Source organism: Anolis carolinensis, chromosome 4 (assembly GCF_035594765.1).
Source record: "Anolis carolinensis isolate JA03-04 chromosome 4, rAnoCar3.1.pri, whole genome shotgun sequence".
NCBI classification, from domain to species: Eukaryota; Metazoa; Chordata; class Lepidosauria; order Squamata; family Dactyloidae; genus Anolis; species Anolis carolinensis.
This window is the reverse complement of record NC_085844.1, coordinates 52,562,148-52,706,326: the sequence shown is the minus strand read 5'-3', so window position 1 is coordinate 52,706,326 and position 144,179 is coordinate 52,562,148. Positions and strand designations below refer to the sequence as shown.

General features: G+C 39.3%; 4 protein-coding genes and 2 long non-coding RNA genes across 9 annotated transcripts; 2 read left to right on the top strand and 4 right to left on the bottom strand.

The window, feature by feature from the left end:
• Nucleotides 1–22,773: 22,773 nt before the first annotated feature.
• On the bottom strand, nt 22,774–29,321 carry LOC134298886 (uncharacterized). 3 transcript variants are annotated; one of them, XM_062980425.1, is made up of 3 exons: nt 29,009–29,321; nt 27,367–27,848; nt 22,774–24,966 (listed from the first exon to the last, which is right to left on the bottom strand). In XM_062980425.1, exons 2-3 carry the CDS (start codon nt 27,842–27,844, stop codon nt 23,825–23,827), a joined length of 1,620 nt encoding a protein of 539 aa, XP_062836495.1. In that variant the 5' UTR covers nt 27,845–27,848; nt 29,009–29,321; the 3' UTR covers nt 22,774–23,824. The 3 variants fall into 3 exon arrangements, with proteins under 3 accessions (XP_062836495.1, XP_062836494.1, XP_062836493.1); XM_062980424.1 differs by having other exon boundaries at nt 22,774–27,848; XM_062980423.1 differs by lacking the exon at nt 29,009–29,321 and having other exon boundaries at nt 27,367–28,035.
• A 2,229-nt stretch (nt 29,322–31,550) lies between these two features.
• On the bottom strand, nt 31,551–75,167 carry LOC100565442 (desmocollin-2). Of its 2 annotated transcripts, XM_008114919.3 has the most exons (17): nt 75,042–75,167; nt 62,472–62,556; nt 61,572–61,774; nt 60,942–61,052; nt 58,645–58,800; nt 52,736–52,880; nt 50,018–50,193; nt 48,062–48,196; nt 47,447–47,632; nt 45,732–45,991; nt 44,311–44,450; nt 41,238–41,450; nt 40,898–41,146; nt 40,020–40,150; nt 37,196–37,489; nt 36,176–36,221; nt 35,971–36,090 (listed from the first exon to the last, which is right to left on the bottom strand). In XM_008114919.3, the coding sequence occupies exons 1-16, from the start codon at nt 75,087–75,089 to the stop codon at nt 36,186–36,188; spliced, it is 2,568 nt and encodes an 855-aa protein (XP_008113126.1). In that variant the 5' UTR covers nt 75,090–75,167; the 3' UTR covers nt 35,971–36,090; nt 36,176–36,185. The 2 variants fall into 2 exon arrangements, with proteins under 2 accessions (XP_008113125.1, XP_008113126.1); XM_008114918.3 differs by lacking the exon at nt 36,176–36,221 and having other exon boundaries at nt 31,551–36,090.
• LOC134298887 (uncharacterized) lies at nt 53,174–58,503 on the top strand. The gene is made up of 2 exons (XM_062980426.1): nt 53,174–54,948; nt 58,177–58,503. The coding sequence occupies exons 1-2, from the start codon at nt 53,401–53,403 to the stop codon at nt 58,216–58,218; spliced, it is 1,590 nt and encodes a 529-aa protein (XP_062836496.1). The 5' UTR covers nt 53,174–53,400; the 3' UTR covers nt 58,219–58,503.
• On the top strand, nt 75,030–118,124 carry LOC134298888 (uncharacterized). The gene is made up of 4 exons (XR_010006003.1): nt 75,030–75,156; nt 94,678–96,797; nt 110,395–116,348; nt 117,263–118,124. It is a non-coding gene; the product is annotated as an uncharacterized LOC134298888 (long non-coding RNA).
• Nucleotides 85,234–110,517, bottom strand: LOC103279493 (desmocollin-1). The gene is made up of 16 exons (XM_016995144.2): nt 110,392–110,517; nt 106,381–106,465; nt 103,678–103,880; nt 102,793–102,918; nt 100,269–100,424; nt 97,802–97,946; nt 95,200–95,375; nt 94,477–94,611; nt 92,779–92,964; nt 91,334–91,593; nt 91,091–91,230; nt 90,137–90,349; nt 89,765–90,031; nt 88,822–88,949; nt 87,909–88,148; nt 85,234–85,752 (listed from the first exon to the last, which is right to left on the bottom strand). The coding sequence occupies exons 1-16, from the start codon at nt 110,470–110,472 to the stop codon at nt 85,522–85,524; spliced, it is 2,772 nt and encodes a 923-aa protein (XP_016850633.1). The 5' UTR covers nt 110,473–110,517; the 3' UTR covers nt 85,234–85,521.
• Nucleotides 118,125–130,886: 12,762 nt separating the features above from the next.
• LOC134298661 (uncharacterized) lies at nt 130,887–139,215 on the bottom strand. The gene is made up of 3 exons (XR_010005765.1): nt 138,967–139,215; nt 132,985–133,112; nt 130,887–131,733 (listed from the first exon to the last, which is right to left on the bottom strand). It is a non-coding gene; the product is annotated as an uncharacterized LOC134298661 (long non-coding RNA).
• Between the last annotated feature and the right edge of the window lie 4,964 nt (nt 139,216–144,179).

Here is a 144,179-nt window from a genome sequence, read left to right as displayed (position 1 = left end):
TTCTTGTTGTTGTGTATGTGTAGATAGACAGACAGACAGATGATAGATAGATCTCAACACTTTATAACTGTGGTAGCTTGTGGAACACCCATACTTTCCTCCCATCCATCTTGTTGTTGCTTTAGAGCACACAACAAAATGTGAAACAGGGCCAGCTAGCAGTTGGATTACTTAATATTCTTTCTCCACTTTTAGGTGACAGACATGTGTCTCTAAAAATTATTGTTACACACAAAAGGAGTGAAATTACACTCCATTAAACAACAAGCAAATTGTTATATACATATGCTTTCATTTCTGCAGGGAAAGAACTAATTACTAGGGATGCTCTTATTTAGGTTATTCATTCCCTCAAGAAGGAAAAGTCATTTTAATTTTTTCTCTGTCACAGGCATGCCTTAAATAACTGACAGAGACTCACTTTTCTCCTGCCATTCCCCAGCCATGGTGATAGCTGGAAGGTTTGAGATGGAGGTCAGTAGGGCATTGAGGTTTGCTCATCAGTGGCCATAAGAACCAGAGATGGAAGAACTTCATTTGACTTCTTTCCCACCCTCTTCCTCATGTAATGAGGAGGAGGGATAGTTCATTGGTGGCTTTCATGAATGAGCCTTATTCAACTCCCTCTCAACTCAAACTGAATGGTTTGATCACTTATTACTAGCTATCACAGCTGGTGAACAGGCAAGTCTTTCTCAACTGCCAAAACTCCAATTTCTCCCACCAGCCTGGCCATAAAGTTGCCACCACAAAGTATACAAGGCAGCCAAGTCTGGGGAATCATCCATCATAGAATCATAGAGTTGAAGAGAACCCAAGGGCCACCCAGTCCAACCCCTTGCCTTGCAGGAACACACACCACAGTATCCTCAACAGATGGCCATCTAGCCTCTGCTTTAAAACCTCTAGAGAAGAAAACTCAACCACACTCCAGCCCAGCATATCCCACTGCCAAACAAGTTCTTCTTAATGTTTAGGTGGAATCTTTCCCACCACAATTTGAATCTATTGCTAAATGTCCCAGTCTTGCCCCCTCCTCAATGTGATATGCTTTCAAATATTTAAATATTACAATCATGTCCCCTCTCAGCCTTTTCTCCAAGCTAAACATGCCCAGCTCACTTTGCTGTTTTTCATAGGGCTTGATTTTCAAACTTTAAATCATTTTGATCACCTTTCTCTGAACAAGTTGTAATTTGTCAATATCTTTAATTGTGGTCCCCAGAACTGGACACAGTATTCCATGTGAAGTCTGACCAAATAATAGAGTGGGACTATAACTTCCCTCAGTCTCAACATTACATTCATATTGATGCAGCCCAGAATTACATTGGCTTTTTTAGCTGCTGCATCTCACTGCTGACTCATGTTCAGCTTGTGCTTTATTAACACTCCCAGATCCCTTTCACATGGACTCTTTTAAAGACTAGGTGCCCCCCCCCCCCATCCTATATCTGTGCATTTCATTTTTATGCCAAAATGTAGTACCATACATTTCTCTCTGTTGAATTTCATTTAGTGGGTTTTGGTCCAAGTCTCTAATCTGGTAAGGTAATTTTGGATTCTGATCTTGTCCTCTGAGGTATTAGCTATTCCTCCCAATGTGGTGTCAAGTCATTGATAAAGATGTTGAATAGTACTGGGCCCAGGACTGTACCCCGTGGCACCCCACCGATCACTTCTCTCCAGGATGAAGATGAGTCATTGGATTATTTCACCAGGTAGATTTCAGCACAGTGGCAGGATCTGGCTATTGATCTGTTCTACACATCAATATCAAGGGGCAGGTTTATCACAGGGAGGTGGCACATGGCATGGGGCAGTGGGAACCATCACCATGGGTGACAGGCCTGCTGTTATACCAGTTTGCCACTTTTGTGTGATATAGATCATAGTAACCTTATGCTGTTACATATAATAATTATAGCATTTTTCATTGTAAGATTATTTCTCTGTGAGGAGGCCAAAGTGATTGACAGGTCATGATCTTCCCTGTGAGACAAACTCTTCTGATATCCATTAATGAGGAGGAAATTGGATATGCCAGAGGAAACAGAATAAAAACTATGGCAGAAATGGAATTAGAGAGTGAAATCTCAGTAAGGAATTTAACAGGCACAGTGAAATTAATCATCACAGCAGACATTATGTCTAGAGTGGTCTCTTATGCATTGCTAGCGATGTAAATCTTGAGTTGATATGTCTTCACACGATAAAAGGGGAAGCTTCAAAACTCTCATTGACACAAGCTTCCGTTGCTGCTTCTTTTTTCCGTTCGGATTTTAGAGAAAATGTACTCATGTTTGCAAGTTTTTTGTGCATTTTGTACATAGTAGGATCATAGAATCATAGAGCTTTTAGAGACCATAAGGGCCATTCTGTCCAACTCCCTGTCATGCAAGGAAATATAATCTACCAACTCTTCTCTGTTTGCATAAATTAATCAAAACAATAGCACTGGATGTATGTGTCTATGTCAGCATATTCTGTTCTCTGATGTGTTTCCTGAATACCTGTGCTTAACTTCACAAAGGGAAAGAGATCTATTTTGCACAGAAACAGAAATATAGTGCAACTTACATTTTATGCAGATTTAATGATTACTGAGGAAACACTGGCATCTTGCCCTTGCACTGAAGACAAGGGCTGAATTTCATGGTTAATACCAACTAGTGTAGATCCATTGAATTCAAAGGATGTACTTTTGTACTGAGTCACTATTCAATAAATGATTCAGCAAGTCTGATCTGATTGAATCTAATCAGTAATATTCAGGCCAAGACTTTTAATCTACTCTTGCTATCTTTCAATCCAACCACACCACTCCCAGGCTTATTTATTTATTTATTTATTTCCATCATTTCTATCCCGCCCTTCTCACCCGAAGGGACTCAGGGTGGCTCACAGTCTGGCAAAATGTAATGCCAATATACAATACAAGAAGATAAAACATAAGCAATTAAAACAATTAGATAATTTAACAAGGTACAATAAATAGATTTAAAACAATACAATATAAAATATTTGAGCCATTCGTCCACAAGACCTTCCTATCAGGCTTCTGATAGGAACCAAATTTCTTTCCAAGTGCACGTCTCTCTTGTTGACAGGTGGACACAGTGAATATTTAGGCCATCACCATATTACCCCATCCCACCACGATAATTTCTGAAGCATGATGATCATCTTCCACAGCATCACTCCTACAATTGAGCTTGTTGTTATAATAACTTTAATAGTGAAAATAAAGCTCTCTAAGGGTGTCAAGCTAAGCAAGGATAAGAGAAATAAGGACTAGGCTTATTTTTGTTGTTATTGTAGAAAGATAATTTAAATGACGCAAAGGTGTAATGTACACTAAGATTATCACTCTACATTTCGAAAAGGTTAGGATCAGTGGGTAAGACTTAAATAGGCTTTAGGGCACTGAAATGCCATTTAAACATATTACAACTACATTTTCAAATGGTGTACTATACTGCAGAATTATAGCTGTTTGACACCACTTTAACAGCCATGGCTCAATGGTATAGATTTCTGGGACTTGTAGTTTATTGTAGCACTAAAGCTCTCTGACAGAGAAGGCTAAATATCTGACAAAGTTACAAATCCCAGAATTATATAACATTGAGCCATGACAGATAAAGTGGTGTCAAACTGCTATAGTTATGCAAGTGTGGCTACAATCTAAGACACATTTCATATGTTCTGTTCTGAATGGGGTGGCATTTCACAGTCATCCAGTTCTGCATTGCCCCAATACAGACATCCATAAGTGAAAACAGACTTGAAGTACTCCCTAGACAAGCTTGGTGAGAAAGGCAAGCTTGGGCACTTTAAACACAAACAACTATACTCTGTGTAAAGAATCTTTGTACTCAAAACATAATAGTTTTCAATATATTATTCCAGGTTATTTGATAAGGATAATTGGGGGAAAATTGTGCTACTTTGTCTGAAATATTTAATTTACAGGTGTACGCGTTACAGTGTTCTCTCTAGAGAGAAGGCAGGTTGTATTGTGGGAGTGAGTTTCCATTGTACAATCCTGATTACATGTTGGAACTGTGAATGTGTAGGTGTTTTCAAGTGAACAACATGAATGCCCACAAGATAGGATAAATTTCCAGTGACTTGTTTTTGGTCCATTAACAAGCCTTGATGACTCTTTAAAAAATTAATGGAGAGAAAAATGGTTAGCATAATTCATTTGGAAAAATTATTTAATTGCATTTAGGGAAGCCTACTTTGTATAGAGATAATGGAAACCTGGGTGGGGAATTGCTGTTTAATACTTGTTTTTCAAGCTGCTGTTTAATGCTTTAATTTCACATTGATTTGGCAGTGCATAATGTAATATTTCTCCTGCAGGAAAAGGTTAACCACAATTAAAAATGATGATTGCCCGTAATTGATGGGATGTCTGCCCTTTTTTGCATACCGAGCCAAATTTGCTGCTATTTAAGCGTCACCCTGTGCTAAGTCTTTCAGCCAATGCCATTCAGCAATGGCTCTTGCCATTACAAATCCCTCAAAACACCGTAAATCGTTCAGAATTCTCCATGGCTTTGCCCTTATCTTTATCTCATCACTCCCATATTCTGATTCGACTCTGTTTGTAATCTTTGCTTATCCATCTCCACCACCTTCTGATTCAGAAGATCTCCTATTCCTTCCAAAAATTTCTGTTCCCTTTTCCTTGTTGTTCCTCATTATACATAGAGCTGCCATGCCTACTAACATGTCCTTATGATCCCACACCACTAGACTTCCTTCAAATCTGTCATCATGTTAATTTGTGGTATCATCCTCGCAAATTTATTTATTTATTATTTATTTGCAGTATTTATATTCCGCCCTTCTCACCCCAAAGGGGACTCAGGGCAGATCACATTACACATATAAGGCAAACATTCAATGCCTTGACATAGAACAAAGACAGAAGACAAATGCAGGCTGCGAGCTGGCCTTGAACTCATGACCTCTTGGTCAGAGTGATTGGTCTCAGCTGGCTGCAGCTGGCTGCTCACCAGCTTGCGCCACAGCCCGGTTATTTGATAGTCTTCTATATCTACAATGACTTTTGTGCTGGGTAACTCTGCATGAGCCAGGGGACTATGGCAATCAGGAGCAAAAGGATTTTGCCAAGTGACCTGAATTTATTGCACAGGAAGTCATTGTCTGAATTTAATCTACCCTAACTCAAATTAAGAGGAATCATCCAAACTGAGTATGCACACCTATCAGTGAGACCATTGTGTTCCCACCTTGAAAGTAATACTAAGGTGAAACAACGATTTCCTGACACACATTTTGATCATAGAATTTGGTGTAAATGGATGCCCTACCCAGTGGCTCCAAAGTCCATTTGAGGTTGCTCTGGTTTGCTGCTGATTCTTCATGACCCATTCCTGGCATCTTCTCCTAGCATATCTCATCTTGGCACTCTAGCATTTGAACTGGAGGCTAGCTGTTACCAACAGCGCTATAGATTATGAAGAGACACAAATAAAGGGCAAAAGGGAGAAATGTACCAAGAGGAAGGTGAGTCGAGCAAACCCTTGTTGGGCTTACCTTCCAGCTGGAAATGTATGTCCTCATTGTGACAGTGTGAATCCAGAACAGGTCTCTACAGTCACTTATGGACCAACCACCAAGACTGTATCCTTGGAAGACAATCATATTCAACCATGAGTGATCACCTATGATAATGATGATGATATTGATGAGTTTACATAAAACTGTGACCTACTCAGAAGCAAAGGACATGATTGCAAGTCTCATAAAGAGTTAAATTGTTGAAAGGCAAATAAACACTTAGAAAAAAATCCCTTTGACTTTTATCAGGTATAACAACTGGATTTAGGTAAATACTCTATTACTTCTTTCTCTTTTTTTCTAGTAAAATTATCTATTTCATATTGCCAACCCAATAATTCCACTGAAATTTGAGGTACAATGTTGCATTCTGGCAATATATAAAATTTTTATGTGCATATATTCACACATATACTTGAAGGCCTGAATGTAATTTGGCATCTCAGTACTCCTTGTTCTATGAACAATAGATAAGAACATTTAAAACAACATATAGGTTTAATAAAATATAAATAAAATACCCCTTAAAATAATTTAAAAAACAAAAAAATTAAACAGCTATACCAATTCCACGTGGAACAACACTATTTTAACTACCTGCCAGAAAATCTAGAGATGGCAGCTAGCCATCTCTTTTTTTTTAAGAGGGAGTTTCATAGCTGGATGCTGCTACAACAAAAACCCTGTCACATGTACCCACCAGTCCAGGCTTGTGAGGCATTGACACATGCAACTGAGTTTCTATTAAGGCTTTCAAATTTCAAGCAGGCTCATGTTCAAGAAAGGAACCAAGAAGGTTCAGAGTATCCTCACCACATCTTATTTGGTGAGTCACAGTTCCCACCTCTCTCTTATCCTTATCACTGCTTTCAGAAGCAGTCCATAGGAATAGTGCCAAAGAATCCATTCTAACTAGCATGTAATATAATGTATGTGATCAAAGAAAACATTCTGGCCAAGATCTTTCATCAGATTGTATAGGACACAACACCCTGCACATGCAGCCACAATATTCATGAAAAGCGGCATTCAAGCCCTAAAGGAATGGCTGTTTACTGGCTAGTGAGGAAGCAAGCAGGCATCATCCTTCCCAGCTGTAGTTCTGGGTTTGCTGGAGATCTGAGAAAATGACCTCATTTCTCTTCCCACAACTGTAGAACTGCAGGTGCTGCTTGGTTGCCTCCCCAATATCTCCTGCCAAACAGTAAAGAGATACAGCAGTAAGTTCAAGCCATACAAGCAGGGTATTCAGGTATTGTGTGATGATCTAAGAAATATTAGTCATTCCTTACCCAACGTAAGTATATATGACTAACAGGATTTGACCTCTACACTTTGATTATAATTTTTGCATTAATTTCCCCCGCTTTTGATGAAGTACATTGTGTGTTTTCTACTCTGTGTGTGTTTCTTTCTGCTTCCATTGGACCTACGTTTACATATGAAAGCCTATGCTCACTTTTAAACAGAGTCATTAATAATCAATCCCTACTATGGACAGGTCCAAGTTTATTTCACTGTTTTATAGGTGGGATGAACACTGCCATGTATAAACCGGATTATATGACAGTGTAGATCCAGCCCACTCACTTACTATTGGATTCTCATATTTCCTAAGAGTTTAACTGCAATCCCCAAAGTAGCTAGAGGGGAAGCAGATTTTCTCAGTAACAATGCTTAAAAAAAACAATGACATATTTCAAGATTAACAGGAAAGGAGAAACATTAGCATACATTTAGCATATGGCCACAGTCCAGTCCATCAGATGCATGGAGCAAAACCCCTGGGGACATATATACAAATTGGGGTGTGTATGTGAAAATTAATGGAAATGCAGAACATGGTGAAGTAGTCGTAACATTCATTTTGTTGGTGGAAATAAAACATAGGCCCCATCTACACTGCCATATAAAAGCCAAATTATCTGCTTTGAATTTGATTATATGGCAGTGTAGACTCATATAATCCAGTTCAAATCAGATAATCTGGATTATTTTATTTGATAATCTGGATTATATGGCAGAAAAGATCCAGCCATAGTTAAAAGAGCAAAAGTAGAAGATGAATTTTGCATACAGTTTCAGATTGATGGATATACCAACTCAATTTTTTTTAAATGGCAAACTGCTGCTGGTCCATGAAAGCTTAGGCTAGAAATTTCTTTTTCAGAAGTAATCTCAAAGGTGCTACTGGATTTCTTCATGTCTTTTTATGTTTAAACAGACAAATATAGCCAGCTCTTTGAATGCTTTTGTAGATTAACATGATGCTTGTATGTGTTGTCGAAGGCTTTCATGGCCGGGATTCACAGGGTTGTTGTATGTCTTTCAGGCTGTGTGGCCATGTTCCAGAAGTATTCTCTCCTGACGTTTCGCCCACATCTATGGCAGGCATCCTCAGAGGTTGTGAAGTATGGATAAACTAAGTAAGGAAAGGAAAGAATATATATCTGTGTAGAGTCCAGGGTGTGGCAAGAGTCCTTTGTCACTGGGAAGCCAGCATTAATGTTTCAGTTAATCACCCTAATTAGCATTGGAAAGGTTTTGTCTCTTGCCTGGCGGCATCCTTTGTTCAGTCATTAGCTGTCCTCTGCCCTCAGAGTGTTGCTTGTAATTTAACCAAGGCAAGAGGTGGAACATAAGAAATCAAAAATATTGAAATATGCTGTGTGTGGATTGGTGGAGTCATTTTAAGGAGAGACAGACCATTGATCATTTATGTCAGAACATTTTTGAAGGGTCAGACCATTTCACAGCACTTTCTTCTCCTATCCTTTTCAATGCTTGAGGGAAAGGCTGAAATCATTTTCACAGGAGATGTAAATGGCTGGACTTTACACTTTATAAATATGAAGCACATTCTGCGCCATAATGATGTGAGCTGTCATCTTGAAAAATTGCTGCTGCACTCAAATTGTGCAAACAGATATACAAAAAAACTGAACACACGAGTCCCATTTGTAACAGGATGGGATGCGACCTGAAGGTGGATCTCCAGGGCAGAGCTCAGCATATTTTAGAAGATAAGCAAATATCAACTCAAAAGAGTCTCTTGAAGCTAAGGCACAGAGGTTCCAAGTTGAAGAAGCTATACAAAGAAGACTGAAGCAGTTAGTGAAGCAAAAAAAGACTAGCCAGCAGTGCACGTAGAATTAGAAAAAAGCCATAGGGCTACTATGGAGGAAGGAGCGCTCAGGTACAAATAGACAAGGCTATATTTTGGCCTGTGTGGAGTTTGAATTTATTATTATCATTATGACACAGCAAACAAGATAGACATTTTGGATTTCGTATCACAAAATCACAAGTCGAACACTTCCCAAGTGTCTAGGACTGTGTGATGTATTTTCGGATGATGTGTGCAGGTCCCAGTAGAGTGGCCTTTTGCAGTTGGCAGATCGTGATTTTGTCAATGTCTATTGTTTCCAAATGCTGGCTGAGATCTTTTGGCACAGCACCCAATGTGCCGATCACCACCGGGACCTCCTGCACTGGTTTCTGCCAGAGTCTTTGAAGTTCAATCTTGAGGTCCTGATAGCGGCTGAGTTTTTCCTGTTGTTTTTCGTCAATGCGACTGTCACCTGAGATGGCAACATCAATGATCCAAACCTTTTTCTTTTCCACAACTGTGATGTCTGGTGTGTTGTGTTGCAGAACTTTGTCAGTCTGGATTCGGAAGTCCCACAGAATCTTTGCGTGCTCATTTTCCAATACTTTTGCAGGTTTGTGATCCCACCAGTTCTTTACTGATGGGAGGTGGTATTTGAGGAATAAGTTCCAATGAATCATTTGGACCACATAGTTGTGCCTCTGTTTGTAGTCTGTCTGTGCGATTTTCTTATAGCAGCCGAGGATATGATCAATGGTTTCATCAGCTTCCTTGCACAGTCTGCATTTTGGGTCATCAGCTGATTTTTCGATCTTGGCCTTAATTGCATTTCTTCTGATGGCTTGCTCCTGGGCTGCAAGGATCAGGCCCTCTGTCTCCTTCTTCAGGGTCCCATTCGTGACCATAGTCAGGTCTTCTCCTTATCAGCTTTTCATTCAATTTTGTCAAGCAACTTTCCATGCAATGTTTTGTTGTGTCAGCTATCAGCTCTAGTTTGTAGTGCAGTTTTCCTGTACTGATTCTCTGTCTGCTGTGTTTTGAGGAGTTTCTGATTATTATTATTATTATTATTATTATTACTACTACTACTACTACTACTACTACTACTACTCCCGGGGCCATGAGAGCTGTGGCCAAAGGGTTTTACCCCAAGAGAGAAAAACACCCTGATCTCTGCCCTGGAAAACTTTCTTGACAGACCATGTTAGAAGAGGTCAATGGGACTTAGAGCCCTTCTAAACATGCCCTATATCCCAGGATCTGATCCCAGGTTTTCTGTTTATCTCAGATTATCTGGCAGTGGGGACTCATATAATCCAGTTTAAAACTGTCTGGAAGGGCCCTTTTGAATAATGAAAACAATCCTGGGAATGAAAAGACAATGCAGATCTTTCTGTCTTTATTCTTCCAAGTAGCTCACTCAGAGAGACACCACCAACAAAGGACATCTAATGGGAGCCCTAGCTTTTCCTGAAAACAGAAAGCATTTCTGTGGTTCAGCGTTATCCTTGTCTCTGGGAAAGGATATATAAAAACTTTCAGGGAGAAATATTTTGTCAGTACTTTTCTGATCCACTGAAGAGCAAGGTATGCTTTGATTACTATGGCTGAGTCTCTCTTACTCAAGGAAGTGATAAATAAACAACAGGGTCAGATACAAGTGGCAAGTTTGTAATCTTGGGAGTTATTTTGTTTTAAAGATATCTACTGAAGCTGAGAGGGAACAGCAGGGGGGAGAAAAACACAGCTTAGAGAGATGATTTCCACAAAACAACTTATTGTCGATTTTATATAGCAATGCAAAAATGTGTATAAACAACATTGCAAATATAATACATATCAGCAGGTAATGAGAATTATGTCATTCTCAGCAGGAGAATATGTGACTGATATATGACTCTAACAGAAGACAGGAATGGATGGGAAATGTTTAGCCTGCATGACTTGATCATCCCATCATCTCTCACCAGTGTGTAGTTCTGGCTAGAGTTGGTGAGAATTATGGTCCAATGACATCTTTTGTTAGAATACATACAACAAGGCTCTATTTTAACAAAAGCATTGCCCAACAATGCTTTATGACTCACAAAAGAATCAGAGTGCCTCATGTTTTCGCTGCCAGCTTTGTCCTTCAGGGTTTGGGAAAGCTAGTTTCAACTACATTTTGGAAAAGTTATCCAGCAGCATGGCCATCAGACATTTCCAGGTTCTGGGGTCTAAAGAAGCATCTTGTCAAAGATCTACCCTTGGTCTCCAAAGAAAATATTAAAAGCACTATCCTATCCACATTTACTCAGAAACCATTCTTATTGAGTTCTATGGGTTTTGATCCCAATTCAGTAAGTGGATTTGCACAGTTCTAAGATTCAGAGGCAAAACTTGAGGCCACTTCTGCACTGCCATATAAAAGCCAGAATATCTGATTTGAACTGGATTATATGGCAGTGGGAAGTCGTATAATCCAATTCAAAGTAAATAATGTAGATTAACTGCTTTTATAATCTGGATTATATGGCAGTAAGGAAAGGGCCTGAGACTTCAGAATGATCCCAGGTGAAGCAGGGGCAGGTTTTAGTGATGCAAACGACTTCTCATGATGATGCCATCAGGTATCATACACTTGCATACATCATCCACACTTGGTCAGAGCATGTGAGTCAAATAAAAAGATACCTTAACAAATTTAGCCAATCAATTTGGCATTTCTCTATATATGCCTTGTGCATCATCAACTCATGCTTCAACACCTTGAAATGCTTAGCTTTTAATTCTAAAGCAGGGGATGGGCAAAATGTTGCTCTCCAGATTTTGCTTAACTTAATATCTAGATATTCCTCAGCATTGTCTATGTTGGCTGGGATGAATGGGAGCTGCAGTTCAGCAGTAAACAATCACAGCATGCCCAATCTTATTCTAAAGTACAGTGGATGCTCCACATTCATTGGTTTTAGTGGCTCAGGAGCCAGGCAAAAGTGAGAAAAACGCAAATGAAAAAATGAAGTTGACCATAGAATCACATAGAGGATCTTCAAATGCCTAGAGAAGTGTTCTTTCTAATAGTCTCTGCATCCTCCAGTATAAATCTATGGTCAACTTCCATCAGACTTAGAAATTCCTAGATAACATAATAATCAAACCATGAATAATCAAATTCACAAAATGCAAAGCCACAAATGTGGAGTGGCTGGCAACTGTATTCACATTGTTGTTTAGCGTCCAATTGAAGATTTTAAGTTTTTTTTAAAAAAAATTGAGATGATCAGTTCCACTTTTCAGTAGACACCAGGATCCTACGCACTTTGATAAAATAGCTGTCACATCTACGGTTTATCTGCCCTTAAGGTAAGGTAAAGGTTTTCCCCTGACGTTAAGTCCAGTCGTGACCAACTCTGGGGGTTGGTGCTCATCTCAATTTCTAAGCCGAAGAGCCAGTGTTGTCCGTAGACACCTCCAAGGTCATGTGGCCGACATGACTGCATTATCTGCTCTTAGCAAAAGCAAAATACTTAATATTGGATAAATTAGCTCTTATGTCCAGGTTTTGCAGTTTCAGGTAATGACCACATGATGTCAGCATGTCCCATACATTTGCTTGCTATGTTTGAAGAATAAATCATTAGATGGAGTTTAAGCAGATTAATGATACAATTCTGGTTGTGCTACCTTTAAAAATCAGTGAGTGATATTATGTTTGTAATAAAATGTTCATGCTTTTGTTTATATAAAAGTAGAGAACCATTAGTACCAGCAAGGCATAAGATGCAATGCATTTCGCTAACACACACTATTTGGGACTGTTTACAGAGGACATATCTCTTCTTTAAAATTTGACAAAAGGAGAAAGAGACAGCTTATAAAATAAAGAGCATTTGAACTACTTTTCCCAGGTCCATGACTTAGGGTTTTACATTTAGTAGCTGAATAGTGTTTCTGGTAGATATAGCACTGATGGTGTTGGCTTAAAACTGGAAAAGTGAGCGGAAAAGAAATCCCAAAAGATATGAAAGCCCAGGAATCACATATCAACAGAGGCAGAAAAACAATTAAAGGAGAATTAATGAACATGACAAAGCTGGTACCAGTAGCTGGGAGTTCAAGGAAAGGAAGAAGTTGTCAAGGGGAAATGAGAGTACAAGAGAGCTAATTATCTGAGAAAAAAGAGATGAATGAGAAAAGGTGATATGAAAATATTACCAAGAGACAATGGAGAGTGTGTCTGAATTCCAAAGAATAATTCAAACTACTCTCCCTGTACTGGGCTGTAGGCTTCTAGAAACCTGTGTTGTTTTACAGTTCTGCCCATAAGTTATGTAGACACACAATTCACAAATCTGTCTATGCTTTAATATATTTTCTCCCTTCTCTTTTTATTTATTGTGGGATATCATGATGTTCTGGATTCAGTTTTATTGCATCCTACAGGGACACAGGAGACTCTAACTTCCCATTCCATACTGTCATCTTGTGGATAGTCCTTGCTATTACAGTGCTCACAGATTAACAAACAGAGGCTTAATCGGACTGCTCAATATTATTTGTGTGGAAGCCACACATTAAATTCAATCATTTATTATTTTATTTTCCACTATGTTATGGAATCAAGATATACCTTATTGTATTTTAAAGGGTTAGCTGTCACCCTGTTGAGCAGCTATGTATAAGCTAGACTTACATACTCATATCTGTTCATTATTTGGGTTTACGGTTGTGGCATTTTTACCATACTCACAAATGACACACACACACACAAATACCTTAACAGCTAGTAGCTGCTGGTGATAGGAGAAGGCTGCAAATGTCATTCTATAGTGACCTGTTGCCAGCAGAACAGATCTCTGCTGCTTGCTGCAGCTGCTGACTATTAAGGAAGATTTGGAGAGTCAGGGCGGGAGATTATGCAATGTAGGATCTTGACCAATATCATCTTCTTAAAAGAAGAGTCAAACTTCTGCCCCAATTTAGATTCACACAAAAACCCGAAAAATTCTCAAATGATGTTTTTCTGTTGAATATGCTGTGAAAGAAACACTTAGCAGTGATAGATTCAAACAGAATCTTTTGCTTCTTGCAGGATCGAAACATAATCAAATGAAAATGAGTTGCCTAGCAAATTATTCAAAATACCTCACCAAATTACAGATACAGAAATGTCAGAAGACAGTGTTCCCAAACTTGGATCAGATTTCAAGATCTTTGTCATGTTGATGCATTTGTCTTGTCTGTGAATTTTCACAGAAAAGAGAAGTGCTTTGAATGGCATTATCCTGCTTCTTGGCAGGGGGTTGGACAGGATGGCCTATAAGGTCTCTTCCAACTCTAGGATTCTAGGATTCTACAAGTACGACACTATTGTCTCCTATAGAAGAGAAATAGAACAACCTTCAAAGGACAGGATTTCTCCTCAGAAGCTCCTTCTGATTCCCTCACCCAGCCTCCATAGAAACATTCACTACTTAAACAAACTGCCCAACAAATATTTTCCAACCTCCCAACCAATTTGGCAAGGGCAGTCCCAATTAATCCTCTGTCATCACATTTTTTCAGCTCTTTTGAAATGTCCAAATTTATCTCGCTTCATCCTACATTCCTCTTTAACATGCTTCAGTTTCTGCAAACTGAATGCAATATGCTAAAGTAGTCTGCATTCAATTAATACAGATTCCATCTACATAGGCACTAAAATCAGGCTTGAAGCTGGCTCTAGGTTAGGATGTCCACAAAACATCCCCTGTCCTCAGATGTGAGTTCCAACTCTCATCAACCCAGAATCTGTGTGATAAAAAGACTCACCAGAAATCCTAATTTCAGCTATAAAACCTACAGGATCCTTCCTGTGTATAAACCAGGCCCAGGAAAAACCCAAATGCTAAAGATGGAGCAGTTGGATTGCTGTTGCTGTTAGGTAAGGAAAATAAAATCCTGGGTTTTGATGGAACCAATCCAAATCATAATGTGGATTAAGAGATCTGGTGGCTTCTGTGTAGGCATTCTACAGGATCTCTTAAATCCACATTCTACTCTAGATTAAAAGGCTGTGTGGAAAAGTGAACTGCTGCAGCTTCTCATAGTTTATATATTTATATTCATAATGTTTGCCATCCTGACCACATTCTTTTATTGTTTTGCCACACATGTCTTGGTTTTCATCTGTGAAATATTATAGGATCAAAATTCTAAAGAAGATCAGAGAATACAAGTGAGTTGGGTGCTGTATAGACCTAAAGAATTCACTGGATGCTAAAAGATTCACAGTTCTCTTGATACTTGATCAACAATGGTAGCCTTGGATTAATTACTTCACATTGATTAAAATGAGAGTAACATCAAAAGAAAGAAAACAACTGATCAGGGAGGGTGAAAAGGAATTAAAATTCCACTCCATCTTCTTTAGACACCTCAGAAACTATGATTGCCCTGTGGCTTTCTTACTTGAAGAATCATTCAGAAAAAGTTGTCTCTACTCAGGGGAAGAAATTGTGACCATGAGAACTCACTTTCCATAATTTCAGTCAGCATTTTTTTCACAAGCATATACAAATGCAGAACAATTAAAACACAAGTACAGACAAAGCTGCTGTTACATCATTCTCTTTGAGGTTGTTCCCAATGTTGTGCTAAGAGCGGTTTCACACACAACGAATTTTATACTCAGAATTGTATACTTCTGTATAAATATTTCATGTATAAGCATGGACATTTTTCTATTTTGGTCATATTGTGCACATATTGGAAATTTTTAACAGAAGGTATTGGATGTGTTAATTGTGTGAGAACAATTAAAAGAAAACTGCATAAAACTTCTTATATGGCAAATGTTGCCTTGTGAGATACTCAGTTTGTCAAACATACAGGAATCCTGAGATTAGCTAATGAAAGACAAGAATCAAGGCAAGACCAGGCTCCCCCAGCCAAGATAGTTGGTTGTAGGATTCCAAAAAAATGAATTTTTACAAGCCCTGCTCAAAGATACATATGCACTCGGTACTCTGTTACTACAAGTAATTCCATTGTATTTAGTGTGAAAGTTCTTGGGAAAAGATGCAAAGCAAAACACTTCTGAAAACAATTCTGTTTTTTGCTGGACAAGATTTCTCATGGCACCTCCATAGGCATGATCCACCCCTGCCCTCCGGAGAACACTTTCAGGGTGTGAGAATATTTTATCTCCATGTGCATCCTGTTCTCAGCTTACTGGTGTAGGCTTCCAGCCAAAGAATTGGTATCTCAAAGAGAGAGGATAAATGAGTGTTAACAGACTTTGGGGTATGGATCATTAACTTGCAAACCTGACCCCAAAATGGACTTGACCATTCTGTTTCAACACCACTTATGTTTCGTAGGATACATTTTTCTGCAATGCAAATAACAAGTGGGGAAGCTGGATCAGGCTGCAGCATCGTCAAGGGGTTATAAGACCCACTATCTCAATGCCATTGTTTTAAAAAGCCCCTTTCCATAACTGAAATCGACTTTATATAAACCACCCAATTAACTGGTAATTGCCTGAAGTGGGTTGTGTCTAATTAAATCATCTGATTAGAGCTTGAAAGTTGAGAAATAAATAATGGCAGATAGCTAGACACTAGGATGCAACAACATGTTCTGCCCTACACATATGTGATATACCTGTGTTTCAAAAGGACCAAGGCCTAGGGTTCTGTCCAACATGACTAGGAAAAATGTTGGGCCCCTTACATTTCTTGCATATCACCTTATTAGCAAAGTTTCAAATATCAGGAAAGGAGTAACTGTGAAGACCAGGGAAGAAATATGTGACCCATTAGAACAAGACTGGTCAGTGTCTGATCCTGTGTTATTCAATAATGACTCCCATCAGCTTTCATAGCTAAGGGTAAGGTGATTAGAACTGCATTCCAAGGACATCTGAAAAGGGACAAACTTTATTTAAAGAACATGTGGCCCTGTAGATGTCTTGGTGTCCTTGGCTGGCAATTCCCAACACAGGCTATGCTGACCAGGTCTGCTGAAAGTTCAAATCTAAAAACATCTAAGGTGTAGAACAGTACCCACTCCTGCTTTAAACAAAGAAAAATGCAAAAAGAAAAAAAGAAAATACTTTGTCAAAGACATACACAGTATAGGAATAGTACTATACCATGCACTAGGCCCAGAGCATGTAATCCTGTAGACTGACCCTATTGTTGGCCTGCAACTCCCATCACCCCTAGGTTGCATAGCCCTTTGGCATACTGCAAATTGCCATTCAACAACATCTGGAGGTCTACAAGTTGTGGAGCAGGCTGTTGAGCAGCTGCAATAAATCACTCTGACCCTGAGGTCATGAGTTCGAGGCCAGCCCGTGGCGGGGTGAGCACCCGTCAATTAAAAAATAAAAAATAGCCCCTGCTCGTTGCTGACCTAGCAACCCGAAAGATAGTTGCATCTATCAAGTAGGAAATAAGGTACCACTTATAAAAAAGTGGGGAGGCAAGTTTAACTAATTTACGACTTGGAATGAGGAAGTGCCATCAGAGTGGATGATGAAGCAGCTGCTCCTCCCTGTGGCTAGAATCGAACATCCCCTCAGGAGAAGGTTAAATTGCCTCTGCGTCTGTCTGTCTGTTTGATGTGTTTATGGGCATTGAATGTTTGCCCTATGTGTGTATAATGTGATCTGCCCTGAGTCCCCTTCGGGGTGAGAAGGGCGGAATATAAATACTGTAAATAATAATAATAATAATAATAATAATAATAATAATAATAATACTATTTTCGTTTTGATTCCACATCTCATTATTGGTGCCACTTCAACTTACTCTACAGAAGACCAGACACAACAGCAGAACAGAACAAGTGAAAAACTGGTATCCAGTGTTCCTTTACTCTCTTTTGTGATTATCAAGCATCACTGTCAATAGTGAGGTTCACAAACTAGTTGAGAAAAGAGATTTTCAGAGACAATAAACTTTCTCGAGAAAGTGTGATATGTCAGTTCTCTATCTATTTGAGGTGTTGACTTTGTTGCAGAACTATGCACCTTTTCAAAAGGACATGTTTTAAGATGCAAATATCTGTACATGCTTCTTCATGTTTTGTGTGACTCAACCTTGTTGCTAAAGACATGGCTCATTAGTTTGTTCAAACATGTTTTATCAACCCAAATGATTGCACTCCCAAAATCTGAGGAACAGGAGTTGCCTAATATATTTCACTATGACTCACTTGCTAACAAGCTAAAACAGACTCAGAGACAAAAAAAAGTAGCATGAACATTAAGTAGATGGTACTAACTGTTGCCATGTGATAGATTCTCACCCAAAGGAAAAACATTTTTAAAATAAATAGCCATGTTAGCATGTTTTGGTTTGAAAAGAAGAGCTAATAGATTAATTTTAGCATGAATTTTGTAAGTATGTAGATAAAGTGATAGAGAAAACACTAAAGTCTCCATATATGCATGCAATATGACCCCAATATCCATGGGAATACATTTTGATCATTCACATGGATATGTGAAACCACAGATGATAGCAAGCCCTTTTGAAATGAAAGGCTCTAACACAGGAATAACATAGAGCAGGCCTGCACAACCTGCAGCTCTCCAGCTGTTTTGGATTTTAGCTCCAATAATTCCTAGTTTTGGAACAGCTGCCTAAGACTTCTGGGAATTGGAGAGCCACAAGTTGTGCAGGCCTGCCATAGAGTCATCCTAGGGCACCTAGAAAATGCCCAGAGATGATATATTTTGTCAAATGTCAATGAAATCATGGACTGTGGTTAGGGGAGGCATGGCATAATTATTTGCAGAGGTAAGATCAGAATGGTCATAAGCCATTAAAGGACTAGTTAAGCATAAGCTTCCTGGAATCTGTAAGCTCATACGCAAGCCTGTTGGTTTATTAATTGTTTCTGGAGCAAGAAAGCAATACATTTTATTTTCAGCAAAGTTCATTCTGTTGAATGCAGTTTTTTAAACTCCCAAATGTTGATTTGGTTGTGTGTGTCTATGGGTGTGTTTAATAACACTGTGCCAGTGTCAAAGCTTGGACAACATAAAATCAACTGGCCTTTCTGCCTTTCAACAGAATTTAGAAAGGAAAGACTGAGAGAAATCAGTTAACATTGCTAATAAGGGAGGAGCCCTCCTGGTAAAACAATATGCTTAAGTTATTGCCTGAAAATATCACAGGCATAAATGACTTCACCTGCTCAATTACAAATGAGCATCATTAACTTCTCTCCCATGTTCACTGCCAAGTTTCTTACTCTACAGTATTTTGTGAGTTACATTCGTGGCTTTGAGTGAACTTACATAAGCACCCACTACTTTATCTGGAAACAGAACAATTTAAAAAACAGCTTCACTCTGTGGGATCTGATGATATAGGAGCCTGTTTTGGATGGGGCTGCTCCCAGTCCCTCCTTGATGCAGCACTTTGTATTTTCAGGATACTCCTTCATCATCCTGGTTAACTGGCTGGGATTTCTGGGAATTGTAGGCCAAAACACCTGGGGACCCACAGGTTGAGAACCACTGATCTAGGTGAGAGAAGACAAAGGGCCAGGAGTTCTTTTTACCAGCATTGCTGTATATAAGAGCTTCAGCTATTTCTCTAGAAATTGTACCTGGCTTCAATAATTCATGTTCTAGTTCAAAATTGAGAAATAGAGTGCTGTTGGACTATAACTCCCAGCAATCCTAGCCAACATCATCATTGCACAATTGCACGATTACAGCACTTTGATACTTTTAACTGACATGTTCTTTTCCATATAAGTCATGATGCTTTTCAATTGCAATGTTGTCTTTGATGTCTCATTTTTGTTAGGGAAATTGATAAGAGGGTTCCTTACAGAAAAGTTCAGCTCAAAAGCAAACTAGTACACATAGCTCTTTCTCACTCAACAGTCATCACTTTCAAGCACCTGTAACCTGAAGCAGTTGCTCCCTCTCTGCTTAATACCAGGACAGGTATGTAGAAGACCCAGATAAATAATATAAATTTTAAAAGAGCTGTGTCTAGAAGTCCACAGTTTAAACTACCAAACTCTGGAATACCTACCTACCTATGAGTATCATCATAACTCTACCAGTCATGCATCTGCGTAAAATAATAACTTCTCCTTATCTCCAAAAGATAAGTTCCTCTCATTTCAATTCCACACTTAAAAGATCTAATCAGATCATGATTCCACCCTGAACAGAACCAGTTTTACCTGAATTGGGTTGGTGAATTGGGTTGGTGATAAGCGAGCACAGGGAATATCAGTGAGCCTCAGGAAAGACAAAGAAACAATCCCACCTGAAACCCTGGGAGCTGTGCCCACCTATTGTTGACCATATTGTGCTATCTAGATGGGCTCATTGTCTGACTTGGTGTAATGTTGCTTGTGTTGTCCCTAATTGCTGCTGTACTATGAACCACATGCCCACTATTTCACAGATGAAAACTGGGACACCTGTGACCAACACCATCAAAGAGGGATGAAAATGACAAAAATATGAATGAAGAAGAGCAACAAGCTAGGTAGGAGAGGATGAAACTGTTTGCTTTTGCTGTGTCTGCAGAAGAAAGAGGAAGATTCTGTTCCTTCCCTTCCTCTTCTATTGAGTATGAAGTATTTTTGCACTTTTAAATTTACAATGATTGAAATAAGGTGATGACAAAGGGGGGTAATGGAGAACAAAAGGAAGCATGAGAGAATTTCCAAAAAGCTCAAAAAGTGAGGGGGCAGATGATTAATTAATTAATAATAATAATAATAATAATAAAACTTTATTTATACCCCGCCACCATCTCCCCAACGGGGACTCGGGGCGGCTAACATGGGGCCACGCCCAGAGCAATACAATATAATAACATACAAAAACAACATATCATAACACAATTAAAAGCAATACAATAGATGATAATAGACATTACATCAAGAAATCAAAAAAAAAAACCAGTTAAACAAGGGCAGGCCGCATGGACACAAGGATAAAACTCGGAGTGAGAGAGACAGAGGGGGTACTCCATTGTGGGCAGGGACACAAGAAAGTAGGGCAGTCTAGAAAATAAATGCTAAGGGGGGAGTAACACAGACATATATAGCAAAATTACTCACCGAAAGCACAGCGGAAGAGCCATGTTTTCAAATCTTTCCTAAAAGCTAACAGAGTGGGAGCTTGCCTGATCTCAGTGGGCAGTGCATTCCATAGTCGGGGGGCCACAGCGGAAAAGGCCCTCTCCCTTGTACTCACAAGGCGGGCCTGGGATATAGACAGTGGTGATAAAAGGGCCTCCCCGGATGATCGTAAAGATCGGGCAGGTTTATGGTAGGAGATACGGTCATGGAGGTAGGTGGGTCCCAAACCGTTCAGGGCTTTATAGATGATGGTCTGCACCTTGAATTGGGACCGGAAAATGAACGGCAGCCAGTGGAGCTCCTTAAACAGGGGAGTGGATCTCTCCCTGTAAATTGCCCCCGTTATTAATCTGGCCGCCGAGCGTTGGACCAATTGTAGTTTCCGGGCCGTCTTCAAGGGAAGCCCCACGTAGAGCGCATTACAGTAGTCCAGTCTAGAGGTAACTAAGGCATGCACCACCGTGGTCAAGTCAGACTTCACGAGGTATGGTTGAGTTGTGCAAAGGCCCTCCCAGCCACCGCCGACACCTGTGCTTCAAGCGTCAACGCTGAATCGAGGAAGACCCCCAAACTGCGGACCTGTGATTTCAAGGGGAGTGCAACCCCGTCCATCACAGGCTGCCACCCAATACCCCGATCCGACGGGCGACTGACCAGGAGGGCCTCTGTCTTGTCAGGATTGATCCTCAGCTTGTTCCTCCTCATCCAGTCCGCCACAGCGGCCAGGCACTGGTTCAGCATCCGAGGGGCTTCCTTGGAATCAGATGGAAACGAGTAGTGGATTTGCGTGTCATCTGCATAGAGATGGCAACACCCTCCAAAACTCCGGATGACCTCTCCCAGCGGTTTCATGTAGATGTTAAATAGCATGGGGGATAAGATAGACCCTTGCGGGACCCCACAGGTTAATTAGGACTGCCCTGCTACATTGGGACACTTAGAAAGTATGGAGACATTTTCAAAATTTAAGCTCAGTGTAACCTAGATATCCATAAGCTCATTCCTCCATTGTCATCCAACAAGAAGACTTAATCAACAAGAGAAGCATATTTGCAACTGTTTAAACAGTTCCATTGTCACCTTATAACTCTATTCTATAGTTGACAAACAATCCTTTCAGCATGCTCCTGCTATTCAGTTGCTATATATACCAAGTATGGAATGTGCTCCACTTAGAGTTGCCTTTGATGACAACTTGGAAATTCAATTGACACAAAGTATAGCCTCTTGGGTGCTTGTTAGGCCCAGCTGATAAAGACAGTTGAACCGCTTCTATTCCTGTCTTGTTCAAAGAACTCATCTTAAGCTTTTAAAGCTTTAAGCCTGAATCAGTTAAGGCGACACTCTATTTGAAGAATTACCTGCACCATTATGAACCCCAATGTGTCCTAAGATTGACCATGCTGGTTGTTGCTGTTACTATGTTTGTGTTTATTTATATCCCACTTTTTCTCTACACAAAGCGGCTTGCATGAAAAGCATTTCAACACAATTTAAAATCCAAAAATATACAAACATTAAAACAGAATTAACCATTAATGGTATTAATGAAAAATTAACACTTAAAACCCCTTTTTAAAGTACTCAGTGCTATATTATTAATGCACCATTAAGTGACATGAGGAAATAACAATGCTTTCAGTCTATAATCTGGGGAGCTCCTTTCCAAGCAATGTGTGTAATTCATTGTTGTTGAATATTCCACTTTTTATGCCAAAAATGCTCCTAAACACCTTCGAAGTCATTAACTATTTTCTGTTTTTAGGTTTAGTCTAAATAAACGCAACATCCAGCAAAGACGGAGATCCTATGGCTGGGTCGACCAGGCAGCGGAGATATCCAACCCTGGATGGCGAAGCGCTATGTCCGTCCTCACTGGTAGAGTCTGGGAGTCCTCTTGGACCCTTTATTGCGTGGGCATGGTCGACTGTCCCCGCCGTATGCTGGTTAACAATAAACACACTGACAACAATAGCTTTGGGTAAAACTGGCCACAACATTTTTATTGGTTACAGAATAAAGGGTTGGCTGCCTGCATGGGTCCCGGATCAACGATCAAACAGCCCAATGCTGTCTGATCCACAAGAGTCACGGCACAACCGACACCTGACCCGGTAGTCGGTCTCCAGCGCCACCTGGTGGTGGCCAAAATATCCCTTCCCCCCCCTAATGCCAATGAAAAGGGGGGGGTGGAGTATTTTACGAGATCCGCGACCCATGTCATACGCCACCAACGGTTGTGACAAACAAAGTAACATGCAAAGCCAGCAGGGTGGGCGGGATGGCAAGCTGCAGCCTCAGAATGGCTGCTGAAGACCTTGTTGGGGGCGGAGCCTGGTGCGGCCCCGCCCACGGAGGGCCCTGACGGCGGGAAACTTTCCCGCCGCGCCGAGGGGGCTCCTGGGAAGAAGAAGCCCCCTGGTCGCCGCCATGTTGGGAAGGAGGGAGCGCCCTTCCCAGCAACCTGCAGGGCCGGTGAGTCGGGCCCTGCCCTTTGCGTGGGCATGGTCGACTGTCCCCGCCGTATGCTGGTTAACAATAAACACACTGACAACAATAGCTTTGGGTAAAACTGGCCACAACATTTTTATTGGTTACAGAATAAAGGGTTGGCTGCCTGCATGGGTCCCGGATCAACGATCAAACAGCCCAATGCTGTCTGATCCACAAGAGTCACGGCACAACCGACACCTGACCCGGTAGTCGGTCTCCAGCGCCACCTGGTGGTGGCCAAAATATCCCTTCCCCCCCCTAATGCCAATGAAAAGGGGGGGGTGGAGTATTTTACGAGATCCGCGACCCATGTCATACGCCACAAAAGGAGGGTGGGGACCCCCCACTCTCCTTGCCGCCAACCCTAACTTCCGTAGCCAACAAAATAAAACAATGACTAGAATAACAATGTGAATAACTGGATACCGCTTGCCCCAGCGGTGGCCTGAAGCGCTGCCATGCAGCTGTCCGATAACCTGAGTCCTCCACCACCTCGCCACTTTTTGCGAGAGTCCCATACTATCCGTCCAGTGCCTAGCGGGCAATTTTGTCCTTCCTGTGGCGTCCTCGGCGCCCGGTTCCTCCCGACTGACCGCTATGGTATGATGCCATCTCCGTCCCTTCGACCGATCTTCTGAGTTCACGGCAGCGCACCTGAAGAAAAGGAGGAGAGGGGCCGGCAGACCTCGTAGCCTCCTGCAGAAGGCCGGGTCTGATGTATGAAGTGTAAGCTGCTGATTTCCACCTCCCCATGGTTTTTATGATGTCCACTGGCACGCCCCCCACCGCTGCAGTGGTGGCTGCTCCTATCCTGAATGAATGCCCTCCGTATTCCGCTGCGGGGAGGCCCAGGCCGGTTAGTGCGCTGCGGAATATCGCCATGAACTGGTATCTAGATAGCGGGGTGCCGTTTTTATGAATGAAAAGTGTACCTGGGGATGACCTGCGTATGTGTAGATATTCGGAAAGTGCCCTGACTGGACATAACCGCCCTGGTTCTAACCCTTGAATGCTGAGGGATGCCCCTCTCCCCCCTTGATCGGTCTTGGATTGTCTGATCCTAATCACTAATGAGTTTTGCCCGATGGAGACATCCCTGAGCTGTAGTGCCTTCCCTGACCCATCAGCCTTGGAGTCGGCTACCACCTCCCCCAGTCTGAGTGCCCCGAAGAAAGCTGTGGTGTAAGCTGCTGTGAAAAGTTTCACCTCGTAACGTGAAGTGCAGATTTTCTTCAGTGTCGAGATGAGCCTGCTAAGGACGTTGTAGGAGAGGGGACGTCGTCTGTCTTTTTGCCTTGGCGCCCTCTTGTTCCACCCTCTCAGTAGCTTCCTTGTTCTGTAGTCGTTGCATGGGTCTCCCCATCCTGCCGCTTTGCTGTAGAAGGCGATGCCTGCTAGTTGACGCCGCATGGCGTGTGCTGAGACGTTGGCCCTCCTCTGGCGAATGATGAAATGTAGCACCTCGTCCTCGCTGGTTGGCCATCTGCTGCCATAACCCGCTTCCAGCCTGAACTTGGTGAATGCTGTCACCGCTGCACGGTAAGCCCTCCTGGTCGCAGGTGCGATGGTTAGCATTAGTTCTGACCAGGCTTCTCCTCTCCAAGGTTCCACAGCTCCTGTGGGAAAATGGTGGGCTGGAGGTCTGCGTCCGGCGCTAGCGACCGAAACCTGTCGTCCTGGAAACGGGACAATGCATCCGCTACTTCATTTTGAACACCTGGAATATATTGGGCTAAGAAGGTGATGTTAGCTTCCAAGCAAGTTAATACAAAAAACCTTACAAGTTTCATAACTCTAGGGGATTTTGATGTTTGTTTGTTGATTACCCTGACTACAGCTTGATTGTCACACCAAAATCGTACTCTCTTGTTCCTGAATATTTCGGTCCAGGTTCGCACTGCCACTAATATGGGGAAAAACTCAAGGAAGGTGAGGTCCCGCAGAATGCTACCTCCCACCCAACTATCGGGCCACCTGGCCGCGCACCAGTGCCCCTGAAGATATACCCCGAAGCCGCTGCTGCCTGCCGCATCGGAGTGTACCTGAAGTTCCTTCCCTGGCTCCCATCTATCTTGCCAAATGGCAACACCGTTGAACTTGTCCAGAAATTCTAGCCACACCCTCATGTCCTCCCGCATGCCTAGCGTGACTCTGATGCGGTGATGCGGGGCGCTAATCCCTGCGGTGGCCCGTGCCAAACGGGCACAAAAGGGCCTCCCTGGTGACACTACTTTGCAGGCGAAGTTGAGGTGCCCTAAAATGGCCTGCAATTCTCTGAGGGTGATCTTGTTCCTGGCGATGGCCTCACCCAGTAGTCCTTTCAGCTTGGTCAGTTTGTCCTCAGGCAAGCGAGATACTCCCAGAATGGAATCCAGCTGAATGCCCAAGTAGGTGATGTCGGTTGACGGGCCCTCTGTCTTATCCTTCGCCAATGGGATGCCAAAGGCCATAGCCATGGCCCTGAAAGACCGGAGGAGGTGTGCGCACTCGTCGCTGTCCCTGGTGCCCACAAAAAGAAAGTCATCAAGGTAGTGAGTGATGAACTTGGAACGAGCAAAAGTGCGCGCCACCCATTCGAGGAAGCAGCTAAAGGTTTCAAAAGCAGCACAGCTGATTGCACAGCCCATGGGCATGGCTTTATCGAAATACCAATTGTCCTTGAATTTGAATCCCAGCAAATTGAAATCCGCTGGGTTGACGGGTAGTAGCCTGAATGCGGATTGGATGTCGCATTTTGCCATGAGGGCCTGTGGACCCTTCTCTTGTACCAATTTGACCGCCTGGTCGAAAGAGGCATATTTAACAGAGCAAAGTTCAGGCGGGATGGCGTCGTTGACGGATGAGCCTTTTGGATAAGACAGATGATGGATAAGGCGATATTCGCCTGGCGCTTTTTTAGGCACAACCCCTAGCGGGGAAACTCGAAAGTTCTCTAGAGGTGGCCCCTGGAAAGGTCCCGCGATCCTTCCGGCTTCCAATTCTTTGGCAATTTTGTTGCTGAGGACTTCGGGCATTTGCGTCGCTGATTTTAAATTGCCGGATGTGAATGCAGTCCTGGGACCAACAGCTGGTATGCGAAAGCCATGTGAAAAACCTTCAAGTAAAAATGATGCAGCAGTCTTATGGGGATATGCCCTCAGCCAAGGCTGCATGGCCGAAAGGCGCACTGGTGTGAACGCCAGTGCCTCGATGGAGCCGAGTGAATTACTTGGTGCGAGCGGAGCTGCTCCCATTGGCTGCTCCACTTTCCTTCTTGAAACCGGGCTGACCACCAGCCCGGCCTGACCGAAAGGGCTGCCCGTTGCTACTGGACTTCCCGCAAGTCATCTTGGTGTGGTTTCCTGAGCAGTATTCACATAGGTGGTCGAAGCGGCAGCGTGCACGTTGGCATTTTCCAAGGTTGAATTCCCAGCACACGGCCCGTCTGCTGTCTCTTCTGCCCCAGCTGCGGTCTGACCTGCCCGCCTCTGCTTTGCTTTTTATGCTGGGGCCGACCTCAGTAAGCCATATGTCGTGATTAGTGAGGTCCCATCTCACCCTGGCGCTCTGGGATGCTCTTTTTCTAAAGGCCTCATCGTATGCGATGGCTGCTGCCTCACCCGCCATCCTCCTAGCCTTGACGACCGTCTTTTGATGATTTGCAAGATGCCACGCCCGGTCAGGAAATGACGTGGCCACTACCCCTAGGTATACTGAAAAACCAGCCATCCAATTGACAAAGTTCTGCTCCACCGGCTTCCTCTTCTCCCCTTTTCTATGCCTGCCTCTTAGAGGGGGTTCCCTACCTTCCTCCCCTTCTGGTTTTATGAGTGCAAAGACGTCCACATAATAGCCTTTCAGTATCTTGCTGATAATGCGGGGAGACAGGTGAGTGCCAGGAGGATCTTCATTGTCCTGAAAGGGGCCAGGTAGCGCTGGGGCCGGAGCCCTGCGCTTGCCCCAAGCACCACATGGGGCTCCCAGCGCCGCCGCTGTCTCGGTTCTGTCCCTGATGGCCCATTCGGGGAGTCCCGGCACAAGGGCCGCTGTCCTCCAATAATTATCTCTGTCAACTAAATCAACACGAGCATACTCACTCTCTGCGGAGTCGCTGTCTGTAGCAGTCTGGCAACAACGTCTGGAAGACCTGCGCGACCTCTTGCGAGCACTGCCGCCACTCCGCTCGGTCCGTTCGGTGGCCGTCGTGGAGTCATCACCGCTGGATACTGGACTAGCTGAGGGTGTCCTGGAAACGTCCTCGTCTCTCGTGCGTCTCCTGCCCCTCGGTGCATCCCTTTGCGGGGATACTGATGCCCTGTCGGATCTCTGATAAACTCTGGACTCAAGTTTTCCCATTCTATCCACTAGGCGGGCGAGATTCTTGGAAATCCCTTCCAGCGCGCCCTCATCCTGCTTACCCGCGCGTTTTGGAGCTGCCTTGCGCATGGGCGCCTTACTAGGTGCTTTCTTTCTCGGCTCAGGCTCCACTGCTGCCTTGCTCCTGGGCGGCCTCGTAGTTCTAGCCGGCAACTCCTTCTCACCCGCTGCTGCCCTAGTGCTCCTTTTTGGCGCCATAGCCCTGCGTGGAAAATGAAAGAAAAACAACTTCCCCTTGAAGCCGGGGCTGTGTAACGCAAGGAGACGGGCCCCCGTTACAGGTGCGGAAATGGTGTTATAGTGACCCACCATGCACGCACTGCAATTATATATATGTATATATACATTACAATTATTATTATTATATATATATATATTTTTTTTGGTCTATGATTATTATAATTAATATTTTTTTTATTATTTTTTTTTTAATTTTTTTTTTAATTTTTTTTTTAATTTATTTATTTATTTATTTATTTATTTATTTATTTATTTATTTATTTTATGCATATATCCGTGTATATGTGCTGGCCATGTGGCCCAATACTGATGTGGATGAAAGCATGGCTAATGATGGCACCCAACGGCGACGCTGAACGGTGGAAAGAGGTGGGGGGGGGTTGCGGCCTGCCCCCGGCCCCAATGCCCCATGCCCCCCTCCCGGCGGGGAGACCAGCTCGAAGCCCCCACGAGCTGCCGTCGAAGCGGGAGCTCCATTAGGCACAAAACTTCCAGGCACCCATGTGACTCCAGGTAAAGAACACCACCCCGGGCATGCCGCTGTGGAACTGGGCTGCCTCATCCCTGGGCCACGCGGAACGGCTGGCCTGGCCCTGCGCGTGAGCCTGGTGGGGGCCGCTCCCTCCCCCCGCCGTCGTCGATTCCCTCGCCCGCCTAACGCCTCCCCCCGCCGTCGCCGAGTCCCCAGCCTGCCTCACGAGGCAAGCGTGGAACACGGTGTGCCCCAGATGCTGCCCCAAACAAAGAAAAGGCCTGAAGGACGCTGTGGGGGGGGGGGGGGCCAGGGAAGGCAGGCCGGGAGCCACGTGTGCCGAAGCGGGGGGGGGGGGGGTGCTAGCAGGGACCCCGGGAGGGATCCTGAAGAGGCCGCTTTGTCCTCCCACCGCCGAGAAACCCGCCGCTCGCTTGGGGGGGGTGGGTTCGAGTGAAAAATATGCGCCCAACGTGGGGCAAGCCTGGAAAGGAATGGAGCAGCGTGCGCCTGCCGCTCACTAGAAGCGGCGTGTGCCCGGCGAGGGGGGGGGGGTACAAGCAGGGACCCCCTGAAGAGAGCAGGGAAGGGGCAGGGGATGGCTTTGATGGAAGGGTTTTCCCCCAACCCCCCAGGGAAGGCACCCTCACCTTCCCCAGATACTCAAATCTCCGCTGGTTCTCTTCTTTCTCTTCTTTCTCTTTCTTTCTCTTCTTTCTCCTCCGCTGCTCCTCCACACCGCCTCCTCGTCCAAGCTGCAGCCTCAGAATGGCTGCTGAAGACCTTGTTGGGGGCGGAGCCTGGTGCGGCCCCGCCCACGGAGGGCCCTGACGGCGGGAAACTTTCCCGCCGCGCCGAGGGGGCTCCTGGGAAGAAGAAGCCCCCTGGTCGCCGCCATGTTGGGAAGGAGGGAGCGCCCTTCCCAGCAACCTGCAGGGCCGGTGAGTCGGGCCCTGCCCTCTGACAATGGAGGCCCAGGTCTCCGCCGTTAGCAAAACTGCCTTTTTTCATTTTCGGCAGGCTAGACGGCTAGCCCCCTATCTGTCTAGGGACAATCTAGCTACAGTGATCCAGGCTACGGTCATCTCAAGACTGGACTACTGTAACACCCTTTACATTGGCCTTCCTGTGTCGGTGATCCGGAAGCTCAGATTGGTGCAAAATGCAGTTGCCCGGCTCCTTGCGGGAGTCCCGATGAGATGCCACATAACACCAATCTTACGGCAGCTGCACTGGTTACCAATTGAGCACCGGATCACTTTCAAAGTGATTGTACTTACCTTTAAGGCCTTACATGGTCTAGGGCCAATGTACCGCCTCACCCCCTACAAACCCCAGAGATTCCTCCGTTCTGAGGACCAAAACCTATTGGAAGTCCCCAGTTTTAAGACCTTGCATCTAACAACTAGACGCAGAGCCTTTTCAGCAGTGGCACCATCTCTCTGGAACACTCTGCCACCTGAAGTTCGTGCCTTACAGGACTTATCAGCCTTTAGCAGGGCATGTAAGACACACCTGTTTCGGCAGGCTTTGATTTCTGTTATTGATGTTTTTTAAAGATGCTTTTAGGATGTTTTAAAGATGTTTTTAAGATGTTTTTAAATTGTTAGATTTCAGCCTGTTCTTGTAAACTGCCCCGAGCCCTAGGGGAGTGGCGGCATATAAGTTTGAATAATAAATAAATAAATATACAACCAAAAAGAGACATAGAGAGGGAACATATTATGACTTTGGTGTTAGGTTAGACTACTTTTCTGCACTGTCTGGCACCAAATCTAACATTTTATTCCCTCTTGTCAGATTAATTTCTTTTCAACTCTCAGATGTATAGGAACAAAAAGGGATATTTTGCTTTCTTATTTCTCAGGGCATATCTACTAAAGTCAATATGGGTTTCTCAAAAACAAGTCATGTTAAATTAATCTTATCTCTTTTTTCAATAGTTACAAGCTTGGTAGGTACAGGAAATGCTGTGAATATAGCATATCTCGATTGCAGTAATGCCTTTGATAGCGTCCCCTATGATCTTGCAAACAAACTAGCTAGGCAATACAACTGTTAGGTGAATTTGTTATTGGTTGAGCAATTAAACCCAAAGGATGTTCACCAATGGTTCCTTGTGAGGTGCTACAGGATTCTGTCCTAGGCCCAGTGCTGTTCAACATCTTTATTTATGAATTAGATGAAGATTTAGAGGGCATGCTTATGAAGTTTTCAGATGACACCAAATTGGGAGGGATAGCTAATACTCCAGAAGAAATAATCAGAAATCAAAATGATCCTGACAGATTGGAGAGCTGGGCCAAAATTAGCAAAACGAATTTAAGCAAGGAGAAATATAAGATACCACACTTAGGCAGAAAAAAAATGAAATGCACAGATACAGGATGGATGACACCTGGCTCAACAAGTCCACGTGAAAGAGATATTGAAGTCTTAGTAGACAAGAAATGGAACATGAGCCAACAATGCGATGCAGCCAAAAAAAACTAATGGGATTTGGGACTGCACCAAAAGAAGTATTGTGCAAGAGAAGTAATGGTTCCTCTATTCTGCTTTAGTCAAGACCTCACCTGGAAAACTGTGTCCAATTCAGGACACCACAATTTAAGAGATATATTGACAAGCTGGAATGTGTCCAGATGAGGGCAACTAAAATGATCAAGGGCCTGGAGAACAAGCCCTATGAGGAGTGGCTTAAAAGAGCTTGGCATGTTTAGTCTGCAGAAGAGAAGGTTGAGGGCAGGCATGATCGCCATGTATAATTATTTAAAAGGATGTCATAAGGAAGAGGGCAGGCATATTTTCTGCTGTCCTGGAAACTAGGAATCGGAGCAATGGCTTCAAAGGAGATTCCACCTGAACATTAGAAGAACTTCCCAATTGTGATAGTAATTTAACAGAGGAACTCTCTGCCTCAGAGTGTGATAGAGGCTCCTTCCTTGGAATATTTTTAACAGGCTGGATAGCCATCTGTCAGGGGTGTTTTGTGTTTTTCCTGCCTGGCAGGGGGTTGAGCTGAATGACCCATGTAGTCTCTTCCAACTCTATGATTTTACACTGACCACTTAATGTGGGATGAAAGCAGAAGATAGTTACCCATTCTTATATCAATACTTGCTAGTGGCTTTGGGTCTGAAGAAATAAATCTATGAATTACATATAAAATGAATGAACTCTGTAGTAAATCTCTTTATTTTGAAATAAAAGCCACTTTATTTTTCTTGTACAAAATGTATTTAAAACATGAAACAAAACAAGATGTTTACACAATTAGACAGCTCCTGAGAAGTACAGAGTTGGAAATAACAAATCAATTTCAGTTTGAGTCAAACAATTAGCTGGTGATATAAACATAAAACCTAGAAGCTTTTTACACCACACTTTGTAAAGTTTTTATAAATATTTAATACAAAATGCTCAAACTTTACATATAGAGAATTGATCACACATTAGTTTGTATTTTCAACTCTTTCAGGACAGTAAATTTAGTAATTCAAAGAGATTGCACACTGGATGGAAAGGGATCAACTATGTACATTGTAGGCATAGAGAATCCTTACTGCCATCACAGGTACATGTTTAGCTAGATTCAAACAATTTATGTGTCAATTGTGCAGCATGTTCTGTGTTCCAAATGCAGAGCAAGCAAATGGCACAAATTATTAAATGTGAAAAACCTTGTCCAGCTAATAAAATCAAGCAACCAAAATATATTTACAGTCCTTTGCATATAAAGTACTCAAGGCCCTTTGCATATAAAGTATAAAGTATTCAAAATACTTTGGATATAGTGCACTGCATCATGTAAGGGCAATCATTCCCAAATTACAACTGGAAAGTTGAGAGAGAGGGACTCATTCAAAATAATTCACGCAGCAAATGTGAGGCCAAGCTGAGATCTGAATGTGAAATATGTCTACTACCATATGGTACCTCCTCTTAATAAACATTACTTAGACTGAAATCTGATATGGAATTTACATGGAGAAAATGCTGCTAGAACACGGCCATATAGCCCGGAAACCACACAACATTCAAATTCTTCATGATTATGGGACATTTTGCAATTTTAATTGACTTCAAACGTCAGTTCTAGATTAATAGATTATTCTGCTTCAATAAATTTTACAATTCAAAATTCAAAATTAGATACAGAGATTAATTCAATACTAAATCCATGTTAAAATCACATAAATATTCTCTAATAGTTATTCTGTAGGATCTCATTTTCTCTGCTATTTTTGAAAAATAATCCGTCTCTGTATGTTGCTTAATGTAAAACAAGGTTAAAGATAAAAGAACGGAATTCTGTACAACCTTTCACTCAAAGTAAATTTGTGTGTAGTAGACAAGGTAACAAAGGCACTGAGAAACCTGGTTACAGAATACCACGTGCTACAGACCATAGCAAAACTACCTTTGGCTCTGCCTTTCCTAGAAAATCCTTATGAAAAATGAATGGAATCACCTTAAGTTGACAGGGGACTTGAAGGTACATACACACACAGGTTCCTTTTACTTTTTGAAAAGAAAAAATGGCTTTGATCATGACATACAAACTAGAAAATCTTTTAACTTCTATCATGGTGATCTGAGAAAAAAATCAAGATACTTCATCAAAACTAAGTAACTGAATGCATAAAATATTAAATTTATGGAATTAATTGTGCATTGAACATTTTATTGTGTTTTCCAAATTCAGCACCCCAAAATACATTAAAAAGTTATATTTTAAACCAGGTTTTTTTCATTGTAGATTGTAATTACATTCAATAGTCGCAATCTCGTATTCTCTACTAAATTCCATACAGTTTATCAGAGATACTAGAGACTTCTGTTTTGGATCTCCCAAATGCAATCCCTTGTGGAAAAACTGAATACAGAATAAAAATTATGGGCCATTTAAAGCTCTGCACTGATCTTCAACACTTTCAGTATTTTCTCTGGATTCTGCAGATCCATGAAAACATTCAATCTTGTACTAAAGACTAAATAATAAACAGACAAACAACAGAAAAGCTAATTTACAAAAACCAATTGCACTCACTACAAAAAAAATGTTAAAGCAGATTTAGTGCAAGTAGTTCTGGAAGACAAAATCATGTTCATGGCAGCTATTGTACAGTATTCTATAAACTTTAAAGCTTGCTTTTCTTCAATAATGTAGACCTTTTTTCAGTGTTGCAGGTTTCTGAAATAATCACCACTTATGATTCGACGGATGTAGCCATTAGTTGCACTTGCCTAATACAGCATAAGACAATGTAAAACAGAAAAATAATTGAACATTAAAATCTCATCATGATTATATCGATTTCTGTAATAGGCAAGGCAAGATATTTGTTTTTAAAAATGTAAATGACTTGGATCCAGATTTTACTGTCCTTAAGAATTATGTTTTGTTTTGTTTTTTTACTGGGTACCTTCTAGTTGTTTCCAACTTATGGTGACGCTAAGACAGGGGTTGCAAAACTAAGGCCTGCAGGCCAGATGTGATCCTCCATGGTCATTTATCCCACTTAAATCTAAAATGACTTGAAGGCACACAACAACAATTCTTACTAATTTGACTATCAGCCAAAAGCAGGCTCAAATTTTCCATTGAAATACAGTACTGGTAAGTTTGTGATGCTTAAAATTGTTCATTGTAAATATTGTAGTTTTTCATGGGTTTTTAACACTACAAATAAAATATGTATTTGTGTTTTTCTTTTCCAAACTATAGTCCAACCACCCAACAGTCTGAGAGACTGTGAACCAGCCCTGTTGCTTAAAAGGTTTGAGGACCCCTATGCTAAGGTGAACCTATCACAGGGTTTAGTGTTCATAATGAGTTTGCTGTTGTCTTCCTGAGTCAGAGTGTATAACTTACTCAAGGTCATCCAGTGGAGATTCAAATCCTGGTCTCCAGAGTCACAGTCCAACAATTCACTACACCACACTGGTTCTGACTGACACAAGACAGCTATGACTAACTCAAGTGCAACTGATTTCCATAAGTCTAAGCATGGCTAAGTCTAGAACCAACCCAATGCTGTTAGCATATAGCGTATAACCTTTTTCAGACCTCTTATTTGAAGCATTGCAGATAAGCAGCTCAAGAACTGCTGCTTCATGTCTCTTGGCCCTAACAAATTATAGCTACATAAACATATTACATGAAGAATATCAACCAAAATGTCTCATCATAACAGCATACATCAGGCAAGTCCACGCACATAAACTGCAAAGCAACGTTACCATGTAATGTAGTGAATTGGCACAGACTGTGTTTTTATATCTCTTAGATTGGTTTCCATTTTGTTAGAGACAGGCATTAACAAGTATTGACTGGTCCTCCAGTTTTTTCCCTCCTCACATCTATCATTTGATGTGATTAAGGTAATGTTCTGTATTCATTAAGTGAGCAGAGTGGCAAACGATACTGTTGTTTCTGAAATTAATTTAATACCCAAAGCTGAAGCGTTGGCCTTAACCATTGTTTTCAAATGCATGTGACTGTCACCTTATAAATTCCATCCAGCATATTCTGTCAGAGCTAATGCACAACTATTTAGTGAGAAGCAAGCTTGGAAATTCCAATAATATCTACTGCCATTCTTCCCTTTTCCTCCTCCATTTGTTGTCGTTGTTATTGAGAGGCTTTTACATAATTCAACCATATCCTACATATTCAAAGTTAACTCCTTTTCTATTGGCTATTCCTAAAGTAGCCACAATAAAACAATGCACACAAGAGGGAAATATCAACAGTTTTAGGAGAAACCCGTTAGCAAATATAAAATAAAATTAAAAAACTTAACATGCTTTGAAAGTAGACGGAAAGAAAGCAGAGGGAAGAACCAAGAGGATATGGCTAGATGGTTGATTAGCATTTGTTACTCCAATTCAAAGCTTCTCATGATACTTTATACTGGGACCAAGATTACTGTCCCTATATGCCAGGGTCCAGTCCCATTATTTGTGCCACATGTTTGTTTGTTTTTTTCCTTTCGTGGAAACTCACCAGTGCTGGTACCAATCTGTTTACCAAAAGTTTGATAGCACTGCTTTAATTCATTACTTGAATTGCAACCAAAGAGAGTTGGTGTTTTTGAAGAATACAAAAATTAGAAACTATTGCAACATTTAGCTATAGTGTCCTAGCATTTTTTTTCTATTTTAAAAAAGGCACCCACACAAAAAGCAGAAATTGTTGGTCCTTAGTTATCAATATTGTAAATAATGTAAGGTAGAAATAGAAAGGAAAAAAAAAACCCTGAAAATGTGTTCCCCTCTATAAAGCTGGTTTACTATAAATTTTTAGTTTTAAGAACAAACTTTTCAATGTAGGTGAGATTACATGAAGTATAATCCCCACACAGTGGCTTGAAGTAAGATACAGATATGTTGACGGCAGCAAATTTAATGTTAAGAAAGCATTTTGATAACCACTCCCATTGGAAAAAAAAGAAGAAATCTGCTATATTCCAGCTTTAAAACAGCTACTCAATGGAAAAGGTGATGGTTTTCTTCAGGATTATCAGCACATTTATCTCTTAACACAGGTTTCTGCTAATGTCCTAAACTTGGGTTCCAGCTGATCTAAAAAGTCAAGAGCCTCTTCTTCTTGATGATCAGTGCAGCAGCCTATGGAACCAGCCGGAGAGCCTCTTCCTTCATAGTTATATGAAAGGATATAGTCATCCGAATGCTTATGCTCTTCATCCTGACCACACAAATACACTTTCTGTGTAGGAGGGAAAAGTAAAAATTACTCATTTTTTCTTAAACTAATCTAAACAGATGGCATAAAAATGATTTCGTTGATTTACCTTTTAATGTTTAATTTTTAATCAGAGTGTGTCCTCTAACGGATTCCTATATACGAAAAATGCACATGATTGGTCTATATCATTCATTCTATAACGAATTTAACAAAATAATCAGCTAACTATTGGTCACACATATAACAATCACCATTTTTTTCAGAAAAAAACAATTAAACAAAGATTGCGAAAAAACAGAAGTGCATTACAGGTTCAATTTGTGGATCAAATTCATTATCACATATATTCAGAGCTTGGAAGTAATGGTTAAACAAACAACATAATTACCTATAATATGTTGCTTTTTATCACCAAAGTGTAACAAAATCACATTTAATTTCAACAATAACATGAAAGTTGAGAATGAAATTGCTGCCGATTTATTGGTATAAAAGGAAAACAATTGGTGATTACTTTTCAAAGTTACTTTTTAGGTCATTTTAGGCATCTGGACAGGAATGTTTTTCATACCTCATGCTTTTCGCAGTAAAAAAAAAAACAAGAAGTTTAACAAGCTACGTTTTTCCTAATACTGTAATAAGTATTGGCAACAGACTCCATTTTAAATATCAGTAAATAGAAGATAATGTACCTATACAAATATCATTCCAAGCTCTGCATATAGTTTCGTAGGCAGAACTAGCCAAGCAGTCCCTAATATCACTACAAGCAGGTATTAGGAATAGCACTAAATTGATGAAAAAGGAGGGGAAACCTACTTCAAAGAGGAAAAACGTCAAAGCAGAGCTGAAAGGCAATGCAGGTACCTCCCCCAATATACTGCCCCCAATCTCCCCTTCAATTATACCCAAAAGCAGGTAACAATTCCAAATAAAGCAATGTTAATGTCTCTAAACTAAGCGTAACTGAAGGACAGCATTTAATAGAGTAATGATCCAAACCACTGGTTGAAATCTATGTAGATCTTAAATGTTTTTCCAGAATATATCAACCATAGCTGTAGTTGATTAATATTATTTATCAGAAAGTTGTGAACTAAGAATAAATAAATGCTGGGACTCTTACCTCAGTTAGACGAGGGTGTGTGAAATTTTGCCATTCTGAATAATTGTATCTGTATGTATCCATCATGTTCTGCCCATAGCCCCTTCCAGATTCAAGTGTATGATGTCCACCACCTTTGACAGATTCTAGAGTATGATGTCCTCCTACACCCTTGACTGATTCCAGAGTCTGGTGTCCACCCTTGACCATTTCAAAGGATTCATGTCCCATAGTCTTGATTCCACCACCTGTCATGCCAACCCCTTGATCAGTTGTAACCATGTTTCCTGTTTTCACAGGAATTATATTGGGATCCTAAAAAAGAGTAATAGAGAAATAAATATTTCAAGGTGCCAAGGAAGATATCTCAGAGCTGATTTGAACATTATTGGAATGAGGGAAACAAAGAATGCAGTGCATGCTTCCACATCTTGTATTAGGTTTCATCATATCCAGCTTGTACTATACAAACTTTAAAATGGAGGCGAAAGCTCTGGAACAAACTAATTTGGGTGAAATAATCTGGGTTAGTTTGCTTCAGAGCTGCCTTAGATACACCATGGGAGTTCTACAAAGCAGAGTTGTAGTCAACGTATAGCTTCTATCATCTTTTTATTTCTTTTTCATCATGTAATATGTAGAACATTAATTGTAGAGCATCCCAACTCTTGGGTTAATTTCCCTTTGGTTTCTTGGATCTTGTGGAAGACATGTCTTATTCTTCACTTTTGTTGTGATTTTTTTTATTCACTGATTATAAAAGTCATTCTCCTTGACACTATGCACAAGTCATTGAACAGTTGCATTCAGAGTTCTAACTATTTCTATCACCTTTTGCTTCCGATTTGTTCTTAACTACTTGAAGAGTTTCATCTATCTTTAAGTGATGTTTCTTTTTCTTTTTGGCTACAGATAGCTTCTTTTTGCATTCCTTCCTGACAATACGAGTGGCTTCAGTGCGTAAATATGTCTTTTAATATTTTATTTTAAAATACAGAGATGTTGTTCTGGTTGCATTTTGGCACTATGGTTGGTTTGGTGTTTTTTAGCTTTACTTTTATTTTTTTATATATATTAGTAGTTCATGATTTATGCCACAATCTCTTTCTGGCCTTGTGAAAGAATTGAGCTTCTTTCCAATATGAGGTCAGGTTAATTACTACATTAATGAACAGGTGATTTCTATATACACAGTTGCTTTTGGAGATGCTTGAAGAATGTGTTTGGCCTTGAAAACAGTTAGCTTTGAAAAATGCAGATACTCTCTTACTATATTCCTTGATCCTAGGCCAAATATTTCAACAAAATTTCATTGTATCCTGTTTCCTTCTTCTGCAATAGTATACACTGCCTTTATCAATGACAGTAATGCCTTAGGTCTCTAATCTAGCTTCATACGCATTTCTGGTTGTCAAGCTACCAACCTAGTCACTTATTCTTCCACACTTTACTACCACAGATTACAGTGATCCCCAACCCTGAAAATCTATTGGAGAATGTTTCCATTCCTTTGAATATAAATGTGGTTTCCTTTGCCCAGAGTGCAAAATTTTAGGATGCCATTTATGCACAGCTTAAGTTTAAATAAGAAATAAAACACTTTTTCACTAATTCAAATTAAGTCAGTTTCTCAGCTTTTCCTTCCATCATCCATCCAAACCAAAAGAGGATGGATTTGCAGGCCTGCTTCTTACCCTGTATTTAGCACGAAGTACCTATATACAAATCGAGCATAAAAATGCTGTTTATGGTCTGAAAGCCTTGGATCTAGACCAGGGGTAGGGAAAAGGCAGCCCCTCAAGGCCATTTTGTGGCTATCTCCAAAGTCCGTCCAGGGAGCAGGGTGTTTGTACCACATCTGGAACTCCCTAAGCCAGGCATGGACAAACTTCGGCCCTTCGGGTGTTTTGGACTTCAATGGCAGCCAGCCAGCTTACTGGCTGTTAGAAATTTTTGAAGTCCAAAACACCTGGAGGACTGAAGTTTGCCCATGCCTGCCCTAAGCCCTCTAGGGGTCTTTTTACAAACGTTTTGCCTTTTTTCAATAAAATAAAATAAAACCAAATGCGCTCAAAGGGGTGTGGGAGTATTTCTCCAATATTTTGGGCAAATTTACACACGTGAAAGAGAACTTTTTTGAATACACAAAGTGAAGAGCAAGTGGCTTCTTCTCATTTCATATTGTTAAAAAGGGCCTCTTTGGCACTTTAAATGTCTTAGGAAGACCCCAGAACATTGTTAAAATGTTCCTCTGTATCCTAGAGAGCATTTATGGACTTTTTTCTGGACTGAGATGGTGGGGAATGTAGCCCTCCAAGGTCTCCGACAAGGGAAACTAATGCAGCCCCACAATTGTCTACCTCTACACTATCTAAATGATTGTCATCTCCTGAAATGATCCCTCTCAAATTTTGAGATCAGTGAGCTCCCTCTCAATTCTACTACTGCCTGAGACACATTTGATGAGGACACATGAGATAACTTCTCTTTAGCTGCTTTCAGTCTGTAGAACTCTTTCTCATTGAAGATGAACTATCTCTATAGCCTTATTCTCCTTCCACCAGCAGGGGTTTGGTTGTTAACTGGCATCTAAGGAAGGATTTTTTTAATTGTGTGATCTGCTGTATTTTTATTTCCATTGTTATGTTCTAAATGTTATGTTCTAATTTGATGCTGTTCTTTTATAATATAGTTAATATCATTCCATTTTACTATCATGATTGTTTTTAGGTACATTTTGTTTTGATCTTTGCTGTGGGCTGCTTATGCTGAAAGAAAGGCATCATACTGAACAACCAGAAACATACTTTCACAGATGTCCTAAAAATAACGAAGAAAGCCTTACCATTACTTCTTCTCCAGGGGCTTCAGTGTTTGATATAATTAAGTTCTGGTTTGCTAGATCATCACAGACATGTTTACTAGTACCGACATGTGCAGCACCACCACAGCAGCGGCAAAGTGTGATCAAGATTACTGGAGTTGGAGAAAGGAAGAGACGCAGTGAGCCACAGGGCATCCATGTATTATTTTCACAAAGACATGTATGTTTGTCTATTTCAGTATTTTTTAAAAGGGAATATAAAAAGGGGTTTTTGTAGCATCTTTATACTCCCCTGCTTGCCCATTCCTCTCATGTGCAGCTGGGTATATCAGAAATATACCACAGCTTTATGTTTATTTATCTAAGGCAGAAGTTATGAAACTTTCAGCCAGCAGGCCACATTCCTTTCTAGCTGACTTTCCAGTAAATGTGGTTTGGAGACACCATTTTCTCTCTCATCCACACACCTGTTAATTCACCCATTCACATTTACTGACTCACCCTCTAAACCTGGATATGGTTTACCAGTGCTCAGCTGCTTCATAAGCCACAGAGAGGGTCAACAACTGCAGGGAGGTGACATTTAAACTTCACCTTGCAGTCTCTTTCCTCTGTCCCAAAAGCTCATAAAACATCTCAGCCAACAGGAAGTTAAACCTGCTCTGTCAGGCACACTGATCCAGGATGCCTTGTACCTCTTTCCTCTCATTTTACCTACTGCTGAGGACGTGGGAGGATAAAGAGGCCAAAAAATGAAAAACACCTAATTCACAGACATAAGAAGTCAGAATCAGTCTGAAACTTGCAATATATTTTCAATTTGACATTCAAAAAGACACTATATTTGGTATTTTTAAAGAAAATGTAATTTGAATAAATGGAAAGGATAAAATGCTTACATAGCAGTAATAATGATCCCAAAATCATTGCCAGGATGGCCCAAATTCCAAGTGTAACATTAGGTGCTCGAATTATACTAGGTCCAGGTTGTTCTCTTGAGGAATAACAATCACTAGGAGTTGTACAGTCGCACACCCGAACTTTTACGTCAGTGACGCCACTGTGACCTGAATTATCCGTAACTCTGACGGGAATTGAGTAGTCGCCAAAATCGATTGGGCCAACTGGTTCTAAATACACAGATTTTTCTGCAAAACAATACAACCCAGAATTAAACATTGTTTCAAAGCCATTACTTTAGTACTTCAAAAGTAATTGTTTTAGGAAAGACACTCATACCATCATTTGGTACTATTCTCCACTGTGGCACTACCCGGTCAGGAAGTTCAAAATGGAAAGGAACTGTATGTGGAGGTATATCAGCATCCACAGCAGTAAGACAAATTGGTTTTCGGTCTCTACATATTGTGTACTCTTTCTTTACAATCACTGGGAAATTATCATTTTCATCCAGTAAATTAACCACCACTGTTCCGGTGCCTGTTTTGCCACCTAGAAAACACAATTTAATGCACTTTTAATGACATACACCAATTTAAAGATTGCCTTCAGCTAACTTATTCCAGTAAGTTATAATCATAGATCCGATACTTCAATTTTTCTATTTATTTATCTAAGGCACATGTCTGCATGAAAATTAAGTCAGACAATCTAATCTGAAACAGGTTCAAATTAAAGTAAGTAGGACCAGGCTTCTAAATGCTCAAAATTAATCACAATACATTTCAAATTCAAATTTTAATTTTTCCTCTGCTTAAGTGGCATGCATTAGATAAGGGGTCGCTTTCATAATTAGCAAAGAATGACATATGCCATATGTCACATAAATGGGTTGACACTTGTGAAAGCAAATACAGACATTTTGAAAATTCTTTGTAGATGAATACTTATCCCAGACCCTTAAGGGGAAAAAGATTATGAAAGATAACCTTTTATGAAGGTTGTATCCTTTTCAAAGTAGTTTTGCTTTGTTTTTTTCATAGGGCTTTGGTGTATGGTATGGTTCAGACAGATTCATGTTACGTATACAATGTGTAGGTTATCTCAAGTAGCAGATAAAGAAATGATTCCCAATCATTCCAATCTCCCACACAACCCAAAAATAGTAGACGACTTTCAGAAGAATCAAATCACTGAAAAAATAGATGGATGCGAGCAAGAAATGTGTGGTTCCACTATTGGCCTTATGTTTCTGTTAACCTGCTGCCAGGTTGGCACAGCGAGTTAAACCGCTGAGCTGCTGAACTTGCTAACCAAAAGGTTGGCAGTTCAAATCTGTGGACTGGGGTGAGCTCCCACTGTTAGCCCCAGCCTCTGCCAACCTAGCAGTTCAAAAACATGCAAATGTGAGTAGATCAACCGGTACTGCTCCAGTGAGAAAGTGACAGTGCTACATCCAGTGATACCAGCCACATGCCCTTGGAGGTGTCTACGCACAATGCCAGCTCTTTGGCTTAGGAATTGGGGATAAGCACCAACCCCCAGAGCTGGATTCGACTAGACTTAATGTCAGGGAAATACTGTTGCATTGTTTTCTGCATGCTGACTTCTCTTGGCATATAATCAATTGCCAAATGGTAGTGTGAAAGTTTTCAAGATAATGCAGAACAAATCAGATTATCAAAGTGGTGAGAAAATACAAAGATTTTTAAACAATCTACAAGCAAATGATAGAATAATGGCGGAATCATGAATGCCTATATAGCAGACATGGGCAAAATTTGGCCCTCCAGGTGTTTTGGACTTCAACTCCCACTATTTCTTATAGCTGGTAGGCTGTTAGAAGTTGTGGGAGTTGAAATCCAAAACATCTGGAGGGCCCAAGTTTGCCTATGCCTGGTATATAGGCTACAATTGAGAATCAGACTTGGCAGGGTCTAAAACAAATGGATAACACAAAACTCTTGTTCACTTTTATACAGCTTGAACATCTTGATCATCTCCCTGTTTCATCATCGTTTTTAAAACTAATTTAACAAAACTTGAAATTTATATTAAATGGTAACTTCAAATCTACAAACAGAAAGTCAAAAGAATATTTAAACATCATGCCCTTTCTTTTCAAAAATAACTATCATTTTATGCAGTGACCTCTGATCATTGCTTGTCCAAAAAGAAAACTTTGTAACTCTCGTCCAGTTACTCCTGTAGATATTACACAGGCAAAAGAAAAATATCAACAGTTAAAACCTAGCTAAAATACAGGGAAATTTATTTTCCTGTATGAGAAAAATGGAAATAGACAAATAAACACCTTAACAATTTATGTATTATTGATTCAGCGTGGGAATCTTGTGACCCTGCAGATGTTGTTGGATTGCAAAGTCCAGGACTCTTTACATTTGGCTTTGTTGTGTAAGGCTGCTGGGAAGGATATATAATTCCCAATCCAGTTCTAGACAAGTTTGTTTTAAAATGTTGATTTAGGATGCACTGATCTTAAATACAAACGGATACAAGACCTGCCCTACCTAACAACTCAGAATTCAAAACCTGGTTAAGAGAAAGTTATAATTCATCTCAACCGTGGCTAACATTAAAATCACTGGCACAATGAAGTTAAATAATTTAGGTTTTTTTACATGAAAGTTCAACAATGTTTATGTCTATGAAAAAATATTATTAATTATTATTAATGAAAAAGTTAACATTTGGTGAGGTATAAACGTTTCAAAATGAAACCAAGTAAAAATGAAGATTTCCAAGTCTGAAATAGTCATGGTCCCAAAATCTGTCTCATTTGTATAATTCCTGTTTTAGCTTCATGCCGTTCATTCGGAATGCATGTAATAGTACATCCCCCTCCAGAACAGAAATATTAGTGAAACGGAAAAAATGGAAAGGGTACCCGTTTGATTGGTTGATTTTTGGCACACCAATACTCATAAGCCTGGCTGGCAGGCCCTGGCCTGCAGGGCCTACAGCTGAGCACCAAGTGCTCAATGCTTGTAGGCCTGGCTGACTCGAATGTAGGCCCTGGTGCTTTGCCACCCAAGATCCGAAAGTCTTCATTTGTTTTTTTTTTGGACCTTGGATAGAAAAGATCATTCAGATAGGAGCCCATTTCCAGAAGCGACAGGTGAAAATGGAAACAGGGCCATAGGAATGGGACAAACAAACAGATAGCAGTTCCATACAAATGCACAAGACTAGTCTGAAAAGTAAGGCCCAAACAATTGCTTTCTGTAATATACTGTAGTCTTCTTAATTTCAATGTTTCTTCGTTGAAATTTGAGAAAGGTGGTATGAGTTCAATAAATGAAAGAAGGAATAAATGAATGAAATCCTTGTAAGAAATTGCAGCAAGGAGTATAATAGCCTATACATGTTATCTGTGATACTTGGTACTCACTTCGATCTGTAGCAAAGACTGTTACATTACACTGATAGAGCTTCAGATCTGGTGCATCTCTGTCTAATAGTCTTGTGGTTTTGATCTGACCTGTGTTGTCCAGAGTGATCCAATTGCATGGATCATTTAACACTCCATACCTGTCAAGAATAAATATAGCTGTTTGTTAATAGGCTATTTGGCCAGCTGCATCCCCTTGTACGAACCTGCCTGAGCGCCGAGATCTTCAGGAGAGGCCCTTCTCTCAGTCTCACCTCCATCTCAAGGTCAGTTGGTGGGAATGAGAGAGCAGGCCTTCTCAGAGGCTGCCCCTTGAGTCTGGAACTCCCTGCCCAGGGAAGCCAGAATGGCCCCCATCCCTACTGTCCTTTATTCAGGCAGGCTGAATAAAAAGGTTTTAACATGCAGTCTGAAGGAGGAGGAGAAGGTTTTTAAGACCATCAAGGGCTGCTGTGGTTTTATATGCCTTTATGGTTTTAACCTGAATTGTTTTCATATTAATGACATTTAATACTGTTTTAATATTGTATATTTTAAGTTGTATTGTAATACTTTTAGTTGTGGGCCACTTTGAGTGTCCCTATGGAGAGAAAAAGCAGGATATAAATAAACATAAATTAAAAAATAAAAATAGCTGTTAGCAAAAAAAAAGCCCAAAGATATATTATTTCCTTATTATTTATCAAATAGGCTAACGCAAAAATTCATATACTGACAGTCTTCAAGTTACAAACAAGTTCTGTAGGTTTGTTCTTAAGTTGAATTTGTATGTAGCAACTCTGGGTGGATGGATGGATGAAACACACTCAGTTTTGAATAGCATAGGGAATGGTTTACACCCCTTGTTTTGCTGTCTGTGTCCCTGTTCAGAAGATTTCACCTCACTTTCTGTCACTAAGATAATTGGATTTTGAAAAATTTGGCTTGTTGTGGAAACAAGGAGACACCTTTTCCCCATTTTTAAACATAACTCCAGCTATACAGATATAGATATGGCTTTGGGTAGCATAAGGGTGGGTTAACACCCCTGTGGTGATTGTTTTGTTGTCTGTGCTCCTGATCAGAAAATTTCACCTCACTTTTCTGTCCCTGTGATAACTGGATTTTGACATTTTGGGGTTGTTATGGAAACAAGGATTGGTGAAAAACTTCAGTGGATAGACCTTCTCATCAAAATAACTCTTTGAGGAGTGAACTTACTTTCTGCGGGGTAGATTTCTCTCATTTCCTGTTGTCTCAGCCCCATTCTTAACTGTGAGTCATGTGTAAGTCAGATGTTTGTAACTCGAAGACTGCCTGTACTAGAATCACACAGCATTTGAGTTTGGTGTGGTGTTACAGCAGAGTACGCTTTCCATCTCTAGACCTAAATATCAACAATGCCAACAATATAAAATAAATTCAAGCAATAATATACCTACCGTATGCCTTCACTATTTCCAGTCTCTGGATCCCTTGCTAGGTACTGGCCAACCAATGTTCCACCTTCCAAACATTCTTTAACATTTAGAACATATACACAAGGATCAAATACAGGTCCTTCATCCACATCCCGGACTTTGACAATAACAACACAAGTACTTGTAGAGATTGCTCTTGAGTTTGGTCCTAGCACATAAGGCACTTCATTGTTTACAACAATTTCCAATCTTCTCTCTTTGTTCTTTTCATAGTCTAGCCCCTGAAAAATATAGAATAAGAAAAATATAAAAGTCACATAAGCTGCAACATGTAATTAAAGGGTTTCTAACATTCATAATAATGAAGTATGCCCCCAATGACAGATTATTGGGATTACAAAAGTTTTTGAAATGGCCGAAATGGACTAATCGACTTTAATTTTACAACAAAGTAACTTGCAGAAATTGCAAAAAGCATGGGAACCTTTTATGGATTTTGCAAAAAATCAGAAGAAGCTGATCATAACAGGATTTGTGAACTAAAATAAACTCAAAAGATTGAAGATAATTGATGGGTAAATATTTCTAAATCATGATAGAAATGTATATAATTTCAATGCTGTGGATATAGACACACAAATATATATGTACAGACAGAAAGAATCTACAAGTCTAACAATAGACTAATATAAGTATTTACCTAAGGAAATGCCTCTGAGATATGTAAATGGGTGGATATCATTAAAATTGGGGGAAATAGAATATGTATAAGTAAACTAGTAAAATAATTAGAAAATACACTTATTCTACAGGCTGAGAGGAGAAGAGAAAGATGGGATAATACAAGACGACAGAAGACTAATGCAAACTCCAGATGATAAGAATCTACTTGCTTTTGGAATAGAATATATTGTAGATAACATTTCTTTATATGCTAGAGAATATGTATAGCATTACCCTCCCCTTCCAAACCCCCGGTGATACAATAGGTTCCTGTGTAGATTTAATTTGCTAACAAAACTACATAACCAACATATCATAGTTTTCTTTCTCTCCCATCCTTATGTCTTTTTCCTCCCCTTCCTTTATTTTATAAAACTGTGAAAATGAAATAAAAACTTGTAAAGTCAAAAAAATAATGAAGTAGGCCCAAAGGCTTTTGTTTTATTCTCAAATTAAGCTCCCCATTCAGAAGGAATTTGTAGACAGACTACTCAATCTGTCGCCTTCAGAAACCTCCCAGACAGGAAGTGATAATTTTTATTTCATCTTTGTGGGTTAATGCTTGTCCCTTTCCTTCTTACTTTCCTTTTACGTCTATTCCGCCTTTTATTGCCTCTAGTTATTCAGTAGAATGAAGTCTTTCCACTTCCATAGTCACATTAGTTGAACAGGCTCTGATTGACTGATACCAGAATTTACATTTTAGCACTTTTACTAGAATTTGTCTGCCAGCAAATGTTCTTACTGGTCTTTTCCTTTTTCTGGTTTGGTTTCACATTCAGAGGCCCTTGGAGATGAGGCAAATGGCTTTTAACAGGCAGGGGTGGGAAGGAGTGCTCAGTTTTCATCAACCCCTGAAAGAGTTATGAAAGATCATAATCTGAGGGGCAGCTTGAGGCAAAAGTTTACTTAAATTTAGACCCTATTGATAATTTCTGCCATGGCCAAACCTTAACTCTTTGAAAGCAATAAAGTGATGCATTGCATTTCACATTCTTTCCATCGTCATTTACCTTTTCAGTACACAAAACACCAGTATTTGAATTCGGATCTCTCTCAATTTTGAAAGCACCATCTTCATTCCCTCTTATAATGTCAAAAGTAGCATGCCAGCCTGGTGTTCCATGTGCATCTTTATCTATGATACCAATGTCTAGTACTTTTGCACCAAATGTATTTTCAGGAATATATACTTCATACTGAAATAAAAGAAGATTTTCAGAAGTTAGTTTTATTACACATATTTAGGAGCACATGAACACAATGCCAACATTTCAGAACAATTGGACATGCAACATTTGTCATAATGGCTTTGTACAAACCACTGTGGAGTAATGAACCATGACATCAAAAGAATATTGAATAAAATATAATTAAATAATCAGATTTATATTTAAATTTCTGACACATATTTAGATGATGGATCTTTATATTTCCAGGAGATTGAAAAATAATGGCCAGACTGAAAACATAGAGAAATTTTCAAGAAGTAGACTTGGAGACTTCATTATTACAATCATGGAAATGACACTGACAAAACTAAAACTAGGTGGTTTTCTTTTTTGTTTTTCTTTCTTTTTTTGAATGAGGAAAATTAAATATATTAAATATGAACAAGGAATACTTACCATGCCATGTTCGCACATGGGTGCATGGTCATTAGCATCTTCAACTTGAATGACAGCTGTTCCTGTACTGCACAAACCAAAGCGCTGACCTGCCATATCTCTTGCTTCAATCAGGACTACAAATTTCTCTGTAGTCTGAAACAGGACAAAAAGAGGATGTGATCCCCTTTTTAATAACTTATAGGAATTGCAAACCTGTAGGGTTTGATAAATGTACTATCCTGCAGTCTTTCGAAAATACATGCCTGCTAGTATCCTGAACATCCCTTCAAGGTCAAAGAAAAGCCTTGCTCAGCAGAGAAAAAACACACCTTTCATTTCCCATTTCATGTACAGAAAAGGTCAAGAAATTCACCTCTGTGAGTCTAATTTTACAAAGAAAAAAAGCAATATCATTTTGCTGAGTCCTACAAAAACAAAATAGGAACAGACCCCCTGTTGCACCAGTTCCACTGGCTGCCAATCTGTTCCTGAGCACAATTCAAAGTGCTAGCTTTAGCCTATAAAGCCCTAAATGGTTCTGGCCCAGCTTACTTGTCCAAAATTATCTCTCTCTATTAACCATCTCAGAGTTTAAGATCATCTGGAGGGGCCCTGCTCTCAGCTCTGCCTTCTTCACAGGTGCGATTGGCGGAGATGACAGAGCCTTCTCGGTGGTGGCCCCTCGGCTATGGAACTCCCTCCCCAGACCGATTAGATCAGCTCTCTCCTTCCTGACCTTCCAGAAAAAAATTGGAGATGTGGCTCTTTGACCAAGCCTTCGAAAATATAGTGCAATAATTAGATACGAAAGATGTTTAATTGACCTATGGAACAGCCCTGGCCTACGCCTATGGATCACATGATTTTAACTTATTGTATGGATTTAAATGTTTTAATTATTTTAATGGTACGGTTATTTTTTATTGTACTATGTTTTTAAAGGCATTGCCTATGTTGTGAAGCCGCTTTGAGTTCCCTCCGGGGTTGAGAAAGGCGGGATAAAAGAGCCGTAAGTAAGTAAATAAATAAATATAAATTTCCAATTTTACCCTGTTGCTTCAAGGCAGGAATGCTTCTGTTCCTTCCCACTGATTTTTTTTATTCTTGCACTCTTCAGCAAAATACATATGAAAAATTCATATATCACATGGAAAAATGCCATACAGTAGGTGTGTGCATTAAATAAGTTTGTGTTATGCAATCTTGGTCTCTTTCCTCTGTGGAGAGAAGCAATGAGGGGCCCAGATGCATTTTTCTCCCCAAAAAGAAAGGGTCAATTTTCATTCTCAATGAACAGAAACACTGTCAGGCTTTGGTCATTTCTCTCTGCTAAAATAGGAGTCCATTTTCTTTCTTGGTGGACAGGAGAGACTGAATCCCAGCTACATTTCTGCCCAGTGAGAAAGATCACAGACTCCTTTCCTGGCAGACAGAAGTGCAACTAGACTTCTGTCACTTCTCCTCACAGAGTTATGAAATAGACCCCCTTTTCAGTGGGAAGAAGCAATGGAAGTCTAGCTGCAATTCTGTCTGTTGAGAAAGAAAACAGACCCCTACCTCTAAGAAGAGAAACACAGTAGAGTTTCAGTTGTTTCTCTTCAGAGAAGAAAGAGACTTCTTTCTCAGTGGAGAGATATGCCTTCATATAACATGGCTTCCTGCCAAGTTTAGCATCTAGGGAGTGGACTGCTTTCAGAAGCAGAATGTGCAGCAACATGTTAGTCTTTCCTTCAGCTACTCTACTGTGGCAGCAAGTAGATATTTTGACTTTGTACTATATACTATTTTAAGCTTTCAACAGCATGCTGGTCAGAGGGAAGGATTCTACATATTGCACAAAAATCTTACTAAACAGCACGTCTTTGAATTGATCCCTTTATGATATGCAGGCCTACAGTATTATACTTCAAATAAAATGACAACTTCGATGCTCAGCAATCATGAAAAACCACCAACATCCAAAAAAAAAAATACCTCTCTATCCAGAGTTGCAGATGCCAACGTAATAACACCTGAATCTGCATGTACATTAAATGTACTGGTGCCACGGAACGGTGCAGGATTTTGACCCACAATTCTGTATTTCAGTTTAGTGTGAAGTGTATCCGGTTCATCTCTGTCTGTTGCAATCATTTCTCCTATAACAGTACCTATGTGAGAAAATGATCAGTGTTGTATATTTAACATTCCAGTATAATGCTTAAAATTATACCTATTGTACAATACAGAATTCTTAGAGTAGCTGAATAACCAACTGCTTGCTACAGACTTCAAAAAACTATGGTTGAAATCAAAACATACTCAAATCTGTTCATACTGTATCTAAATTGGCAACCTCAGGAGCCATGAGAAATTTCCTTACTCTTCCTGGCAGAAATAGCCCTAACAAAATATATTTTAGTTTGATAATAGATTTTATTGACCAAGTGAGTCCCATGGTTTCTGAAGTTACCCATTTAGATTGCCTGTGGCGCAGGCTGGTGAGCAGCTGCTGCAATAAATCACTCTGACCATGAGGTCATGAGTTCGAGGCCAGCCCATGACAGGGTGAGCACCCGTCAATTAAAAATAAAATATAGCCCCTGCTTGTTGCTGACCTAGCAACCCGAAAGATAGTTGCATCCATCAAGTAGGAAATATGGTACCATTTATAAAAGTGGGGAGGCAAGTTTAACTAATTTACAACGTTGGAATGAAGAAGTGAGGAAGTGCCATCAGAGTGGATGATGAAGCAGCTGCTCTCCCCGTGGCCAGAATCAAACATCCCCTCAGGATAAGGTTAAATTGCCTCTGCGTCTGTCTGTCTGTCTGTCTGTCTCTGTCTCTGTTCAATGTGTTTATGGGCATTGAATGTTTTCACTGTATGTGTATAATGTGATCCGTCCCGAGTCCCCTTCAGGGTGAGAAGGGCGGAATATAAATACTGTAAATAAAAATAAAATAAATAAATCTCCAGTCCCAATGTGGAATAGGACTATAGGATAATATTTTAGACTAGATTACTGGATAATGTTTTCTATATTTGGAGAGGTGATAAGGCAGATCTTGGGACTATTTCACAATTAACATAAATCTGCTAGTTGACTTCCATTTTAGTAACAGAGCTTCATTTATTTTTGAATCTAACAGTTAATAAAGAATGGGACCATTTCATGTACTCTTTAAAAGAATAAATTCAGGCCAGCTATAAGTACATTGAGACCAGTCTCCTTTTTTTTTGCATATGCTCTTCATATAGGAGGTGAAAAATATTTCACCTCTCCTCCAACTAAACTGAAATATTCTATGTTGCACAGATCAATAAACTGCAGTTCTATCTATCTTATCTTGAAACTTGTTTCAAGACCATGATTACTGAAGCTTTCTGATTTACGCTAACCATTAATTCATGTTAACTACAATTTGAGATTTGGTGCCATGGCAAGCTATGGTTGAATAAAGGTTTCTAAAATTCTCCTTTACCATCCGGATATCAGGAGTGTACAGAAATAATGGGATGCACGTGAGTACAAAGCCAGCTGTAGCTTTCTCCCCATTCCATGCAAACTTGGCAGATGAATAACACTTGTTTTAAAAGTTGTGAATGGTTTAAAACAGAAGCTTAAAGCAAGATTGCAGGTTTAAGGAGGGGAAGGTTGTTGCTCAATTTGCACTAAAGTCAGAAACAGTCAACTCCCACTGATTTGTACTCAGAAGAAATTTCCTAGCTCCAAACCTTCACTCAGAACTTGAAAAAAGAAAATATTAATATACCATTCCTTGAAAGCTGAAGCAACCAATCACCCAAGTGCATATGTGCATTTCTTGCCTTACCCCTTCCCTCTGCCTCATGTTTTTCATTCAAGCAGAGCTTGCATTCAGAAATGTAACCAATTGGTATAAAACATGTTGAGAGTTTGAAAGAAATGACGAAGGATGAAAGACTCCAAAGCATTGGAGCCAACTGTGTTCACAAAAAATGCTTTGCCTATGAAAAAACTCTGAATATTTCCTAAATATAGGCATTCTCCATGTTTCACACAAGTCAAATAGAGCTATTTATTCATTATTTATTTATTTAAAACATTTATATTTCACCCTTCTCACCCCGAAAGGGAATCAGGGCAGAGCACAACATATATACAGCAAACATTCAATGTCAGAACATAAAATAAACTATAAATATATATAAACACTAAAAACAATTATCTCTACTTCAAAATCAGTTGTTTAAAAACCATCTCAGATAAGCCATACCGAATCTGGTCAGCAGGGTGAAGTTTCCTATTGTTGCCTTATTGCACTGAGCTATGGAGATAGTCCAATTATATCTATGTACTGATTTCTAACCTATCCCTTCCCATGGGATAAGACTATTGAGGTTTTAAAATCTCTAAACTACATACTAAATTTAGTGCATTACTTTAGATTACACACATTTGTTTTATGCAGTATCAATCTCTTCCCTCTGTGGTGTGAAGTAACAAAAGTCCAGCTGCATTTCTCTCCCCAGAGACGAATCCCTTTTCTTTCTCATAGGTAAAGACACAGCTGAGCTTTAGTCACTTCTGTCTGCTGAGAAAGGAGTCTGTTTTCTTTCAATGGATAGAAGTGACCAAAGCTCAGGTGCATATCTGTCCACTCAGACTGGCTTAACATATTCTTGATGTTAATACTAACTGAATTGATGTTTTCCATTATTTATCAGCTTACCAGATCTACTATTTTCAGGAATAATGAACGTCACAGTACTCGGGTTAAAAAGTGGAGGGTTGTCATTATCATCCTCTATTTTAATCATATGTACAAGTGGGATCTCCGGAGTATAGCCATCTCGTGTCCTAGCATAGCAAATTATCTGCAGGAAAGAAAGAAGGGTGTTTATGCTGCTACCTATGCTAGGATACTTGGTTTTCTGTGAAATTTCTCAAATACAATATGAACACTTAATTTCACTGAAATTAAACCAACTAAGTAAATTTATGTTTCATAAATTCATAAATTTTAAAGTTCTTAATACATTTGTTTCATCAGTATAGTTGTGAACTTGATCTGAAGTATTCATTTTCACTGTCAAAATCCTTCATCATTAGCAATTTTAATGTGGTTAGCATTAACAAGACAAGCACAAGGAGACAGGCCCCACTGTTCTAATACATACATGTCAGAACCCTGCTACTAGAGCCTGGATGTGGCTCTGAGTTTCAGGGTCACTGACATTGATAAGACACCTGCGTCCCAGGACTCGGAGGAGAAACGGCTGATGGACTTGGCGGGGAATTTGCGCGGGGTTTTACTGAGCGGGAAGAGACTGTTCAAATGAGGGGGAGGGTATATAAAGGAGGGTTGGCCGGAGCCTCCCATTCTTGGCTTTTCTGATGTTCATGTTTCCTACAGTAAAAGTTCCTGGTGATACCACAGAGAATCTCGTGTGTTCATTCAGGAGCGGCTGTGGTGAGCTGACACTAAGCCAAGAATACGGACACCATCCCGCTGTAGCGGTGAGGTGTAACATGCAAGTGGAGGATGAAGAGCTCTTGGGCGCCGGAGGAGGAAGGTCGGAAAGGGCCACTCCCGAGACGGACGCTGAGTTCCACCAGCTGGCGGCCCTGGCGTCATCCACCGCTTATGCCCAGCCAAATGGGGTAACCCAGAGGCGCGGAGTGGTGCGGGGAGATAGCACCGGAGGAGAGGAAGGTTCACCTTCCCCAGGCCCGCAAAAGATGGTGTTTCTGGAGGAGAGGATGTCGGCGATGGAGACCACCCTGGCAGTGATGTCGAGGGCGATGGAGCGCCTGGCGGTTTTGGCGGAGCCGGAGCGAGGAAGGGAACTCCGGGCTAGCTCAATGTGGGACGTGAGCATGGGAAGCAGCCAGGGCTTTGCAGACCTCCCAGCACCGAAGGGAAGGGAAATGCGAAAGGAGCCCGGTGCCCGGCCCAAGATCCAAACGAGTCTGACGCGGGTGGAGGAGAGTGACGACGAAGGGGAAAAGCCTCCGAGAATCCCGGCTACGCTCCCAACTGAGACCCTGGTGCCCCTGGCGAATGCCGGGCGTGGCACAGGACAAAGGGAAGCAGCAGCGGGGCCCACTGGCCCGCAAGGGGGCTTGCGACGGGCGGAGAATTGGGGATTGCCACCACAGGGACCCCTACCGAGACGAGAGGAACTAAGGATCGAGTTTGGGGGAGAGTCCTCTGAACTGGATTTTTTCCTGACCACGGTGAGGGGCTATATGGAGGACAATGCCCACACTTTTAGAACGGAATCCAGCCGGGTACGGGCCATTGGTGCAGTGTTGAAGAGGGGAGCGGCCAGCTGGTACGTTCAACTACACGCGCGGCGCGACCCATGTCTGGGGTCACTCCGACGCTTTATGGGGGCCCTGGAGACCCGTTTCCGAGATCCACTGGAGCAGATCCGGGCGAGGGAGGAGTTGAAGACCGTCTCCCAGGGGCAGAGGTCGGTATCTGAGTATGCGGAGGAGTTCCAATGCCTCGCTGAAAAGGTGCCGGAATGGTCTGCAGTGACAAAGATAGAACTCTTCAAAGAGGGGCTCAGGCGGGAGATCCTCTCCTGGGCGGTGCATCGTGATGAGCCTGACACACTGCGCGGATGGATTCAGCTGGCGGGGCGCATCGAGACATCGCTGGCCCAGGCGAGGAGGCACCGAGGAGGGCTACAGCAGCGGCCGCAGATGAAAGAGGGGAGCCGGAAGGAGGGATCAACCCCAGCCGGGAGGAGAACGGAGCCGACAGGGAACGTGAGCACCAGCAGGAGGGGCTGCTTCGTGTGCGGCCGTTTGGGCCACAGGGCTGCCGAGTGCTGGCAGAGAAAAGGGGAAGGCGGAGGCCCGCCCAAACCAAGAGCCGTGGCAGGGAAACGCGCCGAGGAAGAACCACCGATGAGGCACCACTCGGGGGGGTTGGTAAGTCAGGACAAAGCCATGATAGTGGTCCCCATTCAGCTGGAAAGTGGCAGCAAACAAGCAACCTGCAAAGCATTTGTGGATTGTGGATGTTCCAGGAACATCATCTCCCCTGAATTAGCCGAGGGATTGGGATGCGAAAGAACGAACCTAGAATCCCCAATAGCTTTTTCGCAGTTGGACGGATCCACAGCATCGGGATCATTAGCTAAGTACAGTGCCGAAGATGTAAAGTGTAAGATAGGGAGTTGGGAAGGAAAGGTGTCATTTGTGATATCACAAATCGCCAGCTATAATGTTATACTAGGCATGCCATGGCTGGGGCAGGCCAACCCGCAAATCAACTGGGAGGATAAGAGCATGATCTTCAGGATGAAGTTGGAAGGAGGGAGCCAGGAAGTGGAAAGGGAGCCGGGGAAAAGGGGGGAGGAAGACTCTATCAGGATAGCAGAACTGGCAGATAAATTACCCCCAGAGTATCGGGATTTTGTGGACGTATTTGATGAGAAGGAAGCAGACAGTTTCCCACCGAAGCGGAGAGTTGAAGTGAAGATAGAGCTAGTCCCAGGAGCAGAGCTTCCTAAGGCAAAAATATACCCAATGTCGGCTAGGGAAAAGGAGGAACTGAGAAAATACATTGATAAAAACCTAGCGAGGGGTTTCATAGAGCCTTCAAATTCCCCTCTAGGGGCGCCTGTGTTGTTCAGGCGCAAAAAGGACCAAACGCTGAGGCTCTGCATTGACTACAGGGGCCTGAATGCAATCAGTTCTGGAAATAAATACCCCCTACCTTTAGTGAAGGACTTGATCGCCCAGTTATCGGAGGGACAGATATTCACTAAATTGGACTTAATTGAAGCGTACCATAAATTGCAGATTAAACCAGAGGACAGGTGGAAGACGGCCTTCTCCTGTGCATTCGGATTATTCAATTATCGTGTGCTCCCTTTCGGTTTGTGCGGCGGAGGCGCCGCGTTCATGCAATTAATCAACGAAGTGTTGCATCCATTGTTGTACAAGGGAGTCTTTGTTTTTTTAGATGACATATTGTTAGTATCTCGGACTAAGGAGCAACACATAGAACTAGTCAGGGAAGTCCTGCAAAAGTTGAGAGAAGCAAAACTGTATGCGAAGCTTGCCAAGTGCGAGTTCAATAAAGACCAGATAGACTTTCTGGGGTATAGGATTTTCTCCCAGGGAGTGGCGATGGACCCTGCGAAGGTAGAAGACGTGAGGGGGTGGGAAGCCCCCAAAACACGGAAGCAGCTGCAATCCTTCCTAGGGTTCGCAAACTTCTATAGAACATTTATCAAGGACTTTGCGCGCCTCACTTTGCCATTAACGGATTTGTTAAAGACTAAAGGTAGGGGAGAAACAGCCAAAGTGAAGGCCCCAGGGGCCAAACTGACCTGGACAATAGAATGCCAGGAAGCTTTCGAAGCCCTTAAAAAGCGTTTTACTGAGGAGCCTGTCCTACAGCACCCTGATATGTCTAAAGCCTTTGTATTACATTGCGATGCGTCAGACCGGGCATATGGGGCAGTTCTGCTACAGAAAGACGAGGGGGGGAACCTGAAGCCATGTGGCTATCTGTCAAAAAAGTTTAGCGATACAGAAAAAAACTGGCCGATTTGGGAGAGAGAAGCCTTAGCGATTCTAAAAGCACTAGAGTGCTGGAGACACTTTCTGGAAGGAAGTGGAACACCGTTTGAGGTGTGGACTGACCATAGAAATTTACAGTATCTAAGATCCCCTCGTAAACTATCAGCGAAGCAAATTAGATGGGCCCAATATTTCAGCCGTTTTGATTTCAGACTCAGATTCTTCCAGGGGAAACATAATATACTCGCTGACGCTCTCTCTCGGATGCCTCAGCACGGGGGAGGAATTCAGGAATCTGAAGGGAGTATTTTTCTTGATAAGCAATGGGGCCTGGCAGTACTAACTCGAGCACAAGCGGCCAAAGAAAACAAACGTACTGCCATTTCCACGGGGGGAGGAGAAATATGGGAGGAAGAGTTGAAGCGAGCGTATGGAATGGACAAATGGTTACAAACAAACAAAGAAAAGGGAGAATTGTGTGGGGATTTGGTGTTTGTAAATAAGAAATTGTATATTCCTGAATGTTTAAGACGAGAAATGTTAAGGAAGTACCATGATAACAAGGGTGCGGGTCATCTAGGCCCCACCAGGACTATTAAACTGTTGGCCAAACAATGCTGGTGGCCCGGAATGAGGAAAGACGCCAGGGGATACGTCACGCAGTGTGAATTATGTGCAGAGGGAAAAACACCACCGGGGAAGCCCCAGGGGCTATTGCAGAAGGTGGTGGAGCCCATGAGGCCATGGGAATGCGTAGCCATGGATTTTGTAGGCGAACTACCCCCCAGCAGAGGCCACAGATACATTTGGACAATATTGGACCTATTCTCAAAACAGGCACACTTTGTGGCTCTGCCAAAACTCCCTTCAGCTGAAAAACTTGCTGATTTGTATGTGAAGCATGTATATCGCCTACATGGGTGTCCCGACAAGATAATTAGTGACCGGGGAGTCCAATTTACTGCAAAATTTTGGGGAAAATTCTTACAGCTGTTAGGAGCAGAAAGGAACCTGAGCTCGGCCTTTCATCCCGCGACCAACGGGGGGGTCGAACGTACCCAACAGACACTGTGCCAATTCTTAAGGATGTACACCAATTATAGACAGGATGATTGGGCGGACCTTCTTCCGTTTGCTGAGATGGCTTTTAACGGGGCCGTACATTCGGCCACAGGTCGTGCCCCATTCGAAATAGTATACGGACAGGAGGTGGCACCTTTCCCCAGGCTACCCGAGTGGAAGGAAGGGGAGGGCCAGACCGACGAGGAATGGCCGGCCAAAATCAAGCAAGGGTGGCAAACCGTGGTAGAGGCATTGCGGGAAACACAAAAGAAGTACAAGCTCTTTGCGGATCGTAGGCGCCGAGAGGGGGACAAATTGGGCGAAGGAGATCTGGTTTGGCTGAGCACAAAAAACCTGAAATTGGGGTTCCCATCCAAGAAATTGGCTCCACGCTATATAGGGCCATTCAGGGTAGCAAAAAGAATAAACGAAGTGACCTATGAGCTGAGGCTACCAAAGGACCTAGGAAAGGTACACCCGGTATTCCATTGCAGCCTGTTAAAAAAGTATAAAGGAACTCTGGACAGCGGAGAACAATAGTTGTGTTTAATCTTTTCCTTCCAGGACGAAGGGGAGGAGGACGCCATGTCAGAACCCTGCTACTAGAGCCTGGATGTGGCTCTGAGTTTCAGGGTCACTGACATTGATAAGACACCTGCGTCCCAGGACTCGGAGGAGAAACGGCTGATGGACTTGGCGGGGAATTTGCGCGGGGTTTTACTGAGCGGGAAGAGACTGTTCAAATGAGGGGGAGGGTATATAAAGGAGGGTTGGCCGGAGCCTCCCATTCTTGGCTTTTCTGATGTTCATGTTTCCTACAGTAAAAGTTCCTGGTGATACCACAGAGAATCTCGTGTGTTCATTCAGGAGCGGCTGTGGTGAGCTGACACATACATATATTACAAATAAAATAATATTATTAAATACCTATAGCCTGGTATTTCCTACATTATCAAGGAACGACAATTGTTACAAGAATGACACTGAATGCATATTATCCTTTAATATAAGTATGTATGACAAAACTCATACCTGAAATTCTGGATACTCTTCCCGATCTATTGCTTTAGTAACAAAGAGATTTCCAGTTTCTGCCTCAATGTAGAAGTAATTTACTGGTGGTTCGTCAACACCAGGACCTCTTATAGAATAGGTTATGTTATATTTTTGGGCTGTATCAGAAGACAGCTATATAAAAAGAAAACCATTGTCACTTTACAATCTGAGAAAGAAAGTACAGGTCTGATTTTCTGGCATCAAAACTAGGCCAGATTTCTGTAGAACACAGAAAACATCAGGACACTTAAAATACATCATACCATATATTTCAGAGACATGGTGGATATATTACAGTCAGTCCACCATGTTTGTGGGCTTGCGGATTTGATTAGTATGTTCTCTAACAAATCTCAAGGTGCTTCAGCTGACCATAGAGTTGGGTTTGAAGACTTGGAGATTCCTTAAGAGAACATTTCTCTAGGCATTTCTTGGTCCTTCAGCACACTTCTATCATCAACATCCATAGGAGTTGCACCAGAGGCTCTACAAAGTCCTAGGTTGAATCTACACTGCCCTATAATCCAATTTCAGAATGTAAATTAACTGCATTGAATTGGGATATATAAGTCTACACTGCCCTATAATCCAGATAAATGCAGTTAATCCACATTCTGAAACTGGATTATAGGGCAGTGTAGATCCAACCTTAGAAAGGTGCTTTCCCAGGTAAAATATATATAGCAGCTTTTTATGCATGGCTTTTTCACTTTTGCAGGGGATACTGTGCACCTAACACGCGCAAAAGTGGAAGGCCTGAACTGCAAACATAACACACTTGTTGCAAGTAAGCAGCACTTGTATCTTTACTATAGATGGTTTCAGATTAGACCTGTTTCATCTTGTAAATGTGACTTTATAATCCAAGTATACACAATCTGATGCCTTCCAACTGTCTTGGGCAACAATTTCATCATGCACAGTCATCATTCATATATAGAACAAAATTGGAAAGGTTTTGTTGGAATAACATAAACATGTACCATAATTCTCACTGACAACTGTAGCAGAGCTTCTATTTACCATATGTCTACAGTGCATTTATTTGTAGCTTCTTCATGGCGGTATTCCTGTATTTTAAAACTCTTTCAGGGCTTTCTAGAAAGACCTATACACACTATGTAAATACAGCAGGCAGCTGTAAATCACATTTTGTTGTATTACAACAGTAATGAATAAGAAAGTGAAAGTTGGGAGGAATTGTTATAATCTTGGCTCACATAACATGAATTAGCAATTTCAGATATGCTACCATTTTACTTAACTAGAGCACACAAAGCAAGAAAATGCAATCTGGCAGTGTGATGACATTTTCTTGATTAGAATGTAGACTTGTCCAAGATGATACAATGCTAAAATGAATTACATCACTAGCTTTTCCAATTATTTGTTCTTAAGCAGTCTAGCTACATCCCTTTGCCATTGAATGTCTGATAACTGTCTTCCAAAGAAGTTAAAGAAATATAAATAAGGGTCTCAAAGCTAACCCTCCAAAATGTGGCATAAACACTGAGAACTGGGAATGCAGAGTATGTATGCACTCGAACGTGCGAACTGGAGGTCAGCTGTTACCAACAGTGCTATGGGGTTTGAAAAGGCACAAATAGAGGGCGAAAGGGAGAAATATTCCAAGAAGAAGGCATGTCAAGAAAACCCTTGTCATGACCGCCTTCCACCTGGAAACCTATGTCCTCATTGTGAAAGACCATGTGAATCCAGAATAGGTCTTCATAGTCATTTACTGACCCACTGCCAAGACTCTTCCCTTGGAAGACAATCATATTCGGCTATAAGTGACAGCCTATGATGACAACTTGGGTTGGATTATAATTAGATGTACTATTCTTTGTTAAGAGAAGAAACACTATCTTTATATTCACCTCACCTGGGAACTGGGTAAGTCAAGCTAATGTACTTAGCCTTATTCTTACTTAGGAAATGGGTCAATGGGGACCTTATCTACACTGACCATATAGAAAAGCATGACTGTGGATCAGCTTGCGAGCTACACTCCAGGTTAGAAGAACATAGGGGAAAGCCTGAATCTTGTGCCAGAATTTGGGTTTTCCCCTGGGTGCAGACACCTGCAGCCTGTTCCTATGGAGAACTAGTAGTGATGCACCGACTGCCATTCCAAACCAGCCATTCCACAATTATTTTCCTAATATAATATCTTAGTAAAGGTTTCTTTTCTTTTATTCACAGAACATAATTTCAACAGATGGAATAGGAAAAATGTTTTATTTTGATATCCCTGGTTTATAAAAATATACCTGCTGAATTTGCATTGGGTAAGGTCCCAGTGAGTTTTCCATGATAACAGTAGGAACAGGAGCCCATCTCCGTTTACTTCGCCTCAGAACAGTGTCTTTGGTTTTGTGTTTCTGGATTTCACAAAAAGAAAGCAATTCTAGCAATATACTCTAGAAACAAGTTGCATTGTTTGGTTGCATTCCCCACACTTCCCTCTCACACATATGTGACACACTTGGTTCACAAAACAACTGAAAATGAAGCACCCTTATTTAAAAACAATACAGCTGTCCAGCACCCCCTGTCTCCTGTTCATCTGTGTTGATAGAAACCTTTTAGCAACATTTCCATTGGAAGGATGGGTTTTCAGACATAGTAATTTCTTTCTGTATATGTAGATAGTTTTGAAGAAAATCCTGACTGAAAGATATTTAATATTTTTCACTACAATGAAAATAAATTTGAATATGAACAAATAGTTATGACATTTCTTAGCAAATAATGCTACCTATTGAGGAATATACATGTTGTATCTCTCTCTCTCTCTCACACACACACACACACACACACACACACACACAGAGACAGACAGACAGAGACAGAGACAGAGACAGACAGAGATATTCAGTCTTGATATAAGCAACACATACCATTTTGGGGTGAGACAGCAAATTGACATGTATTTTCTTCTGTTGATTATCCTGCAAATCCTGAAGTAGTACAGTAAAGCTTTTGCTCTCAGAAGATAAAGAAACAGTATTTCTAGTATATACAGAACCATCTTCTAGAACCAAGAAGTCAGGATCGCTTGAACTGATCAGGTCTAGAGTCCTCAGACATTGCCTGAGATTTACTGAAAAAGAATTGCAAAAAAAAATGAAAGTAAAAATAACAACAACAACAACAACAAAGTAACAAAGAATGTCTAGTATTATTAGCAGTTTTTGTATGTATGAAAATGCAGTATCTGTATAATTTGTGAAAGCACACCTGTTCTGATGTACTCAGTTATACAGCCAATTTTAGGATTGGATTATACACACAAGTTATTCAGCTTTAGTCTTTTTACTTTTGAGGTTTAACAGCTAGCGTTATTTTTTTCCAAAGATAACTTATGAATCTAGTACCTATCCAACCAAAGTCCTCAAGATGGAAAAAAAACTTCAAATCTAAAAGCAAATAAATAGAGCTGGATAGTAAAAAAGTTTAAAAAATGATTTTACAGTTCTGCTAGTTTTCACTAACCTGTTCATATATAGAATTTTTTGAATCAGAGCGAGTATAAAATTACATCATCATGCTAACGGTATAATCTTCTGTGTGTTTATTTAGAAAAGAATAACCTGCTATGGTTGGTTGATCCTTTACCCGATTGAATGTGTTTAGGATTATAACTCTAGACTTCAAGCTTAAAGAGGTGTCAGCTCATTCACTGCAATAGGGTGTACTTCAAAATAAAAAAGCATTGATTTGCAAGGGAGAACAAAATAAATAATGTCACTGTAAAAATAACAGGAAGGAGCTATGGTGGTTAATTTTAAGTTTCTTACCTCTACCAATTAAGGTCATTGCTTCAATTTTTGCAGGCACATTAAAAGTCACTTTCTTGCAAGCATCACAAAGCACAGTTAGTACCTAGAATGAAAATAATTCTAGTTACGTAATGGTTAGTTTACATGTATATATCTATAAAACAAAGAATGAGAAGAATAGTTTAATGCTGCAGCTGTCTTCAGATGGAACAACTTACTTTTTATTCATCTCAAAAAAGGTAAGCCTTATTCAAACCTAATTATAAGTACAGTAGAGTCTCACTAATCCAAGCCTCGCTTATCCAAGCCTCTGGATTATCCAAGCCATTTTTGTAGTCAATGTTTTCAATACATCGTGATATTTTGGTGCTAAATTCGTAAATACAGTAATTACAACATAACATTACTGCGTATTGAACTACTTTTTCTGTCAAATTTGCTGTAAAACATGATGTTTTGGTGCTTAATTTGTAAAATCATAACCTAATTTGATGTTTAATAGGCTTTTCCTTAATCCCGCCTTATTATCCAAGTTATTCGCTTATCCAAGCTTCTGCCGGCCCGTTTAGCTTGGATAAGTGAGACTTTACTGTACATCTAAGAATAAAACTGGAATTGAGAGAATACTGGTTTGGGCCCAGACTATTTGATAACCCGCACCCCCGTTTACAAACCAGTTCAGACTCTGTGATCAGCAGAGGGGGCCCTCCTCTCAGTCCCACTCCTGTCTCTAGCATGGATGGTAAGAACGAGAGAGGGGGCCTTCTCCCTTCTCCGTGGTCACCCCTTCTCTCTGGAATTCCCAGAGACATTAGAACAGCCCCCTCACTGTATTGTCAAAGATTTTCATGGCTGGAATCACTGGGTTAAGGTGAGTTTTTCAGACTGTAACCTCACAACCTCTGAGGATGACTGCCATAGATGTGGGTGAAACGGCAGGAGAGAATGCTTCTGGAACATGGCCATACAACCCGAAATACTCACCTCAACCCAGCCCCCTCACTCCTCTCCATCAAGCATTAAAAAACTTGGCTTATGGAAAGGATGAATAGTTACCATTGATTCCACCTTGGGGGACGATGCCAACAATGACCATTTTAATTTATCAAAGAGCCATATTTTTACATTGTTACACAGATTTTAACCATTTAATTGTATTATCTATGATTCTGGACTGACTGATTTGTATGTTTTTAGCCAAAGTTGTTTAACTTGTTTTAATTGTATGTTTAAATGTTTCCATTTCATTACTGTATTAGGCATTGAATGTTTGCCATTTTAGTTTATGGAAGTCGCTCTGAGTCTCTTCGGTGAGAGAGGGCAGGTTAAAAATAAAGTTATTATTTAAAAGTTGTTATTAATACTAAGCATGCAACCTTAAGGAGAAATATTCTTTTTGGTTTACAAAAATGGAACAGACAGAATTTATTATAACCAGCAACTCCTATTTTATTAAAATCACAGTTAAAGTGTTTCGGACAACAAATCGCATGAAACTAAATGTAGTTACAATAACACTGAAGACCCAGTTCATTAATGTGTGGTGTCAGGGTAGAGAAGATGGCCCCATCCCTGCTTCACACTTCCAGTTTTAAATGCCTGAAGAGAAGTGTGAACAAACATATGTCATGTCTCTTGATAGGTAGACTGCGTTCATCCAAAATTATGAAAAATTCTGGGGATTCATTCTCCCACAAGCCTTTCAAATATTTCTCCTTTTAACATAATGTTCTAGCCCTAGTAAGACTTTGCTTCCAATTATTTTAGGTAATCAAGACTGCTATTCCTAAAGATGAACTGAGTATTTGTTACAGACTGTCATATTCAGGACTCCATCCAGGAGAGTACCAATCATTCATTTCAGAAGCTGACAGGCATCACATGTTGAAGCAACTGAGTGATACTCTTAAATCCAATTCCAGACTTCAAAGGAGATATTATGACAACACTTTTCAACAAACTTAGAAACGCCTGGACTTACTAGATATGCTTGCAGAGAGTCAGCAGAAGATCAAGCACATCTTGGTGAATTTCATAATGAACATGCTCCTATAGTCATGTCATTAGACAAGTGTGGTGCCATGCTTATGTGAACAAATAGTTTGTGATCAAGTAAAACAGACATTGGGAAAGCTCCTGTCCTAAATCTGACAGGCAAGAATTCAGCCTGGTAATTATACCAGATAGGTCTATAAAAATTATACACAGATAGGTCTATAAAAAGAATCTATGTCTGATGGGTGCCAAACAAATGCCCAGCACTCAAAAATTAAGAACTTCATTCAAATCAGTTTTGGGGCTTCTAACACTAGTACAGTAGAGTCTCACTTATCCAACATAAACGGGCCGGCAGAATGTTGGATAAGCGAATATGTTGGATAATTAGGAGGGATTAAGGAAAAGCCTATTCAACATCAAATTGGGTTATGATTTTATAAATGAAGCACCAAAACATCATGTTATACAACAAATTTGACAGAAAAAGTAGTTCAATACGCAGTAATGCTATGTAGTAATTACTGTATTTATGAATTTAGCACCAAAATATCACGATGTATTGAAAACATTCACTACAAAAATGTGTTGGATAATCCAGAACGTTGGATAAGGGAGTGTTGGATAAGTGAGACTCTACTGTAATTCCAAATATTTTGTTCTCTGCAATCTGGTAGAGGCATATACTGTGGCCTTTCAGCAGAATAAACTGATTAAATCAGATATGGAGATGAAGTAGATCTTTACTTATTGTTGAGCTGCAAGTCCTTGCAGCTCTTGGCAGCATAAACAGTGAAGAATGCTAGGGGGGTTACAGTCCAATGACAAGTGGAAGGCCAACATGATTTTTACATTTGTTCTCATTAATAATGAATATTTCATTAAGTAAGGCACAAAACCTGCCATTGCAATCACTCTAGCAGGTTTTCTAGTGATGCTCTTTCAACATGTTCTCTTGGAGAAAAACCAACAAAATAAGTGATTAGATCAGGGAGGCAACCATAGCTGCTGTTGCCTGTAAAAAAGTCAGTGACTGTAAAATGAATGTCATTCTAAAACAGTCTGAGATTACTACTAAGTACAAGACTGCATTAGCAGTTTACTTTTGGATGAAAAACTAGTCCTACTTTGCACCCTTGTGCATTAGGTAGAAGAGATTCTCTGAAGACCAAGAAGGTAAGAGGCAAGCAGCTGTCCTACATCATTAACCTAAGTTCACATACCAGGTTAAATCAAATGAACAAAGCTGCCTTTTGAGGATGCATCATCACAGTGTTTGTAGGCTAATACAGAATGGATCTGCACAGTAACAATTGCTTCACCATCCTGAAAATGGTGATTAACAGACACTCCCTGCAAGCCAATGTCTTCAATAACCACCCTTCTCTCTTGCCTTATTTTGACACCAGCAGTCTCTGCGTCATTGGCGCTAATAAAGTAAGGTCCTGCTGTACCTTTGAGCAAGTCAAAGACAGCAGGACAAGACTGATTGGTGGATTGACTCATTCAAGTAAGGCAGTGCACCAGGTTCATAAGACATTAGCACAATCTCCTGGAGATTTTTCATACATAGGATCACCATAGGTGAAAGTCAACTTGACAACATGTAACAACAAGAAAACTTTGAGCATATTTCTAAGTAGAGATTCCATCTAATCAGTAAAGGATATCTCTGAGTTACTAAAATAAACATCCTGCAACCACTTCAGTGAGATCATAGCTTTGGAGTAAGTCAGCTTGAAAACCTCAAGGGGAGAGATGCTGAACCTTCTTCTTGCTTGTTTTCCACTGAGCACAGGAACACAAATTCTCTATAGCAGATCAACTGTAAAATATCCACTATTTTCAGGGGTCCTCTTCATAAAGTTCAAGTCAAAAGCCCTCAATAGGAAACTTTTAAGAGTCAACAACTTGAAGAACAAGGCTGAACAGAGTGATATAAATAGTAAACTGTAACCAAGTTTGTTAATTGCTTTAAAATTTAAACTGCATTAAAATTGTTTAAATATTACAAAGCAAAATATTCAGCACAATATGTTGGAGAGAGCTTCTCATAGAAAGCAATATTGCTGTCAGCACAGCTCTATTACAATCAAACTGATTTTCAAAACAAAAGATTTCAGACAAAGTCCAACATTTTAAGTCATGTTTGCTGATTCACAGAGCATTAAGAATAGGAATCCTTGTATAGCGTGCATAAGAGTGTCGCTTAAAAATCCTGTTTTAGATTTCATGAGTATATTTCATTATATTCAGACAGAAGAAATAAGGGTTTTCTTTTTCATTTTGAAGGTACTTCAACAACAATGAAAGCGAATAGTTTAACTCAGTGTTTTATTTGTAGAGCACATTTGCTGAGCAGAGGTAGGAAGTACCTAATAACATCTGAAATATTTTCTATTTAGAATGGAAGAGCTGTACCTAAAACATGGATTTTTAAAAGCACTGCATTCTGAAAAAGAGTGAAATGTCAGGTGACTATCAATCATTTGATTTAACTGAAATGTGTGGCTATTTAACATTATGATCCTACATAACTTTCTAGGACATAAGACATACAAATGTAAGTTTGGGGGGGGGGGGGGAGAGAGCACATAGTTCTGCATGATGTCATAGGAATACAACTGACAACATTCCTTGCCGTTGGCTGTACAGCCTAGATGTTAGGATCTGCAAAATGTAGAGGGTTGATTTAAATGCCACTAGCCTGGACTCATTCTACCCTAAATAATACTGAAACCAGGGCCTCTGAGATTAATGTATTTTACTCTAACCATGGATAGCTTATCCCCTTGACTTTAATGGGGTTCCTCCACTTATAATTATATCTAGAGTCAATTCTTACATTTCTTGGTTTGAACTGTTATTGAAACAAAACAGTTGGACAAATAAACAGCGCTGTGCGATGCCTGTTGTACGTAACTATATGCAGTAAAAAAAATTGTTGTCAACTGAGCATGCATATATGTTACTGGATGCAGAAGGTCTACTACTCAAAACAGTAAGGATCAAGATATGCATAGATAAAAGCAGATGTCCTTTCAGCACATTTATAAAAAGAAAAGAAAAACAGAAATTAATCCTCTTGGGAATTTAATGGTTTGTTAATGCAGATTACAAAATCGAAGCTGGGAGCTCTACATGTATCAGCAAGTTTCCCAGTAGAAAGAATTCCACTTAATGCACCAAGCCACATCATCATGATCTCTCTAACCAGTCAATTTTAAATAATGAATTTTAACTTTGCATTATATTAGTACTGGTTTTTAGATCTTTGTCCTATGTATTTTAATGGCATTGTGTTTTCTCTGTGTGTTTAAATTATGCTGTACCCCAACCACCTCAAGCTATGAGGAGAGGTGGGTAACAAATACATTTTATTATTATTATTATTATTATTATTATTATTGTTGTTGTTGTTGTTGTTGTTGTCTTCATCATTGTCAACATCAGTATGGTTGTAAGTCTGTCAACATTTACCTAAAAATAATTTCCATTGAGAAATGTGCAGTGATGTAGAAATGCACTGCAAACATCTTTTGTCCTTGAATGACTGAATAATACTCAATTTTTAAAATATTAAATTAAATTAATTTTACTGAGATGGGTTGCTTTCACCACCAGCACATTCTATTATGTTGGTCTTTGTATTGTGAAATTAGTCAAAGCATTTTACATCTATACTTGAAGTTCTTTAAAGTGATTACGTTTTAACAGCTCCAATAAAAACTGACTTCAGGGCATACTTCAAGTTATGCTCTAATGAAATCCATCTGGTCATTTTCACAAACTGGCATTTCACTCTCCTTTTTGCAACATAAAATAGTTTTGATGTTTGCTGGATGTGGGGAGGATTATTCAGCATGGATATCAATGAACAGATGTGTTATTACTATTTTAAAGATAGGAAGCAATCAAATTATTTGCTATTAGAAGTGAAGTCTTATCAACTTGGAACACCTGGATTTAATATGTCTAAAAAGGATTTTAAAAATAATCTGAATGAGTAGAATCCTGGCATTTGTACAGAGTATCTAATTAAATTGCCCACCATTCTCAATAATGAGAATAAACCTGCAGTCCCATGGTGAAATATTTCACTAACCAAAATGGGACTCTATATATACCTATAGATAATTATTTAAATTAAACATGAACAAAAAAAAGTAACAATTACCTTTCGAAGTGGATATGGTAAACTTCATTTTAAAATAGCATTGCAGATTACTAAGTACTCATTCATTAAAACAGTATAGCAGTTTATTAGGGTCTCTGCAGTTTATTAGACTCAGTTTAAAAAAGGAATCCTATTATCTTTCATAAGGCTATAGGAACACAAACTTAGGGAGGTATTTCTCCTGTAATGTAAATCATATATATAGATAGGCCTATATTATACAAAATAAGCTAAACAGCTCAAATTTATAAATACACAAAAATAGATGAAAGGGGGAAATAACCACTATTTTCTTGGAGGATACTAAAAAAAATTGAAATTTGTTATAATATTTAATACAATTATTGAAAACAAGTGTTTCAATGAGGCAACACACTTTTCATCCTGGGTGATGTCTGCTGGAATGGGAGAGATAAACAGCTTCTCATAGTATCCACAGTATTATGAATATGACCATTACAAATGTTCACATTGATCACAATAACCCACAGATACTGTTTCAAAAAGCAGTTAATAGCATTTAAGTGTATGTTTATTTATGCAAGAAAAGGATACCTAATTAAAAATAGTTTTTTCCCTTCTCTCTTAGCAATAAGCACATTATGAACTTGAAAAACATTTAATTTATACATGCTTTGCAATCTTATAGCTATTGCCTTCACGTGTTAGAAATTGATGCAGTTTGCTATAGAAATAATGGCATCAGGGACTAAATTTATTGCATTCACCTATAGGCCTACTGTTAAAATATCTAGACACAGAAATTAACTTACAAGGGTCAACGATTTTCTAATTGCAAAAGATTACATAAATTCAGCACAGAAACATAAAAAGAACAAAGGCTGTTCTTTGCCTAGAGCAGGGGTCCCCAAACTTTTTAAGCCGAGGGCCGGTCCACAATCCTTCAGACTGTTGAGGGGCCGGATTATCATTTGAAAAAAAAATACAAACAAATTCCGATGCACACTGCACATGTCTTATTTGTAGTGCAAAAACAACAACAACAACAACAATGAAAGAACAATACAATATTTAAAAATAAAAATAATTTTAACCAACATACATTTATCAGGATTTCAATGGGAAGTGTGGTCCTGCTTCTGGCCAATGAGATAGTCAAGTTAATTAGGGTTGTGGTTGTTGTTGTTGTTGTTGTTATGTGCCTTCAAGTCATTTCAGACTTTGGGTGAGCCCAAGTCTAAAATTTATTTATTTATTATTTACTGCATTTATTTACAACATTTGTATCACACCCTTCTCACTCCAAAGGGGACTCAGAGTGGCTTACAAATTATATGTACACACATTATAATATTATTATCAATATTATATGTACATACAACATATTATATTATTAGCATAGCACAATATTAGCATTATATATTACTATATTGAACTATACCACTATGCTGTAATATTATTAGTAATATTATATGTAATATAGAATATATTATATTATAAAACTGAGGGCGTGGGCCAGGTAAATGACCTCGGAGGGCCGCATCCGGCCCCCGGGCCTTAGTTTGGGGACCCCTGGCCTAGAGCTTGGCCTTGCCCCACTTCAAAATTCAGTTAATTCAGGTAAATACCTTGCTGGCTCTAATCTGGAAAATGTGTGTGCAAATTAACAACCTGGTTCTAATATTGAAAATGCACACGCAAATTAACAATCTTACTAATGCAGTATGCAACCTATTTCAGATCAGCACATTCCCATTAAAAAATAAGAGAGGGAGACTATGCATTCATTTACAAAGTAGAATTAATGCAGTTTGATACCACTTTAACTGTCATTGCTCTATCCTATGGAAACCTGGAGTTTGTAGTTTAATGAGACACTAGCACTTTTTGGCAAAGAAGGCAAAAGACCTTGCAGAATCACAACCCTCATGATTACATAGCATTTACCCATATCTGCTGAAATGGCATCAAACCGTATTAATTCTATAATGTAGCTGGCGCCTACTTCAGGAAGACAAACAAATCAAGGATCCTAACCAGAAGACGGCAAACACAGCTTCTTCTAAGGGGTATTGTCAAATTTAATATTTTTTCACATTATTCCATAGCATCACAACACCCTATAAACAAAGAACAGTTCTTTACATCAACACAAAATGGTATAATATTAATCTCTGGCAATTTATTAATCCAAATTCAAAGGGACTGCTGTTGTAGGCTCTTTCTGCATAAAAACAAAAAACAAAAAAAAAACAGTGGTGGAATACTGCAGCACCTTTGAGATTAAGTTAGTTTGCTTTGGCCTAACCTTTTGTGGATTTCAATTCATTTCTTCAGAGGCACTAGAGAATCTGCAAACATGCCTCTGAGGAAGCTGTCCGATGGCCACAAGAGCTCATAAAATAAATCATTTAGCATCAAACTACTATATACACACACTTTTTTGTTCTCTTTTCTTGGTTTTTCGTGATATTTACTGCAATTACAGTGGAATGCACCTCCGTGCAGTGAAGCTGCTTTATCTTGCTTCTCACAGCATTTGCCTGGGAAGGGGAGGTCCCAATGAGATTCCTAGCTCTTGGAAGATCCCTTCCCCTCTCCTTTTTTTGTTACAGGTCAGAGAAAGGGGACAAACGGCTATTTATCAGTGGATCCCTGTCTGGAAAACAACAGTAGTTATGGTGCTATCTGACCCTAAGGTAAAGAGGAAAGTCCCTTCCTCAAAAGCCAGGCAGCCAAGTGAATTTCCAAGCCTAAGGAAGAAAGACCCTGCTGGTAAACTACCTTGTATATTTCCCCCGTTTATCGTCCTCCCATTCTCCTCATGAGAAAAAAGGGTGGATCTACACTGTAGAATTAATGCAGTTTGGCACCACATTAACTGCCAAAGTGCAATGCTATGGAATGCTGGGATAGTTTGTTCTAGCATTGTGCCATGCCAGTAAAACTGCAATGCATTACAGTATAGGTAGAGATGCACCCAAAGGGGCAGTTATGTGAAGGAGAGAAAGAAACAAGGCATTTTCTAAAGTAAATATCTGAATAGACACCTAGGCCCCTTCTACACTGCCAGATAATCCAGATTATCAAAGCAAAAAATCCACATTATTTTATTTGAACTGGTTTGTTTTAGGGCCCTTCCACACAGCCCTATATCCCAGAATATCAAGGCAGAAAATCCTACAATATTTGCTTTGAACCGGGTTATGTGAATCCACAGTGGCAAATATTCCAAAGCAGAAAATGTGGGATTTTATTCAGTTGGGTGGAAGGGGCCTAGATCTACACTGCCATATAATCCAGTTCAAAGCAGATAATCTGGATTTAATACAGCTGAGTAGAAGGGGCCCTAGTCTTAGCTGTTCCCAGCCTGCGGAGATACGCAGTTTAAAACCCTGAACAGAAACTCAATTTGGAACCCACACGGATTAGAGATATCTGGAGATGCATCTGCACTCTAGAAGTAATGCAGTTTGACACCACTTTACCTGCCACAGCTCAATACTATGGAATCCTAAGATTGGTAGTTTGGTGAAGCATCAGCACTCTTTGGCAGAGAAGGCCAAATTTCTTGTAAAACTACAACTCCCATGATTCCATGGCATTTAAAATGGTGTCAAACTGCATTCATTCTCTACCCTAGTTGTGCCTAAAAGGAACTCCCCTTACAAGTTGAGCAGAAATACATTAAAAGACAGAGAACAAATTAAACACATTAAAAGCATGCATATCAATATATGTAAATTTAAAATGCATAGTTTAACACTGAGTAGGATAAGACCTTTGAAACGTTTGCCTATGAGCAAAAATGTTCAAAACAACACAGTTGTTTTTTCTGCGCATGAAGTAGGAAGGCAGTAAGTTCTCCAGATTTTTGAGACAGCAGTTCTCTTGGGCAGAGATGGCTGAAAACTATGCAGTGGGAGTTCAAGCGGTGTCGAACTGCACTCATTCCACTGTGTAGATGAATCCAGGATGAGCATGATCTCTTGGGCCAAAACCCCTCAAAACTTCACAAAACAACAACTCCCAGGATCCCATAGCATTGAGCCATTGCTATTAAATTGGCCTCCAACTGCATTCACCGGACAATGAACTCAGAATGAGGGAGGCGCCACGGGCTTCACAGCACACGACCTTCGCTCCCTTTTGTTTTTGCTGAATTTAACCCGACTCCACACCACTAGGGCATTTCTTCCTCTCTCCCTAGAGCTTGGGTACATCTACACTGTAGAATTAACACACTTCGGCGTCACTTGAACTGCCATGGAATCAGGGGAGTGGCAATTTGTTTTGTTTTTATTTTTTCATATCAGGAGCGACTTGATAAACTGCAAGTTGCTTCTGGTGTAAGAGAATTGGCTGCCTGCAAAGATATTGCCCAGGGGACACTCAGATGTTTTACCATCCCTTGGGAGGCTTCTCTCATGTCTCTGCATGGGAAGCTGGAGCTGACAGACAGGAGCTCCCCCCGCTCCCTCAATTCAAACCAGACTTTTCAGTCAGCAGTCCTGCTGGCACAAGAGTTTAACCCATTGAGCTACTGGGGATTAAGTAAGTGAAACTAAAGAATATGCTTTTGTGCTTTACCAAAACCCTTTCCAGGGCACCTCTTACAACATTTTCAGACATAACATTGAATTACAGCCTGCCGCATTGAATTTTGCTCTTTAAACTATTTAGCTGCTTTGGTGTTTACAGGACGTTATTATTCATTTTGTTTTCTTCTTCATCCAGTACTCGGTTTTACATAATTTCCTCTTTTTTCCCTCCCCCCTCTACCTGTGAAGATTTTACTAATTTCACTATATTTAATATGATTGTTCGGTCATGAGGATAATCTTTTTTTAATTCCTTATATTTATGTTTATTCTGGATATAAGACCTTTCCATTTTACCTCCCAAGTCTTCCTGTAATAACTTTTCCTTTAGTTAATATAGTCTTAGAGGAGGCGGTCAGCTGTACGTTCCAGATGCCTGACTGCCAGATTATCAGCCATTGTTTTTACTCTATTTTAATTTATTTGAACAAATGCATAATGTTGTTGAAATGGGATTGCATGTTTGATAGTTTTTTATGTTTTATGTCTAGAAGTCACCCTGAGTCCCTTCAGGAAGACAGAACAGGTTAAAAATAAACTATTACAGTAGAGTCTCGCTTATCCAACCTTCGCTCATCCAACGTTCTGTATTATCCAATGCAGTCAATGTTTTTGTAGTGATGTTTTCAATACATTGAGATATTTTGGTGCTAAATTCATAAATACAGTAATTACTACATAATGTTACCGTGCATTGAACTGCTTTTTCTGTCAATTTGTTGTAAAAGATCATGTTTTGGTGCTTAATATGTAAAATCATAATGTAATTTGATGTTGAATAGGCTTTTCCTTAATCTCTTCTTTATTATCCAACATTTTCACTTATCCATGGTTCTGTCGCCCTGTTGATGTTGGATAAGTGAGATTATATTGTATTCTTATTATTGTTGTTGTTGTTATTATTATTATTACATTAGAGTCTCACTTATCCAACATAAACAGGATAGCAGAACGTTGGATAAGTGAAAATGTTGGATAATAAGGAGGGATTAAGGAAAAGCCTATTAAACATCAAATTCCGTTATGATTTTACAAATTATGCACCAAAACATCATTTTATACAACAAATTTGACAGAAAAAGTAGCTCAATATGCAGTAATGTTATGTTGTAATTACTGTATTTACAAATTTAGCACCAAAATATCAGGATATATTGAAAACATTGACTACAAAAATGGCTTGGATAATCCAGAAACTTGGATAAGCGAGGCTTAGATAAATGAGACTCTACTGTATATTGAAAACACTGACTACAAAAACATTGGCTACTAACAAATTGACTACAAATAAAGATAGAATTGCATAAAATGGACTTACAGTAGCAACATTGTTGGAAATTAAATCCATAAAAGTTCAGTCCTTGCTGCCTAGAGAAACAGCTGTGGATCGGTGCAGGAGGCAAACTTTGTTGGATAATCCAGAACGTTGGATAAGCGGATGTCGGATAAGTGAGACTCTACTGTATTATTATTATTATTATTATTATTATTATTATTATTATTATTATTATTATTATTGAATTGGCACATTGCATTATTATTATTATTAAATAGTTATACCAAGTTTTGTATCCCATTTCTTTTGGTCTTTCCAGCGTAGAGCGACTGCAATTGAAGCCTCAGTCGCTCCCTTTTGTTTTCTGTTGAATTTGACCCGACTCCACACACCATTGTGGCCTTTGGGTGCATCTACACTGTAAAATTAACGCAGTTCGGCTTCACTTGAACTGCCCTGGAATCAGGGGAGTGGCAGTTTGGTGCGCCACCAGGACCCTTTGGAAGAAAAGACTTCGGAAGACTGCAACACTCAGATTGCAACGCGCTCCCGCCACAAAAGTAAAGAACAAAACTCACCAGGAGTCCGGCCAGGAGCTGGAAAGGGGCTCTCGGCGTGGAGGCCATTGCAGAGGGCGGGAAGGGAGGCAGGCAGAGGCTGAGGCAGCGGCCGCCCGGGCGGAAAGGCGACCAGGTGAGCTGAGGAGCGGCTCCTCCCGAATGGCAGCAAAGGTGGCGGCGCGAGTGGCTCAACGGGAGGAGGCGGCCTTGTTCCCTCCCTCGCTCGCTGCCTTTCCTTGTCTTTTCTTTTTCTTGTCCGGCCCTGGCGCTGGCTGTCTCCGCCTCGCAGCAAGGGCGGGCCCCGGCTTGGCTGCTTTTAATGAGCGCTTCTTCTCCTCTCCTTCCCCCCGCCTTTTCTCGCTACCAAGGAGTGGGCCAGGAAACTCCCCTGTGAGTCGGGCAGAGAAAGAGAGAGGAAGGTGCGCGGCTTTTTGTTTCATGTTTCACACGCCCGCCGCAGCCCTGCCTCGCCGCTGAGTGTGCAAGGAGTGGGAGAGGCCCGTTCACACGGGCTGAGGTGGGCGAGGTGACCCGCGTCAGACACTGGGCAAAGACAGCTTCCAGGAATGAGTCTTTCAGGCAAACTCTCCAACAGTGGTTCTCAACGTGTTGTCGAAGGCTTTCATGGCCGGGATCACAGGGTTGTTGTATGTCTTTCGGGCTGTGTGGCCATGTTCCAGAAATATTCTCTCCTGACGTTTCGCCCACATCTATGGCAGGCATCCTCAGAGGCTGTGAGGCATGGATTAATTCATTCTTCTCCTTTGTTCCTTCCTCACAGAAATGGTTCTCAACACTTAATACAGTTCCTCAACCTTCCTAATGCCGTGACCCCTTAATACAGTTCCTCATGTTGTTGTGACTCCCCCAACCATAAAATTATTTTCGTTGCTACTTCATAACTACAATAGAGCCTCGCTTATCCAAGCTTCTGGATTATCCAAGCCATTTATGTAGTCAGTGTTTTGAATATAAAGTAGAGTCTCACTTATCCAACACTCGCTTATCCAACGTTCTGGATTATCCAACACATTTTTGTAGTCAATGTTTTCAATACATAGTGATATTTTGGTGCTAAATTTGTAAATACAGTAATTACTACATAGCATTACTGCGTATCAAACTACTTTTTCTGCCAAATTTGTTGTACAACATGATGTTTTGGTGCTTAATTTGTAAAATCATAACCTAATTTGATGTTTAATAGGCTTTTCCTTAATGCCTCCATATTATCCAACATATTCGCTTATCCAACATTCTTTTTTTTTTAAAAAAATATTTTTTATTGTTATTATTGAGAAAAAGTTACAATTATATAAACATATTCTATACATTTCCCCCTCTTTTATTTACATTCACCCCTGTGCTCCCCTTCCCCAGAGCCATCTCTTCTTCTGTACTCCCACCAAAAGTTCAATTCTTCATTTGGAGGTAAATTCCCATCTTCTTTTTCCAATAATTTTTCTAGAAATTTTCTCCAAATACTTTCAAAATCATTTTTTTCCATAATCCCTTCTTTACTTTTAAATTTGATGTTAGTTTGTCATTCAGTGCCATTCGCCAAACTTCTTTATACCATTCATTAATTTGTATTTTCATTTCTCCTTTCCAATATTTTGCAATTAATAATCTAGCTGCTGTTAATAGCATGTCTATTAAATTTTTTCCCCTCTTATCTTTCTCATCCTCTTTTTTAATTAAAAGTAATATTTCCACTGGATTCCTTCTAATTTTTATATTCATAATATTTTCTATTTCCCTTATGACTAATTCCCAAAAACCTTTTACATGTTTACAATCCCACCACATATGCATGTAGGTTCCAATTTCCTGGCACCCTCGCCAGCATTTTTCATTATTCGCTTATCCAACATTCTGCCGGCCCGTTTATGTTGGATAAGTGAGACTCTACTGCAGAGGTCCCCAAACTAAGGCCTGGGTCATTTACCTGGCCCCCGCCCTCAGTTTTATAATATAATACATTGTATATACATATAATATTGATAATAATATTATAATGTAATACAATATAACACTAATAATAATACCATATAATAATATTAATTATATATTCTATATTACATATAATATTACTAATAATATTACAGTATAGTGGCATAGTTCAATATAGTAATATATAACGCTAATATTGTGCTATGCTAATAATATAATATATTGTATGTACATATAATTTGTAAGCCACTCTGAGTCCCCTTTGGGGTGAGAAGGGTGTGATACAAATGTAGTAAATAATTGCAGTAAATAAATAATAAATGCATACATTTTAGACTTAGGCTCGCCCAAAGTCTGAAATGACTTGAAGGCACACAACTACAACAACAACAACAACAACAATCCTAATTCACTTGACTATTTCACTGGCCAGAAGCAGGAGCACACTTCCCATTGAAATCCTGATAAATGTATATTGGGTTAAAATTGTTTTTATTTTTAAATATTGTATTGTTCTTTCATTGTTCTTGTTGTTGTTGCTTTTGCACTACAAATAAGAATGTGCAGTATGCATCGGAATTTGTTTGTATTTTTTTTCAAATGATAATCCAGCCCCTCAACAGTCTGAAGGATTGTGGACCGGCCCTCGGATTAAAAAGTTTGAGGACCCCTGCTCTACTGTATCGTGATATTTTGGTGCTAAATTTGTAAATACAGTAATTACAACATAACATTACTGCATATTGAACTACTTTTTCTGTCAAATTTGTTGTATAACATGATGTTTTGGTGCTTAATTTGTAAAATCATAACCTAATTTGATGTTTAATAGGCTTTTTCTTAATCCGTCTTTATTATCCAAGATATTCGCTTATCCAAGCTTCTGCCAGCCTGTTTAGCTTGGATAAGTGAGAGACTACTGTATAAATTTGCTACTGTTATGAATCGTAATGTAAATATCTGATTATGCAGGATGTATTTTCATTCGCTGGATCAAATTTGGCCCAAATACCCAATACTCCGGGGTATTGGTTTTGTCATTTGGGAGTTGTAGTTGCTGGGATTTATAGTTCACCTCCACTCTGGACTCCACCAACGATGGAATCGAACCAATCTTGGCACACAGAACTCCCATGACCAATAGAAATACAGGAAGGGTTTAGTGAGTATTGATCTTAAGTTTGGGAGTTGTAGTTCACCTACATCCAGAGAGCACTGTGGACTCAAACAATTATGGATCTGAACCAAACTCTTACGCAATATGCCCAAATATGAACACTGGTGGAGTTTGGGAAAAATAGACCTTGGCATTTGGTAATTGTAGTTGCTGGGATTTATAGTTCACCTACAATCAAAGAGCCCCTTGAACCCCACCAAGGATAGAATTGGGCCAAACAGGCGGAGAGATCTTCATTCTTCTCTGCCAAAGAGGTTCCTAAGACCATCAGAAATATGTGTTTTCTGATGGTCTTTGGCAACCCCTCTGACACCCCCCTCACGACCCCCAGGTTCAGAAACACTTCTTTACACTGTCCCTCCCCAAGAGGAGACCCTTTCCTGACTCCCTTTTTCCCCCAAGCACCAACAGTGTTGGCTTAAGCAATAGGATGAGGCACTGAGGTTCGCTTTTTCTACCTTGAAAAGTTTTTAAGAAGAGGGTGATTCCAGACAAACAATCAGGGCCAGTTAACACCTCCCAACAAAGGATTCCCCCAGGCAGGAAGCAGCCAGGCTTTGAAGCTGCAAGGCTATTCAATGCTAATCAAGCTGGCCAGTTGCAACATTCACACTTGCCTCCGGGCAGACAAGAGTTCTTTCTCCCTCCCTGGACATTATTCCACAGATATACAAACCCCACTCAACTAGTTTCCAACAGACCTCACAACCTCTGAGGATGGCTGCCATAGATGTAGGCGAAACATCAGGAGAGAATGCTTCTGGAACATGGCCATACAGCCTGGGGAACTCACAGCAACCTGTCATTCCTTTGCTTTTGAAAGACCCAAACTGAGGCCCTTTCCACCCTGTTGTATAAAATCCAAATTATCGGCTTTGAATTGGGTGATATGGCAGTGTAGACTGACATAATCCAGTTCAAAGCAGATACTGTGGAATCTGCTTTAATAATCTGGATTATATGGCAGTGTAGAAGGGGCCTACGGAACAGTTTGATTTTTTTCCCCAAGGAAGCAGGCCTTCCTACACTGGAATTCAGAAATTAAGATTTTTAACTTAACATCATTTTGTTTTCTGTTCAAAGCTACCCCACCTTTCTGCCAAAGTAAACAGCCCTGGTGTAGTGGTTTGAACTATCGCCTGGAAACCAGAAATCAACACTGGAATTAATGCCCTTTGACACTACTTGGATTGCCACCACTAGGGGCCCTTCCAAACAGGCCCTATATCCCAGGATCCGATCCCAGGTTTTCTGATTAAACTGGATTATATGAGTCCACACTGCCAGATAATCTGGGATAAACCGAAAATTTGGAATCAGATCCAGAAATATAGGGCCTGTCTGGAAGGGCCCTAGGTACTATGGAGTCCTAGTTGCTACATTTTACAGTCTTTTTTTCCCTGCCAAAGAGGGCTGGTGCCTCGCCCAACTACAACTCCCATGACATTCAGCCATGGCAGCTGAAGTGATTGCAAACTGCATTAATTCAACAGTGTGGAGATGCACCCTTTTGTCAAGCATGAACTGTAGCTGATTCAGTTGAGCAACTTGTGATACTTCAAACCAGATCCAGATGAAGGCCTTTAGAGGGCTTCAGCACCTCAAAGATCTTGTTGCTCCCATGTACAGTGTATTGAATTCAAAGTATAGACCATTATAACCCATAAAATAAAATAAAAATAAAACAAAACTTACTGTAAGACGGAAAATGTTTATTTTTGATACTTCCCACTTTATATTTAAAATATTTCCCCATACTTTTCTTTGTTGCAAAATACAGGCAGTCCCCGAATTACAAATATTTGACTTACAAATGACTTTAGGACCCCTTCCACACAGCTGAATAAAATCCCACATTTTCTACTTTGAACTGGAATATATGGCAGTGTGGACTTGGGGCCCTTCCACACAGTCCTATATCCCAGAATATCAAGGCAGAAAATCCCACAGTATATGCTTTGACCTGGGCTATTTGAGTCCACATTGCCATATATTCAAAGCAGATAATATTCAAAGCAGATTATATTCAAAGCAGATTATATTCAGCTGTGTGGAAGGGGCCTCAGATAACCCAGTTCAAAGCAGATATTGTGGGATTTTCTGCCTTTATATTCTGGGTTATATGGCTGTGTGAGACGGCCATCGAAATCCATAGGCATGTGGACAATTTCAACAGAAAGGAGGAAATCATGAAAATGAACAAAATATGGCTACCAGTATTTTTAAAAACTCAAAAATCAGAATGGTAAATAAGGAGACCAACACTCTGAAAACAGGGGAAATCCAGGCATGAATCAATCAGGGGCAGCTAACACCTCTGAACAGGAAGAAGCCAGGAAATTAATCTGGTGAGGCCATTAATGCTAATCAACGTGATTAATTTTGTGCATTCATACTGGCCTCCAACAGACAAGAGTTCCTTCTCCCACCCTGGGCCTTCCACGGATAAATAAACCTTCCTTGCTTAGTTTTTTCCAATATACCTCACAACCTCTGAGGATGCCTGCCATAGATGTGGGCGAAATATCAGGAGAGAATGCTTCTGGAACATGGCCATACAGCCCGGAAAACACACAACAACCCCAAAGTATTGTTCCCATATGTTTTCTAGTCAGTTCCAACTTGTGATGACATTGAGATGAACATATTGCAGGGCAGAATTTGTTCAGAGGTGGTTTGCGTTTACCTTCCTCTGAGGCTGGGAGATTCTAATTTGGCCAAGATCACCCTGTGGGTTTTCATGGCTGAGTGGGGTTTTTGCAGTTTTGCAGTTAGCTCACTTTTTATGAAATGAGCAGGTTTGATTCCTAATTGAGGGAGGGAAAAGTAAATAAAGTTAATCATCATCAATAAATACAATCCAAGTACTGTAGTTTCCTAAGGGATGGTTGTAATGGATTAGTGGAGACAAAAAAAATAATAATGTGGCAATTATGTTAATTTTGGCCACAAAACTGTTGCTGGAAATGCAACATGGTAGCATTAAATAAAATATACATTTGGTAACTTTAAAAACATTAAAAACTTGGTCATTGCTTTAGAAAACACCTATTACATGCATTTTGTAGCACTATACTAGATATAGTGTGTACTTGTCTTTGTTTGGGATTCTTTTTTCTTTGGTTAAAACCACTAGCATTATAAAATCTGTACTTATTTACATACAGCTCACAACGCTGTGACAGTTCACTCAAGTGGAATATGTCAAATGGCATTCAACACCACCCAGAGACTTCTCTGTTTTGTGTAAGATAATCAAGGATTATGGAGTGAAAGGAAGATATTAGTTCTGTGGTTTTGTTTTTTGTTTTTTTTTGTTTTTTTTTTGATAAAATGGGTGAAGAGGTATGGTTTCAGACTGGCCTTATGTATCTAAAGTTTCTAAGGTTTGCTTCCTGTTGTGGAGCTAGCAGTTGCTAAGGTTCTGGTTAAATCATAAGCTCTCAATGACAAAAAGCCTTCATCAGCAGATTATTAAAAAGTCAGGACATCTGTGAGTAAGATCACCTACTGAACTATGAAGATACAACCTGAAGGGTATAACCCAGTAAGGAGGAAGTAGAAAATATATCACTAAAGGAGCATGTAGTCATGCTGGTCACATGACCTTGGAGGTGTTTATGGACAACATCAGCTCTTCAACTTAGAAATGGAGAAAATCACTAACCCTCAGAGTCAGACACAACTAGACTTAAAGTCAGGGGAAAACCTTTACCTTTACCTAAAGGAGCAGACTTTAACTGCTGCTTGAATTGGAATATAGCAATAGCATGAGACTAGCTTTTTGTGAACTCATTAATTAGGATTAATACTTTGCTCTGATGAACATAATGGCTTGACATGGCATCACAGCATTGTTTAGAACAATGGTTCTCTACCTGTAGGTCCCCAGGTGTTTTGGCCTACAACTCCCAGAAATCCCAGCCAGTTAAAGGGAGTTAAAGGCCAAAACATCTGGGGACCCACTGGTTGAGAACCACTGGTTTAGAAGACCTCTTTACTATGGAATGGCACATGGGCTGTCTTTGCCAGAATTACAGAAACATGTATTCTATACTTCCTCTGAATCATTCAAAGCTGCTTATGACAATTTAAGATAAAGTAACCTCAAAATAAACCTGTTGATTCACTTTAAAATGCAATAAAAATACAGAGGCAGAGATTTATAGATATAACAAACTAGACATTACCAAAGTTAAGAAAATTACCCAGCAGGCAAAAAAGCCTGTTGGAATACATATTTCTTCACTTAGTCGTGAAAGATATTGAGGAGGGGGGCACACCTCCACAAATGAAGGTGTTCCACAGTTTTCATTCAGGTACTAACAGAAGGAACATCTAGCCAACTGGTGCCTCTAATCTAGAAACGTCCAGCTCCAATTGTACTGGTGAAATGAAGATCTTCCGAGTGCATTATTAAAAGGGAAGTGGCCCAGAGGGCTGGGTGCTTTGGTATCAAACACTCCAATCTTTTATAAACCTTGCTGAGAGAATGGTAGTGTGGGGGATACTGTGGTTTGAACTTGTTTTCCTCTCTTCCACAGACATGTCTGGTTTTTTGTTTGTTTGTTTGTTTGTTTGCCCTTTACAAAAAAAAAACCTCATTCAAGTAATGGAAATGAATTTATTCATATCAGCTTCCATTTGGGAGGCTGGAAAGGATGTAGATCAAGTAGAACCATGCCTTTATTCTCCCTACCCATGCCAATACCACACACTACACTCCATGAGATCAGTTCTCTCACCCTGTAGAGGAAGCCACAACAGAAAACTCATTACCCATTTCATCAAGACAAAATTGCTCTGAAATCACCAGAAATGTTTAGGTTACGCTTCCTTCTAAAGGAACTAACCATCACTCTCTACTGGAGCTGTTGATTGTATTCCTGAAATGTAAACCACCATTGGTAATCAAAATATGAGATGAATTATTTATTTTTAAAATTGAGAGATACCTTTCTCACCTTAAAGTTCTCAATCCAATAGTCTGTCAAACTGAAATGTGTCAGAACTTAAAATAAACACAGGAGCAAAATTATGCACCACAGTACTCAAAATAAGTATATTTTATATTCTCTTTCTAGGCCACATACACTTTTGGTGCTTTGTAATGATTACATTTGACCTGGCCTGTAAATTGAAGGGAGATATTTGAATGTGAACGAAAATGTAACCTAGGATCTCTAGTCAGCTGTGAGTGTGTTTGTGTTTTCCATTTTACAGATTGCATTTCTAGAAAGGAATTTTTAACCAAATTTGCAAAAAAAAAAAAAAAAAAAAAACCCAAATCTGTGAAAGTCAAGCCCACAAATATGACTGCACTATGAAAATAGGAAGACTTCTCAGGCCCCTTCTACACTACCACATAAAATCCAAATTATCTGTTTTGAACTGGATTATATAGCAGTGTAGAGTAATATAATCCATTTCATATGGCAGTGTAGATGGAGCCTCAGTTATTCATTTACTAATGGTTATGCCACTAAAGAAAATGACACACAACTGATCTTTTGTTGTAACCATAATTATACACAATAAATTAAATCCTTTAGCTTTTATTAACACGATTGCTCTTATTTTTAAGACCATAGAAATTGGCACCATAATTTTATAGCACACTCTTTTTTCCTATCACAGTGAACCACTTAAGCATATTTACGAGCTTGTCTTACATATTGAATATATAGTTACAATAGACAGATTGTGCCAATATAGGTGCCCTGCAATCCACACCTGCAGAAGTTCTGTTGTGCTCCGTATTATTTTCAATCCCATTATTATATACTGGCCACTGGCTTGTTATTAAGATAAGTGAGGTGCAAGCAGCACACATATTTTAAGTGCAATATTAAAGCACTCACACAATAGGGAAAGGATGAAACATTCACATGGAGTAAACATCATAAACTAACCATATGATTCTGACAACTATCATAGGTTCACAAAAAGAATCCCTTTGAAGTCCCTTAATGCCAGCATGTTTACCATGCAAAATAAGAAAAATCCAATCTTACATGTAAAAACAATGTTCATTTGTTCCTGGATTAACAATCAGTTTTTGCAAGATTTGGCAGCATGCATTTACTTAACTTCAGGTGTGCTCATGGCATGAGGCCACATTAATTTATCTATTTATTTAATTTATTTAATTAATTTCACTGCAGGAGGAGTTACATAAAATGACCAGGGAAGCCAGTTTCCAAGCAAGTAATCTGGGCACATCTGTAGTTTGCTTCAAAGATAAATTAGTCATATTTATGTTTGTTTCTTTGGCTGTGAAATACTGTTTTTTATTTTTAATAATTTAATATTGTCATAGTTAATGCTGTACATTCTAAATATTATAACTGAGTTCAGTTATATACATATAAATATTAATTATACATTGCAATTGGACCTGAGCTTATGTAACTATGTACTGGCTATAAGTAAGAATTTTAACATACACACACACACACACACACACATATATATATCCGTTCATCAGTCATTTTTCATTGCTTTCTACAATCCAGTCATCTTTGTCTTCTGCTATTACTAATAATATTCCTATTATTAACAATACAATTAAGATTTATATATCTAATAACACAACAAAGCAGTTTTACAGCATAAAATACATTAATTCACAAAATAAAACAAACATTAAATATAAATCGCAACTTGATTGAAAAATAAATAGATGGGGTCATCATTCAGTAAGTTTCCTAAAAGTATCAGGATGAGCAAAGTGCAGTCCTTCTGGTCTCATTGGACTATAATTCCCATGTATACTAGTTAGAATAATGGTAAGAAATATTCTGATTTACAGTCTTAATATCTGTGTTCTTATCTATTATGGCTGCATACCTTTGTCTATAGAGACTTTCACGAGGCATGAAAATGGTCAAAGGGAATGTAAAGCATAACTAAACCTTTCTCACCTCATGACCACCATTACTGTATATGACCTACAAGTTAAACCAGTCTTGCAGTATTGTGGTCCAATGTTGCCAGACTATACCAGTCTTGGTCCAGTAACATATTGACCCAAGATTAGCCGCATATATATTGACTGAATAAAGACTAAGAACAAAGTCCTTAGATAACAAGTAATTTTGTTATAATCATCAGGCTTAATATTTTTCATTGTATTTCAAAAATAAGCACCCATTTATTGGCTTAAAATATGTTTGGTAAAATTCCATAGAAGATTTGGGTTTTTTTAAATAAATTGTTTTAAATCTATAATAATGGCTTTTTAAAAATATGCCAATGTTTTCCTTTTTAAAGGAAAAAATATAACAAAAGTGAATAAGCAAAAGCCACAGAAAGATTTTCATCCCCAAATCCTACACAGATGCATAAAAGCCACAGAGGAGAATCCATTCATTTCAATAATGTTTGATCAGGAGTACTTCCCAAAGAATTTGCAAAGGTTTCTGCTAATGTCCTAAATGGAGGCTCTGGCTCATTCAAAAAATCCAGTTCTTCTTCTTCTGATTCACCAGTACAAGAACTTAGGGTGCCAACTGGTGACTCTTTCCCTTCATAGGTATATGGAAGTAGATATTCTTCGACATGTTTACCCTCTTCATCCTGTCCACAAAGATACACCATCTGCAGAGAAAGGAAATCCACATTAACTGTTTTCTTAGCTGCATCTAATCTAAAACAAATGGCATTAAAATAATTTTCAGTAAAAGAATTTAGATATTTCATTGTTTAAATTTTAATCTGAGTATGTCCATATGTACAAAATGTACCTAAATTCTTATACAGTAGGCCCAGTAATATGCGCTCACAGAATGCAGTTAATACATATGCCAAGAGCTTTGAATACTATAGAATCACACAGGACCTAGAACCCCTAACATTTATTTAGGAATCTCTAGGACCTCCTGCATGATTCTATGGTATACTTTAACCACAAGCCCAAGATATTATTCATTTGAGTTAAGTAAAATATGGATCCAGATTATAGTCATGCTTCCATCTTTACGATTTTGACTTTTTATGGATTTGATTATTCATGGAGTATTTCTAGGATTCTTTAGGGACACATCTACCTTGACCATATACTCTCTGGCAGCTACAAAATGCATAATGCTAATGCATGTTGAAGTGCAAACTAAGGCCAGTAAAACACATTACACGATTGCTGGAAAGTCCAGGTTAACCTCTTAATGAACTTTAGCAGGCCCCAAATGTGAATCACATCACACAGTGAAATTGGCTCCATAGAATGCAAAGCAATTAATAGGCACCTACCTGCAATGAAACATTTTGTAGAATTTGGAATGCAGGGGCAGGGATCTCCGAAAAACACTCCAAGGGCATGACTACCTAGCATGGCTACGTATTCCCCAGAGTGTTGGTGTCCATCACTCCCAGAAATTCAGGGAAAAACCTACATAACCATAAAGGCCACCTTCTGTGGTTCATGTAATCACTTTCCTGGCCTCAGTACTGTCCCAGACACAACAGTCTAACCATCTGCACAGTGAAACCAGTTTCTGCCAAACTGCTTACAGACTGACCTAGGTGGTCAGTGTAGATGTGTCCCAGGTCTTTCAGTATGATTTTATGGTCAACTCTTGGACAATCTAGACAATCTAGATCCAGTCATTATATGTGTCAATATAAAAATATAATAATATATAATACTCATATTATACTATACTAATAATATAATGTATATACATATAATATTGATAATAATATTATAATAATGTAATACAATATAATAATACACTATTATAATTGTGTATTTATATTACATGTAATATTACTAATAATATTGCAATATAGTGGTATAGTGCAATATAGTAATATATAATGCTTATATTGTGCTATGCTAATAATATATTGTATGCACATATAACTTGTAAGCCGCCCTGAGTCCCCTTCAGGGTGAGAAGGGTGGGATATAAATGTAACTAATAAATAAATTAATAAATATTTCTAGAGATAGCACCTCTCTAGGAATCTCTAGATCTTCCAATCCAGTTCTATGGTAAGCTTCCAGCAGAAGTTGATCACAGACAGGCCCGTAGCCAGGATTTTGAGTCGGGGAGTGCTGGGATTTTGCTTCCGGGGGGGGGGGGGGCTGAGTTTGGGTGGGAGAGGATCTACCCTAGCAAAATTTCTGTATCGTTATCCCAATTCCCCCATGCATTTAGGATATATTGAGCATGGTGATCCGATCATGATATGAATAAACATAATAGTTTAAATAATAAATGTAAGGCTTTCTCGCGGACCACTCTGAGAATTTCGGGGGGGGGGGGGCTGAAGCCCCTCAACCCCCCACCCCCTGGCTACATGCCTGATCACAGAATAGTGCTGGAAAAGCTAGGCATTCTTAAGAGAGGTGTTCTCATAGTAATTTCTTTATTCACAGTTTTTCACTTTCACAGACATCTTGTGTCCCCGAGCAAATATGGAGGGCTGGTGCTATTCAGAATGAGAAGGTGATCAGAGAAGGGAAAGGAGGGAGTGGGTGATTCCTCCTCCCCTCATCAATCTTGCACTCGGGGGCTGATATCACACCAGGTGACAAGCAACTGGCAGGACCCATGTTACTTCCAGAGACCACCACAAGAAGCAGAATTAGAGGGGATGGTAAGGATGGTTGCCCGATGACAGTGAACCTCTGGACAGTAAGGACTCCCTCCTGCCTCACAGCAGCCAGGGAGGTGGTTGGGTAAAACTTCTCAAGCCAATCCATGCTATGCCACATTAAAAAACTGAGGAATCAATATTAGAACACTTACTTCAGATAAGTGAGGATTGGTGAAATCCTGCCATTCTGCACAGATATCTTTATATGAATTCCTCAGTGGTAGTGCAATATGTCGCAAAGATCCAGACATGTGGCTTTTCCCCCCTTTGACTAATTCTGCTGTGGAACCTCGTTCTCCCTTCACCATTGCCACATTTTCTCCCTTCACATTTCTTTCAAGAATGGTGCTCATAGATCCACTCACAGTTTTCACAGGAAATATATTCACATCCTGGAAGGGGAAAGACAAAGGTCAGCTTTTTCTGAATGATGGAATAATTATCTTCATGATAATAATAACTCAGTCTGAACCCCTCTTGAAAGTAGACCGATTGATGGTGTATATTCAGAACTCAGAAGTTACTTTCTTGAACTATAACTCTCAAGATCCCCTAAACCATTTGGCCACCAGTCATGCTGGCTAGCAGATTCTGAAAGCTGTATTACAAAACCACTTCATCAAGATCTAATTTTACCATGGACAGATCATATTGAAACAAGTCTGTTTAACTTTACCGAAAACAACATCCCTTTTTTATTACCATCTGCATCTCCCATATTGTGGGAGAAAAGTATATAAATAAAATAAGAACTCCACCTGAAATAGGATTCAGGGATCTCTAGCATTATGTAGCCAGCTACCAGTATCCATAGGTTTCATCTGCAGCCATCATATACGTAATGCAGCATCAGGTTTTGTTCAAAACTTTTTGTCAAGAAGTTATTCTTTGACAAGTTATATTAGCTGAACTTTAACTTCAGCAGGACTCATAGCAGTAGCCACAGTTACTGAAAGATTCTGATGGTATAACTTACCTTCCTTTTCCTTTTCCTTTTGTATACTAAGTACAGCAGTTAGTTTTGTTAGCAAAAAGTAGGTAAATTAGTCAGGCAAAAGCACTTACCGTCAGTATATCCCCTGGTGCCTCAGTATTTGATGTAATTAAGTTAGGAGCAGCTACATCATCAGCAACTACATGATGCGTGGAACCTCTTTTACGATACCAATAACCAACTGGTGCACCCATACCTACTGAAAGAGAAAATGTACAAAACTGGACATTTTCATCTGTATGTTTTAAAAGCCATTGTAGGATATCTCTATTTAATATTGAAAGGAGTTAGCATCCATTTTTATTAAATGTTGAAGCAAATCCACATTTTAAAACTTTGCATTTATATACTACCACTAGGAAGAAAACAAAGTTTGTGATTATTTTAGGAAGGACCAGGAACTTTGTTAGAAGTCATAATTAACAAAATGCTTTGAGTGACTTTTTAGAATTCAAAGTATTTTTTCTGTCCTTTATTCACAGAAAGAAAAACTTTACAAAGAAAACTAGCATGTCTGGGTTCATCTAACTGAAGAATTAATGCAGCTTGATACCACTGTATATGCCATGGGTCAATGCTTTGGAATCATGGGATTTGTAGCTTTATAGGAACTTTAGCCATATCTGTCAAATAATGCTGCTGCCCCACCAAACCACAACTCCCATGATTCCATAGCATTGAACCATGGAAGATAAAGTGGTGTCAAACTGCATTAATTCTACTGCATTTGTAGATAAACCCCAAAACTGTTCCCCAGTATTAGCTGCCATTTCACCTGCTGAACCACTTTGAACTATTTTGCCTAAGGAATACTGTCTAATGGCTATTTTATTGGTGTAAAATATCCAGAAAAAATGCTCTTCATATTCCATGGGGAAGCCACTAATGAAATTATTTGTAATTTCTATTGTGAAGAAAATAAAAACGTCTCTGCTAACTTATAAGTATTGAAAATATAGGTTCAACTTTAACGGGTCATTTAAAATGTTCTCTACAAGAGACATAAATACTTACACATCAGTAATGCTGATCCAAATACTGTTGAAACAGCACCCCAAGGAACAAAAGATGTACTATATTCCGCATAAGTTGAATCTACGGCGGCATTCAGAGGAACAACTGGAGATAATTGACTTACGCATTCACTTGGAATGACACAGTCACAATAGTGTATCATTATTTCACTTGTTCCACTTGAACCTCCATTATCATATACTCTGAGGAGAATTGGATAATGGCCATAGTCTATGTCTGCCACAGGTAAAATCAGAGCTGATGCATCTGTAGAACAAATAATCAAAATCCAGTAATCATTTTTTTTACATTACTGCTGCCTTAGTTAAGCTTATTTGTCAAAGCGTGAGATATTCAAAACCATATGTGTACCTTCATGCGGTGTTATTTTCCATGTTGAGTCCGTTGGTGTTTCTATTTCAAAGTGGAAAGGTGTAGTGTTGGGAGGTATGTCTTTATCAATGGCTGTAACACAGACTGGTTTTTTGTTCTTGCACATGGTGTAATTTTTTTTGGTAACCACAGGGTAATTGTCATTCTCATCTATCAGTGTCATCACAATTTCGCCAATGCCTGATTTACCACCTGAGAAATAAAATTTTCTTATAGTTTAATATCGTTACTAAATAGTATTTACAGAGCAGATTCCAAAGACAGCCTCGCTTCATCTTTTCCAGGCAAAAATATAGCTATAAAATATTTAAATATTTTTGTTCAGCCAAAAAAATTTAAAATATGAGGAATATTATACAAGTTTAATATCCCTTTTCCAAAATGCTTGGGACCAGAAGTGATGCAACAACAAATGTGGGAAAACGAGAAAAAGTAGAACATTGACTTTTCAGTATATCTGTTTCCTGCTATGAATCTGCCAAAATATTATATATGGATTGATTGATTTTTCTCCTATCTTTCTCCAAGGTGGGATTCAACTTAGCTGACAATTATTTTTTTAAATTAAGTTAAAACATTAATTCACAAAAGTTAAAAAGAGCAACAATATTATTTAAATAATTAAAAGAACATAAAACATAAATAAATGGTACTACCAGATTTATGTTACAAAACCATTCTTGTACAGCAATAGGGAAATTTTGACTCGCTAAATGTTTCAGACTACAATTTCTGATAACTTTTGATCGTTGACTATGGCATTTTCTCCTTCAGGAATTGACATCCAAAGCTTTAAGGCGAACAGTTCCCCATTATTGTTCACATTAGATCTAAAGCTTGAGTATAAAGAGAAGATTTCAACAAAATACTGCTGAAAAATTGAACAGTATTTTGTTGAATGAAGAGCAGTTCCAAAGAGCATTTAGTACTTACTTTGATCAGTAGCAGAGACTGTAACATTGCAGTGATTCTGTTTGTTGTCTGGTACATCTCTGTCTAAAACTTTAGTAATTGTCAGATCTCCTCTGCGATCAATGATAATCCAGTTACATGGGTCACTTATTAGTCTGTAGCTGTTAAGTAGTAAATGTATTAGGATATTATTAAGACATTATAATTGTTTCCTGATGTTATCCACATTCTATAAAACAAATCAGCCCCAAAATAAAATTGTACCTTAGGCCTTCACTACTTCCAGTTTCTGGGTCCTTTGCTTTGTAGTTTCCAACCACTGTTCCAGTTGGCAAACCTTCTTTTATGTATAAATTGTATTCACAGGGCTCAAATACTGGCCCCTCATCCTGGTCCTTAATATTGACCACAACAGTGACCATACTTTTTGAAATGGCCCTTGCATTTGGTGGAGGTGCATAAGGTGCTTCGTTATTCACAACAATTTCTAATCTTCTCTCCTTGGCTTTTTCATAGTCTAGTCCCTGAAAACAAACATGTTTCTATTAAAATAAACACAAGATCTCAGTGCTTGCCACTCAACACAGTTTTAGCAGTGAATTGAGTCCACCTATGCCTCTCCTAGTGTTGTTGAGCTGTAGTCTCATTGGGAATTGAATGCTGGATATAATCTGTTACTGACTCCCTTTCCCACTATGGTTCTGTAAGTAGTTAGAATGGGAATGAGTCACTTCATTTCACTGAAAGAATAGTGTGGGGTAGTTTGGTTACTCCTCCCTTGGGGATTCTCAAGGAAATCTCTGGTAGGGAAGCCTCAGACTACCTCTCCACTTGGATGAAGAAGACACATTTCCCCAAGAGCACAGCTTCATTTCCTCATTTATTTCCTAATTATTTATCTAGCATTTACTTTACAAGTAAAAAAAAACAAACAAAGCTATTCCTTGCCTTTTTGGTTTACAATCTAATTAAGACATGATGCAAAACAAAAAGAGGGTGGCAGTCCAGCAGAATCTGCCTCTTCTTCTCTCCCCCAACGGCCAGGGCAGTGGCCGTTGGGATGGAGAGAAGGTCTTCACCTACTTCTGGCCCTAGGTATGATGGAGCTATCCATGTCTCTTCACCTCTCTGATGCCAGGTCAGCGGCAACAGGGATGGAGGAGAGGCCCTAATCTTTCCCTTGGCTCACACATGATGTAATGCCATTATTCTGGCCTCATTAAAAAGATTAAAGGGAAACTAATCATGATTTAGGAGGCACAGCAAATGGGGAGGTGTGCATGACTTTCTCAGTACTGAGGTACTTGCAGTAAAGGAAATAACACAGTGGAAATGTATTATTAAAAACAAATATGTAAGGGTGAGATAACAGCATCAGGATTCAGAGAGTTTTGTGAGTACAACTCAGTCAATTTTTGAATAGAAGAACCTGAAGCAACTAACCAATGTAATATGCTTTATAATGCTACTATTGTCTTCAAACATTGGGAAAAATCTATAGTCATAAACATTTTGAAACTTTCCTGAGTTCTCCCCTTTTCCTCCCCTCTTTTTTTCTTTTTCCAGATCACATAAACAATGGGGAAATTTCAACAAGAGCTGAAAATGTGTGAGTGGGGTGAGCTTCTGCATTAATTCCAGAAGAACACAATGATACCATTAGTAATATAACAGCTCTAAGAACTGTGGTCTTTCTCGGTCACACTTACCTTTAAAACAACTAGACATCCAACATTTCTCTCTTGATCAACATTAATAGCAAAACTGTTGTCTTCATTCCCCTTTATGATAGTGAATGAAGCCAACCATGAAGGTGTCCCAGGTTCATCGCTGTCTGACACAGGGATGCATAATAGTTCTGCATTTACTGTGTTTTCAAGCAGAGACACTTCATACTGAAATAAACAAGGTTTTTTTTAAACGTGTTAGTGTATGAACATTTTAGATATTACTGGAAAAAGAGAAACAATGTACCAGTGAAAAGTTTAAAAGTATATAAAACAATGGTAAAGAAGCTGAGTTGTAACACATATGAAAACATGGGGCTATTAGACTTAAACCGATTCCTAATGTAAGATGATTTTTGTTCCTGGATTATAAATGCCATTTCCTAACTGGTTCTATTATAAAAATATGGAAAAAATTTATTAAACTGCAAAAACTTTGTTGTTGTGGGACATCCTGTAGCACATTTTGTTATTGTTTTTCAATGAATGTCTCACAGAGTCTCAACCAATTTCATATACTTTGTGGCAGCCACGAAAATGAAGTTTCTGAAGCATAAAAACTACTTTCAAAGTAGTTACTGCACAATTAAACAGGAAATAAAATATTCACATTTTAGCTACATAGTATTACAGGTTAAATGCAGTTGGTTCAATAAAAGAAGGAAATACTATCCCATGCTATAGGTACTATTCATCTTTGGATAATAATTTTGGAAGTGGTCATGTTTACACCTCTGCTTTGCTATTACAGTAGAGTCTCACTTATCCAACATAAACGGGCCGGCAGAATGTTGGATAAGCAAATATGTTGGATAATAAGGAGGCATTAAGGAAAAGCCTATTAAACATCAAATTAGGTTATGATTTTACAAATTAAGCACCAAAACATCATGTTATACAACAAATTTGACAGAAAAAGTAGTTCAATACACAGCAATGCTATGTAGTAATTACTGTATTTACGAATTTAGCACCAAAATATCATGATGTATTGAAAACATTGACTACAAAAATGCGTAGGATATTCCAGAACATTGGATAAGCGAGTGTTGGATAAGTGAGACTCTACTGTATTTTGATGTCTGTATCTGACAAAGGAGAACTGACCCATAAAATCATATGGCACAATTAATATATTGATGGGCTAGGAGTCTGGAGAAAATGGTTGAAATCACCATTTAGTCATGGAAATTCACTGGATGACCTTAGGTAAATCACATTCTCTAAGTCTCAGAAGAAGAGAATAGCAAACCCTTTTTGAACTAATCTTGTCAAGAAAACTTCATGATAGGTTTGCCTTAGAGTAGCCATAAGTTGGAAGTGCTTTTGAAGACACACAACAAATACCGGCAGCCTCTTGCTGATGTTGCAAGAAAATACCATAGCTGCATCTCTGAGATACAGCATTCCAGGGACTGATAGTCACTGGTTTATACAGAAAAAACGAACAAGATATAATAAAACAAAGTAAGAAATACAAAATGATAAATAATAGATCTGGATGATAGTATCAGCACTCATTCCATTCAAATAAGCTGAACTAATGTAATGTTGTTGATATAGTTAGAATATGAATTGCGTTATATTCTCACTTAGTTTAACATTTACCATAACTGCATTAAAATATAGACAATTATATTTTTTGAAAGGTCTAATACATTTTATTAGAGACAAACATACCATGGTGTGTAGTAATTGTGGAGGATTGTCATTTACATCTCCAATCACTATTAGCACTTTTGCTGTATTGCACAATCCAAAATCCTGGCCTCCCATATCTCTTACTTCTACTTGTAGTAAATATTCAGATGTTGTCTGTAGAAAATTCAGAATATTATAAAGACATCATTTTCCTATTTTATTTTATTTTTTACGTTTCAGGAACAACTTGAGAAAATGCAGGTCACTTCTGGTGTGAGAGAACTGGCTGTCTGCAAGGAGGTTGCCCAGAGGACGTCCAGATGTTTTGATGTTTTACCATCCTTGTGGGAGGCTTCCCTCATGTCCCCGCATGTGGAGCTGGAGCTGACAGAGGGAGCTCACCCACTCTCTCCAGATTCGAACTGGCGACCTATCAATCAGCAGTTCTGCCAGCACAAGGGTTTAACCCATTGCGCCACCGAGGGCTCTGGTTAACATTGTGGGTTTTTATGAAGTTAAATCAGAGATTGTGGGAATACAACAGAAACAATAGAACTGAATAAAAACCTTTAAAATGTGCCAATAAATACTAGATGCTTAAGATCAAGATGCTAAACTAATGATATGCTTATTATTTCAGGCAGATAATTTGTGGCATACATTCTACTACAATGCATTTTAACAGCTGAAACAATGCCAACAGTTGTGACAATTCATAGGGTATTTGCATTCCAATACATGCTAGATTTACAGAAGAATTACCTCTCTGTCCAGATGTGGTGATGCTACAGTGATACACCCTGTATCTGGATGTATGGCAAATAGGGCAGAGGTCTGAGGACTTAGAAGATGTTGGGACAAAATTCGGTATTTCAGTTTGGTATGTAGAGTGTCTGGCTCATCTTTGTCTGTTGCTGTCACTTGTCCAACTAGTGTTCCTGCATGTACAAGGCATCAAGTTTAAATTTCTTTCTTTCATAAGAAAGTTTACAAAATGTTATTTAAACATTAAATACCTAAATCCAGGTCTTTTTCAGAAATTATTTATTTTTCTTAACTTTAAGACATCTATGGAGAAATGCAAAATCTCATGACATATGACTAATGAGATTAAGAGAGAAGATTCTCATTGCTTTTTTTAATTTGATAGTACAATCAAATATTAACTAATTTCAACTTATTTCAAATAAACAAAAAGATACACCAAGGATCTCTTACTACACGTTGTTTGGGGAAAGTGTATGTATGTGTTCCCTTCATATTAAGAACAAAACGTTGAAATATAGGAATTTAAGATCTGAAAGCTGAACTCTTTCCCTTTCTTTCCCTTTCTCTGAAAAAAAAAAGTTTCAAATACCAAGAAGTTATCAAGCAAAATACAATTTCTTGATTCATGTATAGATACCAGTATAGGTAGCTTTCTTTCTGAATATTCATGGTCTTGTATATGAATGGGAAATTTCCATCCATTGTATCTTCGATCTATGCATGTTGTTTTCAAGTGATAGTAAAAGTTCAATGGATCTAACTTAAGAATTTTGAGTTGAACAAGAGCATGACCAGTACTGGGCCCTTTTCCTTCAGAGGTTTGGCATTAATGGAATTTCCATTTATCTCAGAGAAGCTGAGAGAGAAGCAGTAATAAAATCAAAAATGGATTGACTACCATCATAGCAATAGATACACAGGAATCATAGCTGTTGTTACTGTGTTATTACATTAATATAATTTTAAAAAACAGAGGAAGTATAGTATCAAGCATGTACATATGTGCGCACAAACATTATGTGTGAACAGGGAGTTGCCTTCAGAATGTGGATATAAACTTGCAATTAAAGCAACAATTCACATTGTAATTTTCTACTATGACAGGAAACTCGTTTGAGTGAACAACAATAATAAGGAAACAAAACATTATCATAATTGTCACCAGCAGCATCTTGATTCCACACTTTACAGATGTTTGAGAGTTTGGGCGATCAATTCTTCAAATTCTTTCAAAGAATCTAGGATTCAGATGGACAATGAAGTATGTTCCAAATAGTATAACTTTTGTGCCATTGTGATCCCATCTATTTCAAACTTATGCTTTCTTAGTTCATTAGTAATTGCTATCAGAGCACCAATCACCAGTGGAACCACAATTATTTTCTTTTTTGCAGAAGCACTGAATTTCAATGTATAATTCTTAAGATCTCATCATCTTTTCTTCCTCTTTATCCTCAGTACTCCATCCCCTGAAATTACCCTACTGATAATATGACATACATGTTGCTGTTTGTGGTGTTGTTGCTGCTACTACTATTATCAACATTTTGATGCAAGCACTATTTAGAATAAATGCAGAAGAAGCAAAGAAGGTAAGTACACTAGAAAATTCCCTTCAATTCCTTTCCTCTTCAGATTATTTTGATAATTTCAGTTACATTTATAAAGTAGCATGGAATTAGTTACTAAAGGGGTGCCACTTGGAAGAAAACTTTAAAAAATATGTTTGTGTGCTTATGAACAATACCCCTATCACAACTAGAAGGATAATTTTCAGAGGATCCAGATCAATAGTTTTTTAATTCCAAATCATTCCAGTGGGCCATATTTTTTTCTGGCGAGGACAAATGGCTGCTCCTATAAATCTCCAGCAGGCTTATAGAATCATAGAATCACAGAATTATAGAGTTGGAAGAGACCTCATGGGCCATCCAGTCCAACCCCCTGCCAAGAAGCAAGAAAATTACATTCAAAGCACCCCCGACAGATGGCCACCCAGCCTCTTTTTAAAACAGTGGTTTTCAACCTGTGGGTCCCTAGATGTTCTTGGCCTTCAACTCCCAGAAATCCTAACAGCTGGTAAACTGGCTGGGTTTTCTGGGAGTTGTAGGCCAAAAACATCTGGGGACCCACAGGTTGAGAACCACTGGTTTAAAAGCCTCCAAAGAAGGAGCCTCTGCCACACTACGGGGCAGAGAGTTCCACTGCTGAACAGCTCTCGACATAGCAGGCTTGATTCACCTTTCCAAATATATAGCGGAATACTCCTATACTTCTTAATGTAAAGAATCATAACTAAAAAAGTATTTTGTCATATGGTTTTGTTGGCATTTTTATTTTATTTTTGGCATTCTTGGAGAATTCTTTGGAAAGTCACAGGAGAAAAATACTGCCAACGAAAATTGGCGAGTCCTGAATTTAGTTATGTGATTTTTTTACCTTATTTTGAGGATATGCTAATTAGGGTGGTTTCGTATATGCATTCCTTGATATCATCACATAGGTCAGTTTTACTGATATAAACATTCCAATAATCATTTTACATAGCATTTTTGAATTACTATCAAAATAGTTATTTTAAAAGAGATTTAATTACCAATTCTACTGTTTTCAAGAACGTGGAAAGTATAAATATCATGGTCAAACTCTGGGGCATTATCATTATCATCCTCTATTCTGATGATATGCACAAGTGGTACTTCTGGTGTATATCCATCTGAAGTCACTGCATAACAAATCAGCTGTATAAAAAGGAATTAGAGTAACAGTTTTATTTTTAGTTCCTTTGTGTCAGGTTTAGGCTGGTAACAAGTTACTTGTGGTTGAAATCAACTCCCCCCCCCCTCCAGTTCACCACCCTACTATAAGGTCAGTGCGGCCCCACTGCCATTCATGCTGGGTGGAGAGTAGTGAAATTGGCAAAGCACCTGGTTATTTGGCCACAACTAGATGCAAAATGATTACATCATCTGCTCAGACCTCCAATGAACCCTAGCAGACTTCAGAAGAGGAGGTAATAATTTTGTGACTGGTTTCAGAGACATAATTGGAGGCTTATCTGATCCTCCACCGCTCTCATAGGCATGGAATGGCAATGGGAAGACTGAAGTGGTAGATCTTTATGGTAGATCTTGGAAGGGGTTGGAGGTCTCCATAAATGGCCAGTTGTAGCATCTGACCATTTATGAACACCTCCAATCCCTTATGGAACTACTATGCATCACTGGACAATATAGTATTCTGTCCAAAGTGTTCTTTATCACAAATAGAAGAATGGCATGTCCTTTCAGCCAGGAAAGTACAAACAGATTAGATATTTACTTTCCCTACAATAAGGAGCACATGATTTCTTCTGCACTCCATCCAATGCAGTCTAACCCAACCACAATACAGGATGGGACACAATCATGTCAGGAATGAGTCAGTTCAGTTCCCATCCTCTCTCCATTGCTTCCAACTGTATTCAATGTGACATTATTAATAGGATAAAAACATTTGAGATTTTTTGGCTCTGATAGTTTTCAAAAGTAGAAAACATAACATAAAAATAGTATTAGATTACCAAGAAGCCCTAAAGGGTGGTGGAATGAGCATGGAAAAGTTATTTTCTTAGATGACAAATCACAGATTTCCCTGGCATGCAGACATGGGTATTCTGAAGCTCTCAACAAAATTAACTTTTCCACACTAGTATAGGACTACTACAGTAGGGAAGAATAGAGTTAAAATACTATTCTTATGTTTCATAGTAAGAAAGATCAAAGAAACATTATAGCCAGACACGGTGTGTCTGATGTGGAGGGTTGGGGTCTACAACAGGTAAAAGTGTGGCCAAAGAGTGCAAAACTCACACTCTCCCTTCCCTGTCTATTTGCCACATTCTCCCTGCATACCTGAGGCAAACTGCATTATAAAGCATGCCTTTTAAAATCACAATTACTTTTTGTTGTTTGAAGCTGGAGAGGATTTTAAAAAGCAGGAAAAGACTAATCCCTCTCCCCTAACTTTCCAACCCTTATGAAAGCAAGAGAATATCTGGTACAAACAGGCCATAGAGCAAGAAATACATGATAAACAATGGTAAAGGGTGAGACATCTTCAACATCTGCCTAATGGAGCACTCCTCCCAATGGGAGCCTCAGGATTTTCCTGTCTAAACAGAGAAAAATTATTGTCCTACTGTTCCAGTCTCATAGCCTCTAACTAACCCAATTAAGCAGAGACACTCCTGGTTAATCTTCTGTCATTGCACATTTTCAGCTGCTTTTAAAATGTCCCAGTTTCTATTTCCTTCTCCTGCTTTTCCTCTTGTTTTCTGCTTATTTCAGTTACTACTAACTGCAAAAATAGTTTAAACTCAGTTAACTCAGCAGAGGGGAAAAAGAGGAAGGAAAGAGATGTGGCATTTCTTAACTTCTTTCTCTTAATATAATTTAATAACTTTTACCATCTTGTTCACACTCAGATATCTCTCAGCTTCCATTTCTGAAATGTTGGAGAGTATGCTTCTCCCCCTACCCTACCCCCCCCCCCCCAATTGCCTTCCCATTCTCTCCATTTTATTCTCTCTTCTCTTTTCTCTCTCATTCTCTTTCTCATAACAAAAGAAACGTAGTAATAGAAGGACATGAAATAAATAAGGATGGGAATGAATTAAGGATGGCTGCCCTCAAAACCTGAGAAAATAGAATGAGTTCGGCAGCAAATACAATTCCCATCATTTCATGCTTGTGTTGCATTAACCAGATCTGTTGAATTACAACTCTTAACTATTCAGTTTTAATGAATAAGTGTCATGAATTCACCTGTAGGAACTACCATCCCTGTTTATTACCTTGTCTCAGAATACATAAAACAAAGATGAAAAAAGATGAAAAGATGAAGATGAAAAAAATCATTTGCAATAGATGGCTGGCATGGCCATACATCTATTATTGTAAAATTTAAAATAGAATAGAATCAAATATTTTGTAAAATAGATAAAGAATAGAAAAATAAACCCCAAAGATGCATTTGATTGTTTTTTTCATCAGTCAGTTCATACAGAAGCTTGAAACTCATACCTGAAATTCTGGGTATTCCTCTCGGTCTATGGGGCAGGTAACAAAGAGATTTCCAGTGTCTTCCTCAATGTAGAAGTAATGTAGTGGGACTTGGTCAACACCAGGACCAGTTATGGAATATTTAATGTTATACTTTTGGGCCATGTCAGAAGATAACTGTGAATGTCAATGATAGCGAAACAGTGAAAATAATTGTTAACAAACATCTTATAATTTCTCTCTTTTTCCTTCATTAATCTGAGCCCATTAGGAATTTTATTATGTACAAGAGATGCCTGTACAGGTCAGTTCAAACATTATCATACATTATGACTCTCACAATGTTTTCATGATTAACAAGGGGGACCAAACACCAGGAGCTGCTTAATGCTCCCATGTCTGTGGGAAATCAAAACTGCTCTGAATTTTAAAGAATTGTCTAAGGAGTCATCCAGAGTATTTGGTGAACAAGGAAAAGCCACTAGTTGTCACAACTAGACAAAACCTTATAACATGGGGACAGCACTATTCTAATGGTGGCCACTGATATTATATGTACTTTAGAGACTTTATGTGGTTTTCTTGGTCCACTTAACAGAATCATAGAGTCACCATGATGGAAAATACATTCAAGGCATACATGTTCACTGGCACAAAAAATGCAGTGGTTCTCAACCTGTGGGTCTCCAGGTGTTTTGGCCTACAACTCCCAGAAGTCCCAGCCAGTTTACCAGCTGTTAGGATTTCTGGGATTTGAAGGCCAAAACATCTGGAGACCCACAGGTTGAGAACCAATGACTTAGATTGGGATCCTCAAACTTTTTAAGTGGAGGGCTGGTTCACGGCCCCTTAGACTGTTGAGGGGCCAGACAATGATGAAATAGTCCAAAATTAGGATTGTTGTTGTTGTGTGCCTTCAAGTCATTTCAGACTTAGGTCAACCCTAAGTCTAAAGTTTAGGACAGGGGCCAGGTAAATGACCTTGGAGGACCGCATCCAGCCCAAAGGCTTTAGTTTGGGGCAGGCATGTAGCCCCGGGGGGGGGGGGGGGCTTGAGGGGCTTCAGCCCCCCCCCCCCCGAAATTCTCAGGGTGGTCCATGAGAAGGACTTACATTTATTATTTAAACTGTTATGTTTATTCATATCATGATCTGATCACCATGCTCAATATATCCCATATGCATGGGGGTATTGGGATAATGATACAAAAGGTTTGCTAGGGTAGATCCTCCCTCACCCAGACTCAGCCCCCCCCCCCAAACCAAAATCCCAGCCCCTCCCAAATCAAAATCCTGGCTACGTGCCTGGTTTGGGGGCCCTTGGCTTAGATATTTAAAGCAAAAAAAAAAAAAAAAAGCTCACTGCCCTCTGAAGTTGTCTGTTACTTTCAATTTGCACTTAGGAAATGTAGTGAACAGGTAGTGAATGTCCAAGTTTTTATGGGATTCCCACCTGATATAAGTGTAAATGTGTTTTAGGTTACTGTAGTTAATTATTTACAAGTCGAGGTTGACTAAGGGTAGGTTTTGGAATCAAAAATATGGATTTTGATATGACTTGGGGATAAGTCAAGAATAATTTCATAGAAAATGAAAAGTTCCAAGCCACTGTGAAAGGTTGACTGCCCTAGCACCATTTTCTTACCCAGACATTCAAAAGCTGGTCTCACAGTGAAGAGAGTAGAGGGAACTGGTGCTTCTTTTAGGTTTTCTAGCATGAACGAATGTGTATCTTTAATTGACCCAAAGATAAATCATTATTTGACTAAAATTACTTATATATGACTGATTACTTATACATAAGTATATACAGTACTTTCTGGGACAGGTTGGAAAAGGTACTTCGCAAGGACTGTAACTCCAAGTGTGTTGGAGATTCTGAGAGGTGAGTCCAAAAAGCTAACTTTCCCAAGATCTGCTTCTAGGTGAAAGGAGTAGACTTTAAATGGGGTTCTATTTACAATGTGAAATTTCTCACTCTTCAGATATCTACTCCTATTTTGTAAGCATGAGCAGAGATAAAATGGCACCCCAATCCTAAACTGCAGCAACGTTTCTGTCTGCAGCAGTGATATAACAGACCAATCTCAGCATTGCGAAAGAAGTTATCAGGTCAAACAGTAATTTACAGATGGCAATTCTAATTTCCATGATCATGATCAAATGGCCTCTCCTCATTACCTTGCAAAAGCTGAGAAGAAGCACTGTATATCACATAATACAGAAAGAATTCTTCAAAGGCTGTTTTTGACCATTGCAGTTTTTATTAATGGGACTGCTCCTGCAAATAGCTTATAATAAACATAAAATTTCTCAGTGCTACAAAACTTCTCTCCTTGGAAGTTCTTCCATGGAAAAATATTGTTTGACAAACGTTTCATTGATTTAATTGGCATTTAACTTTAACATATTGTTTCATAATATTTTGTTAGAATTTCCTCCTGTATTTCAACAGTACATCCATGCACAGTAATATGTTATCCTATGCAAGAGAAATATCAAGTTAATTTGAAAAGTAAAATTATGGGGAATACTTAAAATATACCTGTTGAATTTGCATTGGGAATGGTCCCAGTGAGTTTTCCATTATAATAGTTGGGACAGGAGCCCATCTTCGCTTGGTTCGACTAACAACAGCCTCTCGTACACGTCTTGCATTATCCCTTGCTGTCTGCAAGACAGAAAAGGATAATTTAAATAAATAGCAATGGAAATCATTTTCTCCTATTTTAAAATTCCTCTTGATTCCCAAGTTTTATAATCATATTAATACTTAATAAGACTTTCTGGCTTCTCACATAATATGCAATATTGTAGAAAAAGTTGCATTGGTTCATTTCTGACACTTTACCCATTAAATCCTAGCCCCATTTGGATGTATTCGAAATATTAACTGCCTCAGTTAGAATTATATTTGATATATCAGTTCTGTCTCATGTGAATATCTAACAGAACTATAGGGAAGTTGCTAACAATATCTGCCAAGCTTCTAACCTTATGCAAAAGTCATGTAAATCAAATCAGCAGTACTAGAAAAACACGAAGAAAAAACATAAAGAGGAAAAGTAGTGGAAAAAGATATGGGCAGGGAATATTTTGGGAAGGGAGTTGAACCCAGTTTCCTTTGCATTTTTAACAGATTGCAAGGGATGGGGAATGTACGTCCTTTTTAAAAAGAGGGTCTGTATTCTTTTGAAATGTGAAGAGTATTCCTTTATACACTCAAAGCAGTCACCATAGTGTTTGAGTCTTGGACCGTGATTCCGGAGACCTGGGTTTAAATCCCCACTTGGTCATGGAAAACAACCAAGCAATTCTCTTAGCAAAACCAAATTGTTCTGAACTATCTTTTCCAAGAAAACCCTATGTTAAGTTCATCAATAAAACCTCATGATAAACAATAGCAGCAGCAACCACAATATATATTTACCTTTCCTGAATATGTTTGCAAGTTAACATATATCATCCTTGGTTCATTTTCATCAATGCCTTTAAAGGATAAGGCAATGGTATTTTCATGAGAAGACAAAGACATAGCAGTTGTGGTATACAACAAACTGTCATTTAGGACTGTAAAGTTGGGATTGTTTGAGCTAATAATTCCAAAATGCTGAAAACACAGTTTCATGTTTACTGTAAGAGAAAGTAAGATTTCAAAGGCAAGTCAAAACATGAGAAAAGGCATTTTAGAAAACAAAATTCTAAACTGTGTCAATCTATACTTAGTGTCCCAAAACGCAATCCTAATTCACCAGACGAAGAACAGCTCCACTTGTGAAAAGCATATTCCTACAATATATACAGTAGAGTCTCACTTATCCAAGCTGATTTTTGTTCCTGGATTATAAATGCCATTTCCTAACTGGTTCTATTATAAAAATATGGAAAAAATTTATTAAACTGCAAAAACTTTGTTGTTGTGGGACATCCTGTAGCACATTTTGTTATTGTTTTTCAATGAATGTCTCACAGAGTCTCAACCAATTTCATATACTTTGTGGCAGCCACGAAAATAAAGTTTCTGAAGCATAAAAACTACTTTCAAAGTAGTTACTGCACAATTAAACAGGAAATAAAATATTCACATTTTAGCTACATAGTATTACAGGTTAAATGCAGTTGGTTCAATACAGGAAAGAAATACTATCCCATGCTATAGGTACTATTCATCTTTGGATAATAATTTTGGAAGTGGTCATGTTTACACCTCTGCTTTGCTATTACAGTAGAGTCTCACTTATCCAACATAAACGGGCCGGCAGAATGTTGGATAAGCAAATATGTTGGATAATAAGGAGGCATTAAGGAAAAGCCTATTAAACATCAAATTAGGTTATGATTTTACAAATTAAGCACCAAAACATCATGTTATACAACAAATTTGACAGAAAAAGTAGTTCAATACGCAGTAATGTTATGTTGTAATTACTGTATTTACGAATTTAGCACCAAAATATCACGATATATTGAAAACATTGACTACAAAAATGGCTTGGATAATCCAGAGGCTTGGATAAGCGAGGCTTGGATAAGCGAGGCTTGGATAAGTGAGACTCTACTGTAGGTCCAAAACTCTGGGCACACATCTACTGCTAGAAAAAATCCTGAAGGTGGTAGCCCTGCCATTGGGACAGTCTGGAGATCATCTCAACCCTTACTATTTTGGCCGAGAGTCTGCTTTGCTGTTGGATAGGTTACTATTTATTTATTTATTTATTTATTTATTTGCAACATTTATATCCCGCCCTTCTCACCCGAAGGGACTCAGGGCGGCGTACAAATTGGCAACAATTCAATGCCTACACATAATTAAAACAGCAATGAAAATCCAATAAAACAATTAAAACAATATACAAATATAAAACATATGATTAAAATCCATTCCTCCAAAATCCTCGTGCTGTAGCCGTAAATCAGTCCGGGGTCGTCTTTACCATTTAATCTTCGAAAGCCTGGGCACATGGCCATGTTTTCAGGGCTGTTTCAGGATTGTTTACTACAATCAGAATTATGTGATTGATTGTACTATATGTGATTAATGGTAACATTGCCTGATAAAATATGAAAATGACTCTACCACTGAAGAAGTAGTGCCATCAGTCTCAGCAGAGGCAGATGGCTATGCACGGGGGGGGGGGGGGATGCAAATCTTCATGCACAACTCCACTTTCATGACTTTGAACTGAATGCAGGTGTGTGCAATGGGCAAAAACATCAAACTGCTTCTTTACAGACACATAAGACACAAATGGGATTTCAGCCCATATCTATCTCAACTGAAAATAGATATACATTGTTATCTCCTCCTGTGGTGACTATAATGAAGGAAAATTGGAAAATACAATATCGGTGGGACCAAAATCCCAATAGAACCATTCCTTAGCATTATTGGGGAACATTTTGGAAATGGGAACATAATTACTTTACTTACAATTGCTCCATGGATCACAGTCCCAATGGACTAGCAAAGAGGTTGCAACTTTCCTGATTATCATCATCTTAGCGCAGGAGTAGGCAAAGTCTGGCGCATGGGCCACACATTGCCACCCCAAGCTCTTCTTGGGACCCTCAGGGCTGCCAGGGTTAACTTGCCCCCAGAATGTCATCTAGTGGGCTTTGGGAGCATTTTACGTCCAGTGGAGGTCTTTTTAAAAACCAATGGTAACTTCCAGTTGGTTCCTAAAAAAGGAAGGCAGACATCTCCTAGGCCTAAAATGGCCCTGGGATATTAAAAGTATGTCCAGTTCCACTATAGTCGGAGAAAGACACCCTTTAGAAGGTTTTGAAGGCAATTTGGGGACAAGGAATAGTGCATTGGCACATTATGCTGTATAGTGTGGCCTGCCAGAATTTTCTGGAGAAAAAATGTGTAGGCTTCCTACAGCCTACTAATTCCTTAATTACTGATATCTCAAGATCCTGGACCAACCTGCTGAACTTCATTGACTCAGAATTTAAAATTCGGTGTCTATGAACAATTCTGTTTTGAAATGCAATTTAACAAAATATCAATCCACTCTCTTTTCTAGATTTTTAATAGAAAAAAGAAAGATAATCTTATTTTTCTTGTCTATAATAACATTGCTTAATTTCTACATAAATGTAAATGTAAGGTATTGTTGGATTTTCTCACCTCTGCCAATAAACATTCCAGCATCCAGTTTATGAGGAACATTAAAAGTAATTTTCTTGCAAGCTTCACAAAATCCACTCAATAGCTATAAAGGAGAGAGTCCAAATTATTAAACATATTTACTTTTAAAATTGAAAATACCAAAATACTTCTATGTCATGCCTTGCAATAGTGGTTTCTAATTTAGTTTGAAAATATATTAATGTAGTTCATAAACAAAAGAAATCAGGATCATTGTCTGTGGTATATTCATTATGGTGTATAGTTGTATTCATGTCACAAAATTCTTAATCTAGCAAATTCCTTTGCTGACCCAAAATTAGCAAAATTGATAAAGGTAGAGCACAAAAGCCAAACTTAGACTGCCAGATCTGGCCACGGTAGTCCATGTCTTGGTTACATCTCATATGGGTTATTCTAATGCACTCTACGTGGGGCTGTCTCTAAAGATGGCTCGGAAGATTCACTAGTACAAAAACTGGCAGCCGGGGCTACTGGCCGGGGTGAGTTATAGAGAACATACAGCCTCCTCCTGAAGTAGCTGTACTGATTGCCTATTTGCGTCCGGGCCCCATTCAAAGTGCAGTTATTACCTATAAAGCTCTGCATGGTTCAGGTTCTGCCTATTTATATGACCACATCTCCCCTTATGAACCTGTTTGGACCTTATGATTGGCAGGGGAGGCCCTCCTCTCAATCCCCCTCCCCCCACACGCGAGGCTGGTGGGGTCGAAGGAGAGGAACTTCTCAATAGTGGCCCCCTGACTCTGTAACATCCTTCTCAGGGAGATTAGACAAGGACCCACTCTCACAACATTTAGGAGGGATTTGTAGACATGGCTATTTAAACAGGCTACGGCAATGATTAGTCATCACTTTAATGTTGACCTCATAGGAATGACGGTGTTTTAACTGATGTTTTATAATTTTTATTATTAATGTTGATTATTTGTATTTTTGGCTTATCTTGTTTGTTTTTCCTATTGATTTGATGTGTTATTACTTGTTATTTTATGTATTTTACTGTATTTATTCATGATGTGAGCTACCCCGAGCCCCTTGGGGAGATGGGACAGAGTTATTTATTTATTTGATGTATCTCTAAAAGCTTTGAAAAATCCAGGCAGGATATTGCTTATCCAAAATGCTTAACCAGAAGTATTTTTAAAGATTATGGAACACTTGCAAGATTTTTGGATAATCAACACTCAACCTGTACATAAAAAAGAATGAGGAAAGAGAAAAGAAGTGAAACTTATGGCCCCTTTCAAACTGTCTTAAGCATGAGTCCTTTTTAATTCCCATGACAACATCCTACAGAATTCTGGAACGGGCAGAAGCATTTAGAATTCTCAGCTGGAGAGCTCTTGTGCCTCCCAAACTGCAAATCCCAGAATTTATAGGATGTAAACACCCCAATTAAAGCGGAATCATAACACTACACCTATGTAATGGGAAAGGCCCATTGGTCTCTTCCTTCTCTATAAACCTGATATCCACCCATTTTCTAGACTTTCTTCTCCATTGATGCCTTTCCCTCATTTTTTTCTGGGGCTGACATACTGCTGTAGCTATGAGCCGGGCTTCAAAATATTCTCTGCAATCCATTGTCCAAGGAAGGTAAAGAAAGATGTAGGGAAAGGGCAGGAAGGAAAAAAAGTTAAATTATTCTGTATTTTAGATATTAATCTGAGCATTTGAGGCCATAATACTGGCTGTATATTTGGGATATTTATAGATTTATATTTCTGAGCCAGGAAATATGATAGTTAGTGATATCACTAATAACACAGCCCAATAAATATATTCTTGGTGTCTTGGTTTTTAGACCTTGTTCCAGAGCAGTGGTTCTTAATCTGTTGGTCCCCAGATATTTTGGCCTTCAACTCCCACAGTTCCTAACAACTGGTAAACGGGCTGGGATTCCTAGGAGTTGTAGGCCAAAACACCTGAGGACCCACAGGTTGAGAACCACTGTTCCAGAGGTTATTTGGGGTCCTGTTTCCAAAATTTGCATTCGATAGACTGCATCAGCTCCAGTTTCTTAGATATGGCCATCATAGTTTTCTATGGCATTTGTTCTGTATCTCAAAAAACTAGAGCTGATAGAGAAAACTGATGTCATTTTTGAATCAGCTTTCCAAATACACCCAGAAACAGGTCTAACATTTGGACACCAAAATATGTGTTGGCCAAAGTAGTAGAAGCAGTAGTAGGTAATTTTATTTGTTACCCACTTCTCCTCATAACTTAAGGTATGGCAAAACATAGTTAAAACACATCCCCATAAAATTATGTAAGAACACAATATGAATTCAAATATAAGAGAAATATGAATGGAATCCTAGTTCATTGTAAGGAGGTTGGATTGGGAGGAGATTGCAACCTACGACTGACAGAGGAGTTCCTTCAACAGAGAGGGTAATTGGTCCATCCATCCCAGAAGCTATAGTCTATATGCAGAAAGCATCACACAGGTAGAACACATAATTACTTGTGGTGCTCCTGTACCTGATAACTGACAGAAGGCCACAAAGAAAACTGTTTTATCAGGGCCCTCATCTACATCAGCCTTGGCATAGTTACATGGTAGGGAAACATGGCCCATGCTTTCCTAGTTCATATGAGCTAGTAGGGAAGGAGACATATCATTTGATTCATAGCTTGCTTTTCTTTAACTCCACTTTTTATTGCTTTTTATTATTACGTGTGTCGCCAAGTTCATCAAAATGTGTAATTAATAAAGAAAAATAGGTTATCATCCATGTGATCCCAAGTTTTCTACACTAAAAATTACAGCCTGTCTCTATGCCCTGGAACATTACAACTCTTATTTTAAGTATCTTGAAAATCTGTACAAATTGAAAATGCCAACGAAATGAGCCAATGAAATTTAATAAAATGGACCAATGAAAGTTATTTGTATTAGTAATAAGCTGAGGGTAGGGATGGTGAAATCACAGTAGTTTTGCTTTCTCCTTCATTCAATTGTTTGTAAACTTTCAGTCTTCAGCTTGAGGAATTGTGGAGACCAGGGTAAATTCTTCAAAATAAAACCAACAAAATCCTCCCCATCTGCACCAGTCAAATTCAATTGTTCCAGCTGTTTCTAACATATTGTGCCTGCCCGCCATTATAAGCACAAAAAACGAAGAACCTCTGAGAAACAAGAAGAGGCAATCCAAAATCAGCACCAGTGCCCCCATCTACACTGTCATATAATGCAGTTTCAAACACCATTATATGGCTGTCCAGTTGTGGCCTGAGTTAAGAGACCAGACAGTCCTGGAATTTGTTCCTGTTTGGTAATGGTTATCCCAGAATATTTTCTGACAGCTTCCAGTACAATCAGAGACTTTGTATACCAACTCCCACATTCCAAATTGTGTCAATTACATGTCATCCTGTATCACACCTTATATCTCAACTGCATCTGGGTTTGGGGAGTACAGATAGGGGAAATCCATCAAATCAGTAATTTGAAATTCTCACCCACCACTAATAATGAATAATGTGCTTTTAAAAACAGATAATCTGTTTTTAGGATCAGTTGAGAATGTAAGAAATTTCTTGAAAATTCTTAAATGCAATGGTAAGAACTGAGTTTTCATTCCTATGATTATGATTTATCTGGCTTTCCAACAAATAAATTCCCATGGACATTGATTAGAAACAATACTTATTCTTTTTTTCTGAAATGTTATACAGTATAAGCCTAAATATTTTACATTTGGATCTGTTTCAAAATCTCTCCTAAGTCAACATTGAAAATTATCAAAGATGTGGGGTGTTCCTCATTATGCAGTAGAATACATTTTGAATTATATTGTCTCCATAAAACACAGCAGATGGTCTCACTGTTAGCAATTTCTAATTCGATTGTACCCCAAGATTACTTCCATCCATGTTCTGTCTTGCAGTGAGGATAATTATGCCTCCCAATTTTTTAACTATTTCTTTTCTGGCAACTTGCTACTACTGAACGACCCATTTTGTTTCTTTTCTACTCACCAGCAGGCCAAAGAGAAGCAGAATCCAGACAAGTCTTCCCAGCATGGTACCTTTACATCTTGCCGCAGCTGGTAACACCATTTCCAAAGATTCAGAATCCAAACAGTGTAGGGATTATCAGACACCAAACTTTTATGTCTAGTGATGGTCCCCAAGTGACAGAGGCTGAAAGGAGAAAAAAGGATGCTCTCAAGCCACCAAAGCAGCAGCAGCAGCAGCAACAACAACAACAGATAGTGATGCAAAAATGTGATGCAGAAAGTGATTGCAACTTTCTTCTTCCTTGCCTCTTTTTTGCTTTGACTAACTAAGGTAAAAAGCTGGTTGTTAATTCAGCTCTCCTGCCAAATTTAATAGGGCTTGTCCTGAAAGGGACTTGTGGAACGTGCTTTTTCTCATTTCAGTGTTCCCCTCCCCTACTGAAATGCTGGGGGGAGGAGGACGATGGACAAATTGGGCCTTAAGGCTTCCCCTTCCCTCCCCAGACACTTAGGATGAATTATTTTTGGTTTCACAGAATCCCACCAAACTAGCAATAAGAAATACCAGAGGAATGAGCCTCCAGCTGAGGCCAACCTGTTCTTCTCTACCTGTTGAAGGCCTCAGCCTCTAGCCATGCCACCCTGCCTCTTCCTTGCCTTCTTGATTGTCTAGGTTCTTATTATAGTAAATGAAACAAAAACAACTCCCATATATAAAACAGACTCCACAACTTTACTTAATCTGGTCTTCCTTCTCATTACCTTGGATTACCAGATATTTCTTGGTTAGTGATGTTTTTCTGGGACATGTGAAGAACTTAGTCAGATTTTATTCGTGCTTTCATTAAGTATTATTGCAGAAATATGTGATTTGCACCACTCACAAAAGGGACAGACAAAATGTGTGGATTTTGTATACAAAATCCACACATTTTAGGAACAGGTTTGTTCCTAAAATGCACTGGCCAAAATGTTCTCATTTATAAAGCTTATACAGGCTGGGTGGGGTGTGTACAGCCTAGATGCTGTTGGACTGCAGTGGCCAGCAGAAGTAGCCAGCCAAGCCAAAGGTAATGATGAAAGTTTTACTTCAATATCTGGCACTTCTCTGGAATTCTTTTTCTAGGGAACCAAGAATGACCCCCTCCCTCTGTCGTTCTGGTAGCAACCTAAAACCTTTTCATTCAGGCAGATTTTTAAAGAGGAATGTTTTTTTTAAAATGAGCCAGCGGTGTTTTATGCATTTAAATAGAATTTAGTGGTTTAAACTATTTGCTTTCAATTTTTAATACTCCTAGGTTTAATTATGTGGTAGTTTTTATATACTTTAGGTTTTTAATTGTACATTGTATTGTTTTTAGTACTGTTCACCATTTTAAGCCTCTTTTAATAATAGATACCACAGGGATCTATTCCCCCCAGTGGCTTCATGTATATGTTAAACAACATATGTAAAAATGCTATTTAACATATACATGAAACCACTGGGAGAGATCATCTGGAGATCTGGAATGCAGTGCCATCTATATGCAGAAGGACCCACCTTTACAACTTTTTCCTTCTCCAAGCCAAGAAGGCTGTCCTGGTCCCAAACCAGTGTCTGTAAACTGAATGAAGGTAAACACATTGAACCTTAATGTAGACAAAACAGAGGTGTTCCTGGTTAGTCAGAAGGCAGACAAGGGAATAGGGATTCAAACTATGTTATATGTTAGTTGGGGTTACATTCCCTCTGAAGACACATGTTCACAGTTTGAGTGTACTCAGGTCTGAATCTGGAGACCCAGATTTCTGCAAATGCCAGGAGTGCCTCCCCATATTTAAAATCTGAGCACCAGATGCCCCTCTTCCTTGAGACACCAGATCTGTCCATTATGGTACATGCCTTAGCTACATCCCATTTGAATTACTGTATTTACTCTACTTGGAACTGCCTTGCAAGAGTGTTCAGAAACTTCGGCTGGTCCAAACAGCTATGGCCATATTGTTAATTTAGGCTGGCTATAGGAAGCAAATACCTCCCTTGCTGAAACAGCTCTATTGGCTACCAGTTTGTTTCTGGGCATAAATCCAAGTGCTGGTTATGACCTATAAAGCTCTATATGGTTCATGTCCAAGTTATTTGGCAGATCATATCTCCCTACAGGAACCTGCCCCAACTCTGAGATCCTTAGGAGAGGCCTCAGCGCCGCCACCATTGCAAGCCTGGTTGGTGGGGATGTTAACAAGAACCCTTCTCGGTAGCTGTCCCTGGACTCTACCTGCCTGGGGAAGTTGGAAAGGCCCCCTTCATGTTGTCCTTCCAATGACAAACTAAAACCTTTTTATTCAGAACAAGGTTTTAAAATAGAAAAAAAAGAACAGGCCAGAAAGTCTGTATGGTGTATGAATTGTTTCTAATAGTGTTATATTTACTTGTTTTATGTGATTTTATTTAATTGTTTCAGTAATGGTAATATGTAATTTTATTTTAATATTTATATTCATAGATTTTTAAAATTGTATTTTTAAAACATTTCAGCCACTTTGGGTTTCAGCAATAAATGCAGGGAATGATGGTGATGATGATGGTACATACATATTTTACAGATCTATCCATTTATGACAATTAGTTATTAAAAAGAGTCCTGTAATCCTTTTGTGTCCTTGTTTCAGAGAAGTCTGAATTCAATGTGCACACTAAGCTAAGAACCATCTCTGATTTAATTTTGCCAGTATCAGTTCATCAGTTGAGGTTTTCAGGCTGCAAGAGGCAGAAGGAAGGCCTTAGGAAAGCTATGTTGATATTGCGTTAGTCCGGGTCACTAGGCTGTAAGGAGAGCCCTGTAAGAAGAGCCTATCTAATCCAGAATTCTGTTCACACAATTGCCTATCAGTTGTCTATGGGAGGCTGAGGATTAGAACAAGAGTGCTCATGTATCTGACAGATAATAATGCATAATATAGATCCTTGCAGGACCACATATCTATTAGTATTTATTTACTGGAGTATTTTAAAGTTGTAAAGCAGGATTAAGGACATATCACTAACAACTAATCCCCAAACTACCATATATAGTCGAGTATAAGTTGACCTCAGGACATAAAAGAATTACATGGTCAAAATTTCTGATTTCTATATGACCTGTAGAAAAATCGGGGGTAATTCTACAAATAGGAAAGTGCCAGTGTTTTGTCAGGGGGGGCAGTTGACCCTGACTGCCACTGCTTTTTTCTGACTCAGGCATTCAAAGAGGCCGGAAACAGTGCAGTGGTGAATATAGTAGAGGTATCAGGGCATCTTTTAGGTTGTCCAGGATGGACTAATAGTCTGGAGCCCTCTAAGTTGGCTAAGGCACAAACACTGGAGAGCCATAGGTTGAAGAGGCCTGGTAAGCTTTCACCTTTGTCCACTCTACTCAGAAAGCAAGTGGTTCTTTTTTCCAGTCAAGTGGTTTTGGGACTGATTTATTGACTAAAATTTCTAGACTTATACATGAGTGTATAGGTCACTATATCAACAACATTCAGCTTTGGCCCTACCCTTCAATTGCTATCAGATGTTGTTGCTTGTGCTAGACCTAAAGATGACATTTTAAAGAGTGATATACTTGGACAAGGAGCTAGACAAGAAGCACAGCTTTTGCATTAGAACAACATTGCATCCATTTGGTTATTTCAGTTGAGATACAAAGTTAAATTAGACGGCATTCTAATTGACATTTTAATCATTATAAGCCTGAAATTTTCAAATTATACATGTAGACTTATACCTATAAAGATCTTTTCAGTTGTTTACCAAGCACAACAATAAGCTTTCACAAATGGTGTCTGCTTCTGCAATGAGTTCCTCAAAACAGTAGAAAGCCTAACTCTGTATTATTCTGCGGAGGAAAAATAAAGCCTGATGTGTCTGTAAGTTCTGGAGTCTACCCGATTCAGCATAAAAGAAGTTCCAATTGAAGTGTAGAAATAACATGTGGTCCTGATCTAGGAAGAGGAGCCCATGTACACAATCAGTCTTTCATGAAGTGCAAATACAGATGTTCATCTGGATACACCTCCACAGCTGCCTCTTGCATTTGCATGTATGGACTGAACTGGCATTGCTAGTTTGTATAATACCTGCTCAGACAATATTGTGTTTTTCCTTCCATTTGTTGCTTTGTTAAACAGGAAGAGAGGATTGAAATTGGTCCAAATATTAATTAATGTGATCTTGGGAAATCATTTGGGTATAGTTGCCATCATCTGAAATTTCATATTTGTCATCTGTATTTGAACACTCCAAAATAGGTGTGGCCCTGTATAGATTCTTTCACTCACCTCTTGGGCATGTTCTTTGGAAGTAATCCACATCCTAAGCCTAAACTTGCCTGTGCTTGTATTATGTTAGTTTCAGCACATATTTGACACTGAAGATACTTTTTGAGATTATAGCATATTGTTCCTGCCAAGGATTTCAGATAATTCATCATGATTTGGTAATGTGTATATTCTGTTTGAGTACCATTTATTAAAGTCTGGCTGCATTTTTTTTAAAAGAACAACTCAAATAATGTATGTAGATGAAGGGATGAGCCTTTTTGTCTCTTCACACAGAATCTCTGCAATTAAAACGGTATACCAATTGTCATGGCTGATTTTTTTCTAATCGTTTCAGTGTAGCTGAGTCTAGTGTTTTACCTTCACTAGAACCGCAGTAGAAATGCTGCCAAAAATATCTCTCCTTGTTGATCTCTGCCACTGAAAAATCAAATCTGTTGTTATCTACAGAACCCTGATATGGAGTTTCTGTCTTTGGCTGCATCTACGCTGTAGAATTATAGGCAGTCCCCAAGTTACAAACATCTGACTTACAAATGACTCATAGTTACAAACAAGGGTGAAACATCAGGAAGTGAGAGAAATCTACCCCTAGGAAAGGAAATTGACTCCTGAAAGAGTTATCCTCAAGAAAAGGCATCTCAACTGAAGCTTTCTCATCAATCCTTGTTTCCACAACTTTTAGCTCTCCAAAGCTAAAAAAAAACATATGTTTTTGGCTGGAGTTACATTTTAAAAACATACCTGTTATAACTTACATACAAATTTAGTTTAAGAATATACCTACAGAACCTACCTTGTTTGTAAATTGGGGACTACTTGTAATGCAGTTTGACACTTAACTGCCAAAGCAGAATGTTATAGAATCATAGGAGTTGAAGTTATAGCCTTCTTTGTCAAAGAGTGCTGGTGTCTCAGCAAACTACAAATCCCAGGATTCCATAGCATTGAACCATGGCAGTTGCAGTTAGTATCAAACTGCAGTAACTCTACAGTGCAGTTGCATCCCAAGTCACACTAGAAGTAAGTTGCTAAAGCATGCTACGCTCTTGGGAACCGGTTCTACACAAGAAAAACAAGTCCTGTTCATGAAGCCAGAATATGTAGATCATCATTATTATTTGCATCATTTTTGATCAAATAAGTGGAATGAAACATAATTTCAATATAAATGAAATGGCTTTGTAATAATGATTCACTTTTCTGAGCAGTCTTTTGTAACTATGAACCACACTTAAAGTTCCTTATATTCTAGGATGCAGAACTAAACATAATATTATTGTACTCTGAACTGTCATGCTTTACCTGATCCAACAACATTCTTTTTGAAAGGGAGGGGGTTCAATTCATAAATGCAAGAATTCAAGGAACCATTTCATTTCCCAAAAGCCAGTTTTTCGAGACATTTCTCTCAAATGTGCCACCCACAGTAACTATTCTCATAGATTACATTGAGATTTACATAATTCATATTAAATTACAATTTGTCAGGATAACAGCTGATTCGCATCTAAATGTTAAACTTTATTGTAGCACTACATGGGTGAGTGAGAACAAGCCTGAATGTGTTTCTCCCACTTCTCTCACACAGGCCGAAGGACTTTGTTAGCATCCAGCTTTAAAGAATCCTGGCTTGTCATATCATCTGAATGAGAGATCATGGAAACTCTGGTTAGCTTCAGACCACAATTTCTAAAGTTAGCCCTTTAAACCGACCACATTTTTGTTTAATACACAGAGTGTGGTGACTAATTTTCTGCCAAACAATTTCAGCCTGTTTTTAACTTGTTAATTTGTTTACAATGATGTTAGTTTATTTAAATTGTGTTTACTGTTTTAACGTTTAAGTTGTTTACATTTATTTAACATATGAGCTGCCCTAAGACCTATATAAGATGGTACAGAAATACTTTAGAAAATATTTTTTTTAAACTCATAAATGATTGGATATTTACTTCTGACTAAAGAAAACTAAAAAAAAAAAACTCAGTATAGGGCATTGTAACTTGTTTCAATGGGGAGCCATCACATTGTGGTATTACTGGGAAGATATAGATATATCCTAGGCATTACTTCTGAGTATTTGTCATCCAGCTTTGCGGCCTTGCTCAGCCCTGGGCTTACCTTTTACACTAACACTTTATATCGCCTACCCCATGGTAATAACATAAGACCACTTTTACTAGCAGGCTTATGTTTGGCCTGTGGAGGGGAACGTGATTGGGAAACTATGTTTTTAATCTGTTTTATTGCATGTATGTGTTTTAACTGTTTTATAATTTGAAATGTTATACAGTATTTATTATTTGTATGTATAATACGGCATTGAATTTTGCCATGGTCTGTAAGCTGCTCTGAGTCCCCTTCAGGGTATATAGCAAATAAATAACTATAGCAAATAAATAAATAGCAAATAAAAGAAAATGCCATAATATACTAGTAGAATAACAGAAATAACATGGAATGGAAAGGGATAGGTTCTTGCACCACTAAAAAGATCAGTCCAGTATATTTCAGCAAACTTTTGTTTGAACGGATCTGTTTTATGCTACAAGATTCTATCCATATTCTTTCATTTTATTTAGATTAGTTTGTTTGGTTGGATGCTGCAAGTCGCTTCTGGTGTGAGAGAATAAGCCATCAACAAAGACATTGCCTAGGGGGTGCCAGGATGTGTTACGATCCTGTGGGGAGGCTTCTCTCGTTTCTGATCACAACCAAACACAGTGAAGACATCTGCCCTTGCACTTTGCTACTCTGCTGCTTAATACGCATGCCCAGAGTGGAACACATCTCACCATGTTAAAACAGTGGACATGGCTCTTAATGAGAGATGCTGCATTATCACAGGATGTCTTCCCCCCACACCACTGGAGAAATTATACTATGTAGCTGGTATTGCACCACCTGACATGAAAGGACCAAGGCAGTGACATCTCTGGCCCACCCTCTGTTCGGATATCAGTCAGCACACAATCCCTTAAATCAAGAAATAGCTTTCTAAGATCAACAGAGATACTTGCAGGAACATCTCAGCAAGCAAGAGTCCAAAAGTGGCAAGCTAAAACCTGGAACCTCAATCCATGGCTGATACCAGATGAGAGATTCCCTCCTGGACACACAGAAGACTGGGTGACTTGGAAGGCACTGAACAGACTGCGCTCTGACATCACAAGAGCCGACCTTAAGAAATGGGGTTACAAAGTGGAGTCCACAACATGCAAGCGTGGAGAAGCGCAAACCACAGACCCCCTATTACATTGCAATCTGAGCCCTGCCACATGCACAATGGAGGACCTTCTTACAGTGACACCAGAGGCACTCAAGTGGCCACCTTCTGGTCTAAGGACATTTAGTACAATGCCAAGTTCTTAACTTTGTGTTTTTAAGTACATGATAACTATACTCTCAATTCACTTCTGACACAATAAATTTTCTTTTCTTTTATGGGCTTTTTTTTCTTTGTTTCATTTAGAAGCCTCTTGCTTTATTTAAATATATATTACAGTAGAGTCTCACTTATCCAACACTCGCTTATCCAACATTCTGGATTATCCAACACATTTTGTAGTCAATGTATTCAATACATCATGATATTTTGGTGCTAAATTCGTAAATACAGTAATTACTACATAGTATTACTGCATATTGAACTACTTTTTCTGTCAAATTTGTTGTATAACATGATGTTTTGGTGCTTAATTTGTAAAATCATAACCTAATTTGATGTTTAATAGGCTTTTCCTTAATTTCTCCTTATTATCCAACATATTCGCTTATCCAACATTCTGCCTGCCCGTTTACGTTGGATAAGTGAGACTACTGTACTAGTTTGACCTCACTTTAACTGCTATGACTGAATGAATTCTGGGATTTATAGTTTGGTGAGGCACAGCACTCTTTGGTAGAGAAGGCTAACAACCTTGTACATGTACAATTTTCATGATTCCATAGCATCATGAAAGAGGTGTCAAAGTGCATTAATTCCACAGTATAGCCGCACCCTCAGTCTGAGACAGAACATACAGGATATAAAGAAAATGATTGGTTGTTTTCTAAAATATGCTTTCTTGCTCTTCTTTCAATATGTTGCATTCAGGACATTGAGGGAATTGGCTGTTTATATATATATATATATTTGGATTTTAATTCATGTGGTCCCAAGCCAGCATTGCCATTGCTACTTCCATGGTTCAAATGGGCACAGAATCCAGCATAAATTACTAAGAATATAAATTGTATTGAATAAATTGTAACCATTAGAAAATAATAAGAATTATTATCAATATAATGTGATATTTTGGTGCTAATTTTGTAAATACAGTAATTACAACATAACATTACTGTGTATTGAACTACTTTTCTGTCAAATTTGTTGTATAACATGATGTTTTGGTGCTTAATTTGTAAAATCATAACCTATTTTGATGTTTAATAAGAGTTTTCTTAATCTCTCCTTATTATCCAACATATTTGCTTATCCAATGTTCTGCCGGCCCATTTATGTTGGATAAGTGAGACTCTACTGTATATAGTATTAGTTTCATTCAAAACTAATAATGTGCACATGTGAAATAACCAGTTTAGTAAAACTCTGTATGAGGTAAACTAAAATATATTTTGAACCTTTTAGACTGAAGGCATTTCAATGCATATTTCAAACTGCATCTAGGGATTTTTTTTTCACCAGCTTCCACTTTTCCTATGGTTTTCATTTTGGTGGCCAAATGTAGATTTAACGTGCCTGGAGATTCAGGCTTTTATCTTTTCCCGTTTCGTCTGTTTAGAAGCACTTTGCCAGTTGTAGGTAAGCACATACTGCACAGTAGGATGTTTTTCCACTGTTCCTTCATCATAGTCTCATACCAACACTTCTAAAAACTTCTAATTAGACATAGGATTAAAAAAGAGAAAGGATGGGCAGATATATATAAGATTTCATAAAATGAGCTTCCTTTTCAGATGCTTTGTTAACTGTTGTATTCCTATAATTTACTTTTGTTTCAGCTTGAAAAGGAGTCAATCTTTTCATGCTTACACTCATTAAGTTTGCAGCAATACTGTAACCACACCTACTCTCTTCCTGTATTGCTTCCTGCAGCCATTTTCTCTTCTCCTTTTCTATAAGTTTCTTAAGTAAATAAGTAAATCTAGTCTAATGTATTTATTTTTAAAACACATATTTTGTTATTTCTCTGCTAGACCTTGGATGTATGTTTGGGACTGGTTGTTGTTCAGCTTCTGCCTTGCCAACTTGATTGCTTAATTTAAGAAACCCAGTACTGCCTTGTATGTTTCCTGATAGTCAGAAGGGTCTATAAACATTCCCTTGGATGTACAGTCCCAGAATCACTTTGCCTACCCCTATTTTCAGTTACAGTATCTTATTCATACAAAATATATGCCAGGATTCTTTAAAAGTGAAACTGCATGCAAGTGAAATCCTTCAACTGCAGAGGAAGACAAAAGGGGCCCTTGCTAGTTCATGTACGTAGTGCTAATGTTCAATGTTACATGTGAACTCTCCCGAGGAATAAAGTGGGAAATGCATGAACTTAAAAACAGAAAAATAAGAGTTTGAAAGTTACTAACATTCCTAAATAAAACAAAAGGAACAGATTATAGGCTAAGCAAAGAGCAGGCAAACAGGTTGGGCTTGCTTCGGCTTCTTGCTTCTTTTCCTAAACATAACTTCTTTGTTATGTTGGGAGTGTTTGGATAACTGCTCAACCCTTAAGGAGACTGGGTGTGCCTTGTTTCATCCAGTAGAAACATTTAGTGTTCTAAGTAGCAGCATTAGCAAAATCTGTACAAGTGCCTCCTAATCCTATATGTTTTGAAGGACAGTGACCATGAACTGCCTTTTCTGCTCAGTAATGGTAAAACCTAGACAAGGCCAATCTCATGATTCAGAAGAGGATTGTCTGAGAAAAGGAAGACATCCTAGCATTTTGGCATGACTGCAAAGAAAAAGAAAGACTTCTTTATCAGCTGCATAGTTTCTAACACACCCTGCATTCACTGGAATCAAGCTGATTCATGTTTACATGAACCTGCCTTTTGACCAACAACAAAAAAGAGAGAAACTTGAATGCATTAAAACCTGTAAAAATGCACTGACTTAATTCAGAGTTCTGTAAAATCTGACTAAAAGAACTGGTGCTTGATCATGGCTAGTGATATCAGGCTGTGGTGTGCAAAGCTTTTGTTTTACAGCTCCCAAAATATCCCAACCAACATGATTTATGGTTGTGATTGTTTTCTGGGCAGTTCTGGGAGATACAGTATTTTTTTTTAAAAAAAGTGATTCCAGGCCTGGTTATGTTATATATGTTAGCATTTCAAAACTCAAAATAGGAATAGACCTGAAACACTTTAATTCTCACACCAGGGTTTGCTGAAGGCTCAGTTCTGTTTGTTTTCTTCCATGTCTTATTCTCTGCTAATTAAAGAAAGTATCCTTTGAGTTAAAGAAACATGAGGGAGTTTTCAAAAGGGGAAATGAATCCTACCAGATGTTATCAGCATCAGAAATAGAATATAGCTGCAGCCCATTTGTAAAATGACAGTATGTGCCCCACCTATTGCCTTAGAACTTCATGCACATCGACTAACTTTTCATATTATGTGTTATAGTGCTATGATTCCATTTTAATTGTCACGGCAAAACCCCATGGAATCCTATGGGGAGAGACACTTAGATTTTTCAGCCAGTGGGTTCTAATGCTTTTCCAAACTGGCATGGTTTAAGTGATACCATAATGTTATAATTATTGTGTAGTGTGGAAAGGCCTCTATATGTGTAAATTCAAGACAAAGTGTATTTCATAATTAAACTCTAGAGATTCCAACAAATAATCAACCCTGGAAGGCAAAATAAAGGGACTAAAGAGGAAGGACTATTGTCTCATTCTCTCAGCTCTCTCTGAACTCAGTGAGTCAAGTTTTTCAGTTAACATAAATAGTATCACACTGGACTTCAGACAGGCCCAAAAACTGGGACCTGCCTCGGTTTTACCGAGGCGTCCAAACAGCGCCTCCGGTAAAACCGAATTAATACAGAACAAAACAGTGTTTCCTTGGTTTGATCCAAATTAATTAAACATCTGGTAATATCAGGATCTTATGGTAAGATCCGGGTCTTACCAGGTGTAGGCCCTGTGTGGATTGGACCTGGGGACTGCGTCACATGTTTCCTGGGCCCAAACCACACAGCCACCTCAGTTTTTTGGGCTCCAGGAGCCCAAAAATACCAGGAAGGCTCTCACCCCCTCCCCCAAACTCTAAATTTCCCCCTAAAACAAAGTTAAACTTACCTGGCTGCTATACTGTCCCTCTCAGGAGTCTGGGGGGAGGGATTTCCCTCTTCCCCCCCCCCATCAACTGACACATGGTTTTTTCATGCCCTCCTAGCACAAGGAGGAATATTATGATGGTCAGGTAAGTTCAACGTTATTTTTAGGGGGGAATTTTGGGGGCCTTGTGGTGTCTGCCTGCCATCCCGCCCCCCGGAAAGCCTAGTCAGGATGCAAATCTGCACCAAAGTGGGTTTTAAAATTTTTTGTCCTGTCTGAAAGCGCCCACTGTCTGGAAGCACCCACTGTGTGATCATCGCAGCATAGGTTGAACGTTCTTCACAGAGGATGGAAGTTGCTTTTTTTTGGATTACAGATCTCTGAATCTCCCAGGATACATGTAACTTTTCCACACTCTGCTTCTGAGGATAGATATATTAGAAATACATATGCTAGTAAGAAATCTTAAAATTAAGTTCCCCAGATATAAAACCATGAAAGAGGATTCTGAGAGATGCACACACATATACAGATTTTAAAACATTAGAAGTACAGGGCTGTGTATGCATCTCTTCAAGGATAATATCACAGAATTAGGCTGTTGACTTCTAAATCTTGGAAGTCGCTATGGCCTTGGGAGCCACCTGCGGCCTGCTGCCCAAACTTCATCCCTATTGTATAATACAGATTGAGTATCTAACTTGCGTGGGACCAGAAGTGTTCTGTACTTTGGACTTTTTCATATTTTTGAATACTTGTATAAGCATAATGAGATATCCTAGAGAAGAGTCCACATAGCCTGTTATGGGTATCCCTGTTGGTGACAAAGACAACTCTGTGGCCCTCATGGGTCAAGAGGCCACAGTCCTGCTGAAATCTGCTCTGATATTGATTGGACCATCAGAGATAGCTGATGAAACTATTCCATCTGATTGTGAATGATTGCTTATTTAATTTGTATGTCTCACCATGAACAAGACATTTTACTGGAGACCTGTAAAAATGAAGGCTTGGACACAGACATGGCAAGAGAGGATCTGTCCTAGACTTTGCCATCTTCCTTTGTCCAGCCCGTCAGTATTTGCCTCAAACAGAAGTCCTGCCTGAGAGCCTACAGATTCATGGTTCGAATTGTGTCAGTTCATACAAATAAAGATAATTAAATAAAAACAAGTAAAATTATAAAGAAGAGAGGCTGGGTGCACCAAATTGTGCCACAGTTTCAGTCAGTTTGATTGTCATTCGACCAAGCCCAACCTCTTATCACTGTGTTCAATGCATGGAATATAGTCCCACACTGTGAAGGGATGGAGGGGGTGGGTAAACTTTAAATAGGAGGAAGAAGATGTGGGTCAGGAGAGGCTGCCACTTAGAGTCAGGAAACCACCTCAAAAAAAACAAAAACAAAAACAAAAAACAGAACAACATCCAACCATTCCTTTTATGGGTGGAGTTCAGCAACCGTTTTTTCTGTACCAAGCCTTTCTGGCTCTGTGAATAATGTCTATGTCATTAACTTTTAAAAACAAAACACCAACCAGTGTGATTGTATTAGCAGCACACATAATTCTTCATTCAATTAAGAAAAATGCTTTGGGCTACCTCCAACATCACCCAAATTTGGAGCACTTAAAAAAAAAGTGTCATTGCAAATGGACTGATTTCAAAAGAGCATTTTGTTTACTTTCCAAAGAAAATATGATCAATTGCTTCTTTTCCTGAAAATAAAGGCTAGCCTTCATAAGCAAGACGAACTCCAACTCCTAGCACAGCACCACACATACGATGTCATAGACATCACTGAAACCTGGTGGGATGACTCCCATCACTGGAATTTAACCATTGAGGGCTATAACCTCTTTCACAGAAATAGAACAAAGGGGAGAGGAGGGGGAGTAGCTTTATATGTCAAAAACAGTTACGTTGCAGAAGAAATGCAAGACTGTAATCCAGGAAACCAGCTTGAAAGCATCTGGATAAGAATCAAGGGAACCGGGACTCAAAAAGATCTTGTCGTGGGTGTCTACTACAGACCTCCGAGTCAGGATGAAGGACTTGATGAAGCCTTCTGTCAACAGCTGACCAAACAGGCACAAAGAAGAGATATAGTAGTCATGGGCGATTTCAATTATCCCGATATCTGCTGGAAAACAAACTCAGCCAAGAGTACAAAGTCCAACAAATTCCTCACTTGCCTTGCAGATAATTTTATGGTCCAGAAGGTAGAAGAGGCAACAAGGGGATCAGCAACTCTTGATCTAATCTTAACAAATGTGGAAGACCTGATCAATACAGTGGTTGGATCCTTAGGGGCAAGTGACCATGTGCTCCTGCAGTTTGCAATACAAAGGAATGCTGAAACTAAGACAAGTCAAACACGCATTCTGGACTTTAAGAGAGCTGACTTCCAAAAAATGAAGGAATTACTGAGCGGCATTCCATGGACGCCGATATTAAAAAACAAGGGAGTTAAGGATGGATGGGAGTTTTTCAAAAGTGAAATACTCAAGGCGCAAATGCAAACAGTGCCAACAAAGAAGAAAAATAAGACAAGTGCAAAGAAGCCAGAATGGATGTCCAAAGAACTTCTAACTGAGCTAAAGCTCAAAAGTGACATGCACAAGAAGTGGAAAAGGGGAGAAATCACCAAAGAAGAATTCAAACGTATAGCCAACTCCTGTAGGGAAAAGGTTCGCAAGGCTAAAGCGCAAAATGAGCTCAGGCTTGCCAGGGACATAAAAAACAACAAAAAAGGTTTTTTTGCTTACGTTGGTAGAAAAAGGAAGAAAAAGGAGGCGATAGGGCCACTGCAAGGAGAAGATGGGGTGATGGTGACAGGGGATAGGGAAAAGGCAGAACTGCTTAATGCCTTCTTTGCCTCGGTCTTCTCACAAAAAGAAAGCCATCTTCAACCTCAGCAACATGGAATGGACGAAGGATTGGGGGAAATCCAACCCCAAATAGGGAAACAAGTTGTCCAGGAACACCTGGCCACTCTAAACGAATTCAAGTCGCCAGGGCCAGATCAGCTACATCCAAGAGTATTGAAGGAACTAGCAGAAGTTATTTCAGAACCACTGGCAATCATCTTCGAGAGTTCTTGGAGAACAGGAGAAGTCCCAGCAGATTGGAGGAGGGCGAATGTGGTCCCTATCTTCAAGAAGGGAAAAAAGAACGACCCAAACAATTACCGTCCGGTCAGCCTCACATCAATACCAGGCAAGATTCTGGAAAAGATCATTAAGGAAGTGGTCTGCAAACACTTAGAAACAAATGCGGTCATTGCTAATAGTCAACACGGATTTACCAAAAACAAGTCATGCCAGACTAATCTGATCTCTTTTTTCGATAGAGTTACGAGTTGGGTCGATACAGGGAATGCTGTGGATGTAGCCTACCTGGATTTCAGTAAGGCCTTCGACAAAGTCCCCCACGACCTTCTGGCAAACAAACTAGTAAAATGTGGGCTAGACAAAACTACGGTTAGGTGGATCTGTAATTGGCTAAGCGAACGAACCCAAAGGGTGCTCACCAATGCGTCGTCTTCATCATGGAAAGAAGTGACAAGTGGAGTGCCGCAGGGCTCCGTCCTGGGCCCGGTTCTGTTCAACATCTTTATTAACGACTTAGACGAAGGGTTAGAAGGCACGATCATCAAGTTTGCAGATGACACCAAACTGGGAGGGATAGCTAACACTCCAGAAGACAGGAGCAGAATTCAAAACGATCTTGACAGACTAGAGAGATGGGCCGAAACTAACAAAATGAAGTTCAACAGGGACAAATGCAAGATACTTCACTTCGGCAGAAAAAATGGAAATCAAAGATACAGAATGGGGGACGCCTGGCTTGACAGCAGTGTGTGCGAAAAAGATCTTGGAGTCCTCGTGGACAACAAGTTAAACATGAGCCAACAATGTGATGCGGCAGCTAAAAAAGCCAATGGGATTTTGGCCTGCATCAATAGGGGAATAACGTCTAGATCCAGGGAAGTCATGCTCCCCCTCTATTCTGCCTTGGTCAGACCACACCTGGAATACTGTGTCCAGTTTTGGGCACCGCAGATGAAGGGAGATGCTGACAAGCTGGAAAGCGTCCAGAGGAGGGCGACTAAAATGATTAAGGGTCTGGAGAACAAGCCCTATGAGGAGAGGCTTAAAGAGCTGGGCATGTTTAGCCTGCAGAAGAGAAGGCTGAGAGGAGACATGATAGCCATGTACAAATATGTGAGGGGAAGTCATAGGGAGGAGGGAGCAAGCTTATTTTCTGCTGCCCTGCAGACTAGGACACGGAACAATGGCTTCAAACTACAGGAAAGGAGATTCCACCTGAACATCAGGAAGAACTTCCTCACTGTGAGGGCTGTTCGGCAGTGGAACTCTCTCCCCCGGAATGTGGTGGAGGCTCCTTCTTTGGAAGCTTTTAAGCAGAGGCTGGATGGCCATCTGTCGGGGGTGCTTTGAATGCGATTTCCTGCTTCTTAGCGGGGGGTTGGACTAGATGGCCCTTGAGGTCTCTTCCAACTCTACTATTCTATGATTCTATGATTCTATGATTCTACATTAATTCTTTTAAAATCTGCAGCAAAATCTCTGGTGATGCAATAGAGCTTTTAAAAAATGTGTATTGTATTTGGAAAGGAAGCATTAACATGTTTATCTGATCAGGCAATATAGATTTTGGCCTAGATATCCAAAAGGAAAATTAAACGTTTGCCCAACAGCAACAACAGAAGCCTGTCATTTAGTAACTCTTAATAGTCTCTTTTACTCCTCCTCCGGTTTCTCCTTCTCTTAGTTGGAAAGTAAAAATAACTTGCTTCTACAAATAACCTATCCCATCATAATATTTCATTTGGCTGCAGTACTGAAGATCTTGAAAATCAGACATCACTGATTATTTCTTTTATTTTCTTTAATAAAAACATTGACATTATCTATGGATTTCTCCTTGTGTTGTTAATACAACAAACCACCCCCACTTAAATAGCATTCAGATGCTGTACCCAAATCCAATACCCACAAGAAAAAAATCTAACCACTTTTGAACAGATAACATCATTAGAAATTCCTATTATTTTCTAATGTTTACAATTTATTCAATACAATTTATATTCTTAGTAATTTATGCTGGATTCTGTGCCCGTTTGAACCATGGAAGTAGCAATGGCAATACTGGCTTGGGACCACATGAATTAAAATCCAAAAAAAGTATAAACAGCCAATTCCCTAAATGTCCTGAATGCAACATATTGAAAGAAGAGCAAGAAAGCATATTTTAGAAAACAACCAATCATTTTCTTTATATCCTGTATGTTCTGTCTCAGACTGAGGGTGCGGCTACACTGTGGAATTAATGCAGTTTGACACCTCTTTCATGATGCTATGGAATCATGAAAATTGTACATGTACAAGGTTGTTAGCCGTCTCTACCAAAGAGTGCTGTGCCTCACTAAACTATAAATCCCAGAATTCATTCAGCCATAGCAGTTAAAGTGAGGTCAAACTAGTACTATGATGGACCCTGGCACGGAAGATGGCTTTACAGATTTAAAAGGTGTATTTGAATTGTTGTACTCTTCTGGATGCTTTCATTCTTAGAGACAAGAATAACATTCTTGTTGGAAGCTGTAAAAGCACTTTTGATAAATGTTGTCTTTTGATGACCCTGAATGTTAAACACATATATCTTGCATGCACATAGTCTTTTGCTTTCTTCAGTCTTTAACTTGGCTTTGTATATAAATGAACAGATAGACTTCTATGACCCATTACATCTGGATTTCTGAAAGTTTAATCCTATTGAGCAAAAGTTGCTCTGAATTCACAGGCACTGAGGTTTGTTTGAACTGGCTGAGACTGACCAAACCCCTAGTAATCTCTGTGCTGCCTCTTAGGATAAAAGACCAGCAACAGACAGCCACATTTGCAGATGGATATTCTTCCAAATCCAGTATTCATTTACCTTTCGTCTTGCCCTGCTGTGAGAAGGCTTCATAAATGAACATGCACCCTCGTTAGTTTTATTTATTTATTTATTTGATTTATATACTGTTTCCCCCCAAATGAGACTCAAAGCAATTTATTGTACAATTAAAACAAAACATCTAAAGCAATGTGTACAAATATCTTTACAAACATTGAAAATGCATTCAATTAAAATACAATTTTCTCACTCAGGTGTTCAAAAAAAGGTTTTACCAGAGACTGTTCCCTTTTTAGTAAGAGTTAAGGTCTGGTACTTATATTGACTGTGGGGGGGGGGGTCAATTTGTTGATTTAAACTTCTACACTTATACATGACTATATACAGTAAGCATGTAAAATATAAATTGCATACATACTTAGGAAGCAACACACTCAATTACACATCACTCCACCCTGGTCAGCCAAGGTTGAAGGCCTATTGAAACAAAAATGCAAAATGATAACTGGCAAAAAGACAACATAGCCAATTGAACCTCCCTTTGGAAGGCATTCAAAAACCGAGGAGCAGCCACCAAGGTGGCTATCTGCTGTGGTCTCACCAGCCAAGCCTTCTCCTAAAGATTGGGCAAGTTCATATGGAAAGAATTGAGCTTTCATCTAGTCTGGGCATAGCCACATAGGTTTTATAGGTCAACAATAGCACTTTGAATTGTGTCTGGAACTGGACCAGTAACCAATGAAGCTGTCTCCACAAAGGAATTATAGGAGCACTTAACTTTATTGGATGGCATTACATTGTGGCACCAAGTAGGCTTTCTGGCTGTTGAATTGTCATAACAGGCATAAATGAGTGCAAAGAAGAACATCAAACACAGCTAAGGAACTTCATCACACTAGAGCAGTGGTTCTCAACCTGTAGGTCCCCAGGTGTTTTGGCCTTCAACTCCCAGAAATCCCAGCCAGTTTACCAGCTATTAGGATTTCTGGGAGTTGAAAGCCAAAACATCTGGGGGCCCACAGGTTGGTAACCACTGCACTAGAGTATCTATCCACTAAATTTGGTTGCTGCCTGCTGCAGAATTCGGAGGTTTGTAGTTTAGTGGGGCCCGGGACCCCTCTGGCTGAGCAGTTTAAACGCCCCTCCCCTAGACTACAAATCCCAGAATTCTGCAGGAAGCAGCAATCAAATTTAAAGTGGATAAATGCTCTAGTGTAATAGAGTTCTAAGAAGCTGAGATTTTTGTCTGGGGAAAAAAGGCATTAGAGACATTTTAAATGTAGCATCTGTCTGATGTACTAGACAAAAAGGCATCACTACTGACCTTTCCTTTCCAAAGAGAGAACACAAGAAAAAAAGAATAATATAATGCAGGAAACACCTTAAGGTATGTAAACTCTAAACCTCAAGGCAGTAGATGCCAAAGTATATGAAGAACCTGAAGCATCACATTACAATGTACGTATCAGGCTCTCTGGCTATAAGCTTTTTTTTTTTTTGTATTTTTCAAGATGTGGACATACTGCTAACACATTGCATTGAAATGCTTCCCTTGTGCAAAACAATTCATATTAACTAAATGCTCAGCTTACTTTATTGTACACATTTTCATCTTGGCTATTTAGATTAGTAAGATACTCAGCACAAGCAGTTACTTTCTTTCTAATGATGGCAACAATTATAGATGAACAATAAAACAAAATTGCCTTTTAGTAAATAAATAATAATGTTATTTCTTACCTTTCCTTATGGCTCGAGGCAGGTTACAACATAGCTAAAACACATAATCATTCTATAAAATACACACATTAAAATGTATTTCTACAAAATCCATATTAAAATACACAGAACAAAGATTAAAACGCCAAGTGAGTTTAAAAGTCATGAATAAAAACTGCATAGCTTACATTTGTGATGGTACATTACTCTGTAAAGATTTCAACTATCTCAGTATAGTTAAGGACATCAAAAGAGTATTTTGAAGAAATTGACTGAGGTTCAGACATTGTATGGAACTACTGAGAGAGGAGGTTTCAATCTGTGGTATTAAGCTGATGACATTCATTTCCCATGCAAGCAAAATGATGCTCAAAGTTTGACAACAAACATCTTTATCAGATATAGAGTTAGAAATTCCAGGTGCTGAAGCTGGGTTCGTGAAAGGAAGAGGCACAAGGGATCATATTACAAACATATGTTGGATAATAGAGTGCACCAGAGATTTTCAGAAGGAAATGTCTGTGCAAAGTCTTTGATTGTATTAATTAGGCCTGCACAACCTGCAGCCCCCCAGGTGTTTGAGCCTGCAGCTCCCAGAAGCCCTAGCCAGCTTGTCCAGTGGTCAGTAACGCTGGTATAGATCATGAAAAATATGAATTGCTCATGAAGAAATAGGTGTGCCACAATATATGATTGTCCTGATGCATAGTATGTACTCAGGACAAGAGGCTGCTGTCAGGATATGGAGAAGCAAATTGGTTTCCCTCTGGCAAGAGGGTCAAGCAAGGCTGCATTTCAAGACCCTATCTGTTTAACTTGTACAGTGATATGTAAACTTGTACAGTGTCATATGTAAATCAGGCTCAGAAGAAGGAGACAAGAAAACCTTTCAGGATATGCAAAAATTTGGAATTACTGGAAATAGTTACGTTTAAAAATGCACCATAATATTTTCAGCTGAACATTAAGAAAACAAAATGACCACATGTTATTTTCATAACTTTCAAATAGTTTATGAAGATTTAAAATAGTTCTAGGTTTCCCACATCTTGGCCCAGGCATCAATCAGATTAGAGACTGCAGTCCGGAAATCAGAAAAAGACTAGCACTTGGAAGGGCAGCTATAGAGGAACTCAACAAGTTCCTGAAGAGTGTGTGTGTGTGTGTATGTGTGTGTGTGTGTGTGTGTGTGTGTGTGTGTGTGTGTATATATATATATATATATATATATATATATATATATATATATATATATTGAATACTAACGTTAAGATTGTCTGTGCCACTGTAATTTTAACACAATATATTGTGGGTACATAAACTTGTATTTGTTCTTTCAAATGTTTTCATTATAGTATCACACAACTGTAGTCTAGGAGTGGGAAACATATAGTGTTTTGATTTTATTCCATTGCTACTGCCTTAAGTTTAATATGCTTTATATGTATTTTATATATTATGTTACATTTATGATTATGCATTTTAAAATGTATGTGTATAGAGCCAGAGTGGTATAGTGATTTGAGTGCTGAATTACAATTTTAGGAACCAAAGCTCAATCCCCTACACAGCCATGAAAACCCACTGGAAGAATCACATGCTCTCAGCACCAGAAAGCCCTGTGATAGGTTTAGCTTAGTATTAGTTGAGAATGACTTGAAGGCATAAAGTACAACAAAACAATGCAAATCTATTAAGTGGCTTTATAGAGGTTATTTGCTCAAAAAAGTGGGCAATAAGTCTTAAATATATTAAACAACGAAATTAAATTTGTACAGTATCCTTAATAACAGACCTTTAAAGTGGGCCAATTTTATTCTCTTCACATAAAAAGTAAGAGAAAGATTTGCCCAAGGCTATATTTGTGGACTGTCACATTCTGCTTTGCTGCATTATTACTGAAGACACCAGGTTTCCCATGTGGAAGGAGACTCCTTTTTCTGTTGCCTTGCTATGGCAGACTAGCCCAGCAACTCTCCTGGAATTTTTTACACACAAAGTGTAAGTAGCAACCACACAGGGATGGGTCACCTGAGTCAATTCTTGATGCCAGAGGAATTTCATTCAGTTGCATTCACAGAGTTTGTTCCAGGACCTGTAGCATTCATTACTGTGTTCTGTGGTCAGAAATCAAAGGGACATATAAATACCAAAGCATCGTTTTCAGCCAATCCAAAACCTGTAAGGAAATTATGTTCATGGGAGTCGAGTTTTTTTCTCTTTCATATGCCCTACCTACAGGTATGTCCTCCTCAAGAGCCACCGCTTAGCAATACCATTCCGTCAGCATTTTCACACAGTGAAGCCTGCCAATTAAAAGAGGGCTTGGTATGGCATTTACACATTAATTTAAATACTCCTCCATTGGGTAAAGAATTGCTTCCAGGGAAGGTGGTGTAAATACCGACTTCGTATCAGGTGTCACATCTGCTTGCCTGTGTGATTCATTCCTTAGCTGGCACTAAGAACACAGATTGGTTTCTTTCTGTTTCTTTCACAGGCCAGTGATTAAACAACAAAGACAGGAGACTTGAGTTGAATAAAAGGGTTATCCCTTAGAAATAAGCTGTCTACTTATTGCCCATTGCTTCTTGAATGCCAATCCAGTTTTTTAAAAAGCAGGCTGCATTTTTCAAGCTTTGGCTATCTGAGATCTCTCTCTGAAGTAGCCATCCATGAGAACAGAAGGGATGAGCCATACAAAGGGCTAAGAGAGAGGAAGCAGCACCTGAAATGGGTAGCAAGTAACTCCTTTCACTTTAGGCAAGTCCACTCACGATGAGCTTCCCATATTGCTGGTTTGACCTGTTATTGTTAAACTGGAAGCATGGGGAAACAACCTTTTTCATCCTTTAATTGTATGAACTGTATGACATATCTTCTAATGAGTTAATTAACTAGAATAACATTTACACTGAGTTTTGAAGATAGCTTTGAAAAATTGCTTTTTGGATGACAATTTCAAGAATCCTTCAGGCACTATGGTTACTGCCAATGTACCAGATCTAGAACTGATTTATTTGGCCCTTTTTTGTCCATGGCTATATTCTTCATGCAGGCAGCCACATGGGAATGATGTATGCAAATGTTATCTTTTAGTGTCTTAATGTCTCATCCTTACCTAATTTGTCCACAAATCTGTGAGAGGCGTAAACATAGATTAGGCGTTCATACAATTGTCTTTAAAATTCTGATAATCCGGTTTATGTATTTAAAATGGGTAATTAACATGTAAAGCCTTTTGACATTAGCTGCCTTCTCCCTTTCTCCTATAATAATGGGGACAAAACTTTTCCAGCAATCAGAAAAGAACAGCTTTATTATTTCAAATAATTATACTAATTACTTTTGCTGGTTATTGACTCAACTGATTGTATTCAGGAATGTAGACATCCCACTCGTTGCTTAAATGACACACAAGGCCGATAGCTTCAGATAATGACACCGACACTGAATGCCAACACCGCCCACATTCTTAGCAAAATCTTCAGAATATCTGTATAAGAAAAAAACTGACTTGTGAGTCCATCTTTCTTTGCAAAGCCATATTCATAGTACACTTCCTAACGAGCGGGTGCAAGGAATCTTCCTAAGAGAAATACGAAGCTACGGGAAATTACTTTTTGGAACTGCAGCTCCCTCCATCCCCCAAAAGGACATTGCCATTCTTAGTTTATTCTTTAACATCAGAAGCATGGCAGAGAGGGAAAGGGTAGGGCACTGACTGAACATGTGAATTTCTGTATGTTGTTGGACTCCATCTCCCATTATCATCGTCCATTGGTCATGTATTGTGGTGCTGGTAAGAAGTGGACTCCAACCACATCTAGTGAATCACAGACCTTCTCTACTTGGCATATAAATACACTTTAAAATATGTTTGCCTTCCTGTTATCTATATATATAAAAGAGTGATGGAATCAGGACACCGGACAAAACAGCAAAACTACAGGCTCCCCAACCTCGAAATTTGACAACACAACCCATCATCCACGCCTCTAGGTTGATACAACAAAAAGAAAAGAAAAATAAAGTCCTAATTGGAGGGAGAGCAATAATTGTTACATCCTAATCATTTTTCCTAATTGCAGCATTCATACTTGCCTCCAACAGACAAAAAAAACCAATCAGAAATATTGTATATTCACAACCTTTAGGAAATAATATCCCCTGATGGCGCAGCGTGTTAAAGCGCTGAGCTGCTGAACTTCTGGACTGAAAGGCCGCAGGTTTGAATTGGGGAAGCAGAGAGAGCCCCCACTGTTAGCCCCAGCTTCTGCCAACCCAGAAGTTCAAAAACATACAAATGTGAGTGCATCAATAGGTACTGCTCCGGTGGGAAGGTAATGCCACTCCATGCAGTCATCCCACATGACCTTGGAGGAGTCTACGGACAATGCCGGCTCTTTCTGCTTAGAAATGGAGATGAGCACCAACCCCCAGAGTCAGGGGAAAACGTTTACCCTTTACCTTAACTACCACCAATTCCTCAATACTTTATTTCCCATACCACCATACTTCGCCACAGCAACGTGTGGCCGGGCACAGCTAGTATTCTATATAACCACTGGCTCATATTTTAGCTGTGTTGGCAATTTGTTCAGATTTCTGAGCAAACTTATATTCACTTTTCTATCTTAAAATATAACATGCCTGTTATCTGTTTTGTTCCACCATAGGGGCTTGCTGTTACATTGAGATAAACAAGTTTGCTTTATTTTTAGTCTAATTTGGCAAGATGGGAGTGATTCATTTAAACCTACACTTCCTGTGATGTGGGAGGTCTTTTACATTTTTCACTGTATGCACCAGGTAAGTAAGGTATTGTTTGTGACCTCAGATTAAAAGAGGCCTGAAAAAATAGATTGATTTTCATGTTTCACATAACTGTTAGAATGATGCACAGTTCTCAAAATGGTACAACAAGATTCATTCTTAAAGATTAAAATGCTTGGAAAGGTGGAAGGCAGTAGTAAAAGAGGAAAAAAAACACTATAAGTGAATTCATTCAATCAAGGAAGCCATGGCCCTAGTCTTGCACGACTCAGAGAGACCAGTGCCGACTAGGGATCTCTCATTTGTAGGATTGTCATAAATCAAAGGCTATGTCCATACTGCAAAATTATAACAGTTGATGTCACATTAGCTGCCATGGCTCAATGCTACAGAATTGTGGGGATTATTTACCCTTCTGTATCAGCAGCTCTGGTGCCACAACAAACTACAAATCATAGGATTCTATATGATGGAGCCATGACCGTTAAAGTGGTGTTGAACTGCTATCATTCTGCATTGTGGATGGTCTATAAATTAATTTGATGACAAATAATAAAGAAAGGCCTTTTAACTATTTCATTGCTTAAAACCTACACTTGTCTCCACTTTGCCATGGAGGGTAAGGAAAAGATGTTAGGAGTTGGATCACTGTTGTGAAGGGGTTGTTTTCTCCCTCCCTAATGTAAATTATCCCCTCAAAGCTATAAGCTATGAAGGAGGGCAGGTATAATATCCATCCCCCCCCCCCCAAATTAACAACAGAATTTCCTTCAGGGGAAGGAACTGATGTTACAAACTTCCTCCCTTCTCTCCACTAATTTTGTAAGACTAAAACACATTATGCTGAATCAGAACAAAGGTATTTCATAGGCCTGTGCAATCAATAAAAAATGTTTCAGTACTCATTACGAAATTAAAATGTGGGGAAAAATTGTTTCTAAAGTGTTTCCAAAATTGGATGGGGTCTGTATCATAACTATAACGAGTTAACTACTTTTTCATTACATTTCATTAAGTAATTGTGCCAATGGAGAGCAAGCCCTATGAGGAGTGGCTTAAAGTGCTGGGCATGTTTAGCCTGCAGAAGAGAAAATCAAGAGGAGGCAGGATGGCCATGTATAAATATCTAAGGGGAAGTCATAAGGAGGAGGGAACAAGCTTGTTTTCTTCTGCCATGAAAACTAGGACGCGGAACAATGACTTCAAATTACAAGAAAGGAGATTCCACCAGAACATTAGGAAGAACTTCCTAATGGCGAGAGCTGTTCAGCAGTGGAACTCTCAGTGTGGTGGAGTCTCCTTCTTTGGAGGCTTTTAAACAGAGGTTGGATGGTCATCTGTCGGGGGTGCTTTGAATGTGATTTTCCTGCTTCTTGGCAGGGGGTTGAACTGAATGGCCCACGAAGTCTCTTCCAACTCTATGATTCTATTATTCTATGGGAAAACTTCAGGGGATCCTTTCTCCCTCATTGTTAGAGCTATTGGCATGAAACATGCTACAATTATACAGCACATTTACCACTGTTAGCTCATCAAGTTTTGGAACATTTCACTCATGCACGGATTTTTGGGAAATTTTCAAAATTTTTACAAACAACATTTTAAAACTACAAGAGCTATTGCCTTGAATTTTATATATAATGACACAAGATAACAGAGGATCATTCCCCCCCAAGTTTCAGAAATATTGATACATCTACTGATTTTAGATTTTTTTAAAGTTTTAACAAAAAGTTGTTTTTTTTAAAAAAAAAAAGCCACAACATCTAACTCATTGAATGTTTTTAACCAATAGTTTAGGGATTTCTTCACAGACCAGCACAGATTTACTTACTAGTACTGAAATATCAGTCAGTCCTCCTCTTTGCAGATTCAACAATTTATTAGAACTCTTGCTGCTGCTAGGAGGGGCAAATCTCGCCCCTGTGGTTTTTTCTAATGCTGAACAGAATTCTGGGAAATGTAGTTTAGGGCAGGGCCTTTTGAATTCTCTGCCATAGGACTCCTCGCCTTCCTAAACTACATTTCCCAGAATTATGTGCTCTCTCAGTCTCTTTTCCATCTCATTCATCTCATCCTGCCCTGCTGCTTTCCCCTGCACATGGAGAGAAGCAACCTATATCTTCTTAATTTAAAGAGGAATGTCAGCCTTTTTGGCTTTGCTTTGCTTGGGCTGAAAATGAAACTGACTTCCGAGCATTACAGAATTCAAATTAACTTTTCGTGTCCCCCCCCCCCCGGGTTTCTTAATATCTGTTTATATATACAAACTTACAAATTAGATACAACTTATGATTTAAAAATGAAGATTTGCACACCCCTAGTATTTCAATTCCAACATTTTGTATCTTGCATGAAAACCGGAAACAGGACATGCATATAATAAGACCTTTGTACCCTCATGTTTCCAAGGAACTGGTTTTCAGAACCATAGTAACACTGTTAAGGAAGACAACATATAGCAATCATGGTAGTCTTATCTCCCATGTTTGAGAGGCCAACAGCAAATTGCTAGATCAAATATAGTTGATCCCTGAATCAACATATAGTAAAAAAAAAAGTTAATACATATAACAGTTTCACTGATTAAATAGTCAAAAATATAGTAAATTCATAACCATTACATTTATCTAATGTTTCAGGAATTGCATAGCACCACTTCACTGGCTTTTCTTCCCTATTGGAAGGAGATAAATGTTCTGCCTATAAAATAAAGAATATTTACTCCATTTGAGAAATGGACAAATGCTTGACAATTGTTGCAGGCTGTTCTCCCATTTAGTTTTCCTTCCTTTTCTTTTGGTTTACATACTCTGCCTTGCAAAAGTTCCCAGGAATAAATCACAGCAATTAAAAAAGTCAATTTCTGTAGAGCCTGTTTCTCTTCATCATGACTCACTGCTGACTTGAGCTGAAATTGCTACAGATCCATGCATGATAAGTAACAAACTCTCAGACTGTGACTCAATTGAAAAGGTTTTCTTTTCTGGATCGGGCAAAGTCAGCAGTTTTCCCCCTTACATTTTGGATATGTCGTAAATGGGTCTGTCAATTTTATTTCAATACTTTTATTTTACTCTCTTCTTTCTCTGTCACTCCCCTGTGAAACAAGATTTCCCCCTTGCATTCTAGTTAACTTTATTAGTCTAAAATGTCAAGACATAGCTGATTTGTTCCACTTCGATTTCATGGATATCTGCCACTCCTTTTCTTCAGCTTTTCACAAGACAAAATCTACCTACAGACCTAAAGTATGACATACTTCTGTGTCATATTTAGCTGAAAATATTATATTGAGGCATAAATTATAAAATATATATTAACCAATTAAGTACCCATATATTTATTTAAGTCTACCCTCAACAGCAAACAATATTTTGTGTTAATATGATGTGCAATTGTGCACATCCCATATACATGCTCTCGGTTACACAGAGATTTAGAAAAGAAGTCTCACTTTCTTATTTTGCTATATTTACATCACAATTACCATCAGATTGTGATGACTTCACAAATCTGGTAGAAAAGAGTTCTACTACTGCATTGGCTCTGCAGTAGTAGAACTGCAGATTGAAACATAGCCTTTTATATCTGGAGAAGATCACAGCTATATAGTTCAATCCTTGTCTTTAACACTTCATAACCTAAATCCTGTTCTTAATTCAAGACAGAACAGAGCATCTAAATCAGGGGTCCTCAAACTGTTTAAGCCTAGGGCCGGTCCACAATCCTTCAGACTGTTGAGGGGCCGGATTATCATTTGAAAAAAAAAATACAAACAAATTCCGAAACACACTGCACATGTCTTATTTGTACTGCAACAACAACAACAACAACAACAACAACAACAACAACAAAAGAACAATACAATATTTAAAAATAAAAATAATTTTAACCTACATACATTTATCAGGATTTCAATGAGAAGTGTGGTCCTGCTTCTGGCCAATGAGATAGTCAAGTTAATTAGGGTTGTTGTTGTTGTTGTTGTGTGCCTTCAAGTCATTTCAGACTTTGGGCGAGCCTAAGTCTAAAATGTATTTATTTATTATTTATTTATTTACTGCATTTATTTACTACATGTGTATCACACCCTTCTCACCCCAAAGGGGACTCAGAGTGGCTTACAAATTATATGTACATACAATATATTATATTATTAGCATAGCACAATATTAGCATTATATATTACTTTATTGAACTATACCACTATACTGTAATATTATTAGTAATATTATATGTAATATAGAATGTATAATTAATATTATTATATGTATTATTATTAGTGTTATTTTGTATTACATTATAATATTATTATCAATATTATATGTATATACAATATATTATATTATAAAACTGAGGGCAGGGGCCAGGTAAATGACCTCGAAGGGCCGCATCCGGCCCCCGGGCCTTAGTTTGGGGACCCCTGATCTAAATTAATGGGATTTGCCTACAAGACTTCCAAGTCCACCATTGATTCTATGTGTATATTATTGCATCTAAGCAGTAGCTTTGGCCAATATTAATTAAGTACAAATTGTGTAGGGGTCAGATAAAATGTTCCCATGTTTAACCTGCTAATAACAATCCAATGTATGGCCAGGTCCACAGCAGAAGCACTCTTCATCTTTTAATCCATCACAAGAAGAACCCCAGATATCTCCATATCTTCCAGGAAATTCCAAAGTGAACATCACTATGGAAATTTTGACACGTAGACAGCTGAATCATGCTGAATCTGAAACAATCCAGACTCTATATGTCAAAAAACCCCACTACAGTTGTTCCATCCAGAAGCAACTCCATGACAGAGCCTGGCTGTCCATGTCACTTCTAATGATCACATGGCTGAGCACCCTATTGTGACCTCACCAAAAGCAACATCACCAACAAGGTTCTACTAGGGAGCTTTTACTGGCGACTGAAACAGTAGTGACAATTCCAAGGAGGCAGGGCATTGATGCCCATCTTAACTGCAAAACAGTTTGGAGCACTCCTGCAGTGTATCCAGGACAACTCCAAAGCAGTCTATTCTGGATTACAGTAGAATTCCGGTTAACCGAGTTCCAGTTAACCAAAACTCCCAATTTTTCCCTCTCCCTCTCCTTCTATCGAGTTCAAGAAGAGGGGAGGGAGAGGGAGGAGGAAGCGCCCCACGATCACTAATGCCTAGCAACGCTTGCGGGGTGCTTCCCAAGGAGCGAGGGCTCGCCGAGGAATGTCCCTCGGCGAGCTGTCGCCCTTTGGGAAGCACCCCACGAGCGTTGCTAGGCAGCAGCAATCGCGGGGCACTTCCCTAAACCAGATTGCCAGGAGGGTTAATAGGGCCTCCCTATTACCTGAGCAGTTCCGGTTATCCAAGATTGGGCCTGCCCCTTTATTTCAGATAACCGGAACTCTACTGTATTTAGCTCTTCAGTCCGTTAGGTGACATAAAACATAAATCTAAATACAAACTCTGGTCAAATGGTTTGGTGTTTCTTTATATAAACTCGTTGTAGAAATGTTGATATTTTACAGTATATACATTAATATACATTAACAGCACTCCATGTAGTCATGCCAACCACATGACCTTGGAGGTGTCTATGGACAATGTCGGCTCTTTGGCTTACGAAGAAATGGAGATGAGCACCAACCCCCAGAGTCAGACACAACTAGACCTAATGTCAGGGGGAAACCTTTACCTTTACCTTACATTAACAGCCACAGTAGCATCAGTTCTGCCTTAACAAATCAAAGACAAAACATATATTAGATAAATAATATAAAACTTCCCAGTGGTAGGAGGTTTGAGAGGCATAGTTTTATTTTGTTTTGAAAGGGTGAAACAGGATGCGTATGATAATTTTTTGAAACTGAGTTTGTTTACAAATATACAGGTTGTGTATTGGTGGAGGCACAGTACTTCCTTTTCAAATGAAATCACCGGAGCTTTGTGGTCTTTATAACCTTTGAATTTGTCTACCAAAAGACAGGTTGAACACTGGTGGAGACAATGTAAACACACCAACTAAATCCAAACTCCTCTGCCCCCACACATTGGTTAATGAGAGGCAGCCAGTCTTCGAATATTAAATTAGCCTGCATAGCCTAAATTCATTTCTCCATTTCTCTGCTTTCATTTTATTCAGACTCCAGTTTGCCATTTTAGTTTTCTTCATAGTCACTAAGATTACGTCATCCATAGCTGGGAGAGGAGAAAGATCTCCCTCAATCAGAATGGCCCTATATCCAAAACAAAAACAAAAACAAAACAGTAGTGTAACTATGAGCTCCCATGAAAGTAGATTACTTATAGTTTATAAAGATATATCTCTTACAACTTCACCATGAATCTACAGGTTCCTTATGTGGAATTCTGGAAAAGATCTAACATTGTCCACAAGGATGACATTCTTGTGATTCAGTTTCCACAAAATTATTAGAAACTATTGTGTATAAAATTACCTTCAGGCTATGTGTATAACAGGTATGGGTAAACCCAGGCTAGATTTGGCTCTTGCCTGCAGCCCTGGTCCCAGAGCCAGTTGCATGTCATACCCTCCTCTCAGCAGGAGTACACGGCTGAAAAGAGGGCCCTCCCAAGAGCCTTCATAGTTGTATGTCACATCCTCCTCTTGGCAGGAGGACATGCCAGGCCCTACGTAGCAATGTGCGAAACCCTCCCCTACCCCCCATGCCAACCACCCCGCTAGCCTCCCTCCCCTGAACCAAGGTGTTGTCCAATATTATTAATCTATTTGGGAGACAGGATTCAACACCTTGAATAGCTTCTATAAAGACTAAACCAACATCTGAAGTGGCCCCTGCTCCTCAATTACTTGGAAAGTACAGCTAACCCTCATGGAATGGTCATGTTTATCTCACAGTCTTATCTTGGAAGCTAAGTAAAGCCAGCCCTGGCTGGTGCTTGGAAGGGAGAACACCAATGAATATCAGATACCAGAGGAAGGAACTGGCAACACCACCAACAAGCCCTTCTTGTCAAAGAAAACCCTCTGAAATTCATGGAATCACCATAAGTCAACAGATAACTTGACACGTGCACACAGACAGAGCTTCTCTTGCCTCCACATTTAGATTATGGCACCTGTTTGATTCTGTTATCTATTACTTCTTTCTCTTAGAATCATAGAATAGTAGAGTTGGAAGAGACCTCATGGGCCATCCAGTCCAACCCCCTGCCAAGAAGCAGGAAATCACATTCATAGCACCCCCGACAGATGGCCATCCAGCCTCTGTTTAAAAGCCTCCAAAGAAGGAGCCTCCAACACAGTCCGGGGGAGAGAGTTCCACTGCCGAACAGCCCTCACAGTGAGGAAGTTCTTCCTAATGTTCAGGTGGAATCTCCTTTCCTGTAGTTTGAAGCCATTGTTCCGTGTCCTAGTCTGCAGGGCAGCAGAAAACAAGCTTGCTCCCTCCTCCCTATGACTTCCCCTCACATATTTGTACATGGCTATCATGTCTCCTCTCAGCCTCCTGCCCAGTTCTTTGAGCCTCTCCTCATAGGGCTTGTTCTCCAGACCTTTGATCATTTTAGTTGCCCTCCTCTGGACACTTTCCAGCTTGTCAACATCTCCCTTCAACTGTGGTGCCCAGAATTGGACACAGTATTCCAGGTGTGGTCTGACCAAGGCAGAATAGAGGGGTAGCATGACTTCCCTGGATCTAGACGCTATTCCCCTATTGATGCAGGCCAGAATCCCGTTGGCTTTCTTAGCAGCCGCATCACATTGCTGGCTCATGTTTAACTTGTTGTCCACAAGGACTCCAAGAACTTTTTCACATGTACTGCTGTCTAGCCAGGCGTCCCCCATTCTGTATCTTTGCATTCTATTTTTTCTGCCAAAGTGAAGTATCCTGCATTTGTCCCTGTTGAACTTCATTTTGTTAGTTTCAGCCCATCTCTCTAGTCTGTCAAGATCGTTTTGAATTCTGCTCCTTTCTTCTGGAGTGTTGGCTATCCCTCCCAGTTTGGTGTCGTCTGCAAACTTGATGATCGTGCCTTCTAACCCTCTTTTGGTTTCTATTGTCCTATTATAATAAATGATATATGCTTTGTAATTGTAGTGTCACAGCATTCCTCTTATGCCTCATACTTTGGTGGGGTGGAGGAAAAGATATCTTGTTCTGCAATGTTCAGATTTAAGTGGTAGTAATCTTTCTGTACAGGAACCAGAACTTAGAAAATTACATTGAAAACGTAATTGGTTCCTGTTTCAAGAACCATCCTGCTGCAGTTTCTTATGTGGTAGCCATTAAAAAAGACGACTCTATGCCTTTTTATTATTCAAAGACAGCAACATCATTCTTTTAGGGATAATTTTCTTTTTCAAACATCAGAATTCTACAAACTATTACCTTAAGCTTTTTGGGGATATTGATATGTAAAAGGTTCAAAATGCTACTCTTTCATCCTTATCATGAAACATTTGTACAGGTGATTATTCCCAATATGAATTTAAACCTATATATTTATTGTACATAGCTCCCAAATTAATCAGGTGGGGCCCTGTTGTAAAAAAATATTTCATGCATACCTGTATGTGTCTAAATATATTTAATGTCAAGCTATCAAAGGTTTACTGTATTACTATTCTTGGAAGGTGGAATTATGTTTAAAATCTACATCAAATAATTTTGTCCTATAATTATTATGGTCTTGGTGTATTGGTGATGTAAGCATCAACAATGAGCTAATGGTTAGAAATCATTGTGCATGGACGAACTACTGTATATATTATTGACCTGGAGTGTCTCAGGTTAGACCCTGTATAAATTGTTGACCCACAATCAGAAGAAATATAAAAGATCTTTCAATTATAATTTAAGAAAGGTGTGACCTACGAAATTGCCAGGAAACCAGGAATTGTTTTTAAGCAAAGGTTGGGGTTCATCTCTTGAAGGCAGGTCATTACTAAATTTGCCTATTTACATGTACTTAATAGGGAAAAGGTAAATGTTTTGCCCATCCATTATCACTCAAACGTCATTGTACATGAAGACTCTTACTAGCATAATGTGTACACAAATGTTCACTTCATGAATTCATTGTAGCTCACTCCCTAGTAAATGTGTATAAAATAACTGCAGATGGCCATTTTTCTTCCTAGAAGGATTTGTCCACAATTGTTGTGCTAATATCTCTTAGCACTTAATCTTTTAGTATATTTCTGCTTGATAATTCCAGAGAAAGCTCAGCTACAGGAGTCTTGGGAGTCCAACTTTGCCACATCTTTTCAGTTGGGCTCATCCTTGTCATGAAACTGCTGATGCTCCCTTCCTCCCTGTTCTGAGGTCCAAGCAAACACTAGATGAACATGTGTATTTTTAAATTAAGACAAATCAAACTAGCTATGCTGGCTGGAAAACTTTGGGAGCTATAGACTAAAAAAGGCGTTTCCAAGCCATGTTTTATTTAGCTAAAAAAAATATCTATCATTCGATGTAATCAGATATTTCACATATCTTCTACTTTGGTCCTGAAGCAACTGAGATTCAAATGAGTATGAGTTGCAAAGCTGCATTCCTTGGTAAATGGCACTCTTTGTGAGATTTTCAGATAGCTCTAATGAAAAATTGTTCTTCCTTCATTACTGTTTACCTCTCAAGCAAGGGATTGTTTATGTAACTGAGTCATCAGACACATTAAAAGGAGACATTGGAATGAATATTGCAAAGGATCTTCACACTTATACACAATATCTTCTCCACCTATAAATTGAAAATAATAATTGGAACTAGCCTTCCCTGACCATTGAAATTCAGCGTATAAGAAAACTTA

Bases quoted from the DNA above. Each gene is read 5' to 3' on its own strand.
- LOC134298886 (XM_062980423.1), bottom strand. From the start codon at position 27,958: ATGGTGGGTCACTATAACACCATTTCCGCACCTGTAACGGGGGCCCGT. The intron at 24,967-27,366 runs GTGAGTATGCTC...TCCCGTTTCCAG, and splicing joins AGACAGCGACTCCGCAGAGA to GACGACAGGTTTCGGTCGCT.
- LOC134298887 (XM_062980426.1), top strand. From the start codon at position 53,401: ATGTTCATGTTTCCTACAGTAAAAGTTCCTGGTGATACCACAGAGAAT. The intron at 54,949-58,176 runs GTAAGTCAGGAC...TTTTCCTTCCAG, and splicing joins GGCACCACTCGGGGGGGTTG to GACGAAGGGGAGGAGGACGC.
- LOC100565442 (XM_008114918.3), bottom strand. From the start codon at position 75,089: ATGGCCTCCACGCCGAGAGCCCCTTTCCAGCTCCTGGCCGGACTCCTG. The intron at 45,992-47,446 runs GTAAATGACGAT...TATATTTTTCAG, and splicing joins GTGTTTTGTGTACTGAAAAG to GGGCTAGACTATGAAAAGAA. The intron at 36,091-37,195 runs GTAAGAGTCCCA...CCTCCTACACAG, and splicing joins CACACCCTCGTCTAACTGAG to AAAGTGTATTTGTGTGGTCA.
- LOC103279493 (XM_016995144.2), bottom strand. From the start codon at position 110,472: ATGGTGTTACCAGCTGCGGCAAGATGTAAAGGTACCATGCTGGGAAGA. The intron at 103,881-106,380 runs GTGAGAAAATCC...TTTCTCTTACAG, and splicing joins TGGAATGTTTATTGGCAGAG to TAAACATGAAACTGTGTTTT. The intron at 102,919-103,677 runs GTAAATATATAT...TCTGTCTTGCAG, and splicing joins TGCAAACATATTCAGGAAAG to ACAGCAAGGGATAATGCAAG.